This window comes from Platalea leucorodia (assembly GCF_965183815.1).
Source record: "Platalea leucorodia genome assembly, chromosome: 1".
NCBI classification, from domain to species: Eukaryota; Metazoa; Chordata; class Aves; order Pelecaniformes; family Threskiornithidae; genus Platalea; species Platalea leucorodia.
The window spans coordinates 168,982,116-169,104,011 of NC_138823.1; the positions used below are offsets into that span (position 1 = coordinate 168,982,116).

Consider the following 121,896-nt stretch of genomic DNA (forward strand, 5'->3'; position numbering starts at 1 on the left):
TGGTAATAGAGAGCTCTTTATCAGATAAAAATATACCAAGATTCAATGACTGGTAGCTGAAGCAAGACAATTCAGACTAGAAATAAGGTGCAGATTTCAACAGTGAGGGTAATTAACCGCTGGAACTACTTATCAAGAGTTGCTGTGATTTCTCTGTCACTGACAATATTCTAATCAAGATTAGAAGATTTTCTAAAAGATACGTTGTAGTTCAGACAGGAGTAAATTAGTGGAAGACCTATGGTGTAATTTTGTACTATACAGAAAAGATCAGACAATCAGAGGGCTCCTTCTGGCTGCTTCTGACCCCCTCTCCAGGTGTGCCGTCACTTGCTCTCCTGGCAGATTTGCCTCTTCCCCACGCAACTCTGGCCACCCTTCCTTGGCGGGGAAGCTGCGTGGTGAGCAGACAAGGCGTGCTCCAGCAGGCTCCACGAGCTCTGCGTGGCTCCTTGGTTCGGGCAGAGCTCAGGCTGGAGAAGCACTGAGGAGCTGCGGCTGCCTGCGGCTCCCAGGCTGTTGGCGTGCTCTTGGTGCCTGAGAGTTTTGTGGGGCAGACGTCGCTGCCGTACCTGTTCGCAGGCTCCTCCGGTTTGCTGGGATCCTGCTAACTGTATGTAGGCAGCCACCACCTGAACCAGAGATGAGTCTGGTGTGGTGTGTCAGCTTGACTTTCCTTGGTTTATCTCATGTGCCCCTGAGTTTTGGTTGGGAGATGGGAGTATAAAATGGTAACCGTGTCATGGTCAGCTCTTCCCGTCCTTCTGCAGGCAGCTTGTTTTTTTGGTCCTCCCAGAGATGTCTGGACTACGCAGAGCTGTTTCTCCTGGCGGTTCGTACCCACCACAGATTTGCATTGGTAGGAGCTAGTGTGTTACGTAGTCACTCACCATGTGCATATGTCCAAAAATGTGCTCTCCAAATGCAGTGCTAAGAAAGTAGGGAGATTTCCCTGTGTCAGAGCATCTGTGAGGCCCAGTGAAAGGCAATGGTTCCCACTGTGTGCAAGCTGGCAGATCCTGACAGCCTTGCTAAGAAGCAGGGCTGGGAAACCTCAGTTGCCTGTGGTTTGGATCAGTGATTTCACACGGACATTCGCTGTTGGCAGAGCTAGGAAGGACATCTGTTGTCCCAGAACATGGCCCGCCATGCTTGTGGGGCTGTATTGGTGCTCGGCGTTGTTGCCATCTCCCAAGGAGAATTTGGGAGTTGATGTCTTTCAAATGACATGTCCCCATCCTGGTGCTTCTGGTTGATAAGACCTAGCCTGTGTTTTTTGGCCTCGTTACCGGTAGGGATTGTTCAAGAGGAAGGAACTGAGTGTGTCCAGCAAAACAGCATGGAGTGCTTGGTTCAGAAACCCAACCTGACAGAGTCTTCTGGCTCTGGACCTGCGCCGGGGGTAGGGGCAGCTCTGGGAAAGGCAGCCGCAGGGTGCTCCCAGGACAGCTGCATTCCTGCGTACACGGCAGCTGACCACCCATTGATGGAGAGTGGTGAATTATGTCTTTACCAGCAGGGATTTCACAGGCAGTCAGCTTAACCGGGCTCATTGGCTCTCACCTCCCCTCAAGAACCAGTTGGTTTCTCAGAACTGAGGAGTTTCCCACCAGCTGGAGGTGGGTACCCGTCCAGCCCGCTCCACGCAGCGCAGGAGCAGCATCTTGGGGTCCAGAGCAGCCGCGGCTGCCCCCCCCCCACGGCTTTTGGGGAGGCTTTGAGACGTGCTCTGGCTGCATACACCAACAGAGTACTTGAGAGTCAGTACGCTAAGGTGACTTGCAGTAATTCGAATTTTTATTTGGAATAAATGATGATCAGTTGACAGCAAATACCTTAAAGTTTTGGTTCATGGATAGTGGTAACTGACGACTCTTTGGGACATGGTTTGGCAGATAGTGAATAGCATTAATCTGCAGTGTGCTACTGGCCCACTGCAGTACGAGAGAAAATAGGGTTTCCTTCATGCCAGGGTGTCCTCACTGGGGATCCTGGGCTGACCCCCATCACCATCTCATGCCATATGGCCAGCAATCTCTGCTGCAACGTAGTGTGGAGGCAGCGTCCCTCTTCCTGTGCTGGAGCAGGGCCTGGCACTTCAGAGAAAAGACCTGTGCTGTCCTTGGCCATAAAACAAGGGGGAATTCCCAAACTGCTGTCCAGCTTGTGCCTCTTTAAAACTCAGCGTACCCCTGTTCCCCCAAACAAACCCTGTTTCTTCCATGTTGCAAGGGCCTGGTAGCAGCCACCCGTCTGCCCCAGGAGAGCAGTGCTGAGGTAGGGACAGACAGTCAGTGACTCCTCGCAAAAACATGACTGCAGGCGATCGTCTGTCCCTTCCCTTAGCTCTGCAGGGCCTTGAGGAAGTCATGGGGTACAGATGGTCGGGGATCTGTCCCTTCATGTTTCTGGGAGGCAGAAGAACATACAAGCAGTCTTAGCTGAGATGAGGTATCCAGCCAGTGTCCTGTCTTCTCTAAAAACACTTGCCACCACTGCCTCAGCCTGTGCTAGTGGTGGCTTCATACACGGATAAAGAGCGTGTTGGGATAGTCCAGCTGAGAAACGATGGAAGCCTGAAGAACTGAGGCCAAGCTGTATCCACAGGATGAGGCCCATTCTCCTGCTCAGGCAAAAATGATGACCCCATCCATGAGTAATTAGGCTGTGCCAGAACATAGCTCCAACGAAGGAACCGAGAGTGAAGCTCACTCCAGACAGCAGCGACTGGTTCAGAAGTCTGCGTCTTCAGTTTTCATGGGAGCTGCAAACTTCTCAAAGTGTTTCCTCTGCTACCAGCTCCCTTTGCCGTGCACAGCTTCTGATCATGACGTCCAACCAAGCCATCCTGACTGCAGTAGTGTAGTTGGTGTGCAGAAGCACAGGCAGAGCAGAATTTAGCTGCCATCTGACCATTCTCCTGTTGGCCACATTTTAATGTTGAATAAATACAGCAAGAGACAGCTCTTCCTTTGAGTTATCACCAGGCAGGGGTCTGAGGCTGTGAAGACATCTTTGTGTTGCAGTCTGTTGTGTGCATTGGCCAAAGGAGGATGAGCCTTCAGGACCCCGTCCCCTTTCTCGGGTTGAAACGGCAGTATTCCTGGGTTGACAGCATCGAATGCAGCAAAGACATTGGCCCAGGACCATGATCACTGGTATCTGTCCTTTGTCTGCTGGTGCACAGAGCATATCCATCCGTTCCGCTGAAGCCGTCTCTCTTCCATGCCCTGGCCAGACTGCAGACGCTCAGCACCCAGGACGTGCATCAAGGAGACATCTGGCTTCACCGGGAGCTTGCTCAGAAGTGGGTGTTGGATGCTGGTGGTAGGAGGTAGAGCTGATGTGTCACAGCTTGGTTTCTTCAGTGCTGGTCAGGTTATTGGATGTTCAGACAAGAGAAGGAAGTAGTCCTTTCCTGAATGAAGTTGTCAAGGATGTCGGTATTTCTATTTTACTCCTATTAAAAAAGTGTGTGCCTTTGCATGTCCATACACTTTGTGTTGCTATTACTGGCAGTCTGCAGTAGTTCAGGTGGCAGGCTGTAGGATGTGGGCAGGTAGGCCACTAGGATTAGTAGGAATGGAAAGTCACCTTTGTTTTCTGTACCCGTTCCACCTTGAATTAGTTTTTTTCAAGGTAGGTTGTGCACGAGGATCTAGGTGAGGTTTCATACCAGCTTTGTGCAGAAAGTGTGCGTGCTTCCCAGTTACGCAAGACATTTAACCTCATCTTGCACACGTGGGATCACATTTGACTTAACCTCATCGTGCACACATGGGATTGCATTCGACTTTCCAGCCTTACTGGTGGCGTGGTTTGGTGATGCTGTGACGAGGCAATACTTGGCAGAATTCTGCCTCCTCTGGTGTTCCCAGTTAGGAGCCCCAGCCAGGTGCAGACATTCTTGTCATTGGGGTGAATCCAAATCCCATGGAAAACAGTACGTACTTACCCAGGATTTTCTGAATGAGGCTCATTGATTCCATAGTACATGTCTTTGCATTTTGTACTAAATAAATTTTGTTGTGGTTTTGTTAGCTCACTTCTCAAAACCATCTATTCCTGCATGGCATCTTCGTCGCCAAAATACTGGCAGTGCTTCAAACTTAATATCACCAGGAAATTTCACCAGAACCCATGTATTATTTTGCCAAATCGCTGTTGAAAATACTAAATTTGTCCAAAGATTCATCCAAAGATCTTTGAGTGACTCCACAAATGATCTCCTTCCCAACTGATGGTACCTGGTTTTGCTAACTCACCTTTATCCAGTTCTCTGTGCATCTGCACCATAAGGAAGAATTTCCAGTTTGCTTTGATTCAAGTGTTTTACTGAAGTGGCCAGGCTGCCACACTCCACGCCTGGAAAAATGATGTTCTGTTTTTAGGTCATTTTCCATTTACTGCCATGTCATCAGTTAGGCTTTACTTAAAAAGGCATCACAAACCCTTGCCTGCTGGTGAGATCACACTAACATGTCTACATGAATCTCTTTTTTTTGGGTCTTGAGGAAACAGTGAGTGGGAGAGCTTTGCTTGAGGGACTGTAGGCAGGGTCAGGGAGAGTTCAGTTCCTGGAGGCTTTGGCTCAGAGAGGCAGTTAGTATTTTACATGTAGCCTTTTATTCACCTTTCACTTTGCTTGCCTAATTTAAAGGGAACATATCCAGCAGCTGGCAGTGGTGTCACTTCCAAAGGGATACAATTCCTGAGGCTCTAGCCTTGTTGGGACCACCCTGCAGATCCCTGGGACAAGCTGGAGTTGTGTAGCGGAGAGGTCCGTGAGCCAAGCGCGAGGCTGGGCTGTGAAGACATTTCTCTGCGGCTGGGTGACTCCAGGCAGCTGGTGTAAAGTGCAGAGAGACTGCGGAGGCTGATAGAAGCTGTTCCTGGAAGTCATAGCAGCACTGTTTCATTTCAAAATTAAATTTTCAAATTAGTACCGCTTCTTCATGGCACGCGCTGCTGGCAAGGCAGGCGTCGGATTCACGAGGCTTGTGCCAGGCGCATGTGCGGGGTCGGATGGTCGCCGTGGGTGTGCCATGTAGGCTCTGAGCGCATCGGCAGCTTTCCCAAGCGTGTCTCCTTCTGCACGTGCTTGATGTCCTGCAGGCCCGGTGCAGGTCACACCACGGCTGTGGCCACCTGCCCTGGCAGTGTGGTGTGCTCCCAGGGTGGCCGCCGGCAAGCCAAGCAGGGCTGTGGGGCAGGCTCTCAAGGCACCTGGGGTTGCTGCTCTGCGAGTCTGACCACAGCAGCCTTCCTTTCCTGCTGCCAGCACTCACTGCTGCTGCTCAGCCTCACTCATCACATGGTGCCACAAAACCGAGGAGGTCCATCACTGGGGGCAGGTTTGGAGGGTGCCTTGGCCACGGCAGAGCGGCATGTCCCTGGCTCTGGTCAGGGCTGGGGCACTTGGGCGTTTGTGGCAGCCCATGCTGCTCCTCGGAGGAGCGATGGAAGGGCATGTGCCTGGGGCTCCCAGCGTGGCTGGGGTGGAGGTGCAAGGGGCAAGTCTGGGCACCCTGGGGCTCTGCGGGACTTTCCCCTCTGCTGGAGGAGCTTCTCCCAGGCATGCTGCACTCCTGCTGTTCGCCTCCCTCTCCTCCATGGCGGTGGTGATAGACACGTGCTGTGTGCGCAGCCTGGCATGGGGCCAGCAGGCACTGCCTGAGCTCCAGGGGCAGCCCGTCCTGTCCCATCCCATTCTGTCCTGTCCTGTCCCATCCCGTCCCCTCCCGTCCTGTCCTGTCCCAGCCCGGCAGCGCGGTTCCCAGGACCCAGCTCTTCCCGGTCCTGGGAGAGCAGCGTTGTCCCTGCTCCAGTGGCAGCAGGCTCCCTCCCACGAGGAGGCGAGAGGAGATGGATGCGGCAGTCAGGAGCGGAGCGCCAGCTAATTACCCTTCCGAGTGTGTCTTGTAAATTAAGGGCTAATTAGAGGCAAAGTCAGTGTCATGGTTTTACACGTGTTTCTGTGGCGCTGAACAAGGGGAGGGAGGGGGAGCGTGCGGCAGCCGGGCTGGAGGCAGACGAGCCGGCATCTCTGCCACTCCTGCCCCGCGGGCAGGGGCCCTGGCGGCTCGGGGTTACAGGGCACCGCGGCCCTGTGAGCTCTGCATGGGCGCTGCCGGGGCAGGCAGGATCTGCAGGCAAGGCTTACGGATGGTCCCCATGCAGTGCAGCAGGGAAAGGGGATTTTTGGTGCACAGTGGGTACACAGAAGAGGAGGGTGGGAGGCACCTCCATGCTGGCAGCGAATGAAAGGTGCTCGTGGATGGCAGGCATACCTGGTGCACTCGCCTTGGATCCACCTTTTGTAGGGCGTGGATTTGGGCTTCTTGAGCTGTTGTTTCAGGCACTCTGCAGCCTCAGGCAGCGCTCAGGCACCAGTGACCTTCAAATCGCATTTCTTAGGCTTTCGTGGAAACAGCAGGGACAGAAATGTAACTTTATGCACAAAATCTGGGGCTCCACATGGGATTTTACAGGGCTCTGCTCTTTGTGGAGGGTGGCTGAGCACTGGAATAGGTTGCCCAGCAAGGTTGTGCAGTCTCCCTCCTTAGAGATACTCACAAACCATCCAGACACATTCTGGGGCAACTGCCTCTGGGTGGCCCTGCTCGAGCAGGGGTTGGACAGACGACCTCCAGAGGTCCCTTCCAGCCTCGGCCATGCTGGGATTCTGTGAGAGCAAAATGAGGCTGGTTTCACACAGCGAAGACAGAGTCAGGTGAGCTGTCCTGGCTGTAGCAGATCCAGCTGGGGACCTGCTCCTGCAAGTGTCCATCTGCTCTCCAGCCTGCTTCTGTGAAAGGATCCCACTTACATACCAGTCCTGTGAAACAACTTCCTTGGTTTCTCTTAGCCCAGCTCCTTGCGTGCCCACAGGGTGGTCGGCTCTGGTGGTGCGGGGGCAAGCAGATGGGTCAGGCTGTGGATGCACATCTCCTCAGCTGGGAGCACTGCAGCCGGAGCCGTTCAATGGGCCCTGCCCTCATCCATGGCCAGAAGGGCTGGTGTGGGAGTCCCAGCTCAGCATCTGTGCCTCCGGGTGTGGAAGGAGGAAAGGTGGCTTCAGAGTAGGGAAAGGGACCCTTTGCTCGCCCTCAAGCTCCCAGAGCACTTGCTCTACAGTGGCTGGAGATGAATGCCCTAAGGGAAGGCATAGGAAAGTGCTTGTAGTGGGCAGGTGTAGGGTAATCCCTCTAGGGCAGCATCATCCTCCTTAACAGATTGCCTGCAGCCTTGAACAGCAAGATTTTTGTTCCCTGTCAGAGCTGCTCTGTTTACTATTCTGGAAATTTTGGATATTCTTGTAATCCAGAAACACTTGACCCATTTTGAATCTCTGAGTAATCTTATCTTCTATGATGGCCTCTAGTCCCAAAAACACTCCTTTCCTGGGTGGTTCAAGGTCTGGGCTCAGCTCAGGGGGTTGCCAGCTAGTGGGAAGAGGCTTTTCCACCCACGATCCCCACCTTACAGACATCTGTTCCTCCGGTCGTCCCTTTGACATCCTTCATGTGATTTTCCATTCACTCTTCGTGCCTCCAACATGGTTGTGTTTCCTGCTAGGGACACACAAGGAGTGAAGTGAAGGAGTGAGGATGGGCACACTGGCTGTGGGGTGGCTTCGTGTTTGTCCAGGTGCCTGAGGCTATAGTGAAGACTGTGAGCAGACCATGAACTCCAGCTGCAAAATCTGGCTGGAGGGGGAAGCTGTGTGCCAGGACGCCTAGCTATACATCCTGGGGTGCTACGTTGAAACGCGTCAAGCTGGGTGTCCCTCTGAGAAGCGGTGTGTGCTGGGCAGTGCTCTTTTCTCAGCACCTTTGCGGGTGATGCACTGGCACTGCCTATCCTCGTGCAGGACCACCTGGGGGCATGTCGCATCAGGTACAGGACGGCTTTTCCTTCTTCCACCGTGCTTCAGAGCAGCAGTTGGTCTGTGCTAAATTCGTGTCTCTCTTGCAGGTGCTCCCCACTCAACCAGCAGTACCTCCCTGCACTCGGAGCGCTCCATCAGCGGCATCAACCTGGTGGGCTTCAGCTCAAAGCCAGACGGCATGCACCAGCGCTCCTACTCCGTCTCCAGCGCGGACCAGTGGAACGAGGCTGTGGCTATCCCTGGCAGCTGCCCTAACCCCTGTAAGTAGCACTTCCGACCCCGCTCCCCTCAGCTGCAGCAGGTGGGGAGGTTTATTTTGGTGATGGAGCAGTCCTGAGCTCTGTCCTGTGGCTGTGAGCCCAGAGTTTGGTCACAGGTGTCGGACACAGCCTTTGGCGCCTTGTTGGGACTGTCCACCTTTGTGAGGGTCAGCTGGCAGTGTCCAAACCGGGGGGAGAAGCTCTCCTGCCGGGCACGGTAAAGCAGTCCCCCTCCAGCCAAGGGATCCTGCTCCACAGCAGGACTGTTCTGACCTCGCTCCTCCGCCTGCCCCACTCTTGGCTCACCGTGCAAGGAGTAACCATTGCTTTCCCCCATCTCTGCTCCTCGTCGGCACCCCCAGCTCCCAGATTTTGGGGCAGTTGAACGAATAGGAGTAATTCCTGTCTCTGGAGCACACACTGAGCGCAGCCCGCCCCCTCCCCCCACGCTCACTCGCTCTCTGTGATGTTTCAGGACAGTTGAGTGAATTAAAATAATTCATACATTTCCCAACGTAGCCACTTTGCCGAATTGGAAAATAAATGCTTTTGTGCTGCATTCATCACTCCTTCGTTCCTGGCTCTGCCGCCGCACTAAAAAAGCAGTTAAATGCACATCAAGAGTGGAGGAGCCATTTCCATGCCTGCTCGCCCCTTGTAGTTCTCATTAGCGCAGCAGCCGCCCCCCCGCTCGGTCCCAGGGGCTTTTGCAGTTTAAAGAGAGCCTCTTTATGATCATTACCGGAGTCCGACTGTGCGGGCGCCATTTGCAGCTGAGGAGGCTCCTCATTTGTAACTGTGAAAAACTATCAATTTCAGCGCGCCTGATGCAGCGGCTCCATCATTGGCCCCATCAGCTCCCTGCTGGAAGCGAATTAATCAGACTGTTACTGCTGATGGGGCAGCGCAGGCGATGGGAGCGGAAGGGCGCAGCTCTGAGCATTAATGTGCCGGCAGCCCCCCCGCCCCTCGCCTCGGACATGGGGTGCAGCAGGGCAGCCTCCGCTCCTCCAGTGCTGGAGGAAGCGGGGTGCAAGCGGGGGCCGCCGCTCCGCACACCGCTTTGGACACGGGCACATCTGCTGGGATGCTGCAGGGCCGGTGCCCTGCACCGGGAGGGGGGTGCCCCCACCACAGGCAGCACCTTGCCCTGCCCAAGGGAGCCATGCACGCAGGCAGCAGGAGCTTCCCGTGCTGACTGCCGAGCGTGCCCTTGTGCGCGCAGCAGCGAGGTCTGCACACGCTCGTGCAGGCAGGCAGGCAGCGCTGTGGTTGGCACGTTGCCTTTGCACAGGTGAATTTTGTGTCACAGCCCTTCTGGACAGCAGCTGTCTGCCTGGATGGCCTCCTGCCCCAGGGACCATCGTGGCAGGTCTCATCCTCCTCCCAGCAGCCCCGCTACAGAGGCCAGGCGCCTGGCGTGGCTGCGCTGTGCATCTTGCCTGCCCTGGCTCTGGCCTGAGTGTCACAGGACAGCAAGCTGGCCTCTGCTCCCTGTCCACGGGGGGAGCCTGCTGCACTTGTGGCCACCCAAAGCAATCTACCTCCTTCATGCAAAGTAACCTGGAGACTGACACAAACAGGAGCTGAGATGCTGCTGCTTCTCCCCGTGACATGGAGGGGTGAGATGTCGACTCAGTGCTAATTGTGTGTCTTGAGGGCTGATGGCTGCTCCTCTGCTCTGCCCGGGTCCCACTGCACTGTGCTGGACCCCAAGCCCTGTGGGTCAGTCCTGCCTTGCTCTGCCCTGCCCTGCCCTGTGCTAGTGGTCCAGAGACATGTCACTGGGCCAGCTGGGCTGAAGGGTCTGCGGCGTATGAGGGGCAACCAGCCTGGCTGTCCTGGGGCCCTCCTGGAGCAACCTCACAGTCCGTTGCCCAGGTCACAGCTCGTGGTGCCGCCACCGCTGCGCTGGCAGGGAAAGCTGTGATTTCGTACCTCCCAGCATCTGTCTCCCATCGCAGAACCGCTTGGGGCTGTCGAGAAAGGGCTGGGGCAGGCGGAGCCCCTGGAGCAAACCCCTGGCCCTAGGCGGGTGGCGAGCAGCTCCCTGGGCTCCTGTCCCTGTTGGCTGGAGCAGCCCCGGGCTGTGCACACGCCAGGCTGGCGGCTCTCCGGGCTGTGTACTTGCACGGTGTACAGTGGGTTCTCAGTGTCAGGAGGGAGAGGGCTTTTGGGGAGGCAGGCAGTGCTTCCCCTGTGGCATGGCGTGCCAAGCTGAGCAGCATGTCTGCCCCTCCGCTGCAGGGCTGAGCTAAGCCGAAACAGGAATGCCTTGCACCCGCGCCTGAACCGCGGCTGTGCCGCTGTGTCTGTGCAGCCCAGGTCTGAGTTCTTCACTGTGTTTCCAGCTCTGCACAGCGGGGCAGGGTGGGGAATATTTCCCTGCTCAGAGCAGACTTGCAGACACATGCAGAGGGTGCAGGCTGCCTTCACAGCTCCTAGGAACGGGCTGCCTCCTCCAGTTGTGCCCTGGAGAGCACATGAAAGAGGGGTGGGACGGGTTGTACAGGTCGTGTAAACGTGCTCCAGCGCATTTTGTGTTTGTCCTTTATCGGAGGACCTCTGCGGCCGACCCGGGGGGACTCAGGGGCTGCCCATAAGGCCAGCTGGTTTGGAAGGAGGAACCGGGAGGTCCCATGTGTGCCTGTGGAAGGGTTCCCCTGGTGAGACAGGGACCTGAAAGTCCTTGGGTGGGTCAGAGGAGCTCACTTCTGCCCTGCCGGGGGAAGAGAGGGAGAGCAAGCAATACCTGATCTTGTAGAGGGAGCGTGTTTCACATTCTGCCCCTGCCCCATTGCAGTCCCATCCCCTTCCCACTGGGGGCCCTGGAAGCCCCCAGCTCTGTGGTTTTAGCTGCTCGGCAGTAAGAAGAGCAGGGCCGTGGACGATCTCTGCTCCGCAGAGCAGGAGGTGTCAGGCTCACTGCAGCCTGCGGGCACGTTGGTGGGAGCTGCAGAAGGGCATGAACCCTCATGCTGAACCTGGAGGGGGGCAGGATGCGATGCCGGCGGTGCGTGGTTCGGCCCGGGGGGATGTCCTGGCGAGCAGGTGGGCAGCAGAGGTAGGCTGGATGCACCGCGTGCAGCTTCAGATGAGAAAGTTCAGGTCCCCTGCGACATCCAGGCTGGGAGATGAAGGTGCCTCACACCTGTTCTAAACATAGTCCTGTTGAACGGTATCAGTAATTTATATTTATAAAAATGGAATCTGAATTTATTAGATTTATCTCTCTTAATTGTCAAGGGTGAACTATTTCCCTGTGGATAAATAGCAGTAGAAACACCCTATTAGTGCGTGTCAAATGTTGCAGAAACCAGAGACGGAAGAGCTCTGATGCCGCATCTTCTCCCAGCCTTGTGATGGGGGGACAGGCTACACGCTGGACCTCTGCACGGGGCAGCTCCTGGCCGCTGCCTGTAGCCCTCTCCGTCCCACTGCTGGGTGTTTGTCTTGCCCCAGAGAGCCAGTCTGACTGAACCGGGCTGAAAAGGGAGAGTAGAGGCTAGGCTGGAGCAGGAGAAGGGCTTGCCAAGTCACAGGCGGTCCCCACTGCTGGAGGGTGCTGCCCTTGTTAGATGCTGTGATTGCTTTCTTAATTTCAGGTGCCACGAAACATGGAAATTGGAGTTTGGGACTTGATGGGAGACATTGGGTTGTTGCAAAGCGGACGGCGAGCTGCCCAGGACAGAAGTGGGCTGGGAGCGGAGCTGCCATACGTGCCCGGTGGGTGGGTGGACACTGGAGAGGCAGGAGTGTATTTCGGAGAGGGTTAACAGTGCAGCGAGGGCTCCTGCGCCTCGTTGCCTTCCCCGGAGTCTGCATTTTTATGCTGATTGGAAGCCTGCGCTGTGTGTGCTGCTGAAATTGAATGTCAGGCTTTTGATTTTGTTGCTGGTCTCTAATGAAATTTGACATTTAATGGTGAGTGCAGCGGCAGCGTGTGTGTGTGTGATCGGAGCTTGATTAGCGCGCTCTAATTGACAGTAATTAGGCAGCTCCCTGATTGTTTCTAATTCTGCTATTAATTGTAAGGAACAGTATGATTGAGGATAAATTTGGTGCGTTGCTGCTGGGGATGCAGCTTCTTCAGCTCCGTATCGGAAGCCTATTGAGACCATCATGCTTAGGTTCCTAAGTGTGGCAACCCCAGTCACCTCGTCTGGCAGAGCGGTGCCGTGGGGGATCAATGCTTCTGCAGCGGCAGTGCAGATCCTGGGACCTGGATCTGCACCTGGGGGACCTGAGAGCACCTCCTGGGACTGTCCCTTCCCGAAACACACACATCGCCCTGTGAGGATGCTGCCGCTAAGCAGTACACACAGGGACATGCGCTGAGGGGTTGGCATGTCGGGCTGCCCCCAGTGATGCCACTGTGCTTGTCCCGGCCACGTAGATGCCAGCGCTGTCTCTGTGTGATCATCCCAGATGAATCCGAGTGCAGAGCACGTCCAGCCTGACCCTGCCTAAGGAGCCCGAGCTGGAGCGGGTGTCAGAGCTGCCCCGTGCAATGGGGCTGAGGGCGGGTACTGTCCTGTCTCGTGGGGCTGTGCGTTTTGAGCCAGGCAGAGCACCCCAGGGCTGTCTCCAGGACGCTTGGTTGTCTCTACAAAGAGCAGACTGTCACAGTCTTGCTGTACATTACTTTCTTTATCTTTGTTCCCAGCTAACGGTACTGCCGATTCTCTCAGCTCCAGCCCGAACATTTCCAGTGCTGCCAGCCCGAAGCTGGAGCCGCCTCCATCACCACATGCAAACAGGAAGAAGCATCGCAGGAAAAAGAGCACAGGGACGACTCGCCCTGATGGCCCCAGCACGGCAGCAGAAGGTAGGAAAGGTCTGCTGCCTGGGGGGCAGCTCCGCCGGCTGAGAGCACCAGGCACCCAGGAGTCCTGCCAGGGCTCGCCGGGGACCTGGGGCTTGGAGTGCTCCTCATTCGAGCCGGCTTGTGCTTAGGCAGAAAGGAGCAACCCACCCCTCTTGCTCTGCTCTTGAGTTCTCACCTGCAGTGGAAGCGGGACTGCCATCATGCCCGTGACTGCACGTACTATTAGTGGTAATAATAATTACTAACTGTATTAGCAGCGCTGAGAGCACACCACATACTTAAGGCATGCTTAACTATGCTTAAGGTGTGCAGACACTTTCTGCCACAAGAAAGAACCTATTTCTGGTGGCTTGTAAATTTGCCAGACTTTCATCATTTAAAAGACCTATGCTAGCCATCTGCCTCAGACTTTTGGAAAAGTTTACCTGCTTCAGGAAACCAGCTGAAGATGTATACATTGCTTTGCCTGTGCTAAAAGTACTGATGGTTTTTCTGTTGAGAAGCTTTGGTGTCTCTGTGGTTTCTGAAGCGGGACCCAAAGCTTGGCAGGGAGCCTGCAAGGCATAGGGAGGTGCATTTTGCTGTGAAATGCCGTCCAGATTTGTCCAGGTAGAGATCAGCTTGGCAACCATGTTCTCCACAGCCTGCATCTATGGTTAGCATCTGCGGGAAGAATGATCCTCAGTCTTTGAGCTTTGTCTTTATCCTAGGTTATCCTGTCCCACAGCACTCAATAAGCTTTTGTAGTAAACCAAAATAAAGATTTAATTCAGGTGTCTAAAGGCAGGGGGAGAGGAGTTAAGTACAAGTGTTTGAAACTAATGGCTCCTGTAAAACAAACCAGAAGATGTTAGCCTGTACATTTGTTAGCCTGTACCTAACAAAGCATGCTGCAGCTGTCCTGGCATCTTGCTCCAAATCACAGGTCAGCCTGGAGACCAGCAGCCCAGGTTTTTCATGGCAGAACGACCCTTCTTAGGTTCTCTCTCTTAGGAACATTGTGGTGATGATCTGCATAGGAGTTTGGCGGTTCTGTTGTTCACTCTTTTCTGTTGTAGTTATCTTCATCTGAAAACCACTGAGTTTAGGGAACACTTCCGCTTTGCGGTGGTTGATTCAGACATCTTGAGCATCATTTGAGTCTATAATATAAACTGGATGTCTCATGGAAAGCAAGAAGTATTATCTGTATTTACATTTTGTTAAACAACTGATGTGTTTCTAGCTACAGGTATATGTTGACTCTTCAGACATGTTACTGCCCTTCCCTGCATCAGCTCTTGGTTTGCAGTTCTCAGTCCAGTGCTGTGGCAAAAAGAGAGACATGTATTCTTCATATGTCTGAAAAGTGGGATACCAAAGAGTAGAATGACTTTGCACCTAGATGTGAGACTAAGGAAGCGCGTGCTAAAGTACTGTGTCCCATCCTGTACATAATACGCCAAGAGAGCGTGGAAATACTGGAGAGAGTTGTAAAGAAAGTCCCAAAACTGACTTGGGTCTGATGAACGTATTTATGATGTGGCCATTAAGGTGTTCAGCTTACTAGAATGAAGACTGAGAAGCAAAGGGCTGATGTTTTCAGTACTTACAGAGAAAGACATCTGGTCCTGCAAGACTGTTGAACATAGCTGACGGGGGCATGAGAAGGTGCAGAGGCTGGGATCTCAAGTTACACAAAACTGAATACAGTTTCTTACTGGAAAAGGTAATTAAATGTGGGAACACTTCTATGAAGCAGTAATGATGTGGAGTAACCACTGCTCCAAGTCTTAAAATTAAATAAGTTACTTTTCCACAAGATGTGTGTGATCCAGCCCCTGGCAGAATTCCCTGCCCTCTGCATCCAGGTGGGCAGACCAGCTGACTGTCGTCCTCCTCCTTGGATGCCCAGTCCATGACTCTTTGAGCCATCCCAGTTTTTTCTGTCATTTCTTAGGGAGGTTTTTTCAGACACGTGCTCACTCTTGCTGGCTTTCCCTGTTTGGCAGTATCCTTGGAAGGTGGAGTGACCGAGGCTGCACATAGTGATGATGTGGTGCCCTGTGATGTGTACGACAGCATCAGAATATTTTCTGATATTCCCTGCCCTGGTCCTTGGCCATGGTGGTGTGCTGGGCAGAGGTCTTGTGCTATCTGCGGTGATATCCAGGCCCTGTCTTGGGTTGATACAGTTAATTTAGAGCCCTGTCAGGTGTTGGAGTAATGTAATTTTTTCCTACAATGTGCATTACTTCGCATTTATCAACATGGAACTCCATTTGCCAGTGAAGTGTCAGTTACCAAACTTCATTTGTCACTGCACAGACCTTGCACGCAGTTGCTCCTCCCGCTGCCAGAAGCCTCTGGCACCAGAACCGGGAGCAGGAAAAATACCTCCCCAATGATCCGCAGTACTGCCGCTGCTGGGACACGTGGCAGCAGGCTGCTTAGCTGCTCCAGTGCGGCAGCGGGAAGGGAGCAGTGAGGAGACCACCGTGAGGAGTTAGGAGGGCATGGCAGAGGCAGGAGGGGCACGGCAGAGCAGAGGGGGCATTGGTGATCTGCAGTCACACGAGCAATCCGACCTCTGTGTCTCCAGCTTGAATCCAGTCTTTCCAAGTCCCTGTGTCCTTCCTCAGTCGGTAAATGGCTGCAGCATCCACTGGCTCAACGCTATTGTCAGGCAGAGAGGACAAGAGCTGGGCACCCGCTGGGTCAGAACATCTTCCACATGGGGTATTGTGCGGTGGGTTTTCTGGCTTTTTGGTTGGCTTTTCAAAAACTTACCTTGTATTTATTTTTTATGTAATCTACTGCATTAGAAAACTGATCTGATTGCAAAATTGGGCTTCCAAAGGCTGGGCCAGTTCTGTTATCCTCACGGGTCACCCTGCATCAGCACCTCCTGGGGAGGCCAGGCTGTGCGTGCTGCGGCTCTGGAGGGGCTACGGGCAGCACCCGTGCCAGCGGCGCCATGCTCCATGTCCGCAGGAGCCGGCCACTGCTGCTGTGTGGAGGCAGCACGCGCTTAGAGGTTCACAGCTTGGTCCTGCTGTAGACAGTCCAATGTTTCAGTAGCAAACAGCTGTACACCCCGTTTTGGGGAGAGGGGGGCGTTTCTGTCTGGAAAGGGTCCTCGTACATCCCTGTGCTCAGTACAAATTGCGGAGCTGAATCACACGCTCTTTTTCAGGCAGACGATCCCCTGCCTGCCGTATGTCTGATTGGCACTGGATCTCCCTGCCTGTGGCACCCTTCTTGGGCGACTCGTTTGTCTCTGTCCTGCCCCCAGCACTAGCACTGCTCCCTAGAGCTGATGCGGCTCAGGGTGCTGCAGCGGCTCGTCACCAGGACCGGGCAGCCCAGCGTAGCTGCAGAGGAGTGACTCTGGGACTGTCTGCTTCCTAGGCACACACGCGAGCACTAGACTGGAGTCACACCCAGGTCACTGTCCTGCCTGGCAGCCTGCATTAGAGGTGGAAACTGGCAGCAAGCAAATAAGAGATAATGAGCCTCTATGTGAGGTCCCATCCTGATGCCTTAATGGTCAGCGGTTGGTTCTAGCTGTGAACCCAGGGCTGAGCATTGCCCCACATCATGGGCATGACTGATGACTTATGTCATGGACTGGTGTCCATAAGTATGTCTGATTCTTCCTTGAATCTTTTTTAGCTGCTTTTGAACAGTTACAGCAGTTTTTTTCACAGCAGGATAATCTGAGCTTTTTGCTTTCACATAGTCAACATGGTGGAAGTGTAAAAATCGCTGTGCAGACAGCAGGGCTGCCGTGCTCTGTAGTAGGGCTGCCATCCCTCGTCGTGCTCATCCCGCTATGGAGGGTGCACCATCCTTGGAGGAGTGTGGGGGACAGCCCAGCGACCGGCTGTGCTCTCCATGAGCTCACGCCGGCATGGCCGTGCTGGTGTGGAGAGCACTGCTGCTGGGACCCCGCAAGCCTCCTGCCAGGAGACCTCAGCGGCCGCGTCGGGCCAGGCACGGAGTCAGGCTCAGCTCTCCGTTGCAGCGTCTCCCAGGCACGAGCAGCAGCAGGGGAGTGCGGAGGAGCAGACGGCTTGGGCTGCGGCCAGGCTGCCTTCGGATGCGCCCAGCCCAACGCCTGCGTGTGCAGGGCACGGGTGTCTCAGGTTAGCATCCTGGGAAAGTTGGTGAGGTCTGGGGATAAATTGCCATCAGTTTATCTCATTTAGGAGGTAATCAGAGCCAGGGACGTGCGGAGCAATTGAATCTTAGTTGTTCTGAAGTATCATAAATCAAACGAGCTGTTGCTTTTTTACATGGTCGCATGTTAAAGAGAGCGCAGTGTCAGGTTGCTAGGGAGCATCAGCAAACTATGGCAAGCGTGGTATTGGGCTGCCGGGGATGTCACCAAACCGGAGAGTGTGGCTCAGGCTGTCAGGGAGCACCCACCGGCTGGCAAACGTGGTGTCAGGCTGTCAGGGGGCTTCGAGGCAGCCCTGGGGAAGAGCTCGTTACCACGGTGGGGTTGCAGCGTCAGTCTGCAGGGACCGTCAGGAAAGTCTGCTCGAGATCAAAGCCCAGCAAAGTGCTGTGGGCAGGAGCGCTCCGTCCTGCCGCAGACAAGCCCAGGGACCTCTGTCTGTCTGTGCCTGGGACCTCTGTCTCCTGTTTCGGGCAGCTGGGAGGGCCCCAGGGAGCCACCAGGCATGTCTGATGGCAGGAGCACCTTCGCGACGCTCCCTACGCCAGCATCCCCATGGCTGCCAGAGCTCCGGGGATAATGAACTTCTCATGTGCTTAAAGAGTGATGCAGGGTGCATGGCGAGAAGCTGACAGCCCCTTAATGTGCTTCTCAGTGGCGGCCAAACGACGCGGTTTTGTCTTTGTTTTTTAGTTTTAAAACCCACGGGAAATTGATGGCCAGTAAAGAGTTGTGTTGGGGCGATGTGCGTGATTAATACCAACTGTCAGGGGCTGTCGGAGGCTGATCTTGGCGAGCTGGGAGTGCAGGGCTGAGCTGCGCTTACCAGATTGCAGGGGATTCCAGCTGCTATTGCTCAGCTCCTGCCTGCCCCACGCAGCTTGTGTCACCCGTGCGCTCCCTTCCACCAAGCCTCTTAATTCAGTGCTAACAAGTCACTCCTGCTCATTACAGACCCCGCGAGCGCCCTGCTCCATCCTGGCGGGAGGAAAGCAGCCTGTGCCTGGGCATTGCCATGCCATGGCCAATCCCCTGTCTCCATCAGCTCCGCACCCTCCTTGTTCTGTGGTTCCTGGAGGGACCTTGTACATCTCTGTGTTGCCCCTCTGAGAGACTCTTGTGTGCACATCCATAACCCCGCTGGTGCGTCTTGCAGCAAGCCTCCAAATGCACCGTGAAGCCCGTGCTGTCCATGCCCTCCCCCATGCCCACGGCGTGACTCCCCCACCCCCAGTGCACGCATGCACCCCACTGGCCCTTCTGCTGCCTCCCAGCCCCACTGCGCTGTGTGCACACACTGCACCTCATATGGACCCCCCCATATACACAGAAATGACACTCCTGGTCCCTTGCAGTGACCCCCTCTGCACATCCCAGCGTGCCCTGCGGTGTCCCTCAGGAGCACCTTCTCTTCCTGACACGCAGGCTCAACTGCCTTTGCTGTCCTTCCCCACACGTGCATGCACGCGTACGTGCACGCACCCGTATGGTGCCCCACAGCATGCCCTCTGTTGTACAGTGGAGTGTGCCCATCTCTGCTGGTGTCGCTGCGCAAAGCCCTCCCCACCCCTACCCCTCCCGGCGCAGCATGGCCCCGTGGGCAGGGCAGGCAGCACGGGGGCGGTGGGAACGTGCCAGCTCAGCTTGGTGCGCTCTGGGGTCTGGGGGCACTGGGACAGAAGTCGCTGTGGGGTCTCCATAGCAATGTTCTTGCTGCGGTTCTCCTGGCAGCTTGTCACTGTGGAGGGGGCCTGTCCCTGTTGCACTAATACAGGTTAGGAATATTGGGTTTAATGATCTGCAAAATGAGGAGGCAGCGAGCTGACATTTACGAATGGTGCTGCATCCTTCTCTTCCCAGACGCCTGCTAATTTGTTGATATCCCAAACACCTCATAATGATGTGGTACAGTGGCAGCTTGCAAACAAGCATCCCGAAGCTGGGGGGCCTGCTGGCTGCCCTGCTCCCGGACACTCTGCATGGACTTGGCAGCAAGAGAGCGGAGCTGTGGGCCAGGGACTCCCCATGCCAAAGGCAGGACCAGCCCTTGGCTGCCTGCTATGCGCCCCACACGCTGGAAGTGTCCCCCCATCTCCTCCCTGTGTGACCACCCACTCGCCAGGGCATCCGGAGGCACCTCTGCTACGCCATCTCAAAGTGGGAGAAAGGATGGGAGTAGAAGGGCAGTGCAAAGGAAGAGACTGGATGTGACTGGGAGCCAGGGGAGAGCAGAGGTGAAAGGGGAGCCTTCTGCTTCAAGAGTAAGGCATGGCTCAGTGTGAGCTCTGCTTCTTGTTTTGCTGATGTTGAGTGGGATCCTACTCCTCCTTCCTGGACCTGCTGGGATGCAGGGGGAGGCGTCCCGCACCATCCTGCATGCAGGGCAGGGGCTGCATCCCTTCTGCTGAGGGAAGGAGCCAGCTGGGGAGCCAGCTGGCATGGAGGGCTCTCCATGCCTGGTGTGCTGGCGTGGAAGTGCTCCCGCCTGTCCCCTGTGCTGAGCTCCCTCCTGTCCAGCCCGACGGGGTGGGAAGTGCTGCCCTGTGTCTTGAGGGCTGATGTGCGGGAGCTCTATCCAGTGCCTTGTGCGGGGAGAGAATTGCAGCCCTGCATCCCGAGTGCTGGGAGGAGCACAATCCTGCCGCGCTGGGTGAGGAGCATCACACCACATCTCCCACTGTGACTACAGGGGCATTGCTCCATCTTCTGTGTCTGCCCTGCAGAGCTGCTTTGTGTCCTGATGCTGACGGATAGGGGAGTAGCATGCCCCGTATTGCTGCTTGTGCTCTGGGGGTGCTGCCCCAACCCTGTGGGGGGGGCACCTTGGGTATGTGTGCGTGATGTGGCCAGCCGGTCCCACTGCAGCTCCCTGGGGAGGCACACTGGCCTGGGGTTTCATCCCACACGCCAGGGAGAAGCAGGGTGTCCGTGGGGAAGGAGGTGGGAAGTGCCACTCCCTTGACTCCACGTCGAGGTCCCTGCAGTGGGGTCTCTGGGCTGGGCTCTTCTGCATTGCTGCAGTGTGTAGTCTGAGCCTCCGCAGAGCAGGACAGATCCCTGCGCCCAGCCGTGTGCTGAAGCTGAAGTGTTTTTAGCCACCCAGATGTACCACTTCTGCTCAAAGCTGTGCTTCCTCCCATTGAGAGCAGAGAGAAGGGCCTTGGCATGAGCTGTAAGGGCGACACTCCTGGGACGCCACTGCTTCCCTTTCTCCCCGTGCTGCTTCTCTTCCCCAACATCCCTGCTGCTTCCACAGGTGACAGTGACAGATCCCCCGGTCTGCTGGGCATCGGAGCTCTAGGGCTCCTTTGGGCAGCAGAGCTCTGTCCCACCCTGGCTTCTTGGTGGGGCTCTTCCCTTACCCTCTTCCTTTCACTTTGTGCAGGTTCCTGGCAGGGCATGCAGGTTGCCTCCGTTTCCCCATTTCTTCCCAGTCCTGTGGTGCTCATTTGCTGACCCTGAGGAGATGCTTCCTCCTAAGGCTGGCTTGTTGGCGGTGGGGGCTGCTGGCTTTCCCCCTCTCTAGCACAGGCTGGTGAAGGGTAACTCCATGAGCGCTGATCACCTCGCTGCAGTTGCTACAAAAGTCCTCAAGCCCTCTCAGCTTGGTGACTCAGTTGCTGGTCGGGTCTGAGAGCCGCATGGCTCTGCCCCGTCCTGGCCACTGTGCGGTGCCCTCCCTAATTTTGCTCTCATTTGGAGCACTCATTGCTGGGCGGCATTGGAGCTGGGTCATGGGGTTAACGCCCATTAGTAGAGCCGGCTCGCACCGAACTCTGCTCAGCAACTCTTCACGGAGCTCAGTCTTTAAAACATCATCAAAAAATCATCAAGAGAGGGAGAGACAAGCTCATTCATTTCCACTGCCCACTAATTCTAATGGAGCTGGCGTAATGGACTCCCACCAGCACGCCTGCAGGCAGCCGCAGGGCCAGGGAGACAGAGTCTGCCTTCTGGCCCTGGGATAGCCCCTCTACCCTGAGGCTGCTGGAGAGGGCTCCCCAGTCCTGTAGGAGCAGCTTCCTCTGGGACCTTAGCCCTGTCGAATCTGAACAGGCAAGATCTGGGGCTCTTCTGGCCACAGTGGCCACTGGGAAGGAGCCCGTGCCCCGTGCACAGCAGGGAAGGGCATTCTGCCAACTCTGTGTCAACCGAGGTAGTCCGAATCCTTCTGCCTGTTTCATCTGGCCAGAAATGCCCCTGCCACATCAGAAATCCGTGCCTCTCCCCAGAAAAATCTGAGAAGGCCCCATACTTTCCCTAAAGCTATGACTTGAGTCTGATTCAACTTGTACGGGCCCCCCAGGGAGCTCAGGAACTCATCCCAAACCATTCAACAAACTGAGTCTGCACACCGTTTGAAGCTGTTCTGAGTCCTCGAGTCCCTTCCCAGGTCTGCCAAACCCTATGTGCGTATCCAAGGGTGTGATCCCGCAGCTCCCCGCTTTCCTGCCACAGCCATGCCACACTCAAGCCTCCAAAGAGGTCTGGCCCTGCAGTGCCGTCCTGTGTTGCTGCAAGGAAGGAGAGGTAGTGATTTTGCTTGCAAAAGAAGCCTTAGTGTGGAAGAAAAGCTGTCGTCCTTTGTTAGCTCTTCCCAGGCTCTGCTGAGAGCAACAGGCCCTTTGTTCGGAGTAAAGCTGGAATCCGTGAGGCACAAAGGAGGAAGGGGAATGGAGGTCCTGCAGCTTGCGAAGCCGATGCTGGGGCTTTGGTCTGACTGGGACTGCTGCCAGGGCTGGGACCGGGCAGCTCCAGGGCTCCGGGATGCCCCTGAGCTGTGGTGGTAGGAAAGTCTGTCCGAGTGGGGTTGGAGCCCCAGAAATCTCTCTGTTTGCCCATGGTCGGGTGTGGGCAGGCCAGCAGGGACCCCAGCAGCAGGGAGCCGCCTGCCCCTCCTCCGTGAGCATCCTGAGCAGAGGACTGGGAGACACACGGCACCCCCGCCCCAGCGCAGCGCCTGAGGCAGAGGGGCCGTGCCTCAGAGGAGCAGCAGCGAGCCCCACATGGGAGCCTTGGGGCAGGCAGGCACGGCAGGGCGGGCGTTTGCTGTCTCATCTCTGCTGGGAAGCGTATTGACACAGGAGGGCTTGGACTGGGATTTCTGCCTGCGTGTTTGGTGGGGTGGTACTGAGCAAGCGAGAGAAAGGAACAGGGATGATGGAGTCATGTCAGCCTGTGGCAGGAATCCTCACCATGTCCCGGGGACTGTACCGATCTGCTTGCTGCTGTTTCAGTGGCAGCAGAAGCAGCAGGGAGCACCTGAAGTGCATCCAGTACTTCCCAGGTCCAAGCGATTGGCCTGGGCTCTGCAACACACTGACAGCAGCCGCAGGTGGCTCAGACCAAGGATGGGAGAGATGTAAGGAGAATCGGGCCCATTCTGATAAATCGGGGAGCCGCAGGAGTAGCTGTGTTGGTCGCTGCTCCAATAGTGGGGCCCGATCTGAGATCTGGGAACTGCAAACACTCCCTCAAGCGCCTGGGCAGCCACTCGTTCCTTCCTGGCTATCAGTGTGTCACCCTGGGCAGCAATCGATCCTGCAGCTGTCAGGGGCCTGATCCTTGCTCTCTTGTAGCCTCCTGCAGAGGTAGAAGGAACTGTCTCTAAGAACAACTGGAGCGCTCAAGTCCCTGGATGCAGATCCCAGTCACAGGTTGGGACAGCGGAAGAGATGGGAGCAGCTGCTGGCTCATGAGTGGGCTGGAGCTGAGCAGGGGCTGGGAAGATCCAGCTGAGCGCAGTGGCAGTAGGCTCCTGTATTGCCTGACTGCTGGCTGCCATCAGTGGTTGGGTGCTCCCTGCCCGTGTCCATGGTGTGGCAGCGCTCACAAAGAGGATGGTGCTAGCTAGCCAAGGAGGCAGTGGCTATTAGCCTGGCTGTTGTCTGGTTATTTCTTCTCCCCAGTATTCAGAAGTTACCAGGTGTATGTTCTCCAAGATTCTTGTTTTTGAGCTGGCATTTGGTGTCCTTGGAGCCTCCACAGCAAACGTCCTTAGGGTAGGAGGCACGTTGCCTGCAGGGAGCTCCCCAGAGCAGGGACTGTGGGGTCTCTTCTGTGGCTGAGAGCTGGAGGAAGGGGCAAAGTGCGGGACAAGCTTGATGTCCCGGTTAGTCACGTGCATCACAGCGAGGGGAAGAGTGCAGCAGCGTGACTGACTGCCAGCACCCTGCAGTCTTGTCCTCCTCCTGATGCCCCAGAGTTTCTCATTCCTAGCAGGAGAAAGGCAGTTGCAGACATCCTTCCCCAGAGGAAGAGTCCCAAGCTGATTCTAGAGTGAAATGAGTGAAACAGCCTCCCCTTCCTATCTGGGAAAGGCAAGCCAGTTGGCACTTCACCTGGAAAGCCCTTCATCCTGGAGTCATTCGATCCTCTCGAGGGTCTGCTGGTGTGGAGACCAAGCCTTGCATTCCTGCACCAGCCCATGTCATCAGCGCTGATAATCTCCAAGCCCCCATGGCTGCTGCTGGGATCTATGCAGGACGCACCACGGAGTGCTCTCAGCAATGGCAAAGGGCAGGCATCTTTCCAACCAGCTGTCACTCACACTTTTAGCCCCCCATGAAATGCAAGATCCTGAGCCTGCTGTGTGAGTAGTATGACACTCTCCACCATGGCACAGGAGCAGGAGCGTCATTTTACCCTCAGGTTTTTCTGGGGTAGGCAGCTGTGCGTGATGGAAAGAGAGAGAAAGTTGGGTGCTGTGCCCGGTACTTGTCAATGCAGGTGGTGGTGCCTCCGAAGGAAGCAAGAGCCTGGAAAGAGCACTTGCAAGAGAGGAAGGGCTGTGCTCTCCCGCCACCCCCAGCAGAGCTGTCTTTCCTCAAGGAGACTTCCCCTGGCTGCACCCATTTTCTGAGAGTGTTTGTGGACAGAGCCTTGCTCAGCCGGTGCCAGGTGGCCCAGCAGCAGCTGAGGTTGGCCGTGCCCTTGGTGGGACCTGGCTGGTGGCCTCTGCACCCGTTCATTAGCTCTGCTGGGGTGCTGCGGGCTGCAGCAGGTTCCTCAATCATTGCCCTCCTGCTGCTTCCCTCCGCAGTAAGAGACTCCTCTGGCCGCAGCTTTTGGGGGGGAGTCGGGCAGAGGAGAGGATCTCCTCCAGACCCCCTCCGCTCACCTCCCCACGTCTGCCGCGGCAGGCACAGACCCTGCCAGGCTGGAGGCCAGCACAGCTCTGCCTTGCTGTGGACCAGGCTGGGCCCCTCGGCCTCCTTGCTGTCTCTGGAGCTGTGCAGTTGACTCCCTGCTTTTAATAGAGAGCTGGGAAGGCACATTATGGAGATGAGGGTGTTATTTGCATAACGCTAATTAGGTAATTACAAATCATTTTGCTATGAGCTGAAGCGTGTGCTGTGACATAACGTTTATTAGTCATTCCATTCAGGCCCCGCTTAGTTAAGTCATTTACTGCACTAACTACTGAAGTTGGCAATAAAAGGTAAATGCTGGTGCTTGGGTGCAAAGCTGAGACAGGGCACCCCATGTAAATCTGAGGCCTGTGCGCCCGCTCGGCGCAGCCGGTGGCATGGCCCCAGCCCCAGCAGCCCAGACTGGGAGGGTGTCACAGTAATCAAAGCAGTAGCCAGAGGGGGAGACCACATTTTAAGCCTTGCTTTTCGGCAGTGTCTTGGTTGGTTTGGGGCCACTTTCGTAGGCCCAGGGGGGCTGAGGTGCTTTCACACATTTTCACTGTCCCCCACCTCTCTGCTGCTGGCTCTGCTGCCCAGCACAGAGGTGCCTATGCTCTGACTCCCTCCCTGGAAACCCACCAGGCAGCCTGCATTTGTAGGGATGCTAACGCTTCAGTTTGTACCCAGTGCCTAAATGCCTGGTGGTCGCAGTGACCCTTGGGGCGCACCAGAACTATCTTCCCAGAAGACGGAAAGTCAGGAATTTGTCCCCATCTGTTTCACAGCCAGAGAAGTGCTTTAATATTGAGGCTGTATCTTCTGGGGTTGCTTGCGGGGCGCAGATGCCGGTGCTGTGCAGAGGAGCAGCTGAGGCACCTGAGGAGCAGGTCGCCTGGCCCTGCCCTCCGGGGCACTTTGCCCTGCACACGTCCCTGCTGCCCTCCCTGCTGCCGTCCACGTGCCTCATGGAAGCAGCTCTGCTTGGCCAGCTTCCAGGGACCCCCATGGCCACCAGCCTCCAAGGTTTGGGAGCCAGAGGCCGCCTGCCCGGCAGGGCACTGACAAGTGCCAGAGCCAAGAATGGCATCACTCTTGCCTCTTCATAGCTCCTGCCCTGGTATCTGTGACTTAGTGCTTCCCTGCAGGAGAACAGCAGCTGTGCCCTGTTGTGTGGGTCCACGGAGCACCCAGGCACTGAGGGCTTCCCGAGCGGGATCCCCACTCTGCTGTGCTCCTCAGCTGGCGATGATGGCCCTTCTCAATGCACGGGACTGTGAAGAACTGCCTTTGAGCCCAGTGCAAGGGCCTTCCTTGCATCTCCTGATTCAGTGGATAGGGCTCTGTCGCTCTAAAGCCACTCATCGGCAGGCACCAAGTGCTCTGTGGGACCTTGGAGGGTGATGGGGCTGTTCGGGGACACCAGCTCTGCGGAGGAGCTGATCCCACTGCTCCAGAGGTCAGCAGCTTTCTCCGAGGGTGGGACATGCAGGGCATGGAGACCAGGGTGCAAGCAGTTTCCAGGAGTCTGGGCCGCAGCCTGCTGGGTTTCCTGGCTCGGGATGGCTGGGGAGCGAGGCTGTGGATGTTTGTGTGTGGAAGGAAGGGCAAGCCCACGCTAGTGGAGCTGGCAGGCAGGGAGCTGTGTGAGCAGCAGGAGGGATGGGCTGGCGCAGAGCTCTGGTTCCTCCCTGCAGGCACTCTCTGCCTGCGCTTCCCTGTCCCAGCCTCCTGGGGACCACTGCTGCCAGCGATCCCGCCCGTGCGCAGGCACAGCGGTGGCCCGCAGGGATCTGTCTGTGTGCTCATGCCCTGCGAGGCGGGCAGACCCCCTCCTTCCCTGACCCATGTCATGGCATACCTTTCTTTTCCAGAACCAGATGAGCCATTTGAGTTCATTATCGTGTCCCTGACGGGCCAGACGTGGCTCTTTGAGGCCTCAACGTCAGAGGAGCGAGAGCTTTGGGTCCAGGCCATCGAGAGCCAGATCCTGGCCAGCCTGCAGGGCTGTGAGAGCAGCAAAAATAAGGTAAGCGGCCTCGGCTGAGTTCTGCTTTGTTCCCTTCTCTCTGGCGTCTGCTTTGCTGCATCTGTCCCTGTCCCAGGCTTCCCTCTCTCTCCAGGCTGGATCCCATACTGATCCCTCTGCTCCCATTCAGGGTTGAATCCTGTCCCTGGGACTGTGCCGCTTCCCACTGCGTCACCTCTCTGACCTCCCTGTTCTCTCCCCAGCCTGGCTCCGGCTCCATGGAGCTCTCTGCATCCCGCCAGGGCTGGGTCCTGTGCTGCCCACTCCCTCCCTGACAGCTCTGCCTTTTTGCTCCCCCAGCACACACCCGCCTACGAAATCGGTGTTCCCTCCGGACTCTGTTCTATGAGCCCCCACACTGGACACCCCTCCTGCAGCAGAGCCTGTGGGGTGCCCGCTGGAGTGAGGTGCTGGCGGCTCCCCGATGGGCTCTTGGGGTGGTGATGAGAGGACACATGGCAGGGCAGTTGGCCTTGAGTAAATGGGGTTCCCGTGCATTTTGTTTCAGGCTCGGCTGGGCAGCCAGAGCGATGCACAGGCCATGCAGGCCGTCCGCACCGCACGTGGGAACAGCTTCTGCGTGGACTGCGATGCACCGAGTAAGACATGCTGCACTGGGAGGTGGGGCTGCTCACCCAGGGAGGGCAGAGGAACTCCACCCCAGCCACCTCCTCTCTTACCCCAAAGGGACCTGCTCTGTGGGGCTGTCTGGTCCTCTCCTGCAGTGGACCTGTTCTTGAGGGATGGGGGCTGACCCACCTGCCACACTGGTCCACGACCCCTTACTGACCAGCCTGGGGTCCTTGCCTCTCTGTGCTGCTGGAGCACTGGGCTTGGCAGGGATCTGGTAGGCAGGTGCCTGAAAATATGGGTCTCCTGGGTCATAGGAGACAGGCTGGTGAGTTCATGCTGGTATTAACTCTTCCCCACTGACCTTGCTGCCCTCAGATCCGGACTGGGCAAGTCTGAACCTGGGCTCCCTCATGTGCATTGAGTGCTCTGGCATCCATCGCAACCTCGGCACGCACCTGTCCCGTGTGCGCTCCTTGGACCTGGATGACTGGCCTAGCGAGCTTCTCATGGTCATGACGGCCATCGGCAATGCCCTGGCCAACGCTGTCTGGGAAGGAGCGGTGGAAGGCTACCCCAAGCCCACTCCTGAGAGCAGTCGGTAAGGGAGATGGGGAACTGCAGAGGTGCTTCTTGGAGAACCACACCAGGAAGCATGAGGGCACCACAGGAGGTTGGGAGGAGCCAGCCAGGGAGGTGGGCAGGAATCCTTGAGGTACTCCAGTCTCTGGAGTCCTGCCTGCTCTTCAGACACTGGAGGCCCTCTCCCACTGTCCTGGTGGGCCAGCAGGGCTTCATGGCTGGCCGTGGCCATGCAGTGACTGGTGGAGCCGTGGCTGGCTGCAAAGCAGAAGGGGTTAACAGAGACGGCTTGGCAGCGTTGTTCAGGTCTCAAGGGTGCGTCCCTTTCAGGCCCTTGTCTGTCCCTATCGGAGCGACTCTCCTGTCACTCATCCCAACAAGAGCCCATTCTGCAGCTTATCAACGGATAAGAGCGGGTCAGGGGGCGGCAGGAGTGAGCATGCTCCACGCGGGGCATTGATGGCCGCTCGCCAGATGCAGATGGATAGAATGGCAGCAGATAGCGGCGGCACAGCACACATCGATCCACCCGGCTCCGCAGCCCCAGGCGGGATGGACGCTGCCGCAGCCTTTGTTTGCACCAGGCGAGACGGCAGCAGTGATAACGTGCCTCCCATGGCACTGGGCTGTCGTGTGCAGCAGCTAACCTTTTCTTGCCGCTGGCCATGGCCCACACACAAGCACGGGACAGAGACGGTCCCCGCACCGCCACATAATGGGCACGCAGGAGAGTGTGCAGGGGCACTCGCGTGGAGGTGCGGGTGTCCCTTTGCACGCTGACAGGTGTGGGGTCTGGGTGTGGGACACTGCTGCTGTACGTGCACGGATGTAAGCGCACAGTGTACGTAGGGAGCTATAAGGAGGCGCAGTGAGACAAGCGTGTGTCGGATGTGTGTCCAGAGCAGCGTGACAGAGCCCCAGTGACAGCCGTGTGTGCGGGGGGGGCACAGCAGGGGCTATGCAAGGTGTGCCTGTGTGTGACAAGCACGCACTGCTAACGCAGGGTGCATTCAGGGTGGCAGCACTGGTACGCATGCCCCTTTGCACATGGGGTCCAGGCAGGTTGGCTCACCTGTGACAGTGACAGTGTCCCATCCGGCAGGGAGGAGAAGGAGCGCTGGATCAGGGCCAAGTATGAGCAGAAGCTCTTCCTGGCTCCGCTGCCCCAATCGGACATCCCACTGGGGCAGCAGCTGCTGCGGGCTGTGGTAGAGGATGACCTGCGCCTCGTGGTGACGCTCCTGGCCCATGGCACCAAGGAGGAAGTGAATGAGACCTACGGGGATGGAGATGGGCGCACAGCACTGCATCTCTCCTGTGCCATGGCCAATGTAGTCTTCACGCAGCTGCTCATCTGGGTAAGGCAGGACCCCACAGCCTCCACCACGGTGCTTTTGACCCTGTCCTGGTGCTTCCCCACTGCAGCACCTCCCCAATCCCAGGTCTTGGGATACCCCTTGTCCATCCTTCGCCCAGGGGTTCCCCCACATACGCGCTCGCGCTACTCTGCCCACCTTCCCATCTCCCTCTCCCTGCCCGCCCCAGTGCCACAGAGCCCCTCTGCCTCTGCTGGTGCTCTTGCCACGCCAGCCCCGTGCCCACGGGCCTTATGGTGCCTAGGTGCCACTGACCAGCTGCTTTCTCTCCTGCACAGTACGGGGTGGACGTGAAGAGTCGGGATGCTCGGGGCCTGACCCCGCTGGCCTACGCCCGGCGAGCTGGCAGCCAGGAGTGCATCGACATCCTGCTGCAGCACGGATGCCCCAGTGACAGTGCCGTCACCACGCTGACCCCCAGCCTGCCCCGCCGCAACACCAACGCCAACAACAACGCCTGCACCGTGGTGCCAGCTGAGCTTGGCTCCAGCCCCAGCGCTGTCTAGCTCCTCACGGGCCCTCCGCTCACCACACAACCACCTTGCAGCCCTGCCAGGGGACCAGGGCCACAGGAGCGGGTCTGAGAGCAGCACAGCCGGGCCACCCGCTGTGCTCGTCCCCCACCGGGACCCCTGTTCTGGCCAGGAGGAGGCCAGAGAGCCAGCAGCCTGCTCCTCTGCGCCCGTTCCTGTGGACTCTCCCCATGCAGCTGAGGCAGGGGGCTGTGCAGACCCAGCGCTGTCAGCTTGTGGAGGGGCTCCCTCATAGTCACTAGGATGGGGGGCTCCAGTACACCCTGTTCTCGTGACTGGTACGGGGGGAGGAGAGGAAGGAAGCTTCTCTGTGCCTGCACAGCCAGTACTGGGGAGGGCAATTGCTGCACCCGCTCTCCCAAACAGTAGGGCAGTTTGGGCACTTCCCGCCTGCCCTCCCTCCCGTGTCGGCCTCGCTGTGCTCCCCTGGTGCAGTGGAGAGGTGGAGGGCAGTGGGAGGTGCATGTTTCTCCACTGCACCCCTGTGCTCCTCTCTGCTTCTGTCTGGTGCAGGGAGGGTTCCCCTCACTGGTACCACTCCCCACGTGCTGATGCAAAGGGAGCTTCTCTCCCACGCAGCCCCTGGACAAAGGTCCCTCCAGCCTCCCTGGTGACCTAGAGGGGGAAGAGGATGGTCGCCCTGGGATCCCCAGCTCTGTCTGTCTGTCTGTCGAGTCACTGTCCTTCCAGGTTCAAGCCCCAAAGCCATACACAGTGTCTCCATCAGAGCATCCCTGCTGGCTCCCGCTGCTGCCCAGGCGGGGCTGGTCTCCGGCTGAGCAAGAGGAGAAAGGAGATGAGTGTCTCCCTTTGGTTTTGGGCCAAGCCTGCAGCTGAGCGCTGGAACCCCAAGGCTTTGGACGCTGCTGTGGAATGTCTCTGTCACTTGTGTATAAAATGTACATTGGAAATATTTATATGGACACTCTGTATATACTGTTTCTTTGCCATGAGTTGCCCTGTGTGTGTTACCTGCAGCCAAGGAGATAAAGGCCAATAAAGCAACCCACCTCCTGCCAGCCCAGCTTTTCTGTGTGCTGCCTTTTGGGCCTCCAGTGCAGCCTGTCGTCTGCTTGCCCACACTGCGGGGTCTGGTGGGTTTCCCTCCCAGACTGACAAACGTTCGGCCCTTTTTCCTCCATCTCGTGAGTTGGTAACAACAGTCCTGCGCTAAACTGGGCCCCTTGGTGGACATGGCAGAGTGCTGGGATGGGGAGGGGAGATGTGTCAACCCGGGCGCTGTGGGACACTGCAGGGACACGGCCCCAGAGGGATGCGTGGCTCTGGTGGGATCAGAGACGGGCACAGCAGAGGGGTGCGCTGGGCCAGGGACATGCTGGGTCAGAAGTGCTGGGGCCAGCTGGTCCTGTGCGCAATAGAGAGAGTTTGAAGCTGGGGGAGAAGGCAGAGATGGGCAGGGAATGGTGGGCTGTCCTGGCGAGCAAGGACCCTGGGTAGTTTGCTGTGGCAAAAAGATTGCTGCAGAAGACTGGGGGCCATCTGGTCCTAAGGTCTGGACAGCCTCCCGGGCAGTGAAGGGAGCGCGGGTCTCTGCTTTACCATCCCTGACCCCACGTGCTTCCCCCAGCTTTTGGCAGAGCAAGGCCCCAGCGCTGGTGGTTCTCCACTGGCTGCACCCAAGGCCACGCCGCAAGTGATGGTTTGGGGCTCCAGCGTCCGCCCTGGCTGTGCCTGGGTCCAGGCTCGGCACTGCACTGGGGCTGGGCACAGGTCTGGGTCCCCAAGCCTGAGTGGTGGTGCTGTAAGGAAGAGAGTCGCCAAGATGCCCCGCTCTCCCCCCCGGCACCCCACCTGCCACAGGTACCCCTCAGCCGTCCCCTTCAGACCCCTGTTGCCTCCTCCCCGTGCCCCTCCCATGGCAGAGGGCTGCCACACTGGTGGCTGCAGATGGTGGCTCCAGCCCCTCATCTCCGTGCCAGCTGCGTGTGCCAGTATTGTGGAACCCGTCCCGGTTCTGGTCCTGGTCCCAGCCCTCCCTGCCTGCGCCTGTGTCTGCCCCTCATTCCACGTCCCCTCTCCTGCGCGGTGCACGTCAGCGCCCCTGCGCCGGCCCCGGCCCCGGCCCCAGCCCAGTGCTGGGTTTGGTTAATTTCCTGGCGACTGCATTAGCAGGAATGGAAGCCGAGGGACGGCAGCTCCTCTGGGGCCCATTAATCATCCCCCTCAGACAAGCTGCCTTGATTACAAGTGGCAAGAAATTCATTAGGGCTGCGGCTCTGACAACTTTTATCTGCGCGGCTGGATCTGACTCATTAGGCAGCCAAATTAAAGCCATGATGGGCCCTGATGAAATTCACTGCTTGTTTATCTTGTGCGATCTGATACATCTGCCCATACATCATCTCCCGCGCGGGATCCCGCCCGGCCCAGCCCAGGTGCCTCCCTTCCCATCCCAGCCCTGCCCTGACCCGCCGGGGCGCCCCTGGCCTGCTGCACAGCCTGGGCCCAGCTCCAGAGCCAGCCCTGGGCCAGGGTCTCCAGCCAAACCCCTCGCCTGCCCCCGCACTCTGGCTTCGGGGTCCGGGGCTGGGAGCCGTGGCCATGCCCATAGGAGCTGTGTGAGGACAGCGCTGGGGCCACGCGGCCCTGAGCAGCCCCTCCTGGGGCACGCGGTGCCTGTGGGGTGTGCAGCCCCCTCGGGGCACCCACAGACCTGGCCAGGTCCTGCTGGTGGTGGCACCACTGCCAGCGCACAGCCCTGTGGAGACAGGCCTAGTGCCCTGCTGTTGCCCACATGTTGCAAAGGGGTGCAGGGGATCCAGGGGCTGCCCCTCTGCTTGCGCCCAGAGGAAGGGAGCACCAGCACCTTCCCTGCATGCTCTGACATGGTCCTGAAGAGCCAAGACAAAAGCCCTTTTCTCCAGCTCATGAGCAGGCAAGGCCATCCTGGGCTGCTGGCACCTCAGTGGCCCTGGTTTCCTTAAGGGAGGCCACACTGCCACCACATACCAGCGTGCTGCCCCAGTGCAAGGGCCTGTGCTTGCCATGGGCAGCCTCTGGGCTGCGGCACCCTGCTCCTGTCCCCAGCAGGAAGGGGTTTGTGCTGAACAAGTGTCCCTGTTAAGAAAACCAGCATGCCCCCATCCAGCAGCGGGGCCAGGCCCAAGCAGCAGCACTCTGGTCCTGCCCCAGCCCAGCGTTGCCCCACTGTTCGAGCACATCTCAGCGCCAAGGTGGCCCGCATGGCTTCACGTGGTCCCGGGCCAGGACAGGCTGAGGCGGGAGCTTCTGTGTCCATGTTTAGGGGCAGGAGCTGCTGTGTCCATGTTCAGGCTGGTGCCAGGGAGGGCACAGGCAGACCCTCCGCTCTGCTCTGTACGCCGCAGGAGCGTGCCAGGGCAGCAGCACAGTGGGGCTGTCCCTGCGCAATGCAGCCCCCAGCGATGACCACAGCAGCTCCTTGGCAGCACCATAAGGACCCTGCCACAGCTGGCTGGTACCACTGAGCTGAATCACTGGCTGCAGCAGGGCGTGGGTGCTGCAGAACAGGAGCAATGGATGCAGGCTCATGCCATCAGCACATCCAGGGTGTGCAGCCCCAGGCTGGAAACCAGCCATGCCACGATGCTTCCCAGAGAGCCTGGGCACAGCAGACCATACCAGGACAAGCCCCATGGGGCACAACTCACAAACAAAGCCCCATGGGCCCTCTCGCAGCCCTAGCTGAGCTGGCACAGCCTCCTGGGGGGATGTGTAGGTGGGCAGCAGCCATGGCAAGGGGCAGTACCACCCAGCCCTGAGGCGGCTGGGGCCACGCACTGGGTACGCGCAGAGGTTCTTTTACAAGAGATGGCCAGAGCATAGATCATGCTGTTGCTCTGCACTTTGGTGTTTCCAATCAGCCCTGCATCTTTGAAAGAGGGGGCAGAGGTGTGACACAATGTCCCAGCTCCCTTGGCCTGTGCTTACCAAGACAGATCACCAATATGCTCCACTACAGCACCTGCACCCGATGCCCATTCATGTCTCGGTATCTGGCCTGCCTGTGGGTGCAGAAGTGCAGCACGGGTCCTCGCAAAGCCCTCTGGAGGAGGCTTCAGCCTGGCAGCTGAGGACACTGGCATGAGCTGGTAGGCTGTGCGAGGTCCAGCATAGGCAGGTGAGTGGGACCTCCTGCTTGGGAAGGGTTTCAGCAGTCCTGGCTAGCTAGGGATCATCAAGCACTGCAGTCTCGTGAAGTGCTTCGTAACTCGCCCAGCACCTGAGTGAGCAGCAGCAGAGCGGAGTGTGGCTACAGTCTCTCTCTCCTCCCAGCCCCCAGTTCCAGCATGCCCTTGACAACTTCTTTCGAGGCTTGGGTCACTGTCTTTGACAGTGAAGATGCATCCACCACGAGTTTTCACTCTCCTGCTGAGGCCATCGTGACCAGACTAGCTACTGAATCCCCTCTGCAGCTGCACCCTGAACTCTGTGTGCTGCTGTGGAGCTGGCTGTAGAGGAACTGGCGGTGGTCGGAGGCAGCTCCTGACCGTTCCCAGGTGCCAGGTCGGTGGGAAGGGAGATTGTTCCTCTCCTGCCCGTGTGCAGTCAGAGCCAATTTCTCCGCACCGGGATATAGGTTCACTGTGTTGCAGGATTCCTGCAGTGATGACACCCATGTTGCAGAGTACAGTTTGCCTAAAAGGGTGTGCTCCTTTGAGCGCTGACCCTCACACAAGGCTGTGCACCCTTGTGTCAGGGTGGGCACATGCGGTGCCAGCCGTGTCCCCAGGAGGCCAGGAGTATGGTGAGCTGCTCCCTAAAGACAACCCGCAGCAGCACACATTCCCCCGCAGGGCAGCACCGCACAGTGCAGCGTTCCTCTGCCCTGCCTCAGTCTGCTCGAACTGGGGTCAGAGGCCCCATCACAGCCCCCGCTGCACACCAGCTTTGGGAAAAAAAGCCCAGCGTGACCTCCTGGGGAACTGCTCTGTGAGCCACCAGCAGATCAGCTAAGCATCCGAGCGAATCCTGGGGAGGCTGACTAGTGAACACCAGTAGCACCAGCACCATGTTGTGGCCCAGCAGATCTTCATACAAGCCCATTGTTAGAGAAGACTATGAACCAGCTTTGTTGCACTGAAAACCTTTTCCTGAGAGGGGACCACTGAGTGAATAAACACCCTGTGGGATGCAACCACTACTCCTTTCCTAGTTCTTTAAGAACCATTTCCCAGGTAAATGAGTGGGCAGGTCTGGGTAGAGAGAATTCCCTTGTAAATGATGAAACCATCTTCATGAGGGCAAAATAAGTCTTGTATGTATGTGTGTATATATGTGTAAACACATATGTATAAACATAGTATAAATAAATGCATGTCCATGTATATACGTATCTCTATGTGTCTACAGCTGTAGCTACCTTTTACTGTGTGTGCACACGTGCACAAGTGTGTGCGCTTGGATATCCATATAAGAGTCCCTCCCCCCTGGCCCAGTTCCTACTCCAGGACACAAGACAACAAACAGAAGGTGGTGCACGGGAAATTCCAAATAGGTAAAAGGAAAACAAAATACTGGGAAGGTGGTCAGACACTGGAACAGGGGTCCAAAGAGGTGGAATCGGCATCCTTGGAGATACTTGAAATCAGCTGGACAAGTTCCTCAGCATCCTGATCTAATGGGACCAGCTTTGAGCAGGTGTTGGACCAGAGACCTCCTGAGGGCCCTTCCCATCTGCATGGCACTGTCATGCCAAGCTCTGTCTTTACTGCCCAGTTTTTCATTGTCGCTCTCCTCCCACCCATCCCAATCTAAGTGATGCAGCACCTATAGCTCCAGCTTGTGGGGCATGCTGCACCCTCTGCCCCAGCAGCTCTTCTGGTTGGGGAGGTGCTGTAGCCACTCTTTGCGGTGCAAGCAGTGCCATTCACTGTATGCACTGGTGTGTTGCAGCGCTTTGCTCAATGCTGTGCAGGAGGCATCGGATTCACTGCAATGCACAAGGTTCGCAGGGGAGCTCTGTTCTGCGCAGCACACTGAGCACTCTGCTATTCTGCAGCTCTCTCCAACACCCCTGGTGACAGCAGTGAGTCTGTCACCTCCATCAGCACCAGCCTGAGCTGCACCTCTGCAGCACTTGCAGTTAGATTGACACGACTGTTTGCGGGGTTGCATCGTGTACTGGCTCTGGGACTGAACTAACTCAACAACAAAAAAAGCCAAAACCCAAATAACTTCTAAGCAGCTGAAAGCTCCAGTTCTCCACTCCAGTCTACAGGCAGTCCATGAACAAGTGTGCAGCCAGAGCGGGGGTGCTTTGCACAGAGGTCGGGTTGGCAACGGCATGCACAGCAGGGGAGGGGGCGGTGATGGGTTAAGAACACAATAAAGTGATGCTGTCACTGGGGCAGGACATATCAAACCACAGTGTCAGCTAGAAATGCCACGTGAGAATAAGGGGGTTCTTGGACCCTAAAATAAAATTTAGCTCTTTTCAGTGTCACTGCCCCAGCCCTGGAGCTGTGGGTATTTTTCAGAGTGCTGTGCTCGTACTTGTACTTGCTTTGCTTGTACTGCTGTGCCATGCTAGGTTGCAGTGGCACAGACCCCTCATGTGGACACATTTATAGTGACAGAGCGCTGCTTATTGCTGCACAAGTACTTTATCCTGCCCCCCCCCCCCCATGCTCCCCTCAGCTGGCCCAGATGTACGTGCATCAGTTCACATGCAGGAGCTATTGCAATTACTGCAAATGGCACGTTATTCCCTTTTGCAGCCATGTAGCATAGATAAGTTACCATTCTCTACCTCAGACCAACCCAGACCCAAGGCGAGAGGTGGAAAATACCTGAGCTGTGGTTCTCAGGTGCAGGCAGCTCTGCCACTGTATGTTGAAGGGAACTGCCAGCTCCCCAGGGCAGGGCAGCGGGGTCAGCTGCTAGAGGACATTTACATCCCCTGATGCAGAGTGAATGCCAGCAAATGTTGCTACCTGAGCAGGCCAAGCCCGTGCTGGGGATGCTGTGAGCAACACCAGGGCAGGCAGTTCCTGAGGATGCTTTCTCCTTTCTAGGTTGTGGTGCAGGGGATAGAGGCAGAAACTGTCCTGCCATGGCTGCAGGAAGCCAGCTGTGCTCTGCTGCCCCAGCAGGTGCTGAGAAATCCAGGTCATGAAAGGATCCTGCAGAACTGCCTTGGGACCTGCAACAAACACCTCCACGGAAAGAAGCACCCACCTGGGACATCCAGGAGCACAGCTTTGCCCTAACGGTTGCTCTGCTCTGAGCTGTGGCTGTCCCCACACAGGCCAGCCAGAGCCAGCAGCCAGAGGGCAGGGAGAGCCACCCACCAGTGCGCTGAGGCTACAGGGCTCTGCAGGAGGAGTCGGTTGTGCAGGCTGGGCACGGGGCCCACACTCCAGATTAAGAGAATGCACCTGCCAAAGAGGGAAGGGCCATGGGGAGGGAGCACTCCCCCCCCAGCCATCATGGAGCTGGGCAGCCCTTGCTGTGGCATCAGGGAGGGCACCCAGGAAGGTGAAGTTGGCTCTGGCTGTCAGGCATGTTGCCCGCTCTTATAAGCTGTGTCTCCCAGGGACGGGTGCCAATGGCTAACTGGACCCTGTGTGACCCAAACTCCATATCAAAACTAAGAGCAATTGGTGTCCCAGCAGCACCATGTCCCACACCCTTGAAGAGAACCTTGTCCCTGTCCAGGAGCCTCTGGTGGGATTGCAATGGGTGTTGCTACTACAGCACAGATGCATGAGCACCCTTGCCCCATGGGCTAGGCTGGCTGATGTTTGTCAAACCAGCCACAGAGGCTTTCATGGCTGGACACCTAAATAGCGGTGGAATCACATGGTCCTCTGCACTGTTGGCTCAGGACTGTGCATGCAGCTGTGCCCTGTGCAAAACTGGATCTTCATCAGGTTCTAGGGTTGGGCTCAGTCATCTGAGATACTGCCTGGCTTCAGAAGCAGCATCTCATGCAATAGCTCTCAAGAGCAGACTGTTCCAGTCTGGCTGGCCTAGGTGTGAGACCCCCCTGCTCAGGAAGCCTGAAACTCCTCTCCTGCATCAGTGCAGTGAGACCTGGCAGCTGCTCCAGGCTGGGGCAAGGAGACACAGTGTCAGCGCCAGCAGTGCCTGGTCCGCCCTAGCCCTGCTCGCTGCTGTGGAGCCTCAGCGACATGGTAAGAAAAGCAGCAGCTGGTACTGGTGAGACAGGCTGAGATTCCCAAGGAAAGGCAAGACCCTTACCTTCTCCTCAGCCCAGCCGTGGGACACGCAGCCCTGGCAGCCAGCATTGCCCCAGGATTCAGTGGCAGTAAGGCACCTGAGCTGCAGGGGGATTTCCCCGTCCGTTCCCCATGGGCTGGGGTGTGCTCTTCGGGGCTGAGGAAGGAGGAAAGGCTTCAAGGCAGGGCTCTTCTAGCAGGCAGCACAGCCCTGAAAAGCTGGAGGGCATTGCATCGTTGGGCCTCTGATGTGTTGGTGGCATGGGGGGGCTGAGCGTGCATAGAGCTGGCACAGGGCGCTGGGGCAGCCCTGGGAACAGCAGGCAGGAATCTTGCCTGGATCGGGCAGGGTCCAAGGGGGCTGCAGGCACGGACTTCTCCTCACCCCACGGCTAGCAAAGGCCAGGTCCTGGCACGAAGCCCATGGGACGGGCAGGGCTTTGCCACCAGGGAGGGTGGCATCTGCCACCGTGCAGAGCGGATCTCGGGGGAGGGCCGCTCCTGCCCAGGGCCCGGGGCACCAGGGATGCCGCCTGTGCCGGGCAGGGCAGGGGACGCAGCCGTGTCGGGAGCCCGGGGGCAGCGCACGCCGCGTCCCCCCCGCCCGGGGGAGCGCTGATGGCCGCGGGCAGGCTGCGGCGGGGGCGCGGGGGCGAGGCCCCGGCCCCGGCCCCGGCCCGCGCCCCCCCCGGGCCCGGGGATGCTCCCGGGCGCTTCCCAGCCCCTCCCCTTCTCTACCCTTCCCGTGGCTCAGCACCGGCACCGGACCGGGTCTGATGGGGCCCGCGGGCCTCGGTACCGGCACCGGCCGAGGGGCGGGCGAGCCCCGGAGCCTCCCGCCGTCCCCGGCCGCACGCCCTCCCCGGCCTCCGCGGCCGCCCCTCGGGATCGGCGCCGCCGCCCGCTGTCCCTGTCCCTGCCCCTGTCCGTGTCCCTGTCCCTGCCCCTGTCCGTGTCCCTGTGCCTGCCCCTGCCGCTGCCCCTGTCCCTGCCCCTGTCGCTGTCCCTGCCCCTGTCGCTGCCGCTGCCCCTGTCCCTGCCCCTGTCGCTGTCCCTGCCCCTGCCCCTGTCGCTGCCGCTGCCTCTGTCCCTGCCCCTGTCGCTGTCCCTGCCCCTGTCGCTGCCGGGCCGGGGGCCGGGGGCCGCTGCTGGCCGCGGCCGCCCGTCCCTTCAGCGCGGCCGGGCGGGCAGCACCGCGGAAAAACGTCGCCTCGCTCCATAGAAAATAATTTATTGAAATCACAGCTATACATGGGCGGGCGCCCGCGGGCAGCGCGGCCCCGGCCCGGCGCGGCTGGCGGCCGGGGCCCGCGGGGGCCAGGCGGCCCGCGCTCCCCGCGGCACGGACAGACGGACAGGCTGCCGTATGTACAGAGTTTACACGGAATAAATAAGGGACATGTACAGAGGAGTGCGAGCGGGCGCCCGGGCCGCGCCCCCGCCGCCCCGGGCCCCCCCGCTGCCGGCGGCCCGCCCGCCCCAGGGTCCGAGAGCCCCGACGGCGCTCAGGGCCGGGCGCCCTGCTCGATCTGCTGGTGCTGGCTGCGCACGGCGAAGCGGTTGACGTGCACCGGGATGGGCACCACGATCTTGGGGTTGCGGACGGGCTCGCCCGAGCGGTTGCTCACGTTGCCCGCCTTGATGCGTTTCCACTTGGCGCGGCGGTTCTGGAACCAGATCTTCACCTGCACCTCGCTCAGCTTCAGGGCGTGCGCGATCTGCGAGCGCTCCGTCAGGCTCAGGTACTTCTTGCAGTGGAACTCCTTCTCCAGCTCCAGAAGCTGCTCGCTGGTGAAGGCCGTGCGCCGCCGGCGGCTCTTGCCGGCCCCGGAGCCCGGCGGGGCCTGCTCGGCCGCGGGGCCGCCCTTGCCCTTGCCCTTGGCGCCCAGCGCGGCGGCGGCCGCCCCGTCCAGGAAGGGCTCCTCCTCGCTGTCGCCCGCCGAGCTCTCCTCCTCCCGCTCGCTGCACGGCGTCGCCGCCGACTTCACCTCCAGCTTCTCCTCGTCCGAGCTGTACGCCTTCCCGTCTGCGGGGCACACAGCGTCAGCGCCCGCCGACGCGGCCCGCCGCCCCCCGCCCCGCCGCCCCGCGCCCCCCCGAGCGCCCCCCGCGCCCGCGGAGCCCCCGGAACCGCGGCCTCGGCGCCCCGCGGGGCTCCCCCGCTCCCCCCGGCGGCGGCGGGGCTCTCGGCGGGAGGCTGCAGCTCCTCCCGCGGCGGCCGGGTCCCGGCGGCCCTGCCGCCGCCGCCGCCCCGGGGCCGCCCGCGCTGCCTCCCGCAGGAGAAGCGGCTTCCCCGGCCCCAGCTGCGCACCCGGCCCCGCTGAAGGCAGCGGGCGCCCCGACGGCTGGCAGTGCCGGCTGCTGCTGTCCCAGACCCCGGCGCGGTCTGCTCCGCGCCGCCCGCAGCCTGGCCGGCTCTGTGGGGCAGCACCCACAAACCCGGCGCATCCGCAGACACCCTGGGGTACGAGCCACCGCAGACAGCAGCTGCCACCATCCCCATCCTGCAGCCCAGCCGTAGCAGCCGCGCTGCCTTATTTCAGCAGAGCACACTGCAGCCCTTCCAGGGCTTGTCCAGACCTCTGCATCCAGAAAGAAAGTCTGTACCTTGCCCCTCAGCTCAGCCCTCCCTCTGTCTCATCCCACTGCATCAGACCATCGATGCTGTTCACCCAGGAAGAAGCCAGCCAAGAGGAGCTGAAGGACTGTCCTGGAAACAGTAGCCTGAGCCAGTTCCAGCCCAGCAAACCTCTATACAGGGCTCTACAGGACATGGGGTGTCCTACTGCCAGCTCTCCCTCCCTAACCCCAGGATGCACTACAGCAGAGTTGCACAGCCAGGGAAGAAGGTGCTTGGGCAGCTGATGCTCAAGGCTTCGCTCCCCCCACTGGCCTGTGCAGAAGGGCAGGCCAGAGGCTGCCAACATCACTCAACAGGCAGGACATCATCCCAGGCCACCCAGACAGGAGGCAGCACTTGGACCAGCACAGACACCTCAGTTAGGTTGCCTGCAAGGATATTGATAGGGTATAGGGGTATGAATCTTCTTGCCAGCTTCTTGTGTCCCGAACTGCTGCCTGAATGATTAAACAGCCAAGGAGCAAGGGAGGATGTGGGTGGCAGACAGCAGGGAGGAAAGAGGCCTGGAAGGCACTCACTTCCTTGGTAGAAGGTCTCAAACGAAGGCCTCGCAGGCGATCGAGCGAGAAGATGCTTCCGGCTATAGCCAGGGGTCATGGAGGGAGAGGACCCACAGCTATGCACAAGCAGATGAAGAAGCTTTTCTGTCATGCTGAGACCAGCAAACTCTCCAAGTCTGACCCACCAGCAGGAATCGCTGCTGGAAGGAGCTGGTCCTGAAGCACTGCACACACTCAATATAATCCTACATGCAGAAGAAGAAGCAACAGCTCTCCAAGCCTCTAAGCAGTGTCCAGGTACTGGCACATGCACCCTGGGCCACTGGATCTCCAGACAGCTCACCTCACCTCAGTGGGAAAGGCAGAACAGCCCTCAGACGCCTGAAGGTGCAGGGTTGCAAATACACAAGCAGCAACTGCAAGAAACTGCTTGAGCCCAGGAGACGTTCTTAGGAGGCTGGCTGCTGCGGAGCCCCCACATCCCTTGCCAGTCTTGCAGCAAGTCTGTGGCTTCCTGAGAGTGGGTGGGTGACTTTGGAGGTCTGGAATCATCTCTCTGCTCTGCCTGCTTTATACAGTGGGAAAGGAACACCTTCATCTCTATTCTGCTGCAGAAGACTAGACAGTAACCTTTTTCTTCTTGAGGGGCAGGGGGAGAAATCTCCCATATGCACAGGGGGTATAGTAAAGACGCAGAGAATTTGTGCTTGTGGGGCTGAGGATTAGCAGCAGGTGGCCTGGAGCACTTTGGCTGCCAACGCAGAGTCTCATGCAAGCACTTTGCTGAAGAAAAGGAGAGCTTTCATTTCTGTGTACCACCTCTGTCCGTTGGAGCACAAGGCCTGACAAGATAAGAGAGCCCTTACAAGGATGTCAGCGTCTTCACCAAGAGTACTCCTAGGTCCTGCCCTGGCTGCCCTTCCTCAGCAATGGAGGATGGCATCCCAGCAGCCCCACTATCAAACAGCGCTGATCTGGCAGTTTGCTCTTGTAGGCCCAGACTGCGCCCCAGGAGACGAGAAGGCGGCTGAGCTGCCGGCTGCAACACGTCACTTTGTAAAAGAGGTATTACCTCTGGATACACTCTGCTTAACCAGACCCCCCATTTTGAACGGTCTCTACCAGACTAACATGTCTCACATTTGTGTCTTATAAAAGGGCTGGGTTTTCAGTAAGGAACTCAGAACTATGATAGAGTCTAAACCAGAGGTTTTCACAAAGAAAATCGGTATATTGGTCTGTTAGTCACCTAGTATGTCCCCATCAAGGAAGTAATGGATGCAGGGAAACCCACCCACTTGGTGGGAGGGTATACAGAGACTTCAGAGGCCTTTGAACAGAAGTGAAGCTGTTATGAAGCAAAGTATTGTGACTTTAAAAAATCAACAAGAAGGCAGTAGACGAAGAATAGGATTGACCCATTGCTTTGCTCTTCACAAAGTCCCAGCTGTTCATTGATCTTATTATGGACGTGGTAAGCATGGTGAGGAGAGTTGGGTGTCACAGGTGATGAAGTTATTCAAGGAGGATCAGGGGTTCCTGGATCAAGACTGGGTGTTGTGACAGCCAGAAGAGCCCTGTGTTGGGAAGCACGCAAGAGCTCTTCATTATCTTCATAGGGAACACCACAGGACTTCACCCTGTCCCTGACTGAATGTGCAGTTACTACATCAGCCTAAGAGAGCGTCTCAGACCACTGCCTGGATCTCGGTGGGTACCTCTATGTCTCAGAAACAAATGTGCTCTCAGGAGAGGTGTGGAGAGCTGGGGTGTTGAGTACCTTCTTTATGCTGGGGGTCATACTCTTTGTTGCAGCTGTAGTAACAAACCAAACTCCAAGCTTTGCTGCTTCTTGCCACCAGTTTCCCTACATGCCTCTCCCCTCTCAAGAAGCGTGACAACAGCTGGAAGCAAGTTTGAAACACAGTAGATGCAGAGAGAGGCCCTAAAACAGGGCATTAACTCCTTTAGCTGATCCAGCAAGCAACCGGATTGTCTCCATAGACACCTGCACAATGGAGATACTAATGGAGCCCAGCGACAGAAATAGTCACTTTAGGGTATAATTCACTTGATGTCAGCAAAACAGACAAAAGGAGGCACTTCTTCACATGGTTCTGCTAAAGATAAGAGATCTGTGGAACACCTTGCCCCAAGATGGGGCTGATGCCAAGTTTCTCTTTCCTTTCTGGTGGACTCCAGGGGCGACTAGGTAAGGTCACAGAAGAGGAATTGGTCAAAGGTTACTAAATATACAGAAACAACACCTGGCTGAGGAAGCCCCTGAAGTGCAGGTGGTTGGATGCTAGATAAGCGTCATTTTAGAAAGTATTGCACAGATTGTGCTCTCTTACTCTTCCCTGGACAATTTTTTTTGGCCAGGGCCACAGATAGGATGCTAGTGCAGACTGCATTATAGATGGTTTGTGATGCTTCCTGTTGACATGAATCATTCTCTTCCTTAATTGTGGAAAAAGCCCACAGCAACCATTCTGACTTTCATCCGAGATGGCTGGTAAAACAAACGTTGTTGTCCATCTCCAAGGGCCTTGGCTGGTACAGTCAGGAGAAACATTAGGTAAAGGCGAAGGTGGGCACATTCGGCTTGACAAATCCTCTTGGACCTGAGCAGAGCAGCCCACAGAGTCAGGTCCACATGGGCAGATGCTTATGCAGGACAAGCATCCTTCATGGCTCCAGAGCAAGCACAGTGCTAAAAGGCAGCAGCGAATGAACAGTGGTAGCAAGACGTATTTCCTTCCATCATATGAGCCAGTCACAACAGGGCAAGTCTCAGAGATACGATTTCTCGATATCAGAAATGGCCACTGTCTGGGACAGTTCATCTGAGTCCCTCAGGAGAAGAGACCATGTTGGGCTTAGCTATGGAGCAGCCGTGGAGGGAGAGCAGGCACAATGCAGTTCATTTCCCCAGAGACTGGGAAGACGTGGTCATACAGACAGCTGGTTTTGGCCAGGGCAGTTCTGTCCCCAAGGAGACTTTCACAACAAAAGTGAGATAGCACTGGGCTTTTGAGTCAGCACAGAGGCCTGGGAGCACCAGGGGAGCACCAAAGCCCCAATAACCCACAAAGGCAGTGGGGAGGCAAAATGCCCTGGTTGCCCTGCTGAGGGACAAGGTTCAAGGGGTACCTGGGTGAGGGAAACAGTATTCTGAGGGGAGAACAAGGCAGGGCAAGGATAAGACCCAGGCTTACCCAGGAGAGGCTAAAGGGAGGATGGAGAACAAACAGCCAAGCACTGCAAGAAGCAGCAGAGACTTCTCAGTGCGCACCCATGCCAGGAAGCCTGTGAGACAAAGGTGGATCTCACGGGTGACCAGGGGAGGCAGCTCTCAGGACAGGCCACGCCAGAGAAAGCCAGCAGTTGGTTTGCCTCAGTCTCTAAGGGACACCTCAAGCCCCGTGCTGCAGGGGCTGAGGTGGAAGAGAGCAAGAGCCGGAGCTGGCTGAGAAATACGGAGCAACAAGTCACCGAGGCTGATGCCGGCACGCTCCGGGGAGCGGCCGCAGCTCACAAAGGCGAGGGCTCATGGCCCCGCCACGGCAGCGGGAGCCGCCCCGGCCAGCACCGAGTGGCGTCCTGGGAGCGGAGCCGCCGTCTGCCTGCGCCGTCGGGCAAAGCCGGTGCCGGGCAAAGCAAGCCGGTGCCGAGCAAAGCCGGTGCCGAGCAAAGCCGGTGCCGAGGCCGCGGGCACAGCAGCGGGGCGGCGGGCCGAGATGAAGGGGAGCGGGGCTCCGGGCGGCGCGGGGAGCGGGGCGGCCGCCTGGGCTCAGGAGGGGCTCGGAGCGCCAGTAGCCGTAGCACGACGACGCCGGGAGGGCGGCGGAGCCCGGCCCGGGGCGGGCTGCGGGCGAGCGAGGGAGTCCCCAGCCCCGCGGTCCGCCTGGGACGCGGCATCGTGCCGGGGCAAGGCGCAGCCCCTTGCCGCAGCTGCACCGACCGCGCCCGGGACCGGGAGCGGGAGCGGGACGGGAGGGGAGGGCTGCGCGCAGTCCGCGCCCCGCTGCCCTGCGCCTCGCTCGCCCCGGGCCGGGTGCCAGGACCTCGGAGAGCTCCGCGCCGCCGGGCCGGCCTCGGCTCCGGGGCCCGCGCTGCTCCGGTCCCGCCGGGCGGTCCCTGCCCCGCCGGGGCGGCCGCCCCGACCCGCGGCTCTCCCGCCCCGGGGCCCGGGCGTGGCGAGCGGAGTTTGTCTCCCACCCGCGAAAGTTGCGGGCGCTGCGGAGCCGGCCCGGAACGGAGGGGAACCGGCCCGGTCCTCCCGGCTCGGCCCGACGGGACGGAGCGGGAGCCCAGCCGCGGGCAGGTCCCGCCGCCACGGCCCATAGCGGCCCCGCCGTCCTGCCCGCCGCGCCCCGGTCCCCAGCGCCCCCGGCTCCGCGGCTCCCGTCCTGGCGAGTGCGGGGAGCGCGGGGCCCGCGGTGCCGCCCGCCCGCAGCCGCCGCCGGGGCGGCGGGGAGAGCCGGGACAGGGCCCGGGCGGGCGGCGCTGCCCGCCGCGGGGCCCCTGGGGGCTGCGGGAGTCCCGGGCGAGGCGGGCCGGCGCTCGCCGCAGACGAGTCGCTCTCCGCCGGGCCGGGCTGGCCCGCTCCGCTCTTACCTGCCAGGCCGGGGAAGGGGTCCGGGAAGTGCAGCGGCGGCTCGGGCGGCCCCTTGTCGCGGCCCGGGGGCAGCTCCTCCGCCTCCAGGCCCTCGGCGCCCCGCCGGCAGCCGGCGTCGGGGTTGGCGCGCGGCGGGGGCAGCTCCTGCGGCGGATAGAAGCCGTCGGGGGGCTCGGAGAAGCTGGGCAGGGCCGTGGTCAGCGCCACCATGGAGGGCACGGCCTGGCCCAGGCTGGCGCAGAAGGTGTTGGTGAGGCGGCCGGCGAAGGAGGCCAGCGGCGCCAGCGGCGGCAGCCCCGACTGCAGGGGCGCGTGGGACAGCGCCTGCGGCAGCACCAGCGGCCGGTACGGCATGAACATGGGGTACCCGGTGTAGAGCAGGTGCCCGGAGCGCGGCGGCGGCGTCCCGATGAGCGAGTCGATGGAGAAGGCGGTCCCCTGGCCGCTGGGTCTCTGCATGGCGAGCGGGCGCCGCCGGCTCAGCCGGCACCAACTTTCCGGCGAGCTCGGGCCGCCGCCAACTCGCCGCGCCGCCGCCGCCGCCGCCGGGCCCCGCCGCTGCCGCGGCCCCGGCCCCGGCCCGCGCCCACCGCCTCCCGTGGGCTCCGGCGCCCGGCGAGAGCTGCCGCCCGCCCGCCCGCTCGCTGGCTCGGCGCGGCGGAGTGGAGGCGCGCTCGGAGCCGCCCGCCCGCCCGCCCCGCCGCGGGGGGGCCGGGCCGGGCCGCGGAGGGGAGGGGAGGGGAGGCGGGCGGGGGTGTCGCCCTCTGCTCTCATCCATCTTCCGCACATCACGGTCGAGTTCCTCCTTCAGCGCCCGCTCCGGCGGGGCAAGGCTCCCCCCGGCGCGGCCGGCCCCTGGGAAGGCGCCTCCCCCTCCCGCCTCATCAGCTGTTATTAATGGTGATTGATGATTAGCAATTACGGGGCCAGCACAAGGGCGCTTTTGTGGGGACGGGACGGGGCCGCGCCGCTCGGCACATCCTTCCTCGGGCTGCCCCCGGGCCCGAGCCAGCGGACGGGGCGAGCCGGGCCCGCTCCGCCCCGGCCTCGCCGTCTCCCGGAGCCGGCCGCGGCCGATGCTCCTGACGGCTCCTGGCGGCCGAGCCCGGCGGGGAGCGGCGCGGGGCCGCCGGCGCCGGGCGGGCTGCAGCGCCCCGACGGACCGGCCCTCGCCGGGCACTGAGCGGGCCCGGCAGCCGGGCGCGGCCCCGCCGCTCCGGGGCCACCGTGCTGTGCCGGAGGGCCGCCCGCCTCCGTCCCGGGCGCGGGGGGCGGCCGCCGGGCAGGGTCCGGCCTGCCCCCTTCCAGGCCCCGCAGCCGGCGCCCCGGAGCCCCGGCGGCGGGCTCGGAGCGAGGCCTCCGTGGGACGGGCGGGCGAGGGCGGCGCGGGGCCGGGGGAGGGCGCGGGGCCGCCCGGAGCCGCGCTCGGGCCGGAGTGGGAACGGGCGGCTGGAGCCCGAGCGGGGAATGCGGCTTCCCCGGCCCCGCCTTGCTGCTGCCCCGCGGCCCCGGCGCCGTGCATCGCGGGGGGGCTCCCGCTGCCCGGCTCCGTCGGGGCAGGACCAGGCAGGCGGTGCGGAGCCTCGGCTGGGGGGGCCGGGGCGCCGGGGGAGCGCCTGCCCGGGCGGCCGCAGCCTGCCCGGACCTGTCGGCCACCGGGGCGTCCCAAGGCCGGCCGCGGCCCGGGTTGCCAGCCTGCCCGCGCTGCGCTGCGGCTGCACAAAGCCCCTGGGCTCTGCCCCTCCCAGCTGCGCACTCGCCGTGTGTCAGACGTGTACCCCGGCTGGCTGCCGATGGGCCCCTCTGCACATCGCTCAGTCTACAGAGCAAGCGAGACCGGTGCAAGCTGAATGCTCCTCAGCTGTGGCGAGAGCGCCGCAGCTCTGCCTTGCCCTGCTGCGTGTCCTGGCCCCGTGTGCGGAGTCCCCACGCTAAAATGGAGTGTTTCTCTCACTTATGTTATGCCCCTGCCTACAGGGAGATGCTCACCAGGCCTGTAATACGCTGAACATTGAGCAAAATAAAGCCCTGCTTCAGAAGAGCATCAGGATTACCACGTAAAGCACTCAGAAGCTGAGAAATGCCAGAGATGAAGTTGTGTCTAAACTCACTCTGCCTGTGTTTTCAGTGGCGCGGCTACACGCCAGACCTCCAGCTCTCACCTAGGGGTAGTCCTCTACTCGGGACCCCTGCGTGTTCCTGCCTGCGCTCACCCTTTGATCAGGGATGCAGTACCTCTGGCTGCTTAGCTACCCAGGCTCCCCGGTGGCACTGATATCTATGTGAATACACGGATTTCTCCACCACCACCCTCTCCTACTTTGTCTCCATGGGGCACCGCTTTGCTGCAGCCTTGAATCATGTGTTTTGTGTGGGACGTGACAGTCCAGGCATGGAGCTGGACACTTGAATCCTGTGTGGAACATGTAAATGAGGCCAAATGGGTCCACCAGGCTGACAGTGTGGTACGCAGCCTTCCGCCACCAAACAGACACAATCTGAATCCCCGGGGTCCAGCTGCAACATCAGTACCAAGGGCCTGCACAGAGCCTCCTCTTCCTTCTGTGTCTTTTATGCCTTTCTCTATGGCACATCCTTGCAGTCTCAAGGAAATATCCCTCCATGGTGAGAGTTGTCCTACCGCCAGCCAGGGGAACAGAGGTGTGAAGTCAATGTTAAAATAATAATCGAAACTCAAATTCTGAATTGTAAAACTGAGGCCCGGCAAGAGGGATCCATCTCACCACTTTGATGCAGACACCCCCCACTAACCGATGGCCCTTGGATCACTGAGCAAGAGATGCATGTGTTTGTAGAGTGTAGGCCATTTGGCTGCTGGTCTAGGGTGAGGGCCCAGATTTCAGGCTGGGAAGGAGGCTGGCAGTGACCAGCATTTGGATGAACCCCACCTTAGGAATCAGTTGTGACATGATAAGGGACACGCTCAAGGTCTGCAGGTCAGCATTCGTGTTCCGTCTGTCCTTGGCCCAGCTCTCCTGTCTCATCCACCAAATGTCTCTGTGGGAGAGGAACCTTTGCGTTGGAGTCATCTTCATGCACACAGTTTGGGTTCATTCCACTGCTATCAAAGCACATTAGACCATGGAGAAAATGAAAGCATAGCCATGTGTAAGTTACTGGATCTCAAGACCTGTACTCAAAAGGGTCCAAATCAAGGCTGTGCAAGCACCTTCCTAACTCCTGAGCAACAGCAATTTGATCAGTTGTTCAATGAAGCTTTTATATGTAACCTTCAACCCACACCTCACACCCTCGTGTAAGTTAGCAAGATACCTGAGAGCAACAGGGCACTGCTATCTTCAGTGACCTTGCTGGGGAAATGGAGAAAGCTGGGGGATGAACTACAGCTCCCATAAGGAAGGATGCCTGCCTGTGCCCAAAGCAGCAGGTCCTTCCTGAAGCCAATAACATAAGCTCCCATACCGACCTCTGCAAATCAATAGCTTACACCCTGCAGGTCCCTACATATGTCTCCAAGATTAAGGTTCTGCTTACCTGATCATACACTTGCATTACCTGCAGCCCCTGTCTCTCTTCAAACACTGAATCTCAGTGCAATGCCCGGAGAAGCAAGGGCAGGCTGCTCCAAGAGGGAAGGGAAGCAAGAGTTGCAGCAAGGCAGGCAGGGCAGCGGCTTCGCTGACAAGGGTGCACTCCCACAAGACTCGAGGAAGGTGAGCAGAGCAGACCTGGTGACAGTAACCAGGGTCACCAATAGTCCAGTGATCACCCAGAAAGTCCCAGTCTCCAAGTGGTGAGGCAGGTGCAAGGCCAAGCCAGAAAGTCAAATCAGTGGGTCGGGATCATTGTCAGCATCAGGGAGGTACAAGATCAGGTGTACGTCCAGCTTAGATCAGGCAGAGATTAAGGGGGAGAGCCTGAGCTTAAAAGCAGCTCCTCAGCCAAAGAGGGGCAGGCTTTTGCGGAGGCTCCCCAAGGACAGAGAGCTGCATCATCAAAGCTGGCCCTGACCCCAGAGAGCCAAACCCCCAGGAGGAGGGGAATGTACTCAGGGCCCGAACAACTTACTCCACTCTGGTTTACTTTGTCTCATGAGACTTTGCGGTAAAGTAAGGTAGAAATTAATTTGCCAAATTGTAAAGCAAAGATCCAGAGAAGAAAAGGTTGAAGGACTGGGGAAAAAAAAAGGGTTCCAAGCAAAATAAAGCAAATATTGTACTATTGTACTCTAGTGCGTACACTGAACAAGACACAGATTGAGAGGAGGTCCCACATCCACCATCCTTGCCGGGTGAGCCAAACTGGAAGGGCGAGGGTCCCAGTGGCACATGATAACTCTACCACCCCTTAGATCTTCAGGGACTTTCCCAATTTCTGTATCCTATATCTAATCTTCCACAGTTTCTCACTGTCTGGTGGAAATGCAGTTTCCATGGCTTCCACTTGAGGCTCAGACCTCTGCTGTTCAGTACGCTCCCTGGGCGTTTCTCCCTCCCCACACGCCTTCTCTGCGGGGAGCCACTCTATTCCATTTTATCAGGCTCCATCCCCCACTCGCAAGCAGCTGGTATGTTCCCTTAACGTGCCTGAAGATACAGCGACCAACACACCACGTACATGAGAAATCTTAATTGCATGTGCAATTTGTAAAGCCCCTGGTCTCATTGCGCTCTCAGCTGTTGACAGAGACCTCTCAGGACCTTGCTGGATACATTAGCAGACACTGAGCTAAAAAAGAGTCTCAGGAGGAGACCTGCTCTCTCCCTTCTGTTTTGGGGTTGCTGGGTCACAACTCCGTGTTTATCAGCCTCAGCACTTGGCCCCGAGTCTCACCCGGCTGGGCCCCGAGTACTGAATACAAGTCGAATGTCTGCAAGCAGTGCCCTTAAGCAACTACAGACCAGCCTGTCCCATCTCCTCCAGCAAGTCATGGCCTGAGTTGGCCCTCCTTCCTCAGTCTGCCTTTGCTTCCCACCCCTCTTGTCTGTTTTCCGCATTAGAATTGCTGAAGCTTCTTCTTCCTCTTCTTCTCTGTTCCTCGCTGCAGACATGCGAGCATGGAAAAGTCAGTTTTCCTGCATTTCTGGAGTCAGTAGGCAAGACTGGAAAGTGTCCTGCTCAATAGTTGACACTGGGCACGGTGTCCACGCTGAAGATGATACATGACCTGTCAGGTCAGCACAGAGGATCTGGCATAACTTCAAACTGCTCGGCATAGGCAGAGGCTTCCTGGGAGAAAACTATCAGCCTCTAAAAATGTTCTTGCTTGGTATGGCTTGGTGTCCCCAAAATGGGATCCTCAGAGGCTGGTAATTTAGGAAAAGTTGATCCCGAGCTACTGGGCAGAAGAAGAAACATCCAGGGCAGCTCTCCTTCCTGCACTGTAAGCTGCTGCTCCAAGGTGGGGACTCTAGAGCATGTTCCTGGTACACAGGCTGTTGGCTAAGCAGAGGCCAATTAATTTTTGCTGTAGCTGTAACGGGAAAAGTTCAGTCTGAGACAAGCACACAGCATGGCAAACCACAACTGCAACAGTTAAAGTTTAATAACTGACTGGCAAATGAAAGCAGGTCTTTCTAATGGAAACTGCTATGCAACCTTAACTTTATGCCTCCACCTGCTCCACTTAGAATCTCTACGCAGAATCTAGCACAACAGGACTAAATCTAGTCATGGCCTCTAGGCATTCCTGCAATATAGCTACTACACATATTAAAAGCAAGGGTAATGTTGCAAAATTATTTACTCAAAGTTGGGAAAGTCTAGAGAATGGGCCGGCTGTGATGTTAACAGAAGCTAGGTTGATATCAGGCACATACTCTACTATTGCACTATACCCATGAAGTGGTCCAAATGAAAGAAACCTGGCTTGAGCCATCAGGCTTTGTAGGCATCCACAGCCTGGCAGGTAATAGCTAATGTGGAAGTCCTGCCCCAGCAGGCAACCTGGATGCAAGGAGCATGCGGGTGGTTCCTGCTGGCCTCTGCAAATGGAGTCTCACAGGCTTTCACCCCACGGTCGAGTTGCCCCATGTGATTCTGTTTTCAGCTTTCTACAGCTAAAGCTGCCTGCAGCAGCTGAGGAGACACCCTCTCTTGCCTGAGGAACATATTTTAGAACTAGCCCTGGCAGAGCCGTAGCTGGAGCAATAAGAATCCAGAATCCTCATTAACAGTAGAAAGAGCATTCCCACGTGCATAGTTTTGCTGCTGACAAGAGCAGAAAAAGGCTGCTTCCAAGGACCTGTCCCAAGCTAGGGTTTCCAAAATGGGGAAAGACTATAACTTAAAGAGAGGAAAACTCAGAGTGGTCCATCTTAGGATTTAAGGGGAGGACTAGCATTCTAGAGCAACACCACATACCTGTCTTTTTGATAAGCCTTGCACAAAGCCGGCAGTGACAGTGGCCTGTCTTGTGTACCAACCTCCGTGACCTCCGTGGTTCAGCGGAGTGCCTAGAAGCAGCCCCCAAACTGGGTCTTTCTGATCCGAAAACTGTTCGTTTTCCCAGACTGACAAGCGAAGGCTTTCTTCCCAGCCACAAAGGCCTCCCAGCAGGACCTACAGTGGCTCAGCTCCCAGTGGCGCACTGGGCACACACATAGCACAGGAGCACAGCTCCTACATGGTGTTAGCAAAGGAATACTTTCTGAGAGCTGGTGATTCAAGGCTGTTGAGTTTGCTAAGGGCACACAGGCCACCTGGGACACCAACCAACTCTTTCAGCAGCCAAGACGACAGCAGCCGAGGCAGGCATCTCTGCACCATCTCCCCTTACCCTTTAGCCCCAGGCCCCACAGGTGAGGCAGAAACCACAGGCAATGCATGTGTGAAGCACCCTCACCAGCCAGCAGGTCTCTCTAGCAAGAAGCACACCATACCCCAGACCTTGTCCCAGAGCGGAGCACAGCCGTACCTGGGGGAGCTCAATCTTTCCTGGCATCTCTCCTGACTTCTGCACCCAGCGCTGCACCCACATCTTGGGCAGACAGATTTCCTGCACAGAGCACTTTAAAATGGTCTTAGAGCACGTTAGCAACAGCACTGACACGACAGAGCTGGCTCAACCCCCTGTGACTATCAGTTCCCTGGGATCCTTTGCACGCCACCTCGCCTCCCTGGCTGCCTTTCAGCATAAGCTCAGAGTCATCCTCAATGGGCCATAGCCTATCCAGCCCAAAGAAAGCCAGCCACACTGGCCTTTGCCAGGCATGTCCCTGAGCAGCTCAAACGGAGGCAGGACCCAGGATGAATTTGTGCAGATTCTGTGGGCAGTGTGGCTGTCCGCTACTGGGTTCCCCTAGGACAGGGAAAAAGACACAGTGCTGGGAGCTGGGAGCTTCACCACCTAAACCTGGTACTAGACATGGCCCCGGCAAATGTTGCTGCTCTCCCAGACCCATTGGCAGGTCCCTGAGACCTCGTGCCCTGCAGGAACAGGCTGCTCAGCACACACAGAGCCATGAGCATGGGGATGCAGGCAAATTGCTAAGGTAGTGGGATCTGCAGGCAAGCTGCTGGCAAGCTGCTGGCAGTGATTGTAGTGATTACACATCCCAGGTAATGTGTTGCACTTATCCTGCTCCAGCCTGCCTGAGGAGCAGCAACGCACAAGTACAGAGAGGTCAGCTTGATGGGACCATCACAGGAACATGTCCACTCCATCTAGCTCCTCACCTGCAGCATGGCTGTTCCCCATGCTGATCAGAGACATTGTTCAGGAAGCATAACTGGCATCAGACAGAAAGAGAAAGAGAGAGAAAGGGGGGAAGAGAGAGAAAGACGGAAAGAGAGAAAAAGCCAAACAAGCGTGAGATCTCCAGAGGGAAACCATCACCAGAAAGTCATCAGCTTCATCAAAAGAAAACTACTCAGGCAGTGCAGGGTCCTCAGCAGGCAAGATGGGACCCAGTTTGTAAGATGGCCTACCTGGCACATTGTCAGCTCCTGGCTGCAAGGAACGGGCGAGGGGGCAGGAGTATCACTGCCGCATGTGCCCTTTGGAGGTTACCAAGGAAGCTTTGCAAGGGAGCAATGCCAGAGGGCAAGCACGCCCAAGCACTATGGTTGTGCACGTTGCCTTCAGCCAGCATAGGTGTATCCAGCCCATGAGCAGATGGTCTCTCCCAGGACCCAGGCCTGATACTTCTTGCATTTTCAGTGCAGAAGAAGCTCTCTCCAAGCGCACTGCTCTGCCCCAGCAGTTATGTGAGCATGGCACTCTGGATGCTTTCATTCAGATGACATCCGTCTTCTGCAGGTCACTATATGAACATGGGTTTCATGACTATCTGACAGAAGCAAAGAGTCTATAAGAAAAGGTCATGTTCTCAGAGTGCAGGATGCAGGATTCAGAGCAAAATGGGTTATGCAACACAATCCACAATAGAGCCTGGTACAGGAATAACGCTGATACGCCTGTCTTCAGCTGGCAATAGGGTACTGGCTTATCACAGGATGCAGTGGCCCTAATTTCTACACCACCATCATCTAATGTGGACTCAGTGTATGAGAACAGTCCTGCTAGTCCTGGGTCCTGCGTTATGAAGAAGAGGACTCTCTTCATTCAGTCACAGCGTTACAGAATCACAGACTGGTGGAGGCTGGAAGGGACCTCTGGAGGTCATCTTGTCCAACCCCCCTGCTCAAGCAGGGTCATCTACAGCTGGTTGCCCAGGACCATGTCCAGGCAGCTTTTGAATATCTCCAAGGAGAGAGATTCAACAAACTCTCTGGGCAACATGTGCCAGTGCGCAGTCTCCCTCACAGTGAAAATGTGTTTCCTGATGTTCAGACGGATTCTTCTGTGTTTCAGTTTGTGCCCATTACCTCTGGTCCCATCACTGGGCACCACTGAAAAGAGCCTGGCTCCATCCTCTTTGTGCCCTCCCTTCAGGTATTTATGTACGCTCATGAGATCCCCCTGAGCCTTCTCTGCTCCAGGCTGAAGAGTCCCAGCTCTCTCAGTCTTTCCTCATAGGACAGATGCTCAGGTAATTTTTCCATGTTTAGATATTGTTATTTTGTCACCACTCAAGTTTTCTCTTCTTTGGAATATACAGCTCCAGGTCCTTGAGGCTCTTTTTGATGATCATTTCCTTGTCTTCTTACCATTCTTGATGTCCTCTGCTCCCACCGCAGCCCACCCTCTACGCTGTGGTCACCGCACCTCCAGAAGAGAAGATCAATGAAGCACTTCTTTACAGACCGGACTATGATCTGTGCATGCCATTACAGCTGTGCCTTTTCTGTGCAGCATGTGGCTGGTCATGGGCAGTACGTGGCATGTTTGTTCCTGCACATCTCAGCTTGCACCATCTCTGTCAGGTCAGGCCCTACTAAGGCTTTTGCAGCTGGGCTCCACTGGTTCTAGGGGAGAACTTGGTATTTGTCCTGCTGGCCTTAGCTGCAGCTGGGGCCACAACCACAACCAGCACAGTGTCTTCTGCAAATTAAATAAGTCTAATGTCTATTCTTTCATGCAAATTGTCATGGTTTAACCCCAGCCAGTGACTAAGTACCACCCAGCTGCTCACTCACTCCCCCCCGGTGGGATGGGGGAGAGAATTGGAAGAGTAAAAGTGAGAAAACTCATGGGTTGAGATAAAGACAGTTTAATAGGTAAAGCAAAAGCTGCACACACAAGCAAAGCAAAACAAGGAATTCATTCCCTCCTTCCCATCAGCAGGCAGGTGTTCAGCCATCCCCAGGAAAGCAAGGCTCCATCACACATAATGGTTACTGGGAAGACAAACGCCATCACTCTGAACATCTTCCCCTTCCTCCAGCTTTATATGCTCAGCATGACGTCACATGGTGTGGAACATCCCTTTGGTCAGCTGGGGTCAGCTGTCACAGCCGTGTCCCCTCCCAAATTCTTGTGCACCCCCAGCCTCCTCACTGGTGGGGTGGGGTGAGGAGCAGAAAAGGCCTTGACTCTGTGTAAGCACTGCTCAGCACTAACGAAAACATCCCTGTATTATCAACACTGTTCTCAGCACAAATCCAAAACATAACCCCATACTAGCTACTGTGAAGAAAATTAACTCTATCCCAGCCAAAACCAGCACATAAGTCTTTAATAACTCTAGAAGAATGCCAGATTCAGGACAGACCTCCAGGTAACACCCTCTATGTATCACTGCAGTTTGACTACTGATAACTAACTCTGAACAGGGTTTTCTGACTAGTTATGCTCTCACCTAATAGTAGTTCACTCTGTATTGTCTTTTCTTAATTTCTTTCTGAGAATCTCATGTGAAAGAGCATGAACTTAAGACATTTAAGACATACAACATCTGCTCCTTCTGTCCCTTTCCCACAGGCCCTTTGGCCTTACACAGAAGGAAGCAGGATTGGTCTGACCAACTTTGCATGTGTCCAGGCACTTACAAATTCATAGAATCATAGAATAGTTTGGGTTGGAAGGGACTCTTCTAGGCCAATCCCCCCTGCAGTGAGCAGGGACATCTTTCACTTGATCAGGTTGCTCAGAGCCCCGTCCAACCTGACCTTGAATGTTTCCAGGGATGGGGCATCTCCCACCTCTCTGGGCAACCTCTGCCAGTGTTTCACCACCCTCATTGTAAAAAATGCCTTCCTTATATCTAGTCTAAATCTACCATCTTTTAGTTTAGAACCATTACCTCTTGTCCTATCTCTACAGGCCCTGTTAAAAAGTTTGTCCCCATCTTTTCTATAGGCCCCCTTTAAGTACTGAAAGGCTGCAATAGGGTGTCCCCAGAGCCTTCTCTTCTCCAGGCTGAACAACCCCAACTCTCCCAGCCTTACTTGCTGTAGTATTTTCCACGAATCGAAGTAAGGCTGGCCAGGCATAGAGACAAATTTAAGAACTCACAGGCTACTATCAAACATGTGCTTGCGTTTGGCCTAAGCCCATGTGGCCCAGAAGCCCGAGGGACAGCCTTGCAGCTAGGAGTGCAGTGCTTGGAGGTGGGTGGGACGGCGCGGATGTGAGCAGCATTGCTGACATCTGGTGATGAGCCGGAGGAACAGAGCAGGGGCTGACAGGCCCTGGAGAGTGCCTTTGTACAAAAGGGATGAGCTCCTCCGGGTTTGACCTGCAGGCCATGGTACCTCAGGAGCATCAGCATCTGCTGCAGAGTGTCTGGATGGAAACAGAAATGCAGGAAGCATTTGGAGTCATGCTCCTAATGGTGAAGTACCAGAAGCACTCGGCACTGGGAGAGCTGCTGTAGGGCCGTATCAGCCTCTGGAGTGAATCCAGCAGAGTTCTGCATGGGGCTGCTCGAAGAGGGTCTGTGGTACTGTGTGGGGTTGCAGCTCAGGGCAAATACTGAGGCTCCTGCTGCTGTGAGTCAGAGATCTGATCTGAGTTCCTCCTCAGGTGGGATCACTGCTACACCACTTAGACACACGCAAGACTATGGGGCCAGATGGGATCCACCCAACGGTACTGAGGGAGCTGGCAGAAGTGTTCACTGAGCCACTTTCAATCATTTATCAGCAGTCCTGGCTAACCAGGGAGGTCCCAGTTGACTGGAGGTTAGCAAATGTGAAGCCCATCTGCAAGAAGGGCCGGAAGGAGGATCTGGGGACCTACAGGCCTGTCAGCCTGACCGCGGTGCCGGGGAAGGTTATGGAGCAGATCATCCTGAGTGCCATCACGCGGCACACACGGGACAACCAGGGGATCAGGCCCAGTCAGCATGGGTTTATGAAAGGCAGGTCCTTCTTGACCGACCTGATCCTTCTATGACAAGGTGACCTGCTTGGTGGGTGAGGGAAAGGCTGTGGGTTTTGTCTGCCTAGCCTTTAGTAAGGCCTTTGACACCATTTCCCACAGCATTCTCCTGGAGAAACTGGATGCTTATGGCTTGGTCGGCCATACTCTTCGCTGGGTAAAAAAACTGTCTGGATGGCTGGGCCCAAAGAGTTGTGGTGAATGGAGTTAAATCCAGTTGGCGGTCGGTCACAAGTGGTGTTCCCCAGGGCTCAGTGTTGGGGCCAGTTCTGTTTAATATCTTTATCGATGATCTGGACGAGGGGATCGAGGGCACCTTCAGTCAGTTTGCAGATGACACCAAGTCGGGCGGGAGCGTTGATCTGCTGGAGGGCAGGGAGGCCCTGCAGAGGGACCTGGCCAGGCTGGGGCCATGGGCCCAGGCCACTGGGTGAGGGTCAACAAGGCTCAGGGCCGGGTCCTGCACTTGGGGCACAACAACCCATGCAACGCTACAGGCTCGGGGAGGAGTGGCTTGGAGAGCTGCCCAGAGGAAAAGGGCCTGGGGGTGCTGGTCGACAGCCGCTGGACACGAGCCAGCAGGGTGCCCAGGTGGCCAAGAAGACCAATAGCATCCTGGCCTGTATCAGGAACAGTGTGCCCAGCAGGAGCAGGGAGGTGATGGTGCCCCTGCGCTGGGCACTGGTGAGGCCGCCCCTCGAATGCTGTGCTCAGCGCTGGGCCCCGCACCCCAAGGCGGCCATGGAGGGGCTGGAGCGTGGCCAGAGCAGGGCAGCGAGGCTGGGGCAGGGGCTGGAGCACAAGGCTGGGGAGGAGCGGCTGGGGGAGCTGGGGGGGCTCAGCCTGGAGAAGAGGAGGCTGAGGGGAGCCCTCCTCGCTCTCTGCAACGGCCTGAAAGGAGGCTGGAGCCGGGGGGGTCGGTCTCTGCTCCCCAGGAACAAGCGATGGGACGAGAGGGAACGGCCTCAAGCTGCGCCAGGGCAGGGTTGGGTTGGGTATTAGGGAAAGTTCCTTCATGGGAAGGGCAGTCAGGCACTGGCGCAGGCTGCCCAGGGAAGTGGTGGAGTCCCCATCCCTGGAGATATTTAAAAGCCAGGTAGATGTGGTGCTTAGGGACATGGTTTAGTGGTGGGCTTGGCGGTGCTGGGTTAATGATTGGACTCGGAGACCTTAAAGGTCTTTCCAACCTAAACGCTTCTATGAGTCTAAGTGTCATGGGGCAGCCCTCTGAGGTCCTCATGTGCTGTCAGACTGGTGAGAGGAGGGAGTTTGCCTTTGTGTGTGTCACATCCAGCCCTGAGGTCCTTTGGCAATCCATAAACACTGCCCGGTCCCACTGGGTGAAACATGCTCAGTGCTTCCAAATGGCTGAAGTCTCAATGCTAAATCTTGTGAGAGAAATTGAATAAGAGCAAATATTTAAATAAAATTATAAACTGGCATCACCCTTTATTTCAGAATGTCTTTTTCAGAAACCAGCGCAGGCAGCAAATTCAGAGCAAGGAAGCTGATAGAGCCAGTACAAACCAGTAGTTAGAAAAAAGCAGGAAACTAAGGGGAAGGCAGAGACACGAACGAAGTATCGGTGAAGTGAGCAGCACCAAGGGAAACATGAAACTGTTTCATTACCCTGGGGCCAAACACAGTCCCAGCGGTGGCAGAGGCCAGTGACGGACCAGTATGGAAGAGTGACAAGCCTATGGCTCATAGATCTGTAATTAAGCAGTCTGATCTCTTTGGGACTTGGGCTGAGCACCATGCAGGATGAATTCTGGTCTGGGCTAGGGCAGATCTTCTGGTGATTTTTAAAAAAGCCAGAAATGAGAAATCTATATCCACCATGATAAGCTATTCTAAGATGCAATTAACTAGTAGATTAATTACCCTTACTATTAAAAATGTGTCTCATTTGTAATACGTGTTTGCCCAGCTTCAATTTCCAGCCACTGGATCTAGTTTTCCCTCTAAGTGCCAGTCAGAAGAACTGGCAATGCTGAATAAACTCTGCAGCCTGTCCCTCAGAAAGTTCGGTAAGGCGCGGTTGAGGACCAGCAGTGGATGTCAGCGCGGTGACGGAGGGTGTGTTTAGCCTGTGCGCCCACAGTGCTTCGTGGAAGACTGCTGCTAATCCTTCCTGCCCTGTAAATCTAGGACTGAAGGACAGGTGCCTACAGCTGCACACAGGATTCCAAAGATTGACCATGGTGTGTCCAGCCACCACCTCTCCGAAATTCCCACTGCCAGGAATCACTGGCAATCCATAACTCACTTATGGCTGTTCTCTGAACCCTCTCCAATTATCAATTTTTTGAAATGATAACCCCAGAGCAGGATGCCCCAGAAGCAGAGAATCCAAAGAATTGCAGTTGCTGGGCACCTGCCCCAGGTTTCTGTGTGTAAACATACGTTCTGCACAATGAAAACCAAGAACTCAATAAATATTTCTGCTCTGTATTTGAAACGACAATAGATAATATTCGTATTTTACAGTGGTAATGAAATACTTTCTATTCCATCAGTAATTAAGGAAGATGCTAAAGAGAAACTGTTTAAGTAACAATTTTTATAATCTGCAGGAGGATAACATATCCAAGAATATTTATTTGGCTAATGAGTTCACTGAACCATTGATTTTTTTCTTTATAACAAATCATGGCACACTGGGGAACTTAAGATAACTGGGGGGGAAAAAAAATCCAATGTCTTACCAGTATTTAAATGTGTTCACACAGATATCCAAGAAACTACAAAGCAGTTAGTTCAACATACATCCCAAGCAATCACAGACAAGCAGCCAAAGGATGTCCTGGGTAAATTAATAAAAGCTAGAACCCAAATTACTGTCATTCAAATTAATGTCATTTGAAAGAGGTACTTTCAACTAATTTTATGTAACATTTGTAAGCCTACAAGTTTGATAGAGCTAACTAGATAGATACGGCATGCTTAGACTCCTGTAAGTCATTTGACTTAGTACTGCATGACATTCTAATATGAAAAATTAGCTGTATGCTACAGTCAGCGTGATCGGTATTAACAGATTTGAAAGACTTGGGTAGCTGAGAAGACATTCTACATAGTCATTTGACAGATATATTTCTAATTGTATTCTGTTCGCATATCAATGCTATATGTTATTAGCAATCAGGGAGAAAATAAAAAACAGTTGCTGGTAAAATTATTGGGGTAGATAAAAATGAATTGTTGGGATGGTAAAAGTAACAGGTTGCACTTGCCCAAGACAACCTAATCTGGATTGCTCGAAACACCAGGTTCATGAAAAAAATGTTTTGTTACGTCTAAGTATAAGGTGCAACATATAGGAAAGAAGAATGTGAGCTTCATTTTAAAACAGGGACAGCAATCCTGGACAGTAATGAGTCTGAAACACATTTAGAGGCTGCAATATATGCCATCTGAACACAAAACATGCTGAATGGGAGGGCATCGCTGCCAAGGCCGTCCTCCTCCTGGACTGCGTAAATAATCAAGTAATGTCAAATATGAATCTAAGGTTCTCGAGGCATTTGTGTAGATTTCACAGCCACGCAGCTAAGAATAACTCTTACACAATCATAGCACAACCACATTTTGAATGTTGTGTGCAGTTCTTGTCCCTTCATCTCAAAGTGATGCACTAGGATCGGTAAAGGGACAGGGAAAGCCTGTGCTTATGATTAAGGGTTGGGTGACAGCTTCCATACAGGGAATGACACAGTTGAATAGAATTCCAGCCTGAGTACAGAGAGAAATTACAGGGATCTATATAGTTTTGAATAATGTGATGAAGAGGAACAGACTATAGTTGCCCACATATTCTTAGAATACAAGAGTTAAAGGGCATCAAATGAAACAAGAAGGTGACAACGTAAAGACAAATAAAAGGAGGTGATCAACACAATCTGCAATTAAGTTATCCTTGCCACAAGGATATCAGAATGCTCAAACATACATGGGTCCAAAAAGTGACTGGTCAAATTTATGGAAGAAAAAAAGTATCTGTATGACTGCTAAATACAAAGATGCCCTTTTGACTCAAAAGTACCTGAAATGCAATTTACAGAGCTCAGGGGTGGGGATGGGCTTTTTTCTTCTCCCTAGTAACAAGCGATAGGACAAGAGGGAACGGCCTCAAGCTGTGCCAGGGGAAGTTTAGGCTGGATATTAGGAAAAACTTCTGCACCGAAAGGGCTGTCAGGCCCTGGCCCAGGCTGCCCAGGGCAGGGGCTGAGTCCCCATCCCTGGAGGTATTTAAAAGACGGGTAGACGTGGTGCTCGAGGACATGGTTTAGTGGTGGGCTTGGTAGTGCTGGGTTAACGGTTGGACATGATGATCTTAAGGGTCTTTTCCAACATTAATGATTCTATGATTCTATACTTGCTTTGTCCTTGTACCCTTCTATAAGTACCATTATGGTTTACTAGTCCACCCGTTATGGCATGTCATGCTCTTTACTGAGGAACAGGAAAGGTCAAGTAAGAGTCAAGCAGATATTCGAGGCTGGGAAGCCTACAGCACGGTACTGATGGAGTTGATCTTTCAGTTAAAAGAAGGGGATACTAGGAATAGGCAATGCTTTGACTGCACAGAGAGGGTCAGGATAAGACCCAGTGGCTGCAGCTAGGATGGAAACTTCTGTCTAGAAATGGGATGCTTTTTTGTTTCCCTGAGCACATCACTCCCACTTGGACAGCCGCGCTGAGAACGTGGCAGTGGACTCGCATTACTTCAGCCAGTCATGAGGGCGTCTCTTCCTGACTGCTCTGCCCAAAAACCCAGGTGGATGCCGAAGCAGAAACAACAGCACATGCCCAGGAGACATTCCTGGTGAACCTGGGACACAGTAGCAATCAGCAGCTGCCTGTGCCTGTGGCAGTTGGCAAAAACACATCAGAACCACATACCCCTGTGCTAATAATGTCACATGCTTGCCATCCTCTGTTGAGATCATAGCCCTCACACTCAGGACAGCTAAATCTCCCTGGCATAACTCCTGCCCCAGCAAATACATTCACTGCTGCATTAGAAATTTCCCCTTTAGAAACCTGAGAAAAAGTAGCACAGCTTGTTATATTGCCAAAATGTGCGCTGGGACATCAAACCTTTTTAATTCTGTTCTTGTAAATGTTTTTTTAAAATCAATTGCTAATCAATTAGCATAACTGAGTTAAAAGCAGAGCATTTGTTCTCAGCCTGCACTTAGCTTGAACTTTTCCGATAGTTTCAGTTCTGAAAAAGGGCTTGAGTGCCCAAAAGCTTTTCTGGTGTGGTGGGTTTTTTTGTTGGTTTGGTTTGGTTTTTCCCTCCAGTTAAATCAGTCATTCTGTAAAAGATACTCCCCTTTTCCTACTAGCCTCGCATTGCTTGAAAATGGTTACTCAGTGGTATTCTTACACACAATGCCATCATGCCTTTTAATTTCAGTGGGAACATAGATGAAATCTAGTCTATGAAGACTTGTGCCCAGGGACAGCTTGCCCCTCTCAGCCACCTGCCTGACCTCAGCTCCCACTTATGCTGGGATCCCCTGCCTGCAAACCTGCTAGCTCTGAAAGGAAGGCTGGGAATTCACCTGCAGCCCCAGCACGGGTCCCTCGTTACAGGTGCCTGTCTATGCCAAGCTGCCTCTGCCCAAAGAGGAACTGGCAGTGCCAGGAGCTGGCCTGCCCATGTATGCAGTGGCCCTGCATGCTCCTGTGTTTGCAGAAACAGACACTGCAGGTTCGCCTCTTTCAGCCTGAGCTGCCCTCACCACCCAAATGCAGAGCAGACTTCAGAACTAACAAACGTAATCAGCAAGACTCGAGGTGCGGCTTTAAGTCTTAGAGCTGCAAGAAACAATTACAAAATAAAGCAAACCATTAAATTCAATCCTTCCCTGTCCTTAAGGTGATATTATCTTAGTGGCTGAGTACGCATTACTGAACATACATTATTGCAGATATATGGGCAGTGCCAGAAAGAAGAAGGACCAGTAAACCAGCTCCACATGTACTGCTCTGCAGACTGCCTTCATACCGAAGCTATCCATCCAGGCTAAGCAATTCCAGACTGTGCTGCCACCAAAAGGGACAGACCCTCCTTTTTCAGCTCCTCCCCCCAGTCACAGACATGATCTGGCTAAAAATGAACACTATAAAGTGGTGATTAGAATTGGGGAATAAGACTATGGGACCTGCTCCCATAAACAGATCACCCTGAACAGACACACGAGCACAGCCAGCAGAAGATGGTGACTTCAGGCTGGGGTCCTGCTCTGGTTCAAGGGAAATGCACTGCTGATGCCTGGTAAGAGTGGGGGCCATTATCCAGGTCTTTTAAAAGCTTTGACTCTCCTGCTCCCTTCATCCTTGTTCTGCAGATAGTTTTGGTACATCACCGCGAGCCAACACCTCACCTCTCTGCCCATGGATGTTATAGAGCACATAATTGTTAAACCTTTTTGAGTTATACCATCTCTACGCTGCAATAGTAGTACTGGCACACACAGGCTGCCACAACTGGTTTCCAACACCTTTTGTAAGCCTGTAACATGTGAACACATTCCTATTGTATCCCGTTAGCATTCATGCTGTGGTGCATCACTGGTGTGAGTATGTTAGGAACGGCATGCTGAACCTCACATAGTTCTTTCAAGCTTGCTGCTTCAGAGCAGCATGGACTCGTTGTGTAAGACGGTGATAATTAGAGGAGCAGAGCTACACCCTGTGTCCTGACAGAGGCAGAAAAAGACAGAAGCATTGGCTCTGCTTAGCCTTCAGATCTGTGAATTCCAGCGTCCTGGTGCTGATGTGGACATTAACAGAGGCCTTGAAAGACCAGCACACCAAGAGGAGCAAACTGCGGCGCTGCCCTAGCGTGCCTTCTGCCAGCCAGCAGCGGTTCCAGCACTCCTTGAGTCAGAAGCAGGAATGGGGTTACAGCAAATCTTTAAAGGATGGTTAGTGCTTTGATTTGTTTACAACTGTGTATTTAAATCGCAGAAACGAATGTTACCCTTTACCCTATCTAGAGCGTGGTGCGGCCCAGGCAGCAGTGTGTGGACCTGTACTGTGCCCTGGTAGATTCTGGCTGGGCTGTCACAGGGGCTGGCTGCTCTGTACCCAGGGGACCCGCGTTCTCAGGGCATGCTTGCTCCTCGCCCCACATCAAAGTCCTCATTGCTGGCACAAGCACCACTGTCCTGCCCCAAGCTGCAAAGCCAGGCAACCCCAGACATTGTACCTGCATGGGAAGCGGTTGTCTGGGAGGCCTCAGCCCCACACCTGCCACACATTTCCCCCATGTCCTTTGAGAAACAGATGGATGCATACGCCTGAGAGTGCACATGCCACTATGCATGGCATGTCGCATGGATGAGCAGGACGGTCTTCAAGGCAAGGCAGAAGTTGTACTCTGGTAGGTATAGCGAAAGACTGGGGTTTATTCCAAACACCTTTGGGTAAAAACAGTAAACAACTTGACTGAAGACAGGATCCCAAAAAATGGCTAGGGCACCAGAGCTGCCTGGTTCAGGTTAGAGTTTGTAGATTTGGGATAGGGACACTGGTATCCTACAACCACAACTCTGATCTATGCAGCGTATTTGCTCCTTGTCCCACAAAATGCCCTAATCCCCATCTCATGCTTTTTTTAGTGAGTCTTGAGATTGTCCTGATTAGTATGGGTAAACAGAATGCTCCAAAACAGGTGCATGAGGCCGAGCACAAGGCTGGCTGGGGCAGGGACACGGTGACAGGTTTGGCAGAGGGGGCTGACGTGGCCTGGCAGGAGGTGTGCAAGGGGACGGGGTTAGCTGGGAAGGCACAGACTGCGCCAGCAAGGGTGGAACATCTGCACAGAAAGGCACAGTAGGACTGGAACCGCAGCCCTTAGTAGAGGACGTCCTCAAAGCTGAGCAGCAGGAAACGGTGCAAGGCACTTGGCAGGTGCAGCTGAGACAGGACCAGAAGCAACCGGCCCTCCAGGAAGGTCCTGAGTGTGTAGCGAGCCAGGTGCTGCAAGGAGCGAGGTCTTTGCTCCAGGGAGAAAAGTGACTGGTAGAAACGTGGGTATTTCTACAGAGAGAGAAGAGAGGACCAGAGGCAGATAAAGCTGAAGATACCACCCTGGGAGCAAAGGTAGAACCAGACATACTTTACCTTATTCACTATGGTGCATCCTCCCTATCCCCCAACACCACCTCCCCTGTGCCCTGCAAATCTCCGCCCAGCCCCAAACCACCCTCAGCCCCAAGCCTCCCTGGCACCCTGCTATGGTAGCCCGGCTGCATGTTCTCCAGCCGACAGCATTCATTCCCTCACCTGTACAACCTCTACTGGAACGGCTTCCACCCAGTCCTCGGAGACACGCACGTGATCATAGCTGTTCATCAGGGCCTCAATGACTCGCGGGCAGGTATGGCAGTACCGCAGCACCTGTGCCAGGGACGGAGCAGATGAACACAGCCTTTGGACAGGGTCCTGCAAGCCCCACCTTCACCTCTAAAAAGCTGCACATGCTCAAAACCAGCGTTGGTGAACCTAGGGAACTCATGTCCTTCCCTCATGCTGCCCCAGGAGATCAAACCCACTGATGGTGGGAAATGCCAGAGCACCATTCCTGCAAAGAGGGTGACTGAGCCAACATCCAACATGCACAGCACAGTTGCATTCAGCACAACCCACAGCCTCTCCTCAGATGCAGGAACTAATGTATATGGCTGGGATGCAGATCTCCTTCAGCTGCCTCACTGCTGCAAGTAGCTCACAAGCAACCAACACTCTGCTTTACGCCAGTCACCTTTCCTCACATTTTTCTAGTTAGAGCATGAAGCATTCTGAGGCAAGGACTGACACACATTTTGTGTGCAGCAAGACTAAGGCATGCCATGCCTCTGTAGCAGGCTACACAGTGGTGTCAGGGATGTATTGTGCCTGTTCAGCGTGGGGCTGCAGAGACATCCTGTATCTGTGCTGTGTGCAATGGGTGTCCTAAGAAGCACTGTGCCCATGTCAGCTGCCACACAGAGCCCCAGGAAGACATCATACATATTTTGTGCAACACATCTCTGGGGTATACCATGCCCATGTTTTAACAACACATGTAGGTGCAAACACCACACTGGTGCTATGTATCTTGCCCCAGCGGCGTGGCCTTTGGAGCACACCCCACCCGTGCATAGCTGCACAGAGGCAGATCCCCCCCGGCTCTTGGCTCCCACTCCCTATGGCCCAGGCCAGCAGTAGCTGTCAGAGTCTATTCCGGCTGTACGAGTGATCCTCATTATCTGGCGTTAATAGGAGATTAATTAGTGTTAATTGTTGATTTTCCTGTATTTTCCCAAAGGGGAGAGCAATCTGCTGATCTCCGGGCTGGGTAATTATTGCACTGCTCAGGAATTAAGACAGGAAATTAACCCTTTGTTTGCTGGTGTCTTGCAGAGACAGTACGAGCTGGAGGGTATGCCCCAAAGAGGAAACTCCTCCCCTGAGAGGAAAAGGGCCAACACTTTCTGGGGCAAGTGATTATGGAGACTGGGTAAGTACTGTCCACACAGTTTAGCAGACAGAAGCAGGAGAGTCCTACAGGAGAACATACCCCAGGAGAAAACTGCAGGGAATTCCTTACCAGTAATCCCAATTCCCCCTCCCCCAGCCCCTGGGAAGAGATAGGCAGGACAGCAAGCAGGCTGGCACAGAACAAGCCCTGCTGTGACAGAAACCTCCTTGCTGTTACTGGTGCCCTGATGTTCACAGCCTTCCCTTCCCACCATGCTCCCAGCACAGCTATGAGCCCCGCACCTTGAGGAGGGAGCCAGGCCAGATGCGGATGGCACCGTAGTTGAGCAGGGCTTGCACCACAAGCTCTGGGTGGTGCTCTAGCTTGTAGGCAGTTGCTTGCAGGATATTATGCAGTGCCGTGTTGCCACTGTAGTTCATGACGTTGACGTTTGCACCCCGGGCCAGCAGTAACTCTGCTACTTGAGCATTGGCGTTCTTGCAGGCCAGGTGAAGTGGGTGCTGGCGGTCCCTGTCTGCAGCATTGATGCTAGCACCACTCTCCACCAGCAGCTGGCAGACCCGGTAGTAGCGGTCCATGTCCTGGGGTTGATGGGGCTGAGCACAGGCAGCATTCAGTGGCGTCTGCCCCTCCTCATTCTTTGCCTCCAGCTCTGCCCCATAGCGCAGAAGCAGCTGGACATGGTCTACTAGGCCATGCCGTGCTGCTACATGCAGTGCTGTGTCGTCTTCCTCCTCTGTCTGACTGTTCACACTGGCGCCATGCTGCAGCAGCTGCTGGACACACCTATGTGGGCCAAGACGACTCGGTGACAGGCTCTCCTCTCCAGCTCCTATCCTACCTCCAACCCCCCCACACACCTCCCATGTCTGTACCATCCCAGGGCTTTCACTTTTCCCAAGAGTCCAAAAATCCCTGCTCCTCATGCCCTGGAGTAGTGATTTTAAGCCAGGATGACTGGTGAGCCGAGATACTGTTATCCTAGTTCTAGCTAACTCTCCACAAGTGGCATCACACCCAGAGTCTGCTCCCACACACCCACGGAGGCCTGTCTGCATAGCGCATGCCCTGAGCTTCGCAATGCGGCCCATCAGCTCTGCATTGCTGGTGGGTAGCAAGACAATGGCACCAAGCTCAGTTGCATCAGCTGAGGACTAAGCTTGCAGTCATCTGCTGGACTTCAGAGGTGGTCCTGGTCCAGGAACAGGCAGTAAGGCTACCCCATTCAGCAGCTATTGCTGCAACCACCAGCCCACCTGCAGGGATGAGTAGGGACCCCTTCTACACAGGATGAGGCTCGAGGGGGAGGGAGGCCCACTATGCCCCCTGGGTAGAACTCACTCAATAGAGTCTGGGCTCTTGCAGAGATGCAGGGGCTTGTAGCCATCCTCAGAGACAGCCTCAGGGTCAGCACCAAAGCCGAGCAGCAGGCGCACGCAGTCTGTCCTGGCTGCCGCACAAGCCTCGTGCAGGGCAGTCTTACCCCCTGGTGCAAAGTTGACAGCAGCACCCCGGAGCAGCAGGAGCCGCAGGCAGTCTGTGTAGCCCCGGCTGGCCGTGATGTGCAGTGGCGTGGTGAGCTCCTGCTCGTAGCTCAGAGACCACAGTCCTGCAGGGAAAGAGAGGTCAGGGAGCCAGGTCCAGCCACAGCGCACAAAAGCACTGGGCCCAGACCTGCCCCTTCCCCCAGGGTACCTGATGTACATCCCCTCTTGAGAGACTCGGGTTTCCCCTCAAAAGACTGCCTCTTCTTGCCAGTCCCTGCTCTGCAAGGTCCCTGCCTTTGGACTGGCCTGCCAAAGGCAAAGGTCTGGGGATGACTCTTAGACTCCACAGCCATGCTGACAGGGAGCTCAAAGGAGCAGGAGCCTTGGGGCAGAGGCTGTTCCCAGAAAGCGTGCTTTTCACCTGCAGCTCAGTCATGCAGCACAGGGTTTCTGTTGACAGGAGTACAGCAGATGAAGGGCCTAGGGGCACAGGCAGGGCTGAAAGCAGCAAGGTGGCTGGGAAGAGCACATGCATGAAGCACCACAGTAAAACAAAGAGATGCTGGAGCAGGCTGCCATGCACACAGGAGATTCAGACAAATCCTGAGCATGGCGCAGACAAGCAAGCTTCAGCGGCAATGGACATCTAGGGCCTAGGAGAGAGCAAGGGGCTGAAACCTGCCAACTGTCAAAGATGCTGACCCAGCTGGAACCATTGCTGAGCTGGTGCGGTCTGCTGGCAAGCAGCCTGCAGCTGTTAGAGGAAAAGGGCTTGTTAAGTCATGCTTCTTGCTGCCCTTCCAGGCTGGGCTGAAGGACTATGTCCCAGACTGCATATGTTCAACACTACATCCCTCTCACCACTTTCTCACAGAAGCAGCATGTGGTCAACTGTGTTTCCCAGGGCCAGGTTCAAACTGAACCATCTTGAGGACCTAACGCAGGGCTATGACAATTTCTTGCCCAGCACAACCCACAGAGAGAACCAGCAGTCCAGCACAGGCTGCACACAGACAGAACAGGCAGACAGAGCCAGGCTACAGGGCCGGTCACAGAAGGAGCACAACCTGGACCCTGAATCTCCTTTGCGCTGTGGGGGAACCCAGGCAGTTTCCAATCACCTGCACAAACCCCTGCTAGAAGAGCCGGGTACCGCAGACACACCTCACACTCCCAGACACATGCACACTCTCCCACAAGCAGCACAGTGCAACCCAACCACATCCCAGGGCTCTCACTCCCACCCCCACGCCTCTGTAACCCAAACAGCACCCATAACACACAATCCCAGCAACAGTAATGCCCTGCAGCATAAGCAAAAGGCTCTGAGCCCCTGTTCCGCTGGGCCACGCTGCCTGCCCGCTGCCCCCCTGCGTACTCAGCCGGCGGAAGTTGAAGCGGTAGTTTTTCCACTCTTCCAGGTCACTGGTATCAAACACAGCATTGGGACTCAGGTTGTTCTGAGGGTTGCTGAGGATCTCGGCCACAATCCCCTGATCCCCAGTCAGCAGGGCCTGCCAGTAGACCTGGGCAAGGCCATCCACCTTCCGCGTGCAAATGGGCTCCTGAATCTTGTCTCCTCTGCCTGTGATGCTACCCATGATGCAGTACCCAGACCCTCTGCAGAAACCAGGGCAGGACCTTCTGCTGCCTCACCGGCCAGGCTTTGAGCCTGTGTGTACAACCCCACCAGTGCCCTGTACGCCGGCTGACGGACTGCCTGCCTGCCCTGGGGTGCTCCGCAGGGAGGGAGGACATGTCACATCACTGCTTGGCCCAGGCTGGGCACAGCTCAGGTCTCAGCTGTTCTATTCTGGGAAACCTTGTGACCAAATGTTTGGGCCAAGAGGTTGATAAGGACACTCCTCCCAGGCAGCAGGATCTCTGCGGTCACTGGCTGTGAAAGGAAAGCCCCTAGGCAGGGCAGGGTAGCAGAGTAGCCTGAAGGGTAGAAATGGAGACAGGACATCACTAAGAAAACAGAGAGGGAAGCAGTCTCACGCCCAACTGGCCTGCTGTCACCCAGCTGCTGCCCAGACCGCAGCAGCGCAACCCAGCTGCCTCCATACATCACCAGCACACCTTTGTCCAGCCCGTGGCTCCTTGCACATCTCCAGCACTGCACCTCCGTTTGCTAGTTCCACCCAAGCCCTTGGCACTAAACAGGTTTTCAAAGAAGCCACAGGAAATTCTTTTTAATCAAAGCTTAAAGCCAAAGGACAGGTAGAAACAGACACAAGGATGGGAAACAGTGCATTACAAGTGAAGTAAAAACATGGAAGGTAATTATCCTTTAGACCCCTGCCTACTTTTCCTTGAAATTCAGCCTTGCAGAGAATTCCTGCATGGTTTCAGTACTCCCTTTCCCATCCTCTGACAGTCCCCTCACTCGGGGTTCCTCACTGCTGGCCTTTCACTTGAGATGGCATTTTCCCCTGTCCCCACTTAGTTGTATAAACCCACCTTACCCCTACTTTGGTTACAGAACAGTGCACTTTGCTGTGTCAGCATTGTGTGCATTTTGTTCAGACCATATGTTCTAAAGACCACATCAAACTGCATGGAAGACTAGTAGTGGTTAGTTTAATTTTGTGTCATGGAACTATTCAGATCACGCAGCTAAAAACAAGTTAAGTGACCTCAACAGACCACCAAGCAACAATTACCTGGGGGACCAGAGAAAAGTGTAAGATAGGGAATGTTACCCTTCTCAGTAATGAAAATAAATGACCATGTTCTATACTGACAGTCTCCAACATCCTCTGTCTGTGCAGACTTCACCACCTTGTCTAGCTACAATGTAGTGCATGAAAGGGTAAAAAAAGGGAAGCACCTGGCAGACTTTCTCACCTGATGGGATCCTCTGTTTCCCCAGAGATATAAGCAGGTATCCCATGAGAGCCTGAGGTTCCCGATCACAAAAGCATCGCCAGGGAGGCAAAAGGCTGTGTGAGTTGGTGTCAATAACACCACACAATTTACACTTCCTCTAGGCTTCTTAAAATATCAATATGGGTGACTTGGGAAAGACCAGGTCACTCGAATCTACTTTTAAGATTGTTGGCTGGGTAAGTTTTAAGAAACTGTCCCTGCAGGCCAGTGAGATACATAACCAAAGCCTTAGGTAGCACAAAGATTAGCTTTGGGTTTTGTTCTATACCCTTATCTGACAAATTTGGCAGTACATTTTCAGTCTGTGCTTGATGAATGATCTTGTTTGGTTGGGTTTTTCACATCTTGAAATTTTGGTGATAAGAGCATCTTCTGTGTGAAGTTGTTTTACATCAGCTGTTCTGTTTTCTTTGTGGCACTAATCTTTACAAGCAGACTGACTTGCTGTCAAGTGTCTGTCAGCCCAGCATAAGACAGGAGTTAAAATATGCAATTAATATTTTTCTGATAAGTGGTCCCAGTTACACAAAAGGTAATACCTTTTGTTTTTTTATTCCTAAGTAGACTGTAACGATTCAAAACCTGGGTTGTACAAATCTTGGAACTCAGTAAATAATATTCACCACCCACAAGTAGCATCACTCGCATCTGCAAGCCCATCCTATCTGTTTGCCTCTTGCTAGTGTGGATCCCCACAAAACACTTGGTCATGGTCAAGCTTTACCAGTGTGCTCCATAGCTTTGTGACGGGACACTTGAAAAGACCCCACACCACTGGGAACATGGCCTTCATCAAGAGCTCTTCCATTCTGGAACAGGGGGGCTTTTGCCACAAACCTTCTATGGAAAAGAGTGGTGCAATTATGGCCCCTTCACACCTGATGCTCCCCATCTTAAATTCTGGGAGTCTGCCTGCACCGCACTACTAGCAGAGAGCCGCAAGGACGTGCACTTCCAGATTGCTAAGCACATCTCTCCCTTTAACGTATCAGCTATGCTGCTTACTGAAAGGCTCATAGATGACATTGATGAGAAGGTAAGCAAAAAGGACCAGAGAGTGTGGAAGCATGTGTGGTAGACACAAGATGTATCTGGGCAAGGTACAGTGAGGTGAACAGGGAGGAAACACCAAGGATGACCTTCTACACCTTCTACCTCCTGTCACTCAGGACAAGCTTGCTTCCACCATCTATGATCTCTCTGGTAGACTAGATTTCTGCTCCCCTTGCCCAATCCATCTCACAGAATATAACAGCTTGCAGGGTGCAAAGCCCACATGTGAAAGAAAGCAAAACAGCAAATGCTTTTGTTCTGGAGCAAAGCCCCCTCCAGCTGATCACTGTTAGTCCTCCCACATCAAGCCCCCTGCAGCTTCTCAGTGTTTGGAGCAGGTACGCCAGCAGCAGGAACAGGTGGGTATGGAGCAATTGTGGCTTGGTCCCCAAGCAGCTGCCGACAAGGCTGAAGCACAGCCATGGCTCTGCCTCAGGATATGGGCTAAGCCCTGCCCGAAGGGCACTGCTAGGACCCCCTGCTGTTCCCAAAGCATGTCACAGCCTCCAGTTTTTAATGAACTGAAGTAACAGACCCAGCTTAAAAGATAAGACAGGAAAAGCATTCTTATGCCACCTGATGCCTTCTTACCCAAGCACTCTCTCCACCTCACACATATTTCACATCTACCCCAGCAATCTCTAACAGGACAGTCCTGATGTTTTTTCCTTTCCAGCAGCCCTTCCAAGGGCCAGATTCTCACCATTTCCCAGTAGATCTGCCTCTGGCCACCTTCAACAAGCCTGCTACCATTTGTTCTACAGCCCTGGAATCCTCCTTCCTCATCCAAAAGCTTTTCTTCCCAAGTCCTTCTTCCACCACCCTGTTTCCACCACTGGGGATTCCTCTCAACACTTTTCTCAGGTGTCTGTGCTCTTTCCCTGGTCCCCATCCTGGGCGCTTCCCATACCCCCACGTCCCAGCCCTGCACACCCACCGAATTTTCTGCTAGTCCAGCGCAGCTCATCACCCTTGGTCTCAATGATGAGATTGATGGCTGCGCTCTTGGTGAAGTACTTCCGCAGCATCTCCAGGTCCCCAGTGAAGAGCGCATTCTGGACCAGCAGATCCCGGCACTCCAGTGGCTCCAAGCGGCTGTTCTGGCATCCCTGGCCAACTGGGTTCAGGCTGTGCTCGCTGTGGTGGTACTGGGGCCTTATACGCCGAGAGTACTTCCACTGATCCAGCTGTTCCTCGTCCAGCTGCAGCAAGCGTTGTGTGGCAGAGCTGAAGGGAAAGGTGCAGTCCATCACAAGGAACAAACAGGACAAGTCTGAACCTTACAGTAAACAAGCTGCTACAGGCAAAGAGCCTCTTATCCAAGACTATGTCCTTTGCAGGTTGCCCTTGGGTTCCAGCTCTCCAGCATCTGGCTGGATTCAGGCACAGGCCTGACTCATCCAGTATAAATAGTCCTGCTTGGCAGCTCCCCTCCTTCCAAGAGCTTATTTTCAGCTGCTGGATGCAATCACCAGCACAGATTAGGCACAGGAGAGGAGTAGCAGGCATCCTTGAAACACTCTCTGTGTACTTGCTAGTTTGCTCTTCAAAGTCTCTGCTCTGCACTGTGCTCCCACTTGAAAAGAAACAGAGCAAGGTAGGGGCAATCGCAGTGCGGGGTAGCTAGGGAAAGGCCTGCAGCAGAAGTGGTGTCAGAAGTCATAAGGGACTGAGTACAGAGGCCTTCCCCACAGGGACAAAAAAAAACCCTCACAAGCCCCCCCACACTGCTCTTGGGAACCCAGCATCTGCCCTAGGGCAGCGAGGCTGGCTGCCTAGAGATGGCTGAGCAGAATAGAGGAGGGCACGTAGGCAAGCTCTGTGAAAAGCAGCTTGTATGACATGAACCAAGTTCCCTGGCAATAAGGAAGACAGTCTCCCATGCAAACCTCAAGAGGTTGACAGGTGTCTTCAGGCTTCTGAGGGGCATATGCCCATCCACTCCTCCAGCCATAGTGGGTCACACCTGGAAGGGTGAAAGATGCTGAAGGGCCCTGCCCTGCCCCAGTTATCACAGCTCACTCTGCAGGACATTAGCTAAGATGTTGTGGTAGCTTGACATAGGTTTGGGACCTGTTTACCCTCAAATTACTCTCCTGTAACTAACCTGTCAATTGCTGTGTCCCTGCCAACATGAGAACCTTCCAGGGGGCAGGCTGTGAGCACCAGCAATGACAACAGGGACTCATTAGCTGCTGGGGGAATTTCAGCCAGTCTTCTCTTCCCAATCCTATAACAGAGTGTTTGGGGTTGCTGGAGTGACGCAGCAGAGACCCACAAGAGTGCCTGAGGGCTAATGAGGGGGGCCGTGCACCCAGACCACATACCTCTACCTGGAACTGCTACACTGACCCACTGACTCTCTCCTGGACCATGCTGTCCCACTAGACGACGAGGTTTTGTTAGAAGCCATGGCACCGGCCCACCTGACTTATCTCCTGGACTGCACCATCGATCCTGCAAAATAGGCAAGTTGTGTCACTTGTTATATATTTTATATATATAACTAGAAGGTTTTTTGGGGTTTGGGTGTTTTTTCTTTGATTTTGGGGCTGGTTTTGGGGGGAGGGGGTGTTGTTATTTTTGCTTTTTTCTTTGTTTGGGGGGGGAAGTTCTTTGGTTGTTGTTTGGCTTTTTTTTTTTAAAAAAAAAAACAACACCAAAAAAACCCACAAAAACAAAACAAAACAAAAAAAAACCACAAAAAAAACCCCAAACAACTGAGCCCATTTATTCTTTACCCTGTCAACTTGGTTCCAAACTGTGACAGAGTTGTTTCTGGTGGGGACAGACAGGGAGCTAGGCTTTGCTTGTGTTCCTTTTGGTAGCTGTTTCCAGTGTGGAGAAAAGGCCTACGTAAGAACGGGGAAGCCCAAAAGGGTCCATGAACTAGTCCCAGGTCTGCTGCCTGCCTTCAAGAGCTGCCAGGCACACTCCCCATTGCCACCACACAGATACTCTATGCCCACGAGCAGTTTGCAGTGTCTCACTGGTGCAGCACTGGGGTCACCAGCACACTTGTTCTCCAGAAGGATGCAGCAGCCGTATCTCCAGCCCCACTTTGCAATCCACATTCAAGCTTAACAAAGTGAATGCCCAGGCACAGGTATGAGAGGAGGGCACATCTAGAGCACGCTGGCCAGAAGGATCTGCTGGTCCTCAGAAGGGCTCAGGGCCTGCCTCAGCCCCTCATTTGCTGCAGGATCTGCCGAGGAGTCAGGCAGAAGAGGCACTCGGTGGTTCCTCCCTGTGCTCCACTTCCCTGTGCCATTTGTACAGCAAGACCAGCAAAGAGCTGACAGGTCCAAGAGCTCCCAGGCTGATGTAGGCACTAAGAATGGCAGTAGATGCCTGTCGTGGTTTAACCCCAGCCAGCAACGAAGCACAACACAGCCGCTCACTCACTCCCCCTCCCCAGTGGGATGGGGGAGAGAATCAGAAGAGTAAAAGTGAGAAAACTCATGGGTTGAGATAAGAACAGTTTAATAATTGAAATAAAGTAAAATATAGTAGTACTAGTAATAATAATAAATAATAATAACATACAAAGCAAGCAATGCACAATGCAATTGCTCACCACCTGCTGACTGATGCCCATCCCATCTCTGAGCAGCAGTCCCCCCCTCCCGGCCAACTCCCCCAAGCTTATATATTGAGCGTGACGCCATAGGGTATGGCATAGCCCTGTGGCCAGTCTGGGTCAGCTGTCCTGGCTGTGCCCCCTCCCAGCTTCTCGTGCACTGGGCAGAGCAGGGGAAGCTGAAAAGGCCTTGAGTGGTGTAAGCACAACTTAACATACTGATGTTTTAGTTGTTGCTATCAACATTATTCTCATACTAAATCCAAACCACAGCACTGTGCCAGCTACTAGGAAGAAACTTAACTCTATCCCAGCCAAAACCAGGACAATGCCACTACTGTAAGGATTTTCATATAAGCTCTGGCTCTCCCTCCAGACACAGCTACAGTCCAAACACACCTAGAGACCTCTCCAGCCTCACTCACATGTGGCGAGCTTCACCACACCACAGAACCCCATCACAAGCATATCTGTACACACATGCTCAGTGGCCTTGTTTTTCTTCTGTACACAGCCCCCTCCCAAACCCTCGCCCCCCTCAGCGGTTTGTCCCCCTTCTTCACACTGACAGGGGCCAAAACTGACAAACAGCTGTCCTGTCCCAAGACAGCATGTGCAGAGCTCATCAGAACTATTTATTATTACTTCTTTTGTTTGTTTCTTTCTTTCTTTTCTTTTTTTTTTTCTTGTCTTTCCCTTATGCCTCCTTTCCTTCACTTCTGCTGTCTCTTGCACTGCCTGGAGCCACATTTTACCCAGGCCTGTCTTCATTTACCAGTCCTGCAGAGAGAGCAAGTATGCAGGGAGTAAAAAAGGCTGCAAAGGAGGGTCACAGCACAGAAGACAGAAATTGGCTTGGGGCAGGAGGAAAGGCTGGCCATTTGTCCAAAGTACAAAGGAAATGAGACAATCAGACTGAAACTATCTGGAGAGGAACAGTCAAGCAGGAGAAGGCAGAGGGGACAGGTTGAATTACCTGCAGACTCCACCAGGCTCCCCTCCCTGTAGATGGGACGCACCTTGCTCACCAGCTGCAGGAGCTCACACACTTCCACTACATGCTTCTTGGCCAGCTGCAGGATGCAACACTACCAGCACCAATGCTCACAGCCTGCACTGTGTGGCCTTGGCTGTAGCCTCTGACACCTTGACCAGGGCACTGATGCCCAGCCTGCTGGTAAGAACATCCTACTTGCTTTTGGATCAGTCACTGCCAGGTCTCTGAATAAAGCAGAGTGCCCCTGAGAGGACACCATGGCAGGAAGGGTGGAGAGAGAGCATGACAAATAGCCAGTTTCCTCTGGCCAGATAAGGGGCTCAGGGCCACAGCCCCAACTTGGGAACTTGGAGTACAGAGAAGGCTGGATTCTCTCAGAGACGAGGAAAAGGAGAAACTAAGGAGAACTCTTAGTTTCTCTCCAACCCGTCTTTCCACCTCCTGCTGCTCCTGCCACTGGAACCAATGGCATCATGCTTCCCCCAGCCGTGGGCTTGGGCACAGAATCCAAACCTAGGCCTTCACATACAGTACTATTCACACACCCTACAACCATCCAGGAAAGGCATCCAGGAGGAACACCCCGACTGCTGGGCTGAGGCCAGGTCTCTAGCCATCGCACCCAGAATGCTGGCAGAGGGCAGGCAGTGCTTTCGCACTCAGGGAGTTTCACAGACCTTGGGCTAAGTGGGTGTGCAGTTCTGCCTTTGCACCAGCTACCCTGGAGATTTCCTCCTGTTCCCATGACTAACAACAACCAAAAACACCCCACCATAAAAAAAACCCACACAAACACCAAAAAAACCCCACCAAACAACAAAACAAAAAACACACCAAAAAACAAAACCCACAAAACACAACCAACTACACACACACACGTACACACACACCCTGCTCCCAGCAGGGCCTTTCCTTCGTGTTTGACAGGGCTCTGGCATCTGCCCTGGCCCCACAGCAAAAGAGGTCCTTTGCTTGCTCTGCCCAACAGGTCACAGGAGGGAGGGCAGGACCATCTGTCCCCTCGGCACTCATCTGGCAGCAGTTGTCCAGCTACTGGCACAAGGCTTTACCTTCAAATCCAGTTTACTGACCCCACTCACTGCACACCCCATAGTCCGAGTGGCAAATAAAAACAGGCTCCTCCTCAATGGTTTTGCATAGTACCTTCATACCAGGGACACAGGGCCTGTGTGATGCACAGATCAGCAGCGCCCAGTCCTCTGGCCCCAGTGATTTCAGGGCCTTTAGCAAGTCCTTCCTCAGATGCTTTGGATCTGTCTGTGAGGAAGAAGAGGGTCCTCAAAGGTCAGAGTGAAGGGGATCATGTGCAAACCCACGACCCAAGGCTGACCAGAGTGAGGAGGATGCACATCCTTGAAAAAAATAAGTGTTGCAATTTTTTTTCCCAGTGATCTGTCCACTTCTAAACATCGTTGCTCTTATTCCAAGAGATTTGTTTTATCTCTTACTAAATCATCTATTTGGTTTATGATTATGCCTGCCTTGTGTCAGGGGACAAGATGAACAGAGAAATCAGAAAGGTTACAGCACATTTCTTGTATAACAGAGCATGAGAGACATGGAATCTCTAGCCCAACAGTAATGCAGGTGTGTCCATTTACACATGCTCGTCTGCCCCCAAAAGACAGATTTAGGGAGAGTACCTTGTTACTGGCAAAGTCATTGTGTAAGCTACGAGCCTAAAGATGTAGCATATGGCCCTATCAGGTCAGAGGCTACCCAGGAAACCATGATTTCATGCAGATATTAGCTGGTCACATACACTAACATGATGTATTAGATGTTGCCACGTTCAAAAGGTCCTGATGACACATAGTAAGCTACTGGAGCCCATACTGTTTTCAAGTCTTGAACTATTAGCTCTTAGTTTTCTACCTTCAGCATTAATAAACCCTGGTTTTGTTTTACTGTTAAACCTGCTGGGCATACAGAAGCCACTGTACTGGCTTGAAGCCAAAAGCAAAGCACACACCTCTACAATACAGTAGATGAAAGGAAAGAGGGATCCAAAAGAACTTGCACCTTAAGCCTAAGAAGGGGGACCAGCAGCTAGATCCTGCTAGTCTGCAAAAGGTTAATGCAATAACTGCGTTAGCCAGCTGCTGCTGTTTTAGGAAAGCCTTTACTGCAGCAAGCACAGAGAGTCCCTCCCGTAAGCAGAGGTAGCAGAGAGAGACCTCACAGAGCTTCAGACCAGGCTCCAAGGAAAGAGTAAGTAGAACATGTCTGATCCTCAAGACAACATTACTGAGCTGAAGCCCTCATTCACAAGTATGGCTGCGAGATGTGGGGACCAGGTTAGAGACCCTCTTGTGGGCAGAGGAGGTTGTCCTTCAAACACTTGTCGGGATGGCTCTCACACAGCAGCACGTGGGCTGGGGCAGTAGCCACCCTCAGTAATACCTTCTCTGCTGCTCAGGAGCAACTTGCTATGGCAGAAAGTCATTCAGAAGAGCTTTCCAGGCTCGCTTACTTCTGACACAGGCAAGCCAGCTTCTCATGGAAGAGGCCCCGACAAGGATAGCACATGGCAGGGATTGTGAATTGCATTATTAGAAATTGATGGGTTTCTAACCCAGCTGGAAGCGAAGTTTGACTATACAAGCTGACAGCCCACCTCTCTCTCTCTCTCTAGGTCTCACCTCCTTCTCCCCAGGTTTCTTATAAAATTAATTTTCATTCCCAACCCAGATTACTCACAGCTACAGCAACTTTGCTAGCTGCAGTGTCAGAAGCAGGTGAGAGAGGCCTTAACCAGAGCTAGAGTACAGGAGTCTGAGTGGGGAACACCAGCAGAGACTTAGCCCAAACAGTCAATCTCAGGTGAGCCAGCCCCAGCTCCACCCACAGCCTTGCTCAATTACTAGTTCACTAGCTATGCATTCCTACCCATGGTGCCTGAAACACTGGGCTCTTTTCCTGACCTTACTGCCTTCTTTGCCTTGTGTGGCTTCTCATCTTCTTGGTCCGTTGCCACATTCAGTATCTGTGGCTTCTCTCTCAACAGCTCATCGTGAACCTGGAGAAAAGAATACCTCAACATAGCACCTGGCAGAGATGAACCAGGAGTCTAATGGCCCCCTGGTCTTCAGCTCTAACCAGGAACACCGTCCCTAGAGGCCACAGCACACGCTAGCCATTCCCAGCCTAACTCCCTCCTGCACACGGACACAGGTTGCACAGAGCAGTGATAAATTGAGCTTTCTCCAGGAAGAAACAGCCATTAACACTTTCTGAAGCCAGAGAGCTCTGTTCTCCAACTCCATGAAATCACAAAAGCCCTTCCATTTCCCTTCAGCATCTCCAAGCAAAACACCCACAGTTGCCAAGTAGGAAGGTCCACAGGGCACATTCAAGACAACGAGGGCCCATCCCCTCACCTGCAGGCAGATCTCTTTTTCCACCTCTTTTCTGTGTCGTGATCAGCTTCAGGTCATAGTGTGGGACTTGGTCTGCAAAGATGGGGCAGCTGAACTTCACCAGATTCACTCTTCCAGCTCCATTTTATCCTACCTCCCAAAGGCACAGTGCTTTTTACCTTAGGCCTCCCTATCTCCACATCTGTCAGGAGAATATCTCATCACATCTCTCATCCCCTCGTTCATTCTCATGTCACACCCTCCCTGCTTGCGTTTCAGCCCACTGCCACCACCAGGGAAGAACTGCTGTCTTCCCCCGAGCAGAGCCCACCCTACAGATGGGTGCTCCCTACAGCACCGCTGAGCCACCCCCCGGCAGGGCAGCTGCACAGGCAGCTGAGAGACACGCGACACAGCTTGGCTTGGATGAGCTGAACCACAATGCACATGAAAAATAAAGCTTGGCAGACAGAGCAGCCAGGTTCTCCCCACCTCCAACACACCAGACAACACTCAGGGGCTCAGCAAGGCAAGCCAAGCATCCCAGGCATATGCAAACCGAAATGCCTGCATTTGGCATTGCCCACCATCCACACCAAGATGTGCTAATAAGCAAGCAACTGGAAACTCAAGATGGGCTCATGCCTCTTGCACCACAGCTGTAGCCACAAGAAGTAGCAAGTGGAGAGCAGATACCCAAAGCCCTATGTGTAGAAGATGAAATGTAGTGTCCTGAAGAATAAACCCACCACAGACAGTCCTGTTCTCTGAAAGCAAGGTTAAGGTTTCAGCTGGAGCCTTACTACTCACAGGCACATGCAGAGGGAGAGAACAATCAGGGCAATACACCATCTACAAACAAACATATGCATATAAACCATTCAAAGTTCCAGCCATTAAGTATCAGCTTCTGGTTTCTTGATCTATGTTGCATTTACAGCAGCTCCAGTCCCCTCCTAAACACAGCATGCAGCCGTATTACTTGGACAGTACATTGTGAATGCTCCATTGATTGCTGGCAGCAACATGGATGAAGGCAGCACATCCAGGCTCATTGCAAAGCACTTCCTTGCCCCAGATTACATCAGTTAGCACCCCTTCAGCATAAGGCTGTGGGACCCAATCCCTCCATCCCAAGACCATCCCACCACATACGTTTGCCAAACACACTGGCAATTCAGACTCATCAGCCCAGGGGCAGGATGGGGGAGAATTCCACCTCCTGAGAAAGTCTGCTGCCTCAACCACAGATAGGCCCCCATGTTTTGTACCTTGCCCTTCCTCCTCTGATTTGACAGCCTCTGCCCCTACTCCAGCTTTGCTTCTGCCCAGTGGTCTTTTCTGACAAAAGGATGCTAACGCCAACCATTTCCTATTCAGGAAAGCAGCCAGCAAGGCCACTGTGCAAGGGACACAGACATCAGAACCCAGCATGCTCTTAGGTATACCTGGGGGCTTGATCCTCACCCCACTAATGTTTGGTCACAAGGTGGCACCAAGCAAAACCACAGCTGGGACCCTGGCTAGAAGGGGCTGAACATGATCAGGAGGGAGAGGACAAGGGGAGAAGACTGAATACTGCTCATGCCATCAAGGCCAACCGGACAAGGATAGGGTGGTACCAGGAGCCTTGTACTACAACATAGGATTTCTGTTTTGCACAGGTTGGGAGGACAGTGGAGGGTGCCCATGCAGCAGTCAGAGAGGAATAGGCATAGAGGGATAGCAGCAAGGCCACCCTCCCATTCAGCCACTAACCAGCACTCAGGGAACCACTGCTGAAGCTGCTGCTCCATCCGCTCCCTCATGCCTAGTCTCTCCAGTTCACGCAGCTTCCTGTGGACATTCAAGAGCACGTGCTGGTACTCAACTTCATAGTCAGCCTGGTGCAGGTGCTGCAGCTTTCTCCCAGCTGTGCCCAGAGCACAGCAGCTAAAAGCCTTGGGGCTGCAGGGTCTGGAGCCTGCAACAACACAAGTTCAAGGGATTGTCAGAAAGTAAGCACAGTTCTGCATTGAGCATGGAGCACAGGTGAAGGACAGGACACCCGAGAGACAGTCCCATTACCAAGCATGCCCCACACATCCCCATTCCAAAGGCCAGCACCAATTGCCATGGCCATGCCCCTTAATCCTCCTGCTGCAGAGGACACCAGGCCTGCCTTACCAAGTAAATTTCTCCCTAGTGCCAAGCAGAAGCAGCCATGGCGGGGAAGACACATTAGGAGCATCAGAAAGAGGTGGTGTGAGGAGTGAGCAGTGTGCGTGTAAACGAGCCTGTAACGAGTTTGTAATATGCATGTGTGGCGCGGCCTGCGCAGCGTCATCACAATGGCACAGGCACTTTCCCGCCTCATTGCCTCCCAAATGGATTTTAAATATCATTCCGAGGACACAATTATTTAAAACGCTGAACTAAACACTCGCTAATGGGAAAACGGCGTGTGGCCTGCAGCAGCCATTCCTCATGGGGCCACTCTGCCCATGTCATCCTCTTCTCCAGCCCCACACCCTGCACGGGGCCACATGGAAGCATCCTCCTCCCACTTGGAGACCATGTAGGGTACCACTAGGTAACCATCCGGAGCCCAGCCCAATACACATTGCTTATGTGAGAACACACTTTTTGTCCCCCATCCCACTTCTGTCGACAGGCCCCAGAGAAGCACTCTGCCCTGTCCAGGCTTCTCAGCACCCGGGGCACTGCAAGTCAGTCACTGGGGCTCCGACAGTCCCCATCTACAGCTCCATACACAGGCATCGGGAAGTACCTCGCCAGACAGCGGGTCTTTCAGTCTCCCCCCGTGTTTGGCAGCAGGTAATACAGGGCTATACAAGGGGAGGACATTAGAACAAGGATGCCTTCTGACTCCCATTGTTATATGGCTCTGGAAATTACGAATCTCAAATAAGACTTACTCTTTCATATAATTAACTTATGAATACCTCCCCCACCCCTACTGCACAATCCCAAGCAGGGAAGAGGAAGGAAGGCTGTTATTGTCGGCTACATCCAGGACTCCAGAGTGAACCGAGTACAAAGAGAGAGAACAGACAAGGAAACAAACTATTTGCAATAATCCTTGCTGGGGAGAACATAGATGGAGAACAGCTCCAAGGACACCACAGCCCCTCGGTCCCGTTACAGGGCTGGCAGCATCAGGGATAACAGCGCCTCAGACAGCAACGTGTGTGCTCATTGAGGAGTGCCTGTCTGACCTTTGATCATCGCTCATCTCCCTTTCTCCAGGCAGGGATTCTGGGCCACCATGAGTTACGGACTCAGAGTTACCATTACTCAGAGACAACAGCCTACCTCAGACCAAACCAGAAAAGGGAAGGGACATAGACCGGCACTGTCCCCACACACCAGCAGCTGAGCACAGAGAGGATGAGAGTCCCTTGCTGGAACCCTGGCTGCACTTCAGAGGTTCATATTTTAACAGCTTTGGCATCACCAGAGCTATCCATCACCAGCTCATTTTCCTCCGAGTGCTGAACCGTTCCTGCCTATGCTATTTGGAACAGTGTCTAATGATGCACCAGAGCAGCCACCTGGCAGCACTGCTGCCAAGGGACACAACAACATGGGAAGAGAAACGCACACAGGTCTGCACACTGGTGCCAGCCTCCATTGCCCAAAAAGCTCCCTCCCCTCAAACCTGCACCACTCATCATAGAGCAGAGACACGCTCTGCCTCACGGTCCACCACCCTATGAGAGAAAAGAGCACATACTCTTAAGTCATGGTTCTCTTACAAAAAGGAAAACAGAGAACACAGGCATTACTGATATTTTTATGAACACTTTGATTCAGTTTGTCACACTATAGCATTCTTTTTGAGGGGTTTGAAGAATGGACCAAGGCAAAAAAAAGAGGTTGCTTCTAGCTCATGAACACATATAGCTTGGTAAGAACAAATCAGATGGACATAGACATGGGCTCAGGGACACGCAACATGACAGTGCACTAAGAACTCGCCGGGAGAATTGCAAGGACACAGGCAGATCTGGAAAAAAGACAGGTTTACACAGACCAAAGCAGTCCTAAGACACTTTGGAAGACTGCCTGCATGGGCTCCGAGTTAAGGTTTGCTTTTTATTGTAAGCCGAGTGCTTCTGGGTCATTTTCGCAGTGACCTTTTTATTGTGAAACCCTGCTGGTTGGCACAGTCTACCCCCTCCTCCCAAAGCAACTTCATTCAGATCTCACCTGATCCACTAGATCATCATGGCACAAACAGGGCATGGAGCCACAAGTCCAGTCTGGAAGAAGCCGAGGTGTGGAGCAGTCATCACAAAAGCTAATCCATGCTAAGCATGCAGAATGATCCCTCGGGAAAGGACGACTGTGTTTGACACCCTGTGTAGCTGTATCAGGGCAGCTCCATGGGGAGGTACTGTGGGGAAACAAGCAGCAAGACTCCTGCACAGTGAAAGATGAACCCGCCCCCGTATGGGAAATGCAAAAGAGACAATCTGGGAAGGCTCAGTGCAGAACTCACCATTCCAAGAGCAACCATCTCCTTCTGCCTCTCAAGCTTGGTGCATCTGCACTGCAGGCTGCCCTTCCAGGTCTGTGAGGAAACAGGGATGTAGTAAGAGGGATACGAGGCCAATCACCAACTCCATCTTTCCAGCCTTTTGGGGGGGGAGGGGGGGGGAAAGGGGGAGGGGGAGCGGTGAAGCAGGGTGCACAAATTGCAGTATTGGAGAATCAAGCACCTGCACCACTAAAGCCTCCCTCCTCTTGGGCTCACCCCATGCTAAATGCTCTACCAGACACTTCCAGTAAACAGCCACTCATCTCCCCATAAATCAGCACCTTACCCACACAGACGGCCAGTTATCTGCTAAGAGAGCCAGGGTACCACAGAGGGAAGTTGCATGGTCCACAGGCAGCCTGCTTGGAGCTAGGCAGCACCGGGCCCCTGCCCATGCAGCAGAAATACGTTTGACATCGGGTAGTCAGAGAGAACCACCTCCAGGGCAGAAGCAGAACTGCAGTTCCAAGTTATTCACGAACACTCTCCATCCCACAAAAAGCATGACTGCACATCGTAGGGCTAGCGAAATGGGAGTGCTGCTGGAAAGGGGAGTAAACACACACTGTGGCCTAGGGAGCAACGGAACAGACTGGGCAAGGAGACGGACTGCTCACCTTCCAGATGCAAATGGCAGCCTGCTCATAATCCCGCTTCCGATGCTCTGCAGCCGGCCGAGTCTCCCCCATGAACCTGGCTCACCGGCAGCCCTGCCAGAGCCTCTCCAACACCCGCACCAGCTGCACAGCCTCTCCCCACAGCACAACTGGCCACAAGCGCTAGAGGAAACAAAAGCAGCATAGCCCTGTTGGGCGAGATGCTGCTCCAACACCTGTGCTCAGGACCAGTTCCAGCTTGCAGGCAGGGCAGTATGAAGGAAAGAGCACTCTTCAATGCTGTCCTACAGTCAAAAGGAAACAGAGCACCCAGTACAACGTCTTCCCTCCCTCCTCCAGCCAGACCCACACCACAGCAGGAGGGCTGGGACTGAAAGCGATATGCTCGGTCCCAGTTCTGCCGCCTCTTGTACTCCCTCTAGGAGCATCACGTACATCTTGTCTGGCCCACACTGCTGAGCCAGACTGACTCAGACCAGAGACAAGCACCTGTCACAGCCCCATAGCTCATGAGACTCAGCATCACCTCACAAGCCTTGTGAAGTCCAGGATTGCCCCACATACTGTCACCTGGGACCTACCACAGCTCTCGTTCCTCCTGACACTCCTACCTCAATTTTTGCTGCCACCAGAAGACCTCAGAACCAGGCATCCAGTCCCACCGTGCAGCTGGCAGAGGACCTCCACCACATCTCCACCCAGAGTACAGCCCACATCCTTCCGTCACTCTACCACAGACCCTGAGGCAGCACCTCCACGCGGGAACCCGGGGACAGCCCTGCACACCCCGAGAAGGTGCTGCACTCGTGGGGCAGTCAGGCTGTCCCGCCATGGCCCAGGAGCTCACGCCTTCCACCACCCCTCCGGACACAGCACGCACTCAGCCCACGGGCTGCCCAGGTCCTATGCAGCCCACTGTCTCTGACAGCGCCTGCTAACGCTCCCTTCAGGGCCCTGGCTCACTCCGGTAGGAAGCACCCAGGGATATGAACTTCCCAGTCAGCCTGGGGAAAAACAGACAGGGCCAGTCATTAACATGATGGTCCAAGGCAGAATGCAGGAGGCTCAGTCCTAGCCCAGTTTGTAGCCCTGCAGGATAAAGTTCTCTCTTCAAAGGCACTGGAAGCAAGAAGAGATGGAGTCCACAAGTCCTAGAAAGAAAATACCTTTTGTTTCTCCTGTCAGTCCAGCTCCTTTTGCGCTGTTTCTTCCTCCCCTACCTGAAAGGGAGAAATTTTTCACCGCAAGGAAAAAAACCCAAATAAACCAACCAACCAACCCACCCACAACCCATCGGAAAACCCAAAACCCCTTTGAAAACATTTTATAAACATGAGAAAAACCCTCTACCCACTGCTAACTCTGCCCCACTGACACAGAGGGATTTTAGCAATCAGGAACCTGAAAACTGAAATAAGGAGTTTGGAGAACTGGGGCAGAACCTACCCTGCTTCCCAGAATGACCCTAGCTTTCCACAAGTATGCCCTGTAGTCTCTGCTTCTAGTTGTATTCAGCTGTTTTCACACAGCAGCTGTTCATCCAGCCCTACCAAACAATCCAGATGGCCACAGTTCAAAATGCCTCGCAATTTATGATGCAAAGATTAAAGACATGATCTGTGGTTTTCTACATTTAATTGCAGAAAGCCAACAGGAGGTTTTGCTTTTTTAGTTGCATAAGACTGAATACCAGCTCCTGCAGGACTACGCAAGAAGGAAAGTCTCCATTTATTGTCCCTATTAACAACTTGCTGAATAGCTCAGAGAAATCGACCTGCTATTGGGTGCTCTATAGTTGACATATAGAGCTCATTACAGCCAAAGTCAGTCTTTCTAAAAATTATAAGTGACAAGTCTGTGACATTATCAATCAAGCCTGTGATTTGGTAAAAAAAAAAAAGATACACTTACACAAACCACTTCAATTACTTATGTTCCAACCCCTTAATTTATTATCAAGCAGGTCTTAGAGCAGGTTTCCTTTATTTTGCCTGGAATTAATTCTAGGCTAACTGACCCACACCTAGCCATGCTATCCTCCTTTCCCAGAGTGACACATGTTTCCTCCCTGATCCTTCACTTAGGATTTCCTGCTACTCCAGTATTTTTTTGTTTTTTAATAAACACCAGCAGACCAGAGAACTCCAGCCTGTTTTGTCAAAACTCAGGTAAAATTTATGGACATACTGACCTTGAAGCTTTTTTTACCTACAAATGAACAAGGAAGTAGCTTTTTTTGTTTTAATAACTTTTTTTAATCAAATAAAAAAAGTCCATTAGAAACAGATGGTATTTCTGTACTTACTGCGTACTTTTTCATTCCAAGGTTTTTTCTTGTTGTTGTTGTTGTTCTTTTTATGTAGAATCTTTTATTCATTTCTCTACTACCTACAGATGTTTCTAACCTCCTTTATGCCTACAGTCAGCAAGTATTTTCCACTTACCATCTATGCTACGTTTCTGTTACACCATTCTCCAACACCTCAGTTGCAGCTTTCTGTGAATCAGGTTTGATTTTCAGTCCAACTTTGAGCCCCCTTCATCAACAGGTCCCAGTCTATAAACATCTGAAAAGGTTTTAGAAAACTTAACATTTTATCTTTCCCCCCACATTCTTGAAACTAATTTGACAGAAAACTTTACTTACGGTTTTCCTCCTTTGACGTGTGACATCGTTAACACAAAAGTTTTCCACCTGCTCATCATGCTTATGATGAGGACAAGACCTTAATAACAACCAGCTTCCAAGTCCAGTGGCTAGTTCATCCTTACTCATTGTAAAGGGGCAAGACTGCAGGTAACTCATTTGAGCTGCAAAAGGTTATACTGGAAAACCGCAGAACAGTCAGGCACCGCAGCAACTTCACCGGTTTGTACCCAGCTTCCAACCTGCGCTCCCCACACTGAGCTTCCCCTGTAGCTTCCCTGAAGCGGAGCACATGAGAGGCAATTCAACCAGTACCCTGATCAACTACGACAGATCTGTGCTCAATCCTCTTTCTGGATGGCTAGGCAAGACCGATGCAACACACCCGTAGGCGGGCTAGCTCCCAGGCTGAAAGCCCTGGCAGCGGCCGGCAGCATGCCAAGAGCGCACTTCACCTTTTCTGAACACTTGCATCTCCTGCTCAAGTTTGGACTAGCGATTCGCGCACTCCCCCCGCAGGAAACACCCCACCGGTTCCCGAAGACGGAGCACGCCGCTTCCTCTCCCCGCTGAGGGCTCCCGTCCCCCCCCGCCCCTTGCCCCGGCCGGACCACCGCAGGCCCCCCGCGGGGCAGCCGCCGCCAGGGCCCCCCCTGCGCCCCCCGCCCCGGCAGCGGCCGCTCCGCACCGAGTCAGCGGCGGCAGAGGGCCACGGGCAGGACGGGAGCAAGAGCCTCTCCGCGCCTCCCGCCAGGGCCGAGAGCTCCGGCCCAGCCCCGCCGGCCCCGCCGGCCCCGCGCCCCACGGGGCGCCGCAGCCGCTGACCGGCCCCCGCCGCGAAGGAACAGCTCGGGGAGCGGCGCCCGCTCCCGCGGAGGCCTGGCGCGACCTCGTACCAGAAGCCGAGCGCCCGCCCGCGGCGGAGACGACCGGTCACCTCCCCCGGGCCGTGCCGCAGGCGGCCACCCCGGGCGGAGAGGCCCCAGCGCGCTGGGGCGGGACTGGCGGCGGCAGTCCGCGCCGCCAGGCCGGTGCTCGGCCGAGGAGCGCTCCCCGGCACCCGCCGGGTCGGAGCGTAGCCCCGCAGGGCCGCCCCCGGCGCCGGCAGCCGCAGGGGCGCCCACGGAGAGGGCGCGCGGCCCGCGGGCCCCGCGGCGCCGCCGAACGGACGCGGCTTCCGCGCGTGCCAGGGCGCGCCCGTCGCCAGGGCAACCGCGCCGTCCCCATGGCGACGGCGAACGCCCCCCCCCCCCCCCCCCGGCGGCGCCATGACAGACGGGGCGCGGTCAGTGCAGCAGGATTTTATTGGGGCCCGGGCCGGTCACTTGCTGCTGGTGTACTTGGTGACGGCCTTGGTGCCCTCGGAAACGGCGTGCTTGGCCAGCTCGCCGGGCAGCAGGAGCCTCACGGCCGTCTGCACCTCGCGGCTGGTGATGGTGGAGCGGTGGTTGTACTGGGCCAGGCGCGAGGCCTCCGAGGCCAGCCGCTCGAAGATATCGTTGACGAAGGAGTTCATGATGCTCATGGCCTTAGAGGAGATGCCGGTGTCTGGGTGCACCTGCCAGATGGTAATCAAGCACCGTCTCACACACCTATCACCCTGGGGAGAGCGGGGGCCCCAGTGCCCCAGAAAAATGGGCCCCCCCTTCCCACCCCAGACAGGACGCCCTAACCCCAAAGGGACCCACAGTTGCCACCCTGAGGTCTTGAGTTGCGTGCCACTCGTATTAGACTGAAGAGAGGCCCCCCGGATACTGCGGTGGCTTTGGGGCTGCGCTGGCAGGAGCCTCTGTACAATCCACCATGGAAAACAAGCCTGTAAGGGGTGGAAATGCCTGCACGCTCCAAGTCCTGCCTGCAGGCTCACGCAGATGACCGAGGCCTAGACAACTCATGGCCACCTCTCAAAATTCTTTTTCTCATCTCCCCAAGAGAAATTACCAGAAAGAAAGATCCTAATACTTACTCATAGGGCCGACAGCAGCTGTTCTTGCCCCATTGAGGTCTACTCAATTATTTCTTTAGGCAGAGCCATGCACTAGAGCTTATTCTCTCTAGGAAACCCTTTCTGATCTAGGCCCATCTCTTGCCTCCTACCCCAAGAACCCTCACACACACTTTTGAGACTCAGCTAGGGCTCTCCTGTACCCACTCGTTCTTTTTTTCATCTCACTAAAAAGCAGATTTTCCTTCCTTCCCCTTTATAAGGTTAACATGCAACAGGCAGAAGTAACATTACATATGAAGCAGTTTCTAGCAGAAAAGAAGCATTTACTCACCTGCTTCAGTACTTTGTAGATATAGACTGAATAGGTTTCCTTCCTCTTCGGCTTCCTCTTAGGCTTCCTGTCCCCGGAGGTGGGAGCATGACCACGCTTCTTCCCAGCTTCTGCACTCATCTCAGCCCCCAACAGAGCAGGCAGCATGTGTGATCGGGCTGGTTATATGGCAAAGGCAGCAGCACCTCACCTACTTCAGGTGCAGCCCCCGAGCAGCAGGACAAATACACATCTGTGACTGATGATTCCACTTTGCACCAAGTGAAGGGCAGCTGGCCTGAGAGGGTCTTGGAAGTAACTGATTCAATTAAACTTTCAGACCTGAGAAGAAGTTTGAGGGCAACATGGGCAACAAGGTGGGCAAGAGCAGTAGCATCTCACTGACATGGGGCAGAAGCGCCAGAGAAGAGCTAGTCCATCGAGGGTTTTGGTGAAAGGAGGGTTCCCGCTTTGGCAGAAGGGTGTAAATCAGAGTACTCAATGTATTGCTTCCAGAATCAAATGGGTGGAACCGCTTCTGTGCTATGGAACAGATAATGCAGTCAGCGAAGACTCAGTAACTTTCTCTCAGCAGGCACCACAACAGATACTTCATAACAGGGTAACACTGGTATGTACCTTTGGGGGAGGGGATGCTGGTATCTCTCTGCGGCCATGCACACGGTCTCCTGCTCAGGGGCACACGTTATACTGGCATATCCTTAGCAACTCACATCTTCCAAGGACTGAGTTTGGGAGACCTACTCATCAGTCACTCATCCAGTGCTTGTACGGCCAATAGCGTTTCACTGAATTTAGTTTTATTCTAGGCCTGTCCTCATGGGGAGGCACCTGATCACCCACCGCTAGTGCAAATAAACATCACAGCGACAAACAGGGTCTATGTATCACAGAAGGCCGTCAGGTGGGACAGGCTGGAATGGTCACGTCAGCACATTTGCGAAGGGGAACGGGCTTGGGCATTGAAGATATGGGGTAGTGGGATCCTTCTGGGAGTGCCGTATTCTGTGATATTGAACAACATCAAGAGGTAGTGGTGGATGACTCATACTGGGAGTGCGGAGCAGGCAACATCACCGCTTCTGTTTCATAAGAGGCCATGCATCGATAAGAAAGAACCCAGGGCTTTCCCCTCTGATGCACGTTCCACCCACCCGCTGATTTACAGAGCTGTAAATAGCTGAGATCTTTGCGCTGGGGGAGGCTGTCCACTGCGACCGGAGCTGTTTTACCTTTTCCACCGGTCATAGCACACACAGGTGCTCTCATGCTAAAGGAGCTGTTAGCCATTGTATCTCTCCACAGCTGCAACTGCGTCTGGCACTGGCAGTTATACACACACAGCTTGTTTTTCTGACAAAATGTTTAGTTAGAAGGAAGCCCTTTCATGGACAAGGAGCAGTGACTGCTCACTCAGCATTAAGCACAGCGAGCCATTATATAGCAAGGGTGGAGGCTCATGCACTGAGCAGCATAGTCAAATGTGAACTCCCAGATTTGGGGAATTACCATCTGCTTCCCTGGATTGCATGGGCTAGAGGCTGGCTGTTCTGGAAGCCGTGTGCTGGCCTTGACTCATCCTTGTGCTATTTTTGTAGCGTATGCAGCAACTCACAACACAAAGACAAGGGAATCCCACAGCCCTGCGGTTGATGTAATATCTGCCACTTCTGGCTGTAGCTGTGCTAGAGCCAACCTCACTTGTAGACCACAAGCAAGAGTAACGGTATAGAGGCTCTAGGCCGCTTCTTTCACAGAAATTACCATCCTAGCAACTAAGGAGCAATTATCATAATTCACCTAGATACAGTTTTGCTTTTGTGCATGACAAGAAAAGCCCTAGTTGAAACAGTTCAAAACGCCACTGTCCCAGCTAGGGGCTGTCTCTCTCACAGAAACCAGTACTCCAGGACATATGCCTGCCACAGCTGCTTCAGTGCAGTCTAACAAACTGTCACCACAGAACAGGTTTAAATCAAGGCTGAAATACCAGACTGATAAAGCATGTATATATATTCCATTTTACAAGTCCTGGCCTACTAACTGTGACCCCTGGTGCAGTTACAGCTGCTTTTGCTTTGAACATGTACCCGTGGTCCTTGTTTGCTATATCAGAGACCTGTCTGCAACCGAGTTCTCATTTCGCAGCAGCAGCCAGCTAACACAGCTCTCCTCTTTGCTACATCAGCTACAACAATTCTCCAACTACTCTCCACCCCAATGTTCCCATTCCCTTCTCAGGATTTACCATTCCCAAAGAACTCAGTGTAAGATCATATTCTGCATTTATTATTGCCACCATGGCTCTCAACTACACAGATCTGAAATGTAGTGGTAAGAGTTGTTGCCAAATCTTTGCTGAGAATAAGGAAGAGCAGAATGAACGGCTCTAGCCTCAGGCAGGACTTCTTCTCATCATTCTCATATCTACTTTGCAACCCTTTCCAACTCACCAACATCTTTTTAAAACCTAGAGAGCAGAACAAAGACATGCATTCATCTATTCTTGTTTCAGCTTTCGTGACACCAATCAGCCTTTACACTAATTACTTATCTGTGGGTTGCTTTTACTCCGTTACTGTCTGTCTGTTCTGAGTACTACACTGTGAGATATTCATTTAAATGACTTTTCAATGCAATCTAGACTTTTCTGCAGAACTAACTTCAACAGCATTTATACTAATCTGCATTATTTTCTCAGAAAAGACTTCCCCCCCCAGGTCATTGCTAGAAACACTGAAAAACCTGAATGTTCTGCACTATCTCCTGGAAGCAGCTCCCATTGTGACATTTGTCCTATGGATGATTGATACACAGAGCTTCTACAGCAGCAGTCACAACTTGGATGGTGCCTTTGGAAAAAAACAAGGAACTACTCTACTCAAAAGGTGAGAGCCACAGGCAGTCGGCCTCTGAGAAGGAACTCCAAGAGAGTACAACTACTACATACTTGTCCTATTCTTCAGCTCCCCTGTCAACATGTACTGTTGGAACAGGTTACCGGGCTACAGGAACCTTTAACATGAACAGTGCAGCCATTCTCGTGTGTCAGGAGTAACTAAAGTGGTAACTCATGATCATAAGAAGTTATTTGGTTTGATTTGCTACCTTTTTCTTTAGTACCTTTTGTTTTAAAAATACACGAAAATTGTGTTTTATTCAGGCTTCTGTGGCACAGGGTGAGGTTTAAACACCAACTTTTCTAAGAATTTGTTAAGAACAAAAATAAAGGTTAAACTAACTTTAGTTGATTAATCTTGTTTAGTTAAACCTGCAAGGAACAAATAACTAATTCATAGTCCAAAAATCCAAAATTATTGAGTCTCATTGTTAGACCCATAAAATTCAAGGTGAAGGAAAAAGCATACAGCTAAGCCGCTCTGTTGTAGAGAACACCCACTGGTATTTTATAGATCTGTGTTCTGTCTCTAACTTCCAATCTTCAGAACGCTTTCAAGTTCTATCTGACAACAGCAACAACAAAAAAGCCTGCGTGGCTTGCTCCCCCTTCTGTCACTAACTGGAAAACCCAGTGTTCACTCTGGATTAGCAGAGGTTTCCCAGGTGTGAGGATCCTACTCACTGCTCTGTACTGCCAGATCTCAGTGCTCACCACTTCCTGTATCCCACAAGTTCTGGTCATAACTTTGGTAGTACTGACGAACCGAACCTTCACCCCAGAAGACAGGGCTCTGCATCCTTACTCAAAGCTCAGCACTAGCTGATTTACCCCAGCATGCCCCAATAACTACTACAGCTCACAAGACAAGACTGTTCTTCCCTCTTTATTGACTGATGGATTCTCAGGCAGATCTGTTTATTACACTGTTAAATAATAGTTAAAAACAAACCAAGGCCAGAGGAGTTTGAAGTGAAGTATCTAAACTGAAGCAGAAATTGGGAAGGAAGAGGCGGGAGAAGCTCGGCTGGGGTCTCCACTTCTGTATCACTGCAGCTCAGACACCCTAATTGCCACTGCCAGGACCCCAGACCATTAGATTCCAAGGCCTGGCTCAGATGGGACATCATCTAAATATGGAAATGGTTGCCCAAACGTAGCCAGGTCAGGAGAGAAGAGATCTGTCCAGATACACAGGTGCAAGGCAAGTCTAGGGGAAGCAGTATTGCAGCAATCCTAGAACACAGCCACAGAGATAGCAGCAGAGTCCCATTCCAGTCGGCAGATGGGTGAGTCACATTGGCCACTGTCAGTCTCCATAGAGAGCACCCGACCGACTGCTCTAGAGCTCACACATTGTGGGTCTTCTTGGTGAGCTGCGGATCCTCATCCACCAGCTTTGACTTGAGATGTTCCTTGTAGGCGAGGATGTCGCCTTGCCACTTTGTGATTGTCTGCTTCTCACAGACCCAGATCTCCTGTGCAACCTGAAAGCAAGCACACAAGGAGGAGGAGAGGTTGACAGTACAGCATTTTCCAATTTTACCAAAATTATAAAAGTAGCCAAAATCTACTCTCTGAAGTCTGGTAAGAAGAGTCTAATAACTTTCACACTCCAACTACCGAAGAAAAATATCTGCAGTGAAGTATCTTACCTGCTGTTTTCTGCATAATTTATACAAGATTTTAGGACGAAAAATCCTTGACCCCTCAACATTTCTTTTTTTGTACATGGACTAAGAAGAAAGCCTTTCCTGCTAAATTGGGAATTGTAAAAAGTAGTTCTTGACCTGAACTACTTGGATATAATGCAGTGAAAAATAAAATTATACCTGAACTTGCAGACAAAGGCATAGCTGCTAAATCAGCACTTGACATTTGTGTGTACGTGGTGCAATTTCCTTTGCCTGTGCAGACTGAGTCATAAAAATCTGTGCTAGAACTACTCCACTTATCATTTAAAAAAATTTAGTTAAGGCCTCCACAGTGTGTCACGATTTCCATTTAACTTATTCTTCACTTCTAGGGGTTTTTTGGGGATTTTTTGTTTGTTTGTTTGTTTTTCTTTCATGTACCTAACGTTCTCCTAGGCTAGCTCAGTAATTGTCTCACATGACCATGGCAAGGGAATCATGTCCAGTGTTTTTTTTCACTCACGCATCTTTTTGGGATGAGTAAGAGACAAGTCAGTTAAAACCACCTTGATTTAATTACTTAAAGTGTCAGAAAGGTGCTCTGACAAAATTCACTGCTTTTCTTACCTGTTGGATGAGTCTGAAGTCATGGCTGACGAGCATCATTCCTCCTTCAAATTCATTGATAGCATCTGCCAGAGCATCTATTGTTTCTATGTCCAAGTGGTTGGTGGGCTCATCCAGGAAAAGCATGTGAGGATTCTGCCAGGCCAGCCACGCAAAGCACACACGGCACTTCTGCCCGTCGGAGAGGTTCCTAATGGGACTCACCTGACAAACACAGACACTGTTTGCAGCTCTGCAGGGAAACTTACAGACTGTCACCCTGACCACAAAATATTCAGATCTCACACTGTGTTTCCAGCAGCTACATGACACAAGAGAACAAAGTTTAGTCAGTCGTATACCTCGACTGAGCTTCTCTCACCAGGAGAGCAAGGGAATTCCAGGGGCTTCTGAAGAAGGAGTGTCCATAGCAAGACCGAGCTTGTGTTAAAGGTTAATTGAGGTCTGACTAGTGTTCATTGCATCCTGACACAACCATAAAGCCACTCTCAACTTCTGGAGTGACAAATGGGGAAGAACAATGTAAAAATCAACATTGAACTGCAGTGGTGAGGACAACTCCTGTCATACGTGTGACATATGATGTACAGGAGCATGTCATGTTTAGACTTAGCACCACTGGTGATCCTACCCTCTTGTTTGAACCAAGTGGTCCCCACTCCCAGTTGAGAATGCCTGGTATTCATCTCAGAAATAAGAGATAAGCAAACTAGTTCAAGTTACAATTGAAATAAGCTCGAATCTAGCACTATGCCACAACTTGTCTTGTCAACTTCACCCAGATTCTGAGGAGGTCCACCCATTCCAACCCACATATTGCTGCAATGCAAAGAAAGTTCCTATGAGCCATAAGTTATTTTTTTCTCCAATTTCAAAGGCAGAGATGGAAAAAGCATTTTGGTGCTGTGGTGTGCCATGCTGCATACTGCATCACACTGTCAGACATGAGTAGAGCAACAGAAAATGCAGCAGCTCTACTTCCCTAATGAGCAAAAAGCAAACCTCAACAGCTCATACTCACCTGCTGCTTCCCTGTCAGACCATATCTGCCAATGATTTTTCTCATCTCCTCCTTCTCCTTGATCTCTGGGTAGCATTTCAGCATGTACTCCAGGGGTGAGAGGTCTAAGTCCAACTGCTCTTGCAAGTGCTGACAGAGAAGAAAAGTCAGCTTCAGGCTGTGCAGGCCACCCACTTTGTGGCCAAAGGTACTTCCCCCCCTCACACCCCTCTGGTACCAGCTGAGCAGCAGAACACAAGAGCCAATAAGCCCACTCGCAGTATATCCACTGAACTATTATGGAAGTAGTCTCCATTTCAGGAGCAGGAGTGCCGCTTCATAATAGCGGGCTTGTCTACCACCAAGCACAAGACAACCATCTCTCCCATAAAAGGTGAGAGGCTAAGCAGAAAGGACCACAGCAAGCCTCTTTTCAGAGTAAGAACATTTGCTAGAGCCCATTCAGCCAACAGAACAGTCCCTTCCCCCATCTCCATGCACAGAAGGCAGCAGAAATAGAAGGGCAAGATTCCTCAATTCCTGACAGCTTTTTCCTCAGCATTTCACGTCCCAGTGGTTGCTGTAAGGAGTACCTGGTGGTATCTACCGATCTTCACATGCGAGTGCTTGCGAATCATCCCATCTGTGGGCAGCAGCTACAAAGGGAAGATAAAAGCATTTCACCATCAAATCCCTCCTTTCGCTGTATGCCAGAAATACAGAATCCAGCCATCTCTGCTCTGGCACAGAGGAGGCAGCCTGAACAGATAACATGAGAGAAAAAGCCCTAAATTGCAGCAAGACCTTAGGATTTCCAAGGCCTGATTGGGGAGCTCTGGCAAATAAGTGCAGCTTCATTGAAGACTACCCCAAGAATAAAGGTCCAGAGCAGGGTAGACAACGTAGGAAGCACACCTCGCCTGTGAGCAGTTTCAGCAGTGTTGACTTTCCGGCTCCATTGGGTCCAACAAGAGCTACACGGGTATCCAGGTCAATCCCAAACTCCAGGTTATTATAGATCCATGGCTGCAAACCACAAAAATCATGACACATATTATGCCTTTCCACTACTACGCAGAACCTCCATGCTGCACCTGTAATGCTCTGTCCTCAGCAGACTCAGCATTAACACTGCTAAGAAGTTTGATCCACTAGTCATATGCTGCAGCCTGATCAGAAAGCTTAGCCAAAAGCCTCACACTCCCAAACAAGGCAGGGATACAAGTAATCTCCATACAACCCATGCACACTCCCTCTACTTACCCCATCCTTGGTGTATTTGAAGCTGACATTCTGCACCATGATGACAGGAGGGGGGATTTTCCCACAGGGTGGGAAATAAAATGACAAAGTCTGTTAACACAGAATATCCACTTGTTAGATACCCTGGAGCACAAGACAACCCAATTATTCTGTATAACCATGCCTCACTACAAACATCATCTGTAGACCAAGGCATCAGACTGTGACTTTTTATGAGCCCCTCTAGCAACTCACTCACAGATTTATTCTGATCAGTTGCTTGCAAGCTCATCTGCTGGCTAATGAGTCCCTGCTTCTTTCCCCTTGAAGCAAATGTGGGCTCATACTTTTCAAGCAAGTAGGAGTTGCTCTGAGCATCCTCCCCCATCTTCTCCAACCCATAGACATTCATTTCTGATTTCTGTGTCTGCAAAAAAGCCCTATCGATATGACAAATCCCCTCCTCTACCCTAGAAAATTACTCCTCCTCTTTGCACTCTTCATCATTACACTATCTTCAGTACAGTCATTCCTGGCATCAGGAAGGGTATACCATTCTTCCTTCCAGCTGTCAGCCATTCCTGCTGTCAGCTAAAGATCATTCTACTTATCTAGCCCATGTTTCCAATACTGATCTCTAGATGCAATCCCATGTCTGATCCTACCTTATCATTCACAACTCTCTCTGTCAAGCCAGAAGCCATCATTTTTTGAAGGGTCTTCTCCTTGCTCTGAGCTTGCCTGGCCAGTTTTGCACTACCATGACCAAATCGTGCAATGTAATTCTGCAACAAAACACAGAGTTAGCCGAAAGCCACAATAACAAGGTTGAGGAGGTGCAGGGATGCCCACCTGCATGGGCAGAAAGATGTTCGTGCAGCTACGCAGATACCTTCATATGGGCAATCTGATCTTGCTCCCAGTGGAATCGCTTCATTTGATTTTCTTCTAGTTCCAAGCGAGTCTTTACATACTGATCATAATTTCCCTGGAAAGAGACCACAGAACATCAGACATACCCCAGAGAACAGCTCCTCTGTTTTTGCTGGTTGCGCAGGGCACCATTTACTCACCGTGTAGTACTTCAGTTTGCGGTTGTGCATGTGGATTATGTTGGTGCAGACACCATTCAAGAAGTCCTGGGAGTGGGATATCAGCACAAGGATCCGCTTGAACCTGTGGCACCACATAAGTTATTAGAGACTAAGCTAGGAAAAGAATTCGTGCTCATTGGCCCTGATGGTGACAAAGGATTTACATGCACCAAATCTCTCTTGCCTACAACCAGATTAAGAACAAAAAGATAACAGCCTTGGAGGTGCTTCGGGAAATTTGGAGTAAAGCAGCTACAACCAACTGCAGTAAGCAAGTACTGCAAACACTTTTCATTTTGTTAAAACACACTTCACCATAAGACAATCTTCACCCGTCTTCACAAAGAGTCAAGAGCTGGCTACCCAGGTAGTAGATGACTAGTGCTACTGACGCAACTGACTCCACTGGCATTGCACTTCTAAGAAGTTTCAGCCTTTGCTGCTTACTTTCACCTTGGTACAGACTACCATCTGTTAGGTAGACTATGCCTGGCTCCGCTCCAAATCTGTAAAATGACTGGTTAAAGCCTCCCAAAAAGAGAAAGCTTCAAATTACTTTCCTAAAACATGACTTCTGAAGCAGGCATGCAAAAGGTTCAACTGACAAAGCTGATGGAAAAAACCTCTGCAAATGAAAAGCCCTTCTCACAATCCAGTCCTTTTAATGCACAACCCAGATAACCTAAGCTTCATAGCTATTGCTAAGCTTTTTGCCTTAAGCCTTAACATTTTACCTTTGTTTACAAAAACCAGTCACCGGACATACTAGAACAAGATGAAACTGACACAGATATTACTGCTCTGTGAAAAGAGAGGAACAATACACAGAAGATGAGCTGGAAGCTGGGTCTGGAAAGCTCACACTACTGGTACAGCACATGGTGCTGGTACACAGGCCACCAGGGCTGCCCCTGGCTTTCAAGGAAGTAGCTTTAACCAGGGAGTACAAACCAGCATTTCTCATTTCTTCAGTGAGGGAGAGACGGGGCCTTGTCTTGAATTCATTACCCTTGCATCAAGAACCCTTCTGCAGACACATGTAGCAGCAAGCACAAGAAGGTGTCACTGGTACCACAATATAGTTATGTAGCCACAAGAACTACAGACAGTAATTCCTGTAGCACTTGCTCACATGCTGACAAGATGTTCCAGCAGAAAAGCACAACCCACAGAAGCAGCAAACTCCTTCATGCTTACGTTTTCAGCTCTTCCTCCAACCACACACAGGCATCCAGGTCAAGGTGGTTTGTGGGCTCATCTAGCAGCAGCATGAAAGGCCGAATGAAGAGAGCTCTGAAAGGAGAGGGGAGATGACAGCATAGGGTAAATGCAGGTAACCCAAAGCCTCTCAGCTCTGCTCTGAGTTCTTAGAACTGTGTATGTGGCTCTGCAGAGTCAGGAGCAGGCAGGCACTCTCCCAGGAGGCAGCAGGCAGTATACCACTCACCTGGCAAGAGCCACCCTCATTCGCCAGCCACCACTAAAGTCCTTCAGCTTCTTCCTCTGCATGGCTGGTGTGAACCCCAAGCCGTGAAGGATACGTGAGGCCCGTGCTTCTGCCTTGTCAGCGTCCAGCTCCTCCAGACGTTCATACAACTCCAAGAGTTTCTCACACTCCGCTGAAAGAGAGCCTGCCTGTCAGCACTTCTACCAATAAAGGGCTCTCAGCTGCACCTCTATACAGCTGGGAAAGCTCATAGTCCATCTGCTTTACCACTATTCAGCCCCCTCCATTCCCAAGCCTGAGACACTTCTTAAGAAGCTGCATGGAATAATTTCATCCAAACAAGTATAATCCCACAGGACTTTTCAACTAGTACAGGACAGCAGGGGGAAACAGGTACTGTAACATGTAAAAACTCTGCCAAGGAACACAAATAAGACCTTTTCTTCGGTGGGGAGGGAAATGGAGGAAATGTCCCTTGTCCACAGGGACTCCGAGAAGCTTTACCATCTTCATGAGCCAGACGTTCCGCCTCTCGTTCTAACATGGCCCTCTCTGTATCCACCTCCATCACACACTGCAGAGGGGTCTTTTCACTGGGAGGCATCTCTCGGGTCAGGTGATAGATGTCAATATGCTCTGGGATGGGCACTTCTCGTTTCCCAATAGCTGACAAAAGCATGGATTTCCCTGTGTGCAGACAGACACTCCACAGTTAATTGTTGGATTCAAGGAGATACAATGTCACAGAGAAGCAGATGAGATGCAGTCAGAACCCACTGATTCCCTCCCTTTCCAACCCCAGAAAATCCTTGGGAGTTTCTTGCCCAAGAGGCCAGGAAAATCAGAGACACAACGGAGCCTACTGCCTCACTGCGACAGGCTGCCCTTCCAGCTAAGGCTCACCACCCCAAGGACAGGATTGAGACATGAAGCAGCTCTTTGGAAACCACTGCAGTTCAGCCCTTGCCTGGATTTAGGGAACTTTATCTCTGCTGTATACTTCCTGCTGTCTAATCAGGTCTGACATCTGTCATGAGGACCCCAGACTCTAAAGACTTCTAACATAGAGGAAAGTAATGCACTCATCACTAGAGAACTTAAGTGTTTTCCTGAAAGTTAAACCAGCTGGTCACTCTTACTAGCTCTTCTCCAATTACACCCATATTCTGTATCTCTCCATGTAAAGAGAGCGTTGCCTTCTCCAGGGATTGTACAGTTGTTTTCCCATTCAGGCCAAACTACACACTCCCTGCTCCTCCATACTGTGCAAGTTCTTTGACCAACAGCATCAGCATTGGGTTTATTGACATTGCTAAACAAATCCTGCAAACAGGAATCAGACAGATTCACAAATCCCAGACATCTCACCCAGCTCTCCACAGAAACAAGTTCAAATGCACGGTCCAAAGCTGGAATGCAACCTTATACTTCTACCAGCAATCCTAGCAATTCCTCTTCCTGGGTGGGGAGATGGGAGAACGGAAATTGCCATGCCCCAGCCATGTCTGTCTATCGGCTTTCTTTCCGGGTTCCAGCATTTACCACCCGCATCTGTCCAGCTTCTCAGCAGCACAGAATCTTCTCTGAACTCCAAGAAGCCCACCTCACCGTGCCCCACAGCTTACCAATCCCATTGAGTCCAATCAGGCCGTAACGCCTCCCGGAGTTCAGCTCAAGTTTTGTATCACTCAGCAGCTCCTGGCCGTGGAAGGTCAGCGAGAGGTTAATGATGTGCACATCAGTGCTGTTGGGATGGGAGGCCAGCACTCCTGTCACAGCACGGGCAGCAGCTTTCTTTAATTCAAAGTCCTCCAACTCCTTTGTAAGAGCATCCACCTCTGTATGCAGAGACAGACCAGAAGTGTTACTGATTTACAAAGCAAGCCGTAAGCCCCTGTACCAATAGGCCCAGAACCACAAAAACAACTCTCATGTCCCCATTTCTACAGAAACGTTGAGGAGGCCCAGACGCAATGAGCTTTTCAGTTTAGCAGATGGATATATATGGTCTAACAAGAACTTCCACCTACTCTCTAAATAAAATCTGACCATTAGAACTAAGTGAGCAGCCAGAACAGCTAGCCTGTTATCCAAGTATGATGGGACTAACCCTCACTGCAGGAAGGACTGGGGTGGGAAGAGAATTTACGAAGTATTGTTTGCAAGGTTAAGGAAAGGGCTGGCCAAAAGAGAACTTGGCTAGAAAATAAATGAAGGGAAGGCCGGGAGGAGGAAAGAAGCAGCAGCATTGGAATAGGCCCTACCAATTTTTTGAGAAGATAATATGCCCATATGCATGCCCCCTCTTTCTTTCCTCCTACAGTATAAGCAAATCTTTCCTGTCATGCTGATCTTCTGTTGCACCCCTGAGTTACAGTCCAGTTTTCACTCCTTGGTGAGACATCGCCATTTGAGGAAGAAAACGGCACTGAGGATCTCAGCAATACTCCAGCTGCTCAGAGCAGAGACCTGATGTTCAGACTGTTCGTGGTCGGGCCAGTGAGGGATAGCACCCCAGCTGTCAACATCTAGCACTCCTGACAAAATCACCATTATCACCAAGGCAACTGTGCCTTAGCCAAGAACGAGCAAAAAAAGTCAACTGCACTGACATAGGACCCCCTTTGAAAGCATGGGCAGTGCAAGTAGACCAGTTACATAAATAAGCAAATCAGATGAGTGAAAAGAAGGGCAAGGGAGTTTTATCCTTTACATGCAATTATTTCACAGCGAATTGCCAATAAGAAATATGCATGTACCGACGCATGTAACCTACCCTCTGATGTTTGCACTGGTTTAGCAGCCTCCCCTTGACTCCCAGTGCCTGCTCACCACCTCTGCTCTTCAGCAACCTGAGGCACTGGCGCCTGCACTGCCTGCATTACCCTTCAGCAGTGCCGCTCACAGCTGCAGGCAGAGCACTCCCACCCAGAACAGCTGGGTCCTGGAGGAGACTGGATGGGGAATGCTGAGAACCCAAGGCCCGGCCCCGCCACAGCTCCCCAGGCTTTCAGGGTAGGAAGGCTCTGCAGAGGGACCTGGCCAGGCTGGAGCGATGGGCCGAGGCCAACTGTATGAGGTTCAACAAGGCTCAGTGCCGGGTCCTGCCCTGGGGGCACAACAACCCCAGGCACCGCTGCAGGCGTGGGGAGGAGCGGCTGGGAGCTGCCCGGCGGGAAAGGGCCTGGGGGTGCTGGTCGACAGCCGCTGGACACGAGCCAGCAGTGTGCCCAGGTGGCCAAGAGGGCCAGTGGCATCCTGGCTTGTATCAGGAACAGTATGGCCAGCAGGAGCAGGGCAGGGATGGTGCCCCTGCGCTGGGCACTGGTGAGGCCGCCCCTCGAATGCTGTGCTCAGCGCTGGGCCCCGCACCCCAAGGTGGCCATGGAGGGGCTGGAGCGTGGCCAGAGCAGGGCAGCGAGGCTGGGGCAGGGGCTGGAGCACAAGGCTGGGGAGGAGCGGCTGGGGGAAGCTCAGCCTGGAGAAGAGGAGGCTGAGGGGAGCCCTCCTCGCTCTCTGCAACGGCCTGAAAGGAGGCTGGAGCCGGGGGGGTCGGTCTCTGCTCCCCAGGAACAAGCGATGGGACGAGAGGGAACGGCCTCAAGCTGCGCTAGGGCAGGTTTAGGTTGGGTATTAGGGAAAGTTCCTTCATGGGAAGGGCAGTGGGCCCTGGCAGAGGCTGCCCGGGGAGGCGGAGGAGTCCCCACCCCGGGGGTGTTTCGGCGCCGGCGGATGGGGCCTGGGGACGCGGCTCAGCGGCGGCCTTGGCAGCGCGGGGCTCGCGCCGGACTGGAGGACCTCGAGGAGCCGCCGGTTGACCAATAGGAGGGCGGTATGCAAATGCGCCACGGGAGCGGGCGGCGATTGGCCGGCGCGGGCCGGGCGGGCGCCGAGTCCCCGCCCGCAGCCGGCGGCGCGGCCCGGGTCGGCCCCGCAGCGCGGACGCCCGCGCCCGCTCGCGCCGCGCTCGGGCATCGGCAGGGCCCTGCCTGCGGCCCGGCCGCCAGCGCCGGCGCTCGGCAGCGTGCCCGGGGACCGCGGGGCACCGGCAAAGAGCGGGGCCCCCGGGAGACCGGCCCCTCCGCCTCGCCCGCCTCACCCCGAGCCTTTGGCTGCCCTGGGTCTCCGTGCACGCACGGAGCGTCTCCGAAAACAAGGCGCTGTGGGCTGAGCCTGGAAAAACTTGTGTGCCCAACAGCCTGCGCATTACCAGGTGGGCTGAAGTAAGGACAAAAAATAAACTCTCCCTCCGTAAGCTTTACCTTGCCCATTGCCTTTAGGGAGGTCAACAGCTCTTTGTTAAGGAAAGAGACTTTGTCAAGATAGCCAAGCTCTTAGTTTCTGCAAACCAGATATGTCCCAGAGAAACAGATGAACAGAGAGTCATAGCAGTATCAGTAAGAACAGTAAGAATTCAGACACTACAGCGGTTCCTGCAGCAGGAAAACCAAAAAACAACAGAAAACACCACACAGGTCTGGGCATCAAACACCAGAAGACTGGGAAAGTATCTGTTTGACAGAGAACAGACACCATCAGCACCCTCTGTCTTTACCCTGCAAGACTCAAGAGGGGGCCTAGGGAACCCTTCACCTGCAGTCTGTGGAGAGCCACCACAAATTGCTGTAGGTGTCCTGCTGGCTCAAAGGCGAGAGAGCGGCCCTAATGGTACACACTGCAGCCGGCCCAGTTCAGCACAAGCCCACAGCCCCCAGGTATTTCATCTGAAGAGGAACAAATGTCCTGGTTCACTAAGCCGCGGGCACAACCCAATGCATATAGTCCTGTCCATGAACAGGCCCTGGCTGGACACTCCCTGCACCGGAGCGCACGGGGCTGCCCGGCTGAGCCCCACCGAGGGCACCCTGCCGGGGCACGGGGCGCCGTCCCCCGCGGGGCGCAGGGACACAGACATGCACCCGCCTCTGCGGCGGGACTGGCGTTACGGCGGGCCGTCTCTCACCTGGCAGCGACGTTCCGTTGGCCTCCGGGGGCCGAACCTCCTGCGGCTCCGTCCCGGCATCGCCGTTCTCCTCCGGGGCCCGGCGCGGCCGCTGTCGGGCCTTGGCCGCCTCCTTCTTCTTGGCCGCCTTTTTCTTGGCCAGGTCCGAGGGCATGGCGCGGCGGAGGGGCTGCGGCGGAGGTGCGACAGGCGCCGTTAGGCCGCGCCGATCTGGCCCGCACCGGGTCGCCCCGCCCCAGTTCCCCGCCTCGGCGGCCCAGCGCCGCCCGCCCCGGCCCGGAGCACGCGGCGCCGCCGGGCCCGGCCGAGGGCTGCCCGCCCGCCCGCCCGCCCGGCTGCCCGCGCCGCGCCGCGCCGCCCAACCCGGCCCGGCCCGGCCCGGCCCCCTCCTCCGCCCGCTGCCCCGCCGCGCCGCCCGCCCGGCCCGCACCGGCTGCTCCGCGCTTTCCTTCTGTCGCAACAGGACAGCTGCTACCGCGTGCGCAGGCCCCACCCCCCCCGGCACAGCGGCCAATCGGAGCGCGAAGCGTCACCCGCGCCGGGCTGTCGCGCGGCTCTGGGAAGCGGGGTCCGCGCTCCCTCCGCCGGCTCCCGGGCGCTGCGCCTCCCGGCGTGCACCGCGCCGCTCGCGCCAGGACCGGCCCCAGGCCCCGCCCCCGGCGCACCGCGCGCCCGCCGCAGGCGCGGGGGGCGGTAGCTCGCGGTACCATAGAGGCGCCGGCGCCGGCAGGTAGAGCGGCCGCCGGGACGCCATAGCAAAAGGGGAAGCGGAAGCGCAGGAGGGTCGCGATGTGGCGGCTGAGGTGGCAGCGGCGGGAGCGCGGCCGGGCGGGAGCCGCCGTCTCCCCCCGCGCCCCCGGCACGGAGCTCCGGGCCGCCACCGGCCTGCACGCAGAAGGGCCGCCCTGCCTGCAGGTGAGAGAGCCCCGGGGCCGCTGACCCACGCGGGCCGGCGTCGGGGGCAGGTGCGCGGCCCCGCGGGGGCTGCCGCGTTTTCGCCCGCCCGCTGTCCCGCAGGGCCCCCGCTGCCCGCCCCGCCCGAGTGCCCCGCGCCGGCGATGTGCCCCGAGCGCCGGAGCGGCCCCGTGAGCCCGCCCCGGACGTAGCGGGCCTGCGGCCGCCCCCACCCGCCCGGAGCGGAGCGGAGCGGACCGCCCCGCGGCTGGACGTCGCCCCGCCGGGGCTCCGCTGTCCCCAGCGCCGCCATGCGCCTGGCTGCGCTGCTGGCTGCGCTGCGGCCCGTGCTGCCGCTCGTCCTGGGCCTCTCCCTTGGCTGCAGCCTGAGCCTGCTGCGGGCCTCCTGGAGCCAGAGCGGGGGCGAGGACCAGTGCCTGGGGGCGGCGGGCCGGCCCGGGCCTCTCGCCGGCGGAGCGCGTCTGGAGGCAGCGGATGCAAGGCCCGGGCCGGGCCACGAGGACTTCAGGCCTAGGATTGTTCCATACTACAGAGACCCCAACAAGCCTTACAAAAAAGTGCTCAGGTAAAGTCTGTTCTTTCGGTCAGGCTTTCCTTCAAGGAAAATAATCACGTATGGGTGGTATTTGGGGTTCTAAATCTTCCAGTGAGTTAACGGGTTCAAGGTGGAATGTGCTATTTGAAATACCTTGTGTAGTAACAGCACGATGCAACAAGGCAATGGCTAAGATTGTTACCTTAAAGGGGTGCAAGAGAAGTGTCTAAGAAGTTAATTTAAAAAAAAAAAGGCAACAAAAACACATAAGAAGATTGAGAAGATTTCTTCTTTTATTACTCATGTCTAATAGAACACATGACTAAAAACTTTTTTAATCAGTCTATTAATTAGGAAAACTTTGAGCAATTAATAATAATGTATGTAACTTGTAAGTGGTTAGCTCTGTATTTCTTTTTCTAACTTACACTAGCACAGTTTCCTAGCTCGAATAAATGATGTGAGATTGTAATTTCCTTGAAGGAAGCAAATGTTTTTACAAAATTTTTACTAGTGAGTCTTCTCTTAAGACTCTACTTTTAGGCTTAACAGTTTCACCATTGGTAGACTCCAGCAGATAAAGACTTATCCCAAGTTACCACAATACTTTGATTTTTGTCACCCAGCTGTTTGTCACGTAGGTATGTCTGTTAAGGGAGCAGCAGCTGCCTGAGCATTCACACAGTGTTCAGGGAGTCGCACCCACACCACCTGAGACTTTAACTGCTTGGAGCGGAGTCCCTTCGCAGCAGCTCCACTGAGCTGACCGGTGCCCCTTTTTGACTCCTCGCTCACATGCACACACACACGCTCACCCTCAGGCGTTTTCTCTCCCCTCAGGCTCGACCCTAGGTCTCCCCAAAGCAGAGTCTCTGACACGACGTACGCCAGGCGAATTTGTTGTGTGGTACAGCGGTGAAGAGCAGCTCGACCTGGGTGCCTCTGGAGAGGGACCCCAAACAAAGCAAGCCCTGGGCAATTATACCCTTGCAGTTTAAGTTCCCCTCCCCTAGTGCGACGGTTCGGTCCAACAGCAATATTTGGGTCTGGGATCTTCTTGTTCCTTATTGGATCCTTTCCCGGTCTCCGGGCAGGACGTTCCTTTTCTTATCTTGAATAGCTGCAGCTTCTGCTGATGGTTTCGGCTACCTTATCTTCCTGGTTTGCACTGGTTTCAGGGCCTTCCTTCATGTAGCTAAATAAGAGCTCAGCATATGGTCAGCATATCTAGATGAAAGTTCACAGCTTGTAGTCTAAGGTTTCAGCAGGTCTGTGGATCCTTATTTGAGCTAAAAAATGACTCCTACAACATGTCCTTCCTTTACAGAACTCGGTACATCCAGACAGAATTGGGATTCCATGAAAGACTGTTTGTGGCTGTGCTGACCTCCAAGGCTACCCTGAATACATTGGCAGTGGCAGTGAACAAGACGGTAGCCCATCACTTCCCACGCCTGCTGTACTTTACAGGGTTGCGCAGTGCCAAGGTGCCTCATGGCATGGTGCTGGTGGCCCATGGGGATGAGCGTCCCATTTGGCTCATGTATGAGACCATGCACTATATCCATCAGCATTTTGGTTCTGACTATGACTGGTTCTACGTCATGCAGGATGACACCTATGCCCAGGCTGAACAGGTCAAGGCTCTGGTGACACACCTAAGTATTAACCAAGATGTCTACCTGGGACGAGCGGAGGAGTTTATCGGGGGAGATGAGCAGGCCCGCTATTGTCATGGTGGCTTTGGCTACTTGATCTCCCGCAGCCTGCTGCTGAAGCTCCATCCGCACCTGGACAGCTGTCGCAATGAGATCCTTAGTGTGCGGCCAGATGAGTGGCTGGGACGTTGCATCATTGATTTCCTTGGCATCACTTGCGTTTCCCAGCTCCAGGTACTACCTCCCTTCTCAGGGTTTTGTGTTAGCTGAGCCTGACAGAACTCACTAGTTCCCTGCTACGTAACAAAAGGGCTTTTCTGTGAACCTCTGCTGTGAGGCACAGGGAAGGAAAGGGCTGTGTGGTGTGGCAGGATTGGGGAGAGGCCCATAATCAAAGCTGAGACGCTGAGGATGAGAGCACATGCAGTATTTAATTTTCAGCCTACCAGCAGATGCTGATCCACAGGTTTTTGGAGGTCAGATAAAGGGCACATTCGTACCAAGAAGCAAGCAGGCAGGTAGTATGGGGAGTAGGGTGGGTGGGGACAACTCTTCTATTTTTGTCTTTGGGTACTGTGGTCAGCATGGAAAGAGGGGCAAATGCATGTCTGGGGTGAGGGAAGGCTTCTCTGTGAACTCGAGTTCCATGCCAGTCTTTCTGGCTCTTGTCCACTTCAGGGCCAGCATTATCACACCTATGAGTTGGCCAAAAATACTGAGCCAGAGAAGGAGGAAGAAGAGGAGTTCCAAGCAGCTCTTGCTGTGCACCCTGTTTCCGACATGACCCTGATGTACCGGCTGCACAAGCGCTTCAGCAGGATCCAGCTGGACAGAGCCTACCAGGAGATCCAGGACCTCCAGGTATGTGGTGAGGGATCTCCGCAAAACCTCCTCAACCAAACAGGTTTCCTTTTCTTTCAACACAGTGAACGAAGATTATTGCTTCTGTTTGGAGATGACCTTCAGCCAGACACAGGATGTAGTCCTGCGTCTCAGAAATAGCACTTCTGACACCATGTTATCCAAAACTGCTGGTGTGATACTACCAAGACAGGGTTCTAGGTGGTGAGGCAGGCCTGGGTGGGAGATGGACTGGACCTCTTTGAGAAAGTGGGAGGGATCAGTATGCATTCTCTCTTTGCACAGATGCAGATCAGGAACCTGACATCATTGACCCCAGCAGGTGAGGCAGGCTTGACGTGGCCTGTGGGCATTAATGCCCCGTTTCTTCCAAAGTCACGTTTTGAGGTAATCAGCTGGGACTACTTCACTGAGCAGCACCTCTTCTCCTGTCCTGATGGCTCCCCCAAGTGTGAGCTCTCTGGAGCCAGCAAAGCAGATGTCAGTGAAATCATTGAGTCAGCACTTGAGCAACTTAACAGTCGCTACCAGCCTCTGCTCCGCTTCAGCAAGCGGCAGTTGCTGAACGGCTATCGGCGTTTTGACCCCACACGGGGCATGGAATATACACTGGACCTGCTGCTGGAGGCAGTGACCCAAAAGGGCCACAGTCATGTTCTGGCCAAACGAGTGAGCTTGGTGCGGCCCTTAAGTAAGGTGGAAATTATTCCCATGCCATATGTGACAGAGGCCACACGGGTGCAACTAGTGCTTCCCTTGACAGTGCAGGACCTGGATTTTGTGGCAAACTTCTTGGATATGTTTGCTATGAACACGCTGGACACACATGATAATGCCTTGCTGACTTTGCTTTTCATCTACCATCCGTATGATGCCCAGCGAGTCAGTCAGGTGGATGTTTTTGCTGGAGTCAAAGCCATGGTAGGAGAGCTGGAGAAACGCTATGCAGAAGTTAAAATCCCCTGGATTAGTGTTAAAACTGAGGTACCGTCGCAAGTGAAACTCATGGATATAGTTTCAAAGAAGCACCCTGTGGATACACTATTTTTCTTGGCCAGTGTCTGGACAGAAATCAACATGGAGTTCCTGAACCGCTGCCGCATGAATACCATCAGCAATTGGCAGGTCTTTTTCCCAGTGCATTTCCAAGAGTTCAACCCTGCATTGGTGTACCGTGGCGAGCAGACTGCTTCCTCCAGCACTGACTTCCTGAGGGATGGGCATTTTGACAGACATTCCTTTGCTGAGGCCTGCTTTTACAACTCTGACTATATGACAGCCCGTACCAAGCTAGCAGCTGATATCCTAGACCGAGATGAGGTGCTGGAGAGCATGGAGGTATTTGATGTCTTCCTCCACTATTCTGGTCTGCATCTGTTTAGGGCTGTGGAGCCAGGGTTGGTGCAGAAGTATGCACTGAGGAGCTGCAATCCCCGGCTTAGTGAGGAGTTATACCACCGCTGCGTGCTTAGTAACTTGGAAGGACTCGCATCCCGCTCACATTTAGCCATGGCGCTCTTCGAGCAGGAACAGGCCAACAGCACTTGAGAGACTAGAAACATCAAGAACTTCTCAGCACCTTAACACTTGGCACTTTCCATCCCCTTCGCAGCCTTGCCATGGGTGAAGGGCATGTGAGGTCAAGGGAGGAGGATGACTTTCCCAGCCCTGCACTGAGGCACAGGTATGGGCTATGGAGAGAGGCTGTTTTTGTGGGGGTGTTTTTGTTTGTTTTTTTAAATAAATAAAAGTTTCTTTCCAGGCAGACTCATGTGGTTAGTTGTAAAATTTATAGCATCGGGGATGAGGGATGTAAAAGACGCCGTAGAGTCAACCTCACTTGAAGCCACGCAATTCTGAGCTTTGCAGAGAGAGAGTGAATATGAGCTATGTACTGGAACAAAGTTACCTTGACTATCCAACTTTCAGTAGCTGTTGTTGCACCCTCCTGTGTGTTTGTGTCTTCATGCATTCATTTTTCAAGGAGGCATAAACACCGCTTGTCCAGTGTGCTGCTGGACAAAGCTATTCAATGAACTTTCACCTTGCTATGTTTGGCTCCTCTGCAACTGCAGAACATTCATTTTCTTGTGTAATCTGGGAAGGTGAAGGAATGGAAAATTCCCTTTGACACGCACCAAGCTTGCTTCAGTTGGGCCAAGCACCGTGGTCTGACACGAGGTTGCTACATGCCCTAGAGAGGAACCAGGAACTGTCTGAAGGTCCTCAACAACTACCTCTCAGTTCTGCAGACTGAGCCAAGTATCATCCCTGAAAATAACAGATATGTCACTTCCTATCACAGATGGACAGATGGCATGGCTAGCAGATTTAACAGTTCCGCTTCAGTTTGATTACCTGGTAAGTCCTGCACCTATTAACACAACGAGCCTGGGCAACTGTTCTAAGGGACAGAAAATTCCTCGGCTACACCGTACTTTTTGATTGTGCTCCTGGCTTTACACAACTTCAAGGCACACAGTTTTAGGACCTGGTTTCCATCAGGTATACCCACCTGCTTGTCACATGCGTCTTAGTGGAAGCAGGCAACTGCTTATTCTCAAGGGCTGTTATTCCCAACTGATGTCCATGTTTTCATTAATGTAATCCATTAAATGGATAAAAAGCTGTCTTTTAATGACCAGATATGGATTTTCAGTGTGCTTCTACAGGAACAGGTTTTTGGCTACATGTCACTCGTTATATTTGATTATTTGAGGGGAAAAATGTTGGTAAAAGTTTGCAGATAACAAAGGCTAACTAGATGGAAGAAAATGAGGACAAGTCTGTTATACAGAATGATTCAGATATAAGATTTACTTATACATAAGACAGGTAATTGCAAAATCATTTATCTAGAAACGAAACGGGTCATGTTTTAGATTTCCCTATTCTGTATCACAGAGAAGGGACCTCTGGAGTTCATCTAGTTCAGCCCCACCCCTGCGCAAAGGGTCAGCTAGAGCAGGTTGCTCAGGACTGTGTCCAGTTGCATTTTCAATATCTCCAGGGATGGAGACTCTACAATCTCTCCTGGCAATCTGTTCCAGTGTGTAATAACTTTTACAGTTAAAAAGTTCTTTCTCATGTTTAAATGGGATTTCTTGCATTTCAGTTTGTGCCCATTGCCTCTTGTCATGTCACTGGACACCACTGAGAAGCGTCTGTTTCTGTCTTCCTTATGCTCTCCCATCAATAACTTCTAGACATGGACAGGAGCTACGCTGAGCCTGTTCTTCCCCAGGCTCAACAATCCCAGTTCTCACAGCCTCACCTGTTATGACAGACACTAATTACTTAACCATCCTTACAGCCCTTTGCTGGACTTGCTCCAGTATGTCCATGTCTGTCTTGTACTGGGGAGCCCAGAACGGGACACAGCGCTCTGGATGTGTCTCACTAGTGCTGAGTAGAGGAGATGGATCACTGCCCTTGACCTGCTGGTAACACTCCTCCTAATGCAGCCCAGGATGCTGTTGGCCTTCTTTGCTCCAAGCGAACACTGCTGGCTCATGTTTAACTTGTTATCCATCAGGACCCCACCAATCTTTTTACTGCAAAGCTTTCAGCTCTCCAGCTTCTTCTTCCCAGCCAGTATCCTAGAAATCAAAGGCCAAAGCTCTGATGTGAACTTGCAAATTTCAGTGTGATGAGCTGGTGCGCGTGACTAACCCCATTCATGGCTGCCTAAGCACTGCTTAAGGAAAGAGATTATATTTGCTATACTCATGAGCAGTATGAGGTGGAAGTCTGGTGTCAGCATCAAAAGAGATGCCGAAAGATTAGAAAAGCTTCAAAAGAAGTATTCAAACACTGGAACATTGCTTCAAATTGGACAGAAATCTCAGATTTGTTTATTTAAAAAGTAAGAGATGTCTTGATTACATTTACATGGGAAGAAGTCATATCTCTGCTGAATGTCTTCCTGGGATGTTTGTTGCTATGCAAACCTTCAAAGAGTGAGAACAAGAGAAGCTAACTGGGAAACTTTTTCTTGTTATGAGTGGTTGCTTTGCATGAGGAGGTGCTGATCCGTTATGATCCCAGCAGGAAAGGCACTCAGACTGTGTAAGGTATCATTTAAAACATGATGTATTAGAGCTAACTATAAAGATAGAATAGTATAAATAATCTTACATTCTTTAGATCCGGGGAACCCCGAGTGGTGTAGCATTGAATGGGCCTCTGATCCACACACAGCACGCCACGCAGACCCTGTTTGTAGAGGAGATTCTCTCATTTTGGCCATTAGAGCTGTTATAGGATTACAAGAAAACAACTCCATTCATCATTTCTACTGTCGGACAGAAAGGATGGTTGCATGAGAATTCCTTGCCTCGCTTTTAGACAAAGGTAAGGCCGCACAGGTGGCGTAATCACCACTATGGACCGAGAGCTGCTGCGGGCTCTTCTCTTACAACGAGCTGGCCGAGGTGGTCCTGCGGGCAAGGGATTTGTGCAGCGAACACAGGCCTGAATGTCACACTGTGCCAGCAGCACAGCACAGTGCAGCACAGGCCTGTGTGCGCTCAGGTTAACGGTTACGTGGGTCATCGACTCCCTGATGTACAGCGCCTGTCTTCCAGTCAGGATCACTACAATAGCAAAGACGGATGGTGTGAGAACCCCTGCTGCTGCTTGCCTTGGTGATGGTGTGTTTGTCGTCTTGAAGACAAAAGAGATTCTGATGCATAAAATACAAGATGCATAGCTTGTAAATGCAAGTTTCAATATGGTGTAATATCCAAGGAGAGTTCACGTTTGGAAGGACTGGCAATGGGCGTTGAATGCTGTAGAAAACTATGTAAGCAAAGCAAGCAGTCTGATAGGATGCATGGGGGTAAAACAGGTATCATGCAACCAAATTGAAAGAGTAAACATTGCAAAAGGTGCAGTAAGGTAACTGTCAGGAAATCTCTGTGATAATGAAATTGAAAGCTATAGGGCAGGTAGCAGCTGGGGATATCTGTGATGTAAACCACGCTGCTACAGAGAAGGTTTTAAAATGACATAGGGCAAGGTAGAATTATTAGTGAGTCCTCATTAGAGAAGAAAGAATCATGGGAAACAGGATAGTGAGATTTGACGGACTGTCATTGAAACAAAACGAAGACGTAAACCAAAAAATTGGAGTGGATCATTGTTTGGTAATTCACTGCCCATGGCAGTGTATATAAGACAATGATGCAATATTACACAGAACTAAAAACTCTTAAGAGCATCTAGGATCTTGGGAGAAAACTGAGGGAAGCTGGAAGCTAATTTTTTTTTTTTTTTTTTTTTTTTTTTAAATCCAGCTCTGTGGGAAAGGAAAGGCAGGAAATACTGCCAGCAAACTCCCGAGTCCATAAACTAAAGATTCTGGTTTACTGATCAAAACTCTGCATTCCAAGGTGAGATTAGGCTATATGAAAGGAACAACTGGCGTCTTACAGGCAGACAGGTTAACTTTCATGGATATGCTCTAGCTGGAATGGCTGGGGATAGTAAACTAAAAACACAGTAAGGCAAATGCTGTAAAGAGGAAAGAAAAAAATCAAATTAAATGTTGAACGAATTGGTCCAGTGTTACACCAAACAAGAAAAATGTTAATCGCTCTTTACAGATACCTAACATTAGTCTATAAGCAACTGAAATCAGAAATGCTAACTTATAAGAAATCTGGTGTAGATGGCATTACTGTATAACTAATACTAGTCAAGGTTGTTGTACAGCAAGTAAGACTTGGCAAACGACTTAAGCCTTTGAAGTTATATGTTGAGTTAAAGATGATCAGCCAGCCATTACAGACCTGAAAATCCATTTGATTTAATGCAGTGCTTTAACTATTAAACAGAAAGTTACACAACAGCAAACAAATCATGTGAGTTAAGAACTGGTTGGCTTATCAAATAGGAGGCAATTGTTGGATTTGGGCACTTCTACTTAGGTCCTAGGGGGACAGTTCTCCAGACAGTGTTGTTAGACACTTCGCTGATGATTTGGAAGCAAATGCAAGACCTCTACTGATAAAATCTGCAGATGATGTAAAAAATGAGTACCGCAAAAAATGGTCATAAAGATAGGATAACAATGGAGAAGAGTGTGTAGCAGAGTAAGGCTATTCAAACAGATTTTGCCTTAAAGTAGTCAAGGGCAAACTTATGAGCTTGGGGAAAATGAAGGTGTGTTACTCCTCCAGAGAGGACTGTATAAAAAAAAAAGGTAAGTCTGGAAAGAAATTGACTGTATTAATGTGCAAGCAGCTTAATTTGACCAGGACCCACTATTTTAGACACTAAAATACAGAGCTATCCTAGCCTTGTAAAGTTTTACAATTTAAGATTAAAACATGGTATAACAGATCTATATAGGCAGACAATCTGGGGAAAACAGATGCTGTTGATGTGAGACAGCAGTAAGGCCCCTGGTGGCATAGCCCTTTTTTTTAAGGCTTGAAGGGAACAGAGAGGAAAAAACCAGAATGTACAAGAGGTTCACAAAATTTATCTGAAGATTGGAAGAAATATTTTACAATGAGAGATGCAAAGCTCCTGTAGCGATAAGACAAGGGGTAATGGCTTTAAACTGGTTTTAATGGTTTTAAACTAAAAGAGGGCAGATTCAGACTAGATATAAGGAAGGCATTTTTTTATGCTGAGGGTGGTGAAACACTGGCCCAGGTTGCCCAGAGAGGTGGTGGATGCCCCATCCCTGGAAGCATCCAAGGCCAGGCTGGACGGGGCCCTGAGCAACCTGATCTGGTTGGAGGTGTCCCTGCTCATTGCAGGGGGGTTGGACTGGATGGCCTTGAAAGGTCCCTTCCATCCCAAAGCATTCTATGATTCTATGAACTCCAATTACTTGGAAGATTGTAAGGTGATCTGATTAGAGCATATAAGTACATTTACTAAGTAAAAATGCTGGATACTAAAGAGGTTTTTAATTGTCTAGGGGTAAGGCACAACAACAGCAACACCAAAACTAACAGCTTTAAACTGCAACAGATAATTCCAGCTGAAAATAGGCATATGCTTTTAGTGATGAAAGTGATTAGCTAGTGAAATTAAAGAATGGTAGCTTTTCCGGTATGTTACAATTTACTTGGTTTATGTAACAGAGATCATTGGAGGCCCATGTGAAATTACTTGTCATGTGTAACTAGGCAGAATTAATGGTCCTTCATGGCCTTAAATTTCATGAGTGTGAATATAAAGTGGATGAAAGTTGCAAAAGAGAAATCCATCGAAGGCTATTAAACACAAAGCCAGCACCTCTGTCACAGTAGGTCTCTGAATCACAAATCACTATGAGCTAGGAGAGCATTCAGGGAGGTATCACTGTACGTCTACCCGATTTTTATGATCTTTTCTAGGCATTCAGGGTTGGCCGCTGTCAGGAACAGGGTAAATGAGTCAGGTGCACTTATGATTTGACTCTGTACCACCATTTTTGTGTCATTATCTGCAAAAAAGGACTAGGTCTTTTTCAAGGACACACTGTAGTTCAGCCAGAAATGATAAACTGTGTGAGGATCATGATACAGAATTCATGGACTGCAATGGGGTCATGGATTGGCCAGGAAGACAAATTACCATGATTGTCATCTTTGACCTTGTAAAACCGAGAAAATGCATACCCTCATTAGGTGTCTGCTGTGGCTCCAGCTGTGCTTACCCTGCTCCAGGTGTGTGTACTTTTGTGTGTACTTCACTTTCTTTGGGCTCCATGTCCTTGGATATTTTTCTTCCTCTTCTTCAATTGTGGTATGGGTAACTTGCTCCATTGGATGTCCTAGACAGGCTTACTTATCCTGTTGGAAGAGTCTTTGCTGATCCCAGAGAAAAATATTCAGTGTATGTTACAAACACGGGAAGCTTTTGTCCCAGCTGCATTTTTAACTCCAAGAAACAGGTGAAAATAGACTCACCATCTTCTCACCTATGAAGGAGCTGCCTCTCTATCCCTACCTGAAAGGTATACTTTTTAAAAAAAAATAAAAACACAGATGTGAACTCAGATATTGTATCTGATCATGGTGTCCATCAATCTTCTCCAAGACTGGAATATAAATGATGTGACTCCCGTGACAGGGGGATGTGCAGCCTGTCTCATCTGGACAGCCTGCATGGGGTGGCCTCCCCCTCTCCCCCCCTCAGCGCTAAGCAGTTTCATTGTGTCTGTGCTGTCCCTAGGATGGCTGCGTGTACCTTGGTCACAGCTGACAGGATGCTGAATTTTCTCACTCCAAAGTGGTTCACAGCCAATTGCTAACGCTCTGGAGGGTGCAAGCCAGTCACTTGCACATGCTCTAGGCTGTTCCACAGAGAAGTTTTGGAGTTGCTGCGAGTCAGATCAGATGACCAGATACAGAGGGTGATACAATCTCATCAACAGGTGCACATTTCCCCAGCAAAAGCAAGGTATTCTTGCTCAGCAGACGCCTCCGTTCTTAACTCCAGCATGAAGACTTCTTTTCAGAGGAGCTTGCTCTTCTTTTTGGCCTTCAGCGATTACCTTGTCACATATCCATCACGAAACATACTTTACAGTGCCGCAAGACGCGTGCAGGCTGCTAGCTCAGTCTCCTGCCAGGAGTCCCAGTCTGAACCACTACATGAGGTGCTTTCTTGCAATGCTGTCTCAGGGCTTGACCCTCAGGAGCCACGTGCCTTAGCCAAGACAGTCACCCTCTCTTGCTTTCCTCTTTCAGATTGTCTTTCCTGGATATGCCTAGCAGTTACATTATCTTCCCAACATGCACGCTAAACCATTTCTTCCAGGATGCTCAAAAGTGCCCGTTTCCGGATTACAGGTAAGACAAAACCTCATTTTCCATTTACAACAGTTTTTCTAGTGTAAATAGCTGTAGCAAGAAAAGCTTGGAAATGTAACAACATGAAAAATGCAGACTGAAAAAGCTGAAGGCACATAAATATATAGCCTCTATTTAAAAAGAGCCAGTGAGACAAAAATCCACCTCATAATCTTTACAAGATTTTATTTCAGCTTTTAGATTTACACCCTTTTTGAACACTTGGAGTTGGCAGAATTGCTTGGCTTCTGCTCGTCTGATATGCCTTTTAAACAGCGTTGTTTCCTTTCACCCCTTTCTCACAGCAACTTGGAGCATCACTCAAAATTACTCACTTCCAGCGCTCATCGTACGCACGCTCCCCACCTCCCCCCTCACTGTTTGCAGTGCTGCTTCAGCTGAAGTCGGACTCTCTTCAGTGCTTCTTCAAATTATTCTTTGAAAGTGTTCTTCATAAATATCTTCCACTGGATATTCACGAAATAGTTTTTCTTTTCCCATGACAATTGGCACAGCATAACAGACCCGTGGTCCACCCAACCCGGTATCCTCATCCTCCCGGGAGTTACCAGCTCCGTAAGAGAAAAGCGTGCAAAACCGCATCCAGCTGTAGGACAACGACTCTGGGTGCGGGCCCGCTTTGAACTTGGCTTGCCGCACGTGCTTGGAAGCCGCTTTCCCCCGCCTTCGCTCCCGGGCCGCGGTGCACCGAGCGCTGGGAAACCCTCGCCGCGGCAGCGCGCGCCCCCCTCGCCCGGCGCCGGCCGAAACCGCGCCGCGAGCTCTACCGCGAGCCGGCGGCGCCCCGCGCTGCCCCGCGGGCGGCACGCGCCCTCCCGGCGCCGCCCTCCCCGTGCCGGCCCCCGCCCCGCCGCCAGGTGGGTCCGCGGGGCGGGGCGGGCCGCTGCCGGCACCGGCGCCGGATGGGCCGGGGCCGCCGCTGCGGCCCAAGGGCGGCCTGGGCGCGGGCTCCGCGGCGGAGCCCGACCCGCCGGGCGGCCAGGGCTGGGCAGCGCGGGGCCGGGGCGGATGGCGGCGGGCGGCGGCGCTGCGGTGCGCGCGGGGGCTGTGGCGGCGGGTGGGGGGCGCTGAGGCGACGGGGGGCGGTGGTGGGCGAGGGGCGCTCTGGCAGCGGGAGGGCGCCGTGGCCGGTGAGGGCCGCTGTGGCGGCGGGGGGGCTTTGGCGAGTGAGGGGCGCTCTGGAGGGGGGGCTGTGACAGTAAGGGGTGCTCGGGCGAGGGGCGCGGGGGCTCCGGCGGTCAGTCGGGGCGCTGTGGCGAGCGAGGCGCTGTGGCGGGCGAGGAGGCTGTGCCGGGCGCGGGGCGCTCCCGCGGGTGAAGGGCGCTGTAGCGCCGGGGCTCGGTGGCGGCAGGGGGCGAGGGGCCGCGGCGGCGGGAACGGGCCGTAGCAGCGTGAACGGACTGCGGCAGCGACGCTGTGGCGGCGGACCGGCGGCCGGTCCGACCCTCTCCCCAGGCTGCCGTGGGCGCCGCCGGCGGGCGAGAGAACGCTGTCCGGAGGCGGCAGGGCCGGGGCGGCTCGAGGGGCTGGAAAGGTACGGGCGCTGCCCCCGCCCGTCCACAGGCGGAGCTCCGCGCCGCGCCGCCCCCGCAGGGCTGGGAAGCGGGCGCAGGGACCGCGGCTACGCCGTCTCCCCGTCGCCGAAGCGGCGCTAAAACGCCGGGGGTCGGAGCGCGGCTGGGCTGGGGGAGCGGTCGCTCTCGCACCGGGACCCTCTCCCCCGGCGGCGAGGGCGCTGCGGGCAGCCCGCTCCGGCGCCGCGCTGCCGCTCCTGCGCGGGCGGCGAGCGACGCGCACTTTGCAGACGGCCCCTGCGCCGCTCTCCGCAGCGCCGCGCAGGCGCCCCGCGCCCGGCGCTGGGACGGCGGCCCCGGCGCGAGCGGGAGAGCGGCGCGGCGGGGAGAGCATGGACGGGACGGTGAGCCTTGCCCCGGGTCCCGGCGCCCCTCCGTCCCAGGCTGCCATCCGGCTCGACCCCGCGGCGGCACTTGCCGTGGCTCTGCCCCGGGCACCTGCGGGAGCTCTGGCTGCGAGACGCCTCCGCCCGGGCGCTGCCCCCCCGCCAGCGGCACCCCCGGGCCGGGCACGGACGCCGGGCACTGGCGCCGTTCCTGCTCCGGCGCTCCTGCAGAGCCCTCCCGACCGGGAGACTGGCAGGGCCCGGGCAGCGGGCCCCGCGCCGCCGGTGTGCCGCCCGGCGGTGCCGCCTCCCGCTGCGCTCCGCTGCCACCGCGCGGCTGCCCCGCGGAGCCGGGGGATGGAACCCCGAGGACTGGCGCGCCGCTCTCTCCGTTCTTCCTTTCGGGCTCGGCGTTGCCCCCTCCGGTTGTCCCAGCGCGTGCCTCCGCATCCTCGGCCGAGCTGCGGGGGCTCTGCTGGCTCGCAGGGACCCAGCTGGCTTGGAGAGGCAGGCGGGGAGGGGAAGCCCCATACTCATTTACCACTCCCAGATGTGGACTGCAGGCCCCCTCGGGAGGCTTTCCCTCAGCAGGGACTGACTTTCCCCCGGGGAGACACCAGCACTCGTCTGGACAATCGCCCAGCCAGCCCAGGCGTGGTCGTCTTCTTAACACCCTGTCCCTGGAGATGCTCCACACCCGGGTGCTGTTCTGCGACTAACTAACAGCTGTCTTCAGTGCTCCAGGAACAACCAGCCTTCCTGCAGGAGATAGATAGCGCCTTTTGAGAGAGAGTATTCATCTTGCTGCCTCTGAGGTGCCCTTCAGCTCTGTTTTCAGAGGGAGATTCATAGTCCCCGGTACCGTCTCAGGATAAACTGATCCGTATCTGTAGGAGACTAATGCTCTGTATGGCCTTCCAGAAGATCTTGACTCCTTACACAGGCAGACCGTCTCACTTCGGTGCCATGAGCTTGCTGCTGGAGATTGCTGCTACCTCCCTCCCTCCCTCCCTCCCTCCCTCCCTCCTGTTCCCTGGTGCTTGAACTCTCCTCCGTTTCTTCTATCAGCATGGCCTGTGGAGGGACCCTGTGTGTCAGCTGCTGCTGGGAAAGGCTGAGGTAGAAATTAAATGGGGGACTGAGGAGAAAGCAAGGTCGCTCACCAGTTAGCATGATCTGGGGGTGCATTTATGCGGTATCCTTGCCTAATGCTGTCAGCACTGCCCTTCTTGGAGAGACTGGCATCATACCGCTGCCCATTGAGGGGAGTCCTCTGCCTTCTGAAAATAACCAGTTCCGTGGTGCTGCCTCAGGAGCAATCAACAACCTACTGTTTACCATGGGGACACCACCATGAGAAAGCAGCCCTTCTTCCCTGGCAGAATCCCCTGCCTGGCCTTGTCCCTAAGGCAGGGTGAGGGTGAGACTCCCAACATCGTCAGCCTTTGGTTGCCTCCTTTTCCACAGTGATGTTCCTTTCCGTACTCTCCTGGCCCAGCCCTTCGCACTTGCATTGCCTCCGTTGCTGTGTTCTTCCTCAACCACTGCTTTCGTGGACTCTCTCCTTCCTTGACTTCAGCTCTATTTTATCACAGTTCGCTATGATCTTCTTTCTGCCCTTTGTTCTCCCCTTGTTTTGACCCTGCTGGACTGAGAGCGCTGTTACTGTCCCTGATAGAGTTGTCTGTTCTTGTGCTGACCAGCACTGCCTAGGCTGGCACCATGATGCTCCTGTTTCCCTTTCTTGCCTATCCATTCTTTGAGCAGTTGCTTCTAGCTGCGTGACTAGGTATGAGCTTACACCCGTGAATGCTCTGAGTGCCGGTCTTCATACCTGTTCTGCTGTAATGCTGCTTTTCTTCATCAGCTACAGCAGAGAGCTGTCAAAAGCAGCAGTGCTTTGTATACACAGGTGCAGCTGGCTCAGCTCTTCCCAAGGAGCAGCTCCCTTTGCCTTCTTACCCTGGCTCATCTTCTCTGGGACCTATCATGAATATGCAGACACTGAAGCTGCCTGACTATACCCTAAATCTGTGGGATCGTTAGTTCTCCCTGTCTGCAACACTCTCACCATCCTACTGGGGCAGCTAACAATGCCTGCTGAAACGCTAGAGTATTTTGATAGCCTTTAAGGATTTGATTTTTTAAGAATCAAAGCAAGCTGACTTGGTTGAAGTTCCTGACCTGGCCTGCTTTCCCAAGGGTTACCAGAGATGTCTGATGGCAGAAGCATAACTGAGAACATCTGTGTAAGAAGACACCCTGCTTCTTGGTTAGGCCAGGCAAATTCCAGGGATCCCTTCCAATCTTAACCA

The 121,896-nt window shown here is 54.1% G+C and overlaps 6 protein-coding genes across 15 annotated transcripts in view; 2 read left to right on the forward strand and 4 right to left on the reverse strand.

The window, feature by feature from the left end:
- Window positions 1–30,237, forward strand: part of AGAP3 (ArfGAP with GTPase domain, ankyrin repeat and PH domain 3) — a gene marked incomplete at both ends in the record, with an annotated part of 153,200 nt that extends 122,963 nt beyond the window's left edge. Inside the window, 7 exons of one of the 4 annotated variants that reach the window (XM_082310181.1) lie at window positions 8,000–8,151; window positions 12,818–12,979; window positions 26,146–26,300; window positions 26,809–26,899; window positions 27,249–27,471; window positions 28,555–28,810; window positions 29,107–30,237. In XM_082310181.1, the coding sequence (XP_082166307.1) occupies window positions 8,000–8,151; window positions 12,818–12,979; window positions 26,146–26,300; window positions 26,809–26,899; window positions 27,249–27,471; window positions 28,555–28,810; window positions 29,107–29,334 (1,267 nt within the window). Of the gene's footprint in view, window positions 1–7,977; window positions 8,152–12,817; window positions 12,980–26,145; window positions 26,301–26,808; window positions 26,900–27,248; window positions 27,472–28,554; window positions 28,811–29,106 lie in introns of all 4 variants that reach the window. The other 3 variants (XM_082310180.1, XM_082310182.1, XM_082310183.1) reach the window with 3 other exon arrangements.
- An 8,812-nt stretch (window positions 30,238–39,049) lies between these two features.
- Window positions 39,050–45,765, reverse strand: GBX1 (gastrulation brain homeobox 1; the record flags this gene model as incomplete). The annotated part of the gene is made up of 2 exons (XM_082328362.1): window positions 39,050–39,570; window positions 45,306–45,765. The coding sequence occupies 2 exons, from the start codon at window positions 45,763–45,765 to the stop codon at window positions 39,050–39,052; spliced, it is 981 nt and encodes a 326-aa protein (XP_082184488.1).
- Window positions 45,766–64,885: 19,120 nt separating this feature from the next.
- On the reverse strand, window positions 64,886–81,712 carry ASB10 (ankyrin repeat and SOCS box containing 10; the record flags this gene model as incomplete). Its single annotated transcript, XM_082304328.1, has 6 exons — window positions 64,886–65,071; window positions 65,318–65,431; window positions 66,797–67,301; window positions 67,857–68,124; window positions 72,885–73,174; window positions 81,663–81,712. 6 exons carry the CDS (start codon window positions 81,710–81,712, stop codon window positions 64,886–64,888), a joined length of 1,413 nt encoding a protein of 470 aa, XP_082160454.1.
- Window positions 81,713–89,032: 7,320 nt separating this feature from the next.
- Window positions 89,033–93,670, reverse strand: H2BK1 (H2B.K variant histone 1; the record flags this gene model as incomplete). The annotated part of the gene is made up of 2 exons (XM_082312124.1): window positions 89,991–93,670; window positions 89,033–89,269 (listed from the first exon to the last, which is right to left on the reverse strand). Exons 1-2 carry the CDS (start codon window positions 90,135–90,137, stop codon window positions 89,033–89,035), a joined length of 384 nt encoding a protein of 127 aa, XP_082168250.1. The 5' UTR covers window positions 90,138–93,670.
- A 92-nt stretch (window positions 93,671–93,762) lies between these two features.
- LOC309590708 (ATP-binding cassette sub-family F member 2) lies at window positions 93,763–105,442 on the reverse strand. 2 transcript variants are annotated; one of them, XM_082312106.1, is made up of 15 exons: window positions 105,327–105,442; window positions 104,897–105,065; window positions 101,559–101,771; window positions 100,438–100,620; window positions 99,934–100,105; window positions 99,684–99,779; window positions 98,466–98,568; window positions 98,285–98,380; window positions 98,058–98,177; window positions 97,414–97,503; window positions 97,066–97,176; window positions 96,744–96,806; window positions 96,172–96,300; window positions 95,151–95,354; window positions 93,763–94,376 (listed from the first exon to the last, which is right to left on the reverse strand). In XM_082312106.1, the coding sequence occupies exons 2-15, from the start codon at window positions 105,048–105,050 to the stop codon at window positions 94,239–94,241; spliced, it is 1,872 nt and encodes a 623-aa protein (XP_082168232.1). In that variant the 5' UTR covers window positions 105,051–105,065; window positions 105,327–105,442; the 3' UTR covers window positions 93,763–94,238. The 2 variants fall into 2 exon arrangements, with proteins under 2 accessions (XP_082168232.1, XP_082168233.1); XM_082312107.1 differs by lacking the exons at window positions 97,066–97,176; window positions 105,327–105,442 and having other exon boundaries at window positions 104,897–105,157.
- Window positions 105,443–105,575: 133 nt separating this feature from the next.
- CHPF2 (chondroitin polymerizing factor 2) lies at window positions 105,576–118,032 on the forward strand. Of its 6 annotated transcripts, XR_014228443.1 has the most exons (8): window positions 105,576–106,376; window positions 107,674–108,238; window positions 108,683–108,865; window positions 109,151–110,549; window positions 110,971–111,226; window positions 111,981–113,218; window positions 117,559–117,660; window positions 117,966–118,032. XR_014228443.1 is itself a non-coding variant. In XM_082314590.1 (4 exons), the coding sequence occupies exons 1-4, from the start codon at window positions 106,102–106,104 to the stop codon at window positions 110,411–110,413; spliced, it is 2,286 nt and encodes a 761-aa protein (XP_082170716.1). In that variant the 5' UTR covers window positions 105,576–106,101; the 3' UTR covers window positions 110,414–110,815. The 6 variants fall into 6 exon arrangements, 1 of the variants encoding a protein (XP_082170716.1); XR_014228444.1 differs by lacking the exon at window positions 111,981–113,218; XR_014228446.1 differs by lacking the exons at window positions 117,559–117,660; window positions 117,966–118,032 and having other exon boundaries at window positions 111,981–112,938; window positions 113,012–113,997.
- The last annotated feature ends 3,864 nt before the right edge of the window (window positions 118,033–121,896 follow it).

Coding starts and splice junctions, on each gene's coding strand:
- LOC309590708 (XM_082312106.1), bottom strand. CDS start 105,050: ATGCCCTCGGACCTGGCCAAGAAAAAGGCGGCCAAGAAGAAGGAGGCG. Junction 97,504..98,057: donor AGAGAGTTGTGAATGATAAG/GTAGGATCAGAC, acceptor CTGTGTTAACAG/ACTTTGTCATTTTATTTCCC. Junction 96,301..96,743: donor AGATCGGTAGATACCACCAG/GTACTCCTTACA, acceptor CTTCTCTGTCAG/CACTTGCAAGAGCAGTTGGA.
- CHPF2 (XM_082314590.1), top strand. CDS start 106,102: ATGCGCCTGGCTGCGCTGCTGGCTGCGCTGCGGCCCGTGCTGCCGCTC. Junction 106,377..107,673: donor CCTTACAAAAAAGTGCTCAG/GTAAAGTCTGTT, acceptor CTTCCTTTACAG/AACTCGGTACATCCAGACAG. Junction 108,866..109,150: donor AGGAGATCCAGGACCTCCAG/GTATGTGGTGAG, acceptor CTCTTTGCACAG/ATGCAGATCAGGAACCTGAC.